At 31.0% G+C, this 144,179-nt stretch overlaps 13 protein-coding genes, 1 long non-coding RNA gene and 1 other non-coding gene across 19 annotated transcripts in view; 4 read left to right on the top strand and 11 right to left on the bottom strand.

Moving 5' to 3' along the window:
• Positions 1 to 3,769, top strand: part of LOC108458047 (uncharacterized) — a 4,532-nt gene extending 763 nt beyond the window's left edge. The window contains exons 4-10 of the mRNA XM_017757290.2: positions 326 to 438; positions 543 to 608; positions 1,028 to 1,129; positions 1,228 to 1,756; positions 2,207 to 2,412; positions 2,531 to 2,694; positions 3,454 to 3,769. Of these exons, the coding sequence (XP_017612779.1) occupies positions 326 to 438; positions 543 to 608; positions 1,028 to 1,129; positions 1,228 to 1,756; positions 2,207 to 2,412; positions 2,531 to 2,694; positions 3,454 to 3,589 (1,316 nt within the window). The 3' untranslated portion in view covers positions 3,590 to 3,769. The remainder of the gene's footprint in view (positions 1 to 325; positions 439 to 542; positions 609 to 1,027; positions 1,130 to 1,227; positions 1,757 to 2,206; positions 2,413 to 2,530; positions 2,695 to 3,453) is intronic.
• A 595-nt stretch (positions 3,770 to 4,364) lies between these two features.
• Positions 4,365 to 10,921, bottom strand: LOC108489518 (NADP-dependent malic enzyme-like). The gene is made up of 19 exons (XM_017794131.2): positions 10,737 to 10,921; positions 10,225 to 10,406; positions 9,262 to 9,457; positions 9,032 to 9,183; positions 8,836 to 8,941; positions 8,666 to 8,731; positions 8,369 to 8,464; positions 8,193 to 8,264; positions 8,029 to 8,112; positions 6,381 to 6,479; positions 6,204 to 6,251; positions 6,070 to 6,123; positions 5,871 to 5,969; positions 5,656 to 5,745; positions 5,455 to 5,532; positions 5,240 to 5,314; positions 5,059 to 5,149; positions 4,838 to 4,966; positions 4,365 to 4,707 (listed from the first exon to the last, which is right to left on the bottom strand). Exons 1-19 carry the CDS (start codon positions 10,770 to 10,772, stop codon positions 4,619 to 4,621), a joined length of 1,842 nt encoding a protein of 613 aa, XP_017649620.1. The 5' UTR covers positions 10,773 to 10,921; the 3' UTR covers positions 4,365 to 4,618.
• A 3,823-nt stretch (positions 10,922 to 14,744) lies between these two features.
• Positions 14,745 to 23,161, bottom strand: LOC108489479 (casein kinase 1-like protein HD16). Of its 5 annotated transcripts, none has more exons than XR_008285725.1 (19): positions 22,413 to 23,161; positions 21,948 to 22,061; positions 21,786 to 21,859; positions 21,602 to 21,671; positions 21,436 to 21,491; positions 21,277 to 21,348; positions 20,947 to 21,041; positions 20,790 to 20,856; positions 20,501 to 20,630; positions 20,203 to 20,421; positions 19,966 to 20,108; positions 19,712 to 19,886; positions 17,753 to 17,843; positions 17,508 to 17,665; positions 17,211 to 17,399; positions 15,921 to 15,989; positions 15,742 to 15,805; positions 15,173 to 15,264; positions 14,745 to 15,101 (listed from the first exon to the last, which is right to left on the bottom strand). XR_008285725.1 is itself a non-coding variant. In XM_053030692.1 (18 exons), the coding sequence occupies exons 1-18, from the start codon at positions 22,818 to 22,820 to the stop codon at positions 15,600 to 15,602; spliced, it is 2,223 nt and encodes a 740-aa protein (XP_052886652.1). In that variant the 5' UTR covers positions 22,821 to 23,161; the 3' UTR covers positions 15,367 to 15,599. The 5 variants fall into 5 exon arrangements, 2 of the variants coding, with proteins under 2 accessions (XP_052886652.1, XP_017649573.1); XR_008285726.1 differs by having other exon boundaries at positions 14,745 to 15,090; XR_008285724.1 differs by having other exon boundaries at positions 14,745 to 15,087.
• Positions 23,162 to 24,286: 1,125 nt separating this feature from the next.
• LOC108485299 (lachrymatory-factor synthase-like) lies at positions 24,287 to 25,008 on the top strand. The gene has a single exon (XM_017789123.2). It carries the CDS (start codon positions 24,392 to 24,394, stop codon positions 24,887 to 24,889), a length of 498 nt encoding a protein of 165 aa, XP_017644612.2. The 5' UTR covers positions 24,287 to 24,391; the 3' UTR covers positions 24,890 to 25,008.
• Positions 25,009 to 25,263: 255 nt separating this feature from the next.
• On the bottom strand, positions 25,264 to 28,077 carry LOC108484531 (uncharacterized). Its single transcript, XM_017788354.2, has 7 exons — positions 27,549 to 28,077; positions 27,143 to 27,181; positions 26,973 to 27,043; positions 26,715 to 26,779; positions 26,417 to 26,506; positions 26,250 to 26,342; positions 25,264 to 25,891 (listed from the first exon to the last, which is right to left on the bottom strand). Exons 1-7 carry the CDS (start codon positions 27,950 to 27,952, stop codon positions 25,454 to 25,456), a joined length of 1,200 nt encoding a protein of 399 aa, XP_017643843.2. The 5' UTR covers positions 27,953 to 28,077; the 3' UTR covers positions 25,264 to 25,453.
• A 1,137-nt stretch (positions 28,078 to 29,214) lies between these two features.
• LOC108484892 (probable cysteine protease RD19B) lies at positions 29,215 to 30,607 on the bottom strand. The gene has a single exon (XM_017788779.2). The coding sequence runs from the start codon at positions 30,588 to 30,590 to the stop codon at positions 29,457 to 29,459; it is 1,134 nt and encodes a 377-aa protein (XP_017644268.1). The 5' UTR covers positions 30,591 to 30,607; the 3' UTR covers positions 29,215 to 29,456.
• An 11,257-nt stretch (positions 30,608 to 41,864) lies between these two features.
• On the top strand, positions 41,865 to 45,538 carry LOC108472252 (leucine-rich repeat receptor-like serine/threonine-protein kinase SKM1). The gene is made up of 3 exons (XM_017773761.2): positions 41,865 to 42,062; positions 42,284 to 44,885; positions 44,972 to 45,538. Exons 2-3 carry the CDS (start codon positions 42,326 to 42,328, stop codon positions 45,337 to 45,339), a joined length of 2,928 nt encoding a protein of 975 aa, XP_017629250.1. The 5' UTR covers positions 41,865 to 42,062; positions 42,284 to 42,325; the 3' UTR covers positions 45,340 to 45,538.
• Positions 45,539 to 58,254: 12,716 nt separating this feature from the next.
• Positions 58,255 to 65,213, bottom strand: LOC108484566 (homeobox-leucine zipper protein ATHB-8-like). Its single transcript, XM_017788432.2, has 18 exons — positions 64,806 to 65,213; positions 64,480 to 64,702; positions 64,118 to 64,384; positions 63,921 to 64,011; positions 63,479 to 63,574; positions 62,362 to 62,475; positions 62,201 to 62,284; positions 61,943 to 62,098; positions 61,775 to 61,849; positions 61,577 to 61,683; positions 61,186 to 61,378; positions 60,895 to 61,080; positions 60,737 to 60,817; positions 60,514 to 60,648; positions 60,121 to 60,446; positions 59,935 to 60,034; positions 59,115 to 59,264; positions 58,255 to 58,683 (listed from the first exon to the last, which is right to left on the bottom strand). The coding sequence occupies exons 2-18, from the start codon at positions 64,695 to 64,697 to the stop codon at positions 58,537 to 58,539; spliced, it is 2,526 nt and encodes an 841-aa protein (XP_017643921.1). The 5' UTR covers positions 64,698 to 64,702; positions 64,806 to 65,213; the 3' UTR covers positions 58,255 to 58,536.
• A 16,231-nt stretch (positions 65,214 to 81,444) lies between these two features.
• Positions 81,445 to 83,974, top strand: LOC108456519 (ultraviolet-B receptor UVR8). The gene is made up of 5 exons (XM_017755079.2): positions 81,445 to 81,708; positions 81,810 to 81,968; positions 82,063 to 82,098; positions 82,218 to 82,342; positions 82,423 to 83,974. The coding sequence occupies exons 1-5, from the start codon at positions 81,612 to 81,614 to the stop codon at positions 83,692 to 83,694; spliced, it is 1,689 nt and encodes a 562-aa protein (XP_017610568.1). The 5' UTR covers positions 81,445 to 81,611; the 3' UTR covers positions 83,695 to 83,974.
• LOC108456530 (carotenoid cleavage dioxygenase 8 homolog B, chloroplastic-like) lies at positions 83,930 to 87,973 on the bottom strand. The gene is made up of 6 exons (XM_017755087.2): positions 87,484 to 87,973; positions 85,865 to 86,608; positions 85,581 to 85,777; positions 84,775 to 84,964; positions 84,594 to 84,696; positions 83,930 to 84,482 (listed from the first exon to the last, which is right to left on the bottom strand). Exons 1-6 carry the CDS (start codon positions 87,775 to 87,777, stop codon positions 84,337 to 84,339), a joined length of 1,674 nt encoding a protein of 557 aa, XP_017610576.1. The 5' UTR covers positions 87,778 to 87,973; the 3' UTR covers positions 83,930 to 84,336.
• Positions 87,974 to 105,341: 17,368 nt separating this feature from the next.
• On the bottom strand, positions 105,342 to 107,994 carry LOC108485048 (bark storage protein A-like). The gene is made up of 5 exons (XM_017788909.2): positions 107,720 to 107,994; positions 107,072 to 107,139; positions 106,615 to 106,770; positions 105,866 to 106,117; positions 105,342 to 105,793 (listed from the first exon to the last, which is right to left on the bottom strand). Exons 1-5 carry the CDS (start codon positions 107,949 to 107,951, stop codon positions 105,431 to 105,433), a joined length of 1,071 nt encoding a protein of 356 aa, XP_017644398.1. The 5' UTR covers positions 107,952 to 107,994; the 3' UTR covers positions 105,342 to 105,430.
• Positions 107,995 to 117,869: 9,875 nt separating this feature from the next.
• Positions 117,870 to 122,991, bottom strand: LOC108472002 (tocopherol cyclase, chloroplastic-like). The gene is made up of 10 exons (XM_017773537.2): positions 122,541 to 122,991; positions 121,480 to 121,724; positions 120,971 to 121,050; positions 120,751 to 120,827; positions 120,234 to 120,403; positions 119,935 to 120,032; positions 119,677 to 119,784; positions 119,231 to 119,347; positions 118,863 to 119,012; positions 117,870 to 118,183 (listed from the first exon to the last, which is right to left on the bottom strand). Exons 1-10 carry the CDS (start codon positions 122,843 to 122,845, stop codon positions 118,007 to 118,009), a joined length of 1,527 nt encoding a protein of 508 aa, XP_017629026.1. The 5' UTR covers positions 122,846 to 122,991; the 3' UTR covers positions 117,870 to 118,006.
• Positions 122,992 to 126,826: 3,835 nt separating this feature from the next.
• Positions 126,827 to 126,908, bottom strand: TRNAS-CGA (transfer RNA serine (anticodon CGA)). Its single transcript has one exon. It is a non-coding gene; the product is annotated as a tRNA-Ser (tRNA).
• A 1,967-nt stretch (positions 126,909 to 128,875) lies between these two features.
• On the bottom strand, positions 128,876 to 129,738 carry LOC108486762 (16.9 kDa class I heat shock protein 2-like). The gene has a single exon (XM_017790976.2). The coding sequence runs from the start codon at positions 129,579 to 129,581 to the stop codon at positions 129,105 to 129,107; it is 477 nt and encodes a 158-aa protein (XP_017646465.1). The 5' UTR covers positions 129,582 to 129,738; the 3' UTR covers positions 128,876 to 129,104.
• Positions 129,739 to 143,421: 13,683 nt separating this feature from the next.
• The window catches only part of LOC128295547 (uncharacterized), a 4,616-nt gene continuing 3,858 nt past the window's right edge, over positions 143,422 to 144,179 (bottom strand). Inside the window, exon 2 of the long non-coding RNA XR_008286049.1 lies at positions 143,422 to 144,179. This exon is cut by the window's right edge and continues 451 nt beyond it. This is a non-coding gene — a long non-coding RNA (uncharacterized LOC128295547).

The following is a 144,179-nucleotide window of genomic DNA, read 5'->3' as shown; positions in this document are numbered from 1 at the left end:
TTGTTTCAGAGTTTGTGATTGTACATGTTCATAAATTTTGGTTCTGGAGGGTATTGATTCATCATAGTTTGTGTGTTATTGTTTGTTAGTAAAATCAAAGAACTTTGGGAGCATTAGATGTTTAACTTATTTATTGAGCTTTTGACTTGTATGCCACTTGTTAGAGTGGCTTCAGAAACGTTGTACACAAGTCTGATTTATTTACCAGTCTTTGATGGTCAGTTTTTGAATCATGTGGTTTCATATTAGTCTCTGGATGTTTTCATCTTCATATTTGTATTAACATATTAAAGAATTTAAACCCTTTCTTTATAATATTTACCAGGGGTAGTCCTGTTCCCAGAGGCCACACTTCCACTTAGAGTTATTGAACCGAACTTTGTAGCTGCTGTTAACAGAGCAATGACCCAGGCTGATGCTCCTTACACCATGGGTGTGGTAGGTGAACTCATATGTTCTCCATATTAATTTTCTGCATATGTGATTTCTTTCTTTTTATCTTTTATTCTTGTACAATGAAACAAGATTTGAACCTTGTCCAGGTCCGTGTTTACAGAGACTCTAATGATGGACCATTAAGGCTAGCAAAAGTAGGGACAACCGCAGAGGTATGCATGCTGAAAGCTGTTGTTTGTTTATATTTTCTAGTTGATAGGCCTTTAACTTGTATTTTACAATTTTATGACATTTTATGGCTAACGACTTATAGCATTGTGTAAAGAGTTGTTAAATGTTTGAGGAAACCACCCCGTTTTCCCACACACCAGAGACATACACAAAGAAAAAGCCAAAAAGGTTATTCATGATTTGAACAGTGAACTTGTTTAGGTATAGGTGGAAATAAGTAGGTGTGGGAAAAAGTTATTGCCAATTCTGGACCTGAGAAAATTGTGGTCAGATTATGTGTGTGTATGTGTTGTACCTACTCTTATGAGTACCTTGTAATTTCCACTCTCATTTCATAATGATTTTAAGCTTGACTGCAGTTGTTTTGTAATATTTTAAGTTTTTTAATCTTCATTTGCAGATTCGGCAATATCGTCCAGTGGAGGATGGTTCTATTAATGTGGTTACTCGTGGCCAACAGCGGTTTTGTTTGAGACGCTGTTGGATTGATGCAGAAGGAGCAGTAAGAAAGCAATTTTTTTGAAAATATTCTCAAATATCTTTATTGTCAGTGCTTGTGCAGTAGAATGCTGATTTGCTGTAAATTTTCATTCTTTTAAGCCTTTTGGAGAGATACAGATTATTGAGGAAGATATACCATTTAGAACCCCTCGAGATGCATATGCAAAATTGGTACCGTTAAATAATCGGCGAGGCCAACAGATCTTATCTTTAAATGCTTTATCACATGGAGGGAGAAATGATGAAAATGATTCAGAAGCAAATTCAGAGGAAAGCTTTGAGAATGAACTTACTCAAACAGAGCGGAGAATTCATCAATCTGCAATCGGTGCCTGCTATGATTCTGATAGGATGGATGAGTCGACAAGTAGTGCTGACGACAATAAATTATCTGAGTCAGACAGCCAATCAGGAAGTCCATGTGGCACTGACTCTACCTTCTTAGGTTCTTCACCTTCTGGCCATGAGAAACAGGTTAGAAATACTGACTTGGGAATTGGGACCAAGTCCATGGCTCGAAAAGTGGCAGAACCAAGGTCTCATCTTTCAAGTACATTGTCAAGAGCATTCGCGCCCATTTGGGTGTATCGTATGTATGACTCATTTTGTCTTGCTCAAAAGGCAGCAGGTATCTCTTATTTGATTTTGGTTGTTTTCCTATGCTCTTTTGCCACATCCTCATTCACTTTGTATACTTTAAAGATTTTGCTATGTTAGTAATTCATGAGAATATAAATTTTTTTCTTGTCTGGTATTTAGTATAAGTTTCAACTCTCTTACAGAGAATTTTTGCTGAAGTAATTACATGTGATTTTTGACACATGGCAGATTTTAGAATTTAATTTAAGGCAACTCATTTTGGTCATTTGTTGGGAGTATTGCCTCTCTATTGTACTTTGTGTGCTTGCATTGGAAAAAATAATAAAAATAACTTATATACACAAACATACTATGGCATTATTTAGCAAAAATTCTCTTCATATTTGGTAATAGGTTGCTTAGTTTGTTGTTTCCTTTTGTCTTGCTGTTATGTCTGAATGATGTTAAAACTTAAATGTTTGATATGCTAATTTTGCAGATATGTGGAAACAAATAGTCGGGACCCCAAGCATGGATGGTTTTGTGAAGAAGCCTGATCTTTTATCTTTTTATATTGCAAGTAAAATCCCCGTCTCTGACCCTACAAGGCAGGAGCTTCTGGAAATTGATGGTGTTTCATATAGACTGCGCCAGGAAATTGAGTTACTTGAAAGGCTTGATCGTGTTCGATGCAAGATCTGTAAGGTACTACTTTCTATTGTGTGTGAATACCCTCATCAAATGGTTGCATGCTCCCTCCTGTCCTTAAAGCATGGCATGCATTCCTATGTTCTATGTCTTTACCAGTTTTTTTCCCCTTCAGACTGTAATTGCCAGGCGCAGTGATATGTTGGTGATGTCTACTGATGGTCCTATGGGTGCTTATGTTAACTCATACGGCTATGTTCACGAGGTAATGACTTTCCGAAAAGCGAAGGGCTTAGCTACCAGAGGCCGACCACATAAAGAGTACAGCTGGTTTCCTGGGTATGTTCTTCAACTCTCTTTCTCAAGGACTAGCATGAAGCCAATCACGTTTAAGCTAAATACCATGGATAGTTGACACCTTTTCATGACATATTGGATTATCATATTTGCCTTGGGGTTTAATATGAAGGTTGAGATTTTCAATGTTCTATTAACAAGAGCGGTGATGTATCCTTATGGGATAATCAACTTTTATTTAGATTCTAGCTGGAAAAACAATCCCTTACAATAGCTTCAGTTAGTAACCAAAGACGATAGGGCTAGAAATTTGCCATATTGGTATAGTTGCCAAGAGCAGAGTGATTGATTCAGATCTGGCATTCATGATTTTCATTGTATCATTTCTAGTTTATATTTTCTAGTGTACATTTAGCAAGTGAGTATTTACTCCATCACAACAAACTTGTATTGGTGCATGTAATATCTGTTGGAACTTTGTAGGAGGGAGGCCATAAAAGGTCAACAACCTGAGAACTTGAAATAACCTAAACTCGAAATGATCATAGCCTAAACTCATAATGGCCCGAGCCTCAAACCCGAATGATCCAAATCCAAAAATCCCAAACTTGAAAGTGAGCCAAAACCACAATAACTTGACCTGAATAGAGCATCAAACTCGAATGACTTGATCCCAAAATTGGCTCAAACCAAATTGACCTGAAAATTTTAAATTTTGAATTGACTAGACCCAAAACCAACTCTCTCCCCAATCGACAAATCTATTTAAACCAATATTAACTAAAGTGCTGTGATACACAGGTATGCATGGACAATCATAAACTGCGCATCATGTGACGTCCAAATGGGGTGGCTTTTCACTGCAACAAATGAAAAGTTGAAGCCTAAATCGTTTTGGGGTATAAGGAGTTGTCAAGTTAAGGATGAAACGCGATAGAATCCGTATGTTCTTGAGTATATCTTAAACTTTTCTCTAACTACTTTGCAACTTTATAGACCGTAAGAGCTTATATTGTGTTACTTTTGTATATAGTATATAACCTGGGAGCAGTATTTTGTATGGAATGTAGCCTTGCCTTGCTAAATAAAACATCAGACATCAGGTTTCATGCTACAATTTGTGGCGTTCTGTGTAAACTCTTGCCAATATATCTTCTATGCTATATTAAAATCACAACTCAAGTGTGATAAAAGGAAAAATAAGTCAAATTTATAAAAAAAGACAGGTACTATATTAGAAATGGTATAAAAGTAAATGACCTTTTAAAATATAAAATAAAATTACTCTTACTGTTACTAGTGCTTTTTTAAAATAAAAATGGTTATCTATACTACTCTTTAAACTCCTTATTGAGTTGAACACAGAACCCAGATAAAGAAAAACAATGTTTTTAACTAAGGACGTTATATTATCGTGAGAATGTTTTTCTAAAAATATTATTTATTAAATCAATAATAATTTACGCAATGAGACTTGAGCTTAGACCAAAGTTTCCTGTCACGTGAACTTTTAATAAATATATATTTTTTACGTACTTTCACTCACACAATGATATTTCATAAGTGAGTATTTGTATTATATTCTTATTAAAACTATTTTTTACAAAAGGAATTACATTAATTTTAAAATTATATTAATAATAAAATACATAATTATAAGTAAACAAATACCATCTTAAGAAAAATGAATGGTTTGGCGGTCACCGGAAGACTGAATAATGCCGTGCTTCATTTCATATATTGATAACAGTATCTCACAACAGTTTCCATGGAAAGGGAAAATAAAATAAAATCAATAGATCCTACCCATAACTATGCAATGAACCCCAAATTACAAGGAAAAAAAATGAAAAAACCAGACAGATAAACAACAAAGAAAATAAACAAAAAATCTGATTGAGAAGAGGCTAAGGTGTGGGAAACTGGAGAGGAGTTTATTAGACCAACAATAAAAAATATTTGACTATCAACGGTAGGTTCTATAGACAGGGCTGTACATGCAGTTCTCCGCATATTTAACCAGATCTTCGGGCTGAGGAAGGTGAGATGCCAGCCCTGTTACACGTTCCAACAACATAAGTATCAGAAACGAGCATATGTCTGACAGAGATATATATTTTGGAGGATCAAATCTTGGTACCATGCCCGAACATGTTAACAGAAATGGATATGGTTAGGGACTTACCGAGTTCATATGCCTTGGCAGCAACCTTAGCAGCAATGTTGGCTGAAATCTTTCTGATATCGGAGAATGGTGGGTAAATTAGTCCCTTTTTGAAGTGTTCCCCTGTCACTTGTGCTGCCAAAGCTTCCGCTGCCACGAATAAGAAAACTGGTTTAAGTCCATTTGTTTGACCAGAAAGATAACCAATGGTAAAACTATATAAGGTGGCTTGCTGCACTTACAGGCTGCCAAAAGCATATCTTCATGTACACGAATTGCACCAGACATTATCACTCCCAAACCGAAACCAGGGAAAATGTAAGCATTGTTTGCCTAAATTTACATTGAACACGAAGATGTTACGGTTAGTTTTAGGAACTACATTTCGAACTTCAAAAATGCTTGAGGGACCGATGATAGTACCTGGCCGGGAACAAAGACTTTGCCATCGTATTCAAAGGGGTCAAATGGGCTTCCACTGGCAAAGATTGCACGACCCTGATGATTGAAAAAGAAAATGGTAAGAACAAGTTTCTTTTAAGACTAATTTTACCTGCAATCGGTAAAAACTTCCGAACTATATCATGATATAAAGTATCCGAGCTTGAAGGATGTAGAAGAAAACTGTTGTCATATACCTCACTCCATGTATATGCTTCTTCTCCTGTACATTCAGCTTGCGAGGTAGGGTTAGATAGAGCCATAATAAGAGGTTTCTGCAAGTCAACCGTTGGGGTTAGTACAAAACTCTTCGGTTGAGATAATGGTGACATGCATGCACACATACATGTTGTACATAGATATATAGTTAGAAAGAAAGGAAGAATGAGATAAAGAACCTCATTGATGGATGCCATAGCCTCAACAACCTCCCTTGTAAATTGTTTTCCGACCCCAGATGTCCCGATCAAGACCGTTGGTTTGATTGCCTGATTAATCAAGAGCAACGTGAGAGGGAAATATATATATATACATGTATGCATGCATATATATATGTATGCATATGAAACTGTTCTTTCTTGAATCGTGACTAATTTAAGATAAAGTTGCTCACCTTGACAGCATCTACGAGTTTGCTGACAGGTTCATGCTCATGAGCCCAAGGTTTCTTGAAGTGTTGAAGTGAATGCTTACGAGAGTCGACAATCAACCCCTGCCATACGGTTCAGATTCATCACAGTGAGAAATGGTAGACACAAATAAGCCAATTTTGAAAGAAGATCTAAGCGTTTTTTAGACGAGATTCGCAGTACCTTTGAGTCTACAAGCCAAATCTTCTTGCGGTTCTCTTCGATTGGATTTCCAGTCTGTCAAGAAACAGTACGTGTTTAGGCATAAACCCGAGAAAACGAATCCTTGTCATAAGAAAAATAAAGCAAACTCTTACCTGCTTTGACATCTCAAGAGCAATGAGCTCAGCTATACCGGTTCCAGCCTATCAACACCCGAAAAGAAACACTTTTAAGACTATCAGCATGTATAATAGGTTTTATCTCTTTATAGTAACAAGTATTGTCTAGAAAAGTTCAGTTTCCTTATTGGAAATGTGTTAATCGAGCCTTACCTCTCCGGCACCAAGGAACAAAAACCTATGGTCAGCGAGAGTTCCACCGAGTAATTTCAGGGCTGCAAGAAGCCCAGCCAGCACCACAGATGCGGTACCCTGCCATTATGGAAGTGTTTCCAAATAAGAAACCAAAAGGTTACCGCCATTAAGGGAAGAAAGAAGCACTGATGTTAAAGCGAGCGCCTAGGTGCTAAGGCGCAGCGGAAATGGCCATTACCGCCTCAGCCACCTCAAGGTGACGTGACTTCAATCAGGCGAGCGCCTATTGCGCTTTTTGGGCGCCTTTGTTGCAAAGCCAGGCGCAAAAAAAGCACGCCTCACTAAAGAGCTGTTCCATTCTTCCGTTTATTCATTTTTAGGAAATTTAGAGCTAGTTTCTGACGATATATTTAATTTCGTTCTTATGGTGTTCTATTTTAAGATATAAGATGTAATTGCACGTGATTACATAAAAAAAAAAAAAAGACATGTTTGGATAACCATTTTAATAGTGCAATTTAATTAAGGAGAGAATGAGAATTAGAGTTATTACACAGCTAATTACACTCAAATTTAAATTTTAAAAAATATTTTTACAAGTCATAAAAATTATATTATAAACATGAGCATGTAAGAGTGTTGAGATGGTTATGGAAAAAAATTCTTATATTATAAAGTCTATAATGTATATATTATAAAAATAATGTGTATTTTATAAAGTTATAACAAAAATATATCATTTAAACCATAAAAATTTCTGAAGTTATGGCTAGAAAGTTTATTTTATATGTTATAAAAGTGCTATAATATATTTATTTATAAATAAATTATGGCTAAATATGAACATAACTTATTTATGTGTTCATGGTATATATATGAAAATAATGTACTTATTCATAAAAAAATAATTTTCTAAAGTTACGGAAAAATTATATTATTTATAAAAAAATGTTATGAAAGTTTTGGACAATTTATAATTTTTTTATAAATATTATATATTATAAAATTTATATTATTTTTGACTAAATTTGCATATTATAAAAGGAATTTAACCTAACATAAATTTTTTCAAAATTAAGTTTATATAAATTTTTATAATTCAAGTTATACACTCTTTAGAGATTTGAACTCAAATATTATAAAATTGATGCTAACTATGCAAATAAAAAAGGGTTTTCTTGCACCATATTGTAAATATTAATTATATAACTATATAATTATAACTTGTACTACCAAACATGATATAAAAATTACGTTGTAATTACACTTTGTCAGCTAAACACGCCTAAAGAAGTACAATTCTTTAAAATTACAAGAGAGTGTAATTACTATCCTAATAATTATTAAACTTAAACTATACAACAATGTTTTGAATTTATAAATTCAACTATATTAAAATTATTTCTTTTACTAATTAATTAATACTTATTAATTATATGTTTTTATATACATTTTACATATATATTTATATTTATATGGTTGTGCCTCGGTTTACTCGGATTAGCGCCTTTTTTTTTTTTTCGCCTCAAGCTATATAGAGGTCTTAGTTAGTGGTGGAATTAGGGGGCTGGTAGGGACCGTCCCTTTTAAAATAAAAAGTTTTCATTTAAACCTTTTATAATTTTAACATCAGAAAGAAGAGGAGAATCTAGTTAGAGAATATTACCTGTATGTCGTCGTTGAAAACGAGATGACTAGAACTGTATCTTGCCAACAGCTCGAATGCATTGTGGTTTGCAAAATCTTCAAACTGAAACAGTACTTATTCAGAGAATTGAGGATGTAAAAGTCCAGAAGTAAATGGCTAAACGAGTGTGAACCGATAATTACCTGTATTAGGACTTTCTCCCCATAATTCTGCTTAACTGCGGACATAAACTCATGAAGAAGTTCAGCATATTCCTACACCATGGAAATCCAATAAGTATTTCAGATATATAAATACATTTATGGCATAAAAATGTTATGTATGACTGGATATAAATATATAGAAGCAAAGACCAAACCTGTCCAGTTGCCCTCCTTTGCCTGAGGCCGATGTAAAACTCGTCGTTTAACAACTTCTCGTTGTTTGTCCCGACATCAATAGTAATAGGCAAGCACTGCAGGAAATCATCCTATTTGGTTAAGCTACAGAAAGACGAACCGTATAGAAACTTGAACCAACACCATATATGCGATTAAGAGACCACTATGGCATTTACCGTGACCCCGTTTTAATTACAAACTCATCTGTTGGGGGAGAACGAGAAAAGAAACAAAGAAAAGCAATCACGAAACGAGGTGGTTTTAGTAATGCTTACCGCAGAAGGACGGACTCCTCCGAGAGCTGTGTACAGAGAAAGTTTTCCTACAGGTATACCCATCCCCTGAAACAAGCATAATGTTGAAGTTTGTTAAGTTGATCTACTAGACAGACAGGGAGATATGGTCACAGTTTCAACTAACAGTGCCCATACAAATATCGAATTACCTGGCAACCAAGATCTCCAAGTCCCAAAATTCTCTCACCATCGGTGACAACGATAACTTGGACGCTTCTCTCGGGCCAGTTTTTCAATACTTCAAGAATCTTCCCCCTGATAGAATGTGATGCTTAGTCATTGTTATGCAAGTTCAACAGCAAAACATAAAAGGAATACATACAAAGAACATAATCAAACACATACTTCTCTTTCAAACTGATGTAAAGACCCTGAGGGCGCCTGAAAATGCTCCCATACTTTTGGCAAGCCTCGCCAACCGTTGGAGTGTAAACAACCGGGAGCAGTTCCTCCACATTATCGATGAGAAGCTTGTAGAAAAGTCGTTCATTCCTCTCCTGGAAAATGGAAAATAGAACATCAGTTAGAAACGAAAAACATGCTAAAAACAGCATATGCAAGGCATCAACAAGTACCTGAAGATCCATCATAGCCATGTATCGTTGCAAAGGAACTTTATATTGGCGAAGCATATGCATAATCCTCTTCTCTTGAAGCTCTTGACTGAGAACAATTGGCGGAAGAAGACCACGTAGGTAGTGAGCATCTCTCTCTCTCTCAGTGAAGGCGACACCTTTGTTGTGACGTGGGTCTCGCATTAAGGTATATCCACTGCAACAACATTCAGAAAGATCTAAGATGAGTTGAAAGATTACCAATTGCAATATGAAACTTCAAAGCAGTGGAGAAGCTTGTATATGGTATAGCCGGTATAAAATGGCACAAATAAAATTAGCTTTTCTATTTATGTTACAAGCAATCACTTTGCTTAGTTTGCAAGTACTAAGTCTTACAACATTAAAACCAAACACATCATATATGTATATATACCAACATTGAATTTATTGCAACAAAATTAGATGCAATAACAGCAAACCACAATGACAGATATATTGTTCTATACGTCATATACGATGCCAGAGGCGGACCATTATGGTGGCCTAGGCCGCCTTCCCCCCTCCAAAAGAAAATTCTGAAATTTTTTTATTTTTCTCTTGAAATTTTTAGAAAATTTAATTAAACCCCAAAATTTTTGAAAATTCTCATTGATCTTACAAAAATTTTAATTAGAACCCCAAAATTTTTTAAAGAACTCTCATTAAAATCCAAAAATTTATGAAAATTTTATTAAGCTCCCAAATTGTATGATGCAATTTGCAATCCTGTAGAAAATATAACAATAATGAGAAATATAGTAGAAGATTTAACTTTTGTCATTATCTGCAAAGATCGATAAAGCTATGATCTTTCAACTATTTAGTATTCAGATGAACAACATTTAGATTTCTTTAGATCTATAATTAATGTATGAACATTGAACAACAAATTATAACAAGTAATTCAAACTGAATATTATATTATAAAACATAGAGCATCACCTAGCAACAGAGACGGTCCAAGGGGTAACAGGCTGACCCATGGTGGCAATATCCTCACCATACATATCCTCAACACCACCAGCAACAGCTGAATCGTTATCCACTAAATTACAACCGTTCATCATCTTTCTCAGCAATAATAAACACCAAGATTTTCTTTCTTCTCCACCCAACACCGGTCTCTGTGAAACAAAGAAAAAATGAACAGAGCTGAAGAAACAACCTTTAGGCTTTGTGTTTGAGAAAACAAAAGCCAACCCCTTTTTATAGGTGAAGTAAAAGGGCAGAAAAATCAAAATTTCAATGCCCCAGAGAATCGTACAAGGTGGGTGACTGCAGGCCAGGTAGAAATGGGTGTTTGAAAAGGAAGATCCTTTGGACAATTTTAGTTAGATTTCTTTTTCTATATATAAAATAAAGATTTGTCAAGTTCAAAAACAAAACTTGAAAAGTGGGAATAATAATGATATAATAAATAAAGGAATTTAATGAGACAAATATTATGATAATACCAGCAAATGTTTGAAAGAAAGCATGGTGTTAGGCATGAGAGAACGTGGAAACGAGCTGACTCAGTGGTCTGTGGGCGGCTGTTTTCCGCGTTTTTTTTTTTCCTAAAAGAGAGAAAGTGGAATTTTTCCGCTGTTTTTCTTTGGTCTCCTGTTTCTACGGATAGAAAAATCGTCATTGCGATGCTTGCTATTGGGTGTTTTTTTTTTAATTATATTTTTTAAAAAAAGTGTTTTTATTTATAATTAAAACATTCCTTAAAATTAAAAGTTTCTTGAACAGGATATATGGTTTAACTACTGCAATTACTGATTCCCGATCCAATTAATTTATTTTATTTAATTAAATAAATTATTAAAATAAAAATTAAAGATAAAAATAAATTTAATTGTTGGTTCAACCTGCTTATACCAGTTTGTGAGTTAATTAATCCAAACTAATACTTCAACCAACTGATTTGGCAGATTTTAAAAACAATTAAACATTTTTTCACTAAATTTCTCACATTTTAAATTTCATTAATTTTTATTTTTAAAAATTTAAATATAGATTATAAAATTTTTAATAAAGTAAATTTTAAATATATATCTTTAACTTTAATTAATTAAAATATTTAATATAATTAATGTTTGATAATAAAAAATTTCTAATTGCAATATTAATTGTGACTATTTTTTAAAGAGTTAAATTTTAATACATTGTCGGTGAAATATTTTAATTTTACAAACACGGTTCAAATATTTTTAAAATTTTATTTGATATATTCGAGTATAGTTTTCTTAATTCAAAATTTTATTTATTTATTATTATTTGTTATTATGATGGTGGAATTTAAAAATCCTCATTTTACTTATTTATTTATATTTTAAATATCAATTAAGGATATGCGACAATTTTAATTTTGTTAGAAAATCTTAATACAAATGTATCAAATAATTATTCTTTTTATTTTTAAAATTTTTCTCCATTCAAATAATTATCAATAAAGTAGGATATTTAAAAAAACATAATTGAGTAACAGCTTTGATTTTGTCACTAATAACTAATAACTAGTGAGAAAAATAAGAAATTAATTAATGAAAATAATATAAAATTATTTAACTAATAATTATTAATAAAAAATGAAATATACACATTAAACCTCCTTTTATCGAATTTATTTGGGAATTGAATAAAATGATTTATATTACTTTGAAGACAAGGCTACATGATTTTATAGTATTCACTCGCTTTCCTTTCAAGATTACAATATAAGGAAAAATAAATTTATTGATTCATTAATTTGATTGCTATTTTTTTTTTTAAGAAGAAACCCTTTGTCATGACTTAATTTCCACGTCACAATACCATTTTATACCATGCCATTTAGATCTTAGATTTTTTATTACAAATGAAAAAACAATAAAAAGTAGTAAAATATAAGAGATAAAAAGTTATTTTGATGGTTACAAAATTAGTATGTGATTACTTCAAAATGAAAGTAATTGAAAAAATATGAGTAATCTTTTAAATATTTTTTTATTTTAATATTGATTTTTTCAATAAAAATGCTTTTATGGAAGTGAATGGTTTTATTAAAAGATATTATATCTAAATAAATATTGAAAGATATAAAAATATTATAATAATACTTGTTAATATTTTAAAATTTTGATCTTTTAAGGTAGTAATTACATCTACTTGCTGTAGTTATATTTTAATTTTTTATGTCATGTTTGATACTATAAATCTTAATTACATGATTATATAATTTTAAATTCTAAAATATTAATTACTATAAAATTTTATCAATAATACTTGAAATTTTTTCAATAAATAACAAAATTTAAAATCAATTATTATATACAATTAACATAATATATATTATTATTGACTTAAAATATTACCAAATCATGACATAAGAAATTAAAATTTTCAAAATAGTTAAAAATATAATAGAGATCTTTATATTTGGAGTTAAATTACATTTTGTCTCATCTACTAAAAAAGACACTACGTTAGATTAAAAAAAAAATTAGTCATTCTATTAAAAATTTCATCTATTTGTACCATTAAAAACTGATTCCTTTACAGGAGGTACAATAGAAATGGTTTGCCACATGTCATTTATCCTGTTATTTCATCAGTATGAACAGATAAAATTTTTAACAAAAATAATTAATTTACTTTTTAATTTAATATACAGAAATTAAATGTATATAACTCCGTATTAGTTTTTATCTCCCAAAGTAAATGAAAAGTTGTCATACATCGTCAACAAACATTTGTCATTCAATTTTGATAAAAGTAGAAATCTGAAATCCACCGCCATTGGCCTTCTGGTATCGTTGATGTTACTCCATTTAAACCGCGAGGTTGTAACTGGTGAAGCTATTTTTAAGCATTACTTTTTGACATTTGTTTCTTTTAATTTCCAATAAAATTGTTGTTGGTGGGGGAAGAGACCTAGTCTCCTTCAATAACTTTGACCTGAACTTCCTCAGGTATAACCCTTATTCATACTCTTTTTCATTGACTTTTTTTTTTTTAAAAAACTTTTGTAATTGAAGTTCATTATAGTAAACAGATCAATTAGGGAGCCAAAATTAAATTATTTATTATCTTTATAATTTTAAGAGATTAAATTAAATTTTTATTATTTTTAAGAGATTAAAGTATAATTTTATTTTTACTAATTTAAAATTTTAAAAATTTAAAGAGTCAAAATATAAAATTTCTATTTTAAAGGGGGTCGAGAACCCTGTCAGCCCCTAAATCCACCTCTGACATCAATGACAATAATTAAATAATATATTAATCAATGGTTTAATGTTCAATTAGTCCTCTAAAAAATGTTAATTTGTTTGCCAAAATTGAAATATGAACATGGAGGACTTTGAAATATTTCCCAAAAGCTAGTAACGAAAATAGTATAATAAATTGATAGAATTTCATTGTTCAGTGTTCAAATTTGAAAGCTTAGGATTTTATACTCATCGTTCAATAGGAAGAACCCATTTCGTATTCCCACTTTATTTGAAATTTTCATATAAATAATGTTAAAATGGCTGACTAATTAGTGATTACAATGCACATGGCCGTTGTAACAAGTTTCAACTAATAATATTCACTAATATCATCAATAGGCAGCAAGCCTCCGCGAATATTTTAGGTTTTAATATATTCAAGAGTTAAAATAGAAATAATAGCCTGCCTGAATTACATTAGACCAATTAATGCGATAGATGAGTTGATTTAAAAAATCGAACAAAATATTAGTTTAGATAAGGATATTCAACTGATTAAAGTAACAATTAGATAAAATTAAAGTTGTTTAAATTGACTAGATCGACCGAATTGAAAATCAAATTAATTCGTGAATTAATACGAAACAATTGAAACAACCAAAAAAAACTAATTGAATGGACAAGATTGACTGCTGGAATACCAATTCGAAGAGGGATTTTGAACCTATTAATTCGCTAACCAATATCGAACAATTGCAATGAACAAAAAACTAATTGAATTGGACTTTTACTAATTATTTTTATATTTTCAATGATATAATTAATTGGATTGATCATATCGACAAACTAATGTCATATCGACAAACTAATGACTGAACAATTCAATCACAGATCCAATTCTAAAAAAATTTAAAAAAAAAATTAGTTAGACTGAATTTTTAATGATAATTGGTTAAAAGCTGTGCATGCAATTCGTACCCAGCTAATCTATCCTTTGACACAACCACTCCCAAATTTATTATAAATAACATTACACTTTCCAAAGAACGAGATTGTTGAAAAAATTAATCATAAATCTTTAAAGGATTGAACATGAAAAAAATACCTTAATGATATTAAAAAATTAATTAAAATATCCAGACTTGATTCAGGTAGAAGTGCCGTACAACAGGTATATTAATATATACCTATTATAATTTTAGCAGTATGCCTACTCCCTGCTTTAAAAGTGCATACGTAAATTAGATGAAATAATGACAAAATCAAAGACTGGAAGTAAGTTGGTTTATTTTTCAGAAAAATTACTAAAGCTGAAATATGAATTCTCATACACTGTATGGTTAGGTTACAACCTCAGAATGACTCAACAGTCAAGTATCTGTTATAGCTTGGCTCAATTACAAAATTTACAGTCCACACCAGATGGTATCACCAAAGCATTGTTAGGGTCAGCCGGCAAACCCCTACTACATGCTTTTTATCCTTTGGTAAACTACCAAAAATACATGATCATCATCAATCTATCATCGTAATGTTTCTACCACTCGTCACTGGAATGGTTCATTTCACAAATAAATTTCAGCATCCACTTCGTCCTGCAACAACACAAAGTTGCAAATTCCCGAGCCTCCTAGCCATTAACTTAAAAGCAATTAGTCAACTTATTCATCATTTACCACTATAATTAAACTGCTTCATTAAGATATGCTTACTTTAGGCTTCTTTTTCCAGAATCACCGATGTTGTTCAACTCTTAATTTTGCTTAATGCCTGTCTGATACATCTACACAGGGAGGACAAACACCTGAGGATATTGAACCTATCAGAGTCGGATACATATCCATATCCAAGTCTGAATAACATAGGTTACCAGAGACCATTACAGAGACAAACAAACACCGCACTATATCAGAAAGGTTCACAAATGAATGGATGGCAAGTGAATACTAATCAGTTGCGCAAAACATTGCTTCATTATATTACAAGTCCCTGAACAACGTAAAACTCTCCACTCCCTTAACCTCCACCTTGTAGACCAATATAATTGATTGTTTTAGCGTGCTACAAAAGTTGCTTAGGTATCTTATGCCAAAAATGATTGAATGCACAGATGTAAAACCAGCGGTAGTGCCACAAATATCACAAGGAACTGGTGGATGTTTGTGTTTCTATATAACATCAGCAATCACACAAGGCAAAATCAGATATGACCACGAATCTTCTCAGTTGCTCCCCATTGAAGATAATATATGAATTGCTGAAAAAGGCATGATATGCTTACCACTTCGGAAGAAAGAAAAACAGACGGTTGAAACAATCAAAGACAGGTGTACTTGAAGTTGTACCTGAAAAATGTTTGGTAAAATATTGCAAATGGAAAGACCTGTCAATATATGCCAACAGCAAAGAGAACAATAAGTCCCACAACTATAATTAAGTTAACTAGTGAGAGTTCCTTACCAAATCAAATGTTGGTCCGTCTCCTTGCAGTTCCTTTGCAAAAGCTTTTAGCCACATATAAAAAAGCCTCTGCAGTATTTATTCTTTTGAGATTTTGACCTCTATTCTTAATACAACAAAACCATCTCATAGGCTCACATTTTGGAGCCTAGGAAAAATAATCACACCACAAAGCACCATTCTATAATCCAAACTCCAAAGTACAGCATTAAGCTAGTAAATGGATCGAACTATAAGCTAAATTGTAAATGGAATTAGCAGACTACACCATCAAATTAACCGCAACGGCATTCAATAGCCAGCATGGAACAAAAAAATTGGTACACTGACATATCACAACTTCAAATATTTGAATGCTTATTCCACAACAGACGGATTAACTTTTCAGAAATAGATATATCAACCTTTAGCATGCACCTAGTCAAAACAAAATAGCATGGACTCTCCGCTTTGGAAAAGAATAATGGGAGGAAAACGCCTAACAAACAAATTTGGGAAATTGGACAGGCAAAAGGATGAGGCAGTTTCAGATGCACTGGTTTAGCTTTTATGAAACAGGAATACTAACAAAAACTATATCCCGAAATTAATAATGATAACCAATTACATACTGTTGCTTCAAAATATACAAAATAAGTAACATTCTCTTCTTTAGGGTCAAAGCAGACATCCCAGAAGAAAAAGGATAAAATATCATAATGATCTTCTAGACCAGAAACAAAGCTAGACATAGTATACAGATTTAATGCCTCAAAGCATCTAGAGTTTAGCATAAAATCATCATTGAATGTTCCTCGAACACCATCAACAATTAAACTTAACCTGTGCACTTGCCTTCAACCTAGAAATTATGATTTCAAAACTATACAGGTAAGAACATTCATATCTAGTGGGAGAAAAGATATTAACTTAGCCCATAAAGATTTTGACTTGATTGAATGACAGTGCACAGGCATTAGAATAGATGCTACACCATGGTGACAATAAAGTAGAATTTTGCATACATCAACTCCCTAATGCTGTGATCAATCAATCTGACTAAAGAGCTTAGTTCCTTAAATTGAAGCAGTAAAGTCGTCCCTCATTGTACAAGTGCAAGATCGAACAAAATGAGTTGCATCTGAATCTGAACAAAACTTAGGCAGTTCATGAAACAGTTCGACCATAGCAAACTGATGCAATATAGAGATTCTTTGCCCATTTCTCCTGGAGAAAAAAGCCCTATGTAAACATTTACACCTTCACGATGAAAGGATGAAATAAGCTAGTGATAAAAGTTGAAGTCAATACCTTTACATGTGTGCTTGGAAAAGCAGACGTTCGAAGGGTTTCTTGAGTTTCATCTGCAGGTTTTCTTCTTGGAATACTAAGGACAAAAGCAGCTTGATCCCAAGTTGCAGCGGTTGAAGTGATGCGATAGCCACTATCCCACCTCCGATGAATACCTTCACTAGGATATAGAAAATCTAATTCTACAACCTGAAAGTGCACCAGAAAAGGATGAAGCAAGGCTGTAAGCTTTTCATTTAACGCAACAATGGTGTGCCATTGAACAGATAACAGATATCCTAGAAATTCAATAAGAACCTGGTCAGAAAATGGAGCACCACGCGACATAACAATTGCCCATCTGCTTCCAGCAGTCGCCATGGCAGTCACATAAAAACCCTCCCTCCATTTTTTGTTGATCCATTTGAAGGGAAATGAATCACTAACTTTGTAGGATTGCTGCAAATACTGGGTCCCTACATTCGATAAAGAAATAGAAATAAGATAAATAAATATAAAAATAGAAAATTCTTTTTACATACCATAGTGATAGCTAAACTAACCTTTAGACATTACAACTAAAGAGCTCCCATTATTAGCTCCTGCAATTGCACTGATGTAGTAATTCTTCTCCCACTGCTCCATAATCCATTCCTTCATTGAGCAATAAAATCAGTAGATGAGTAAGAGCTATTCACAACTATGTTTGACGTATATTACTAAGGGGCGTTTGGTTCAAGGAGTGTAAGATTAACTTTGGTAATAGAATTACCAAAAAGCAAAATGACTTGGCGCATTACCAATAAAATTGGTAGATGAGTAAGAGCTATTCACAACTATGTTCGACATATATTAATAAGGAGTGTTTGGTCCAAGGAGTGTAAGATTCACTTTGGTAATAGAATTACCGAAAAGCAAAATGACTTGGCCCATTACGGGATATGTTACATTATCCTATTTAGTTCATTTGGCTAGAATGTAAGATTTGTGAGTTTAGTTGACGGAACGTATGGTTACCTAAAAGAACATTTTACTAAATTGTCTTTATTGTACAATTTGTTTTTTCAACAAGTTTAGTTCCTTCAACATTTTTCAGCCAATTTTTCCACAAAATTGTGATGATTTATGAAATTCATTTTCATTACACCTTGATTTTATCAGTTGAATTCAATCAAACAACCATTGAACCAAATTATTTATATGGCTTATCAATTGTTTGTTTAAAGAATTTGGTAGCTTTTATCATGAAAAAGTAAGTGAAACAAAAATTTTCACAAAAATGACTGATATATATATGCATATCTATATTAAAACATGTAATGTGTCATTTGATAAATACTAGTAAATTTTGTTTCTTATTTGCTAAAATTCATTTTTTTGGTGTTTTATCAATCTTTATGGTATTAATCGGAAAATGCTAACTAATCCTCTTCCGAGGTCCAAATGATGTCTGGATATCATTGAATGAGTGACATTTATTGTGTGATCAGGTATTGGGCTTACTAAACATAGATGTTAGCCTAACTAGGCAAAAAGGACAACATTGACTAAACTTATAAAAACAAAGAAAATATTTGTCCAAAATTTCTGATTCTGCCCAGAATGTGAAATTACCTATGAAAGAGGTGATATTGAGATTACCCTTCTATTCCATGATGTGGTTTAAAAAGGGGGGGGGGGGGACCAGCAATAATTGATAGAATTAGGGCTGAACAACGAGTAAGAAAGAAGTTGGAACTTTAGAGAACTTAAGGTTATAGAAAAACTCTAGTTTCTTATTAGTCAAAATAATAATAACAATAATATTGGCTGTAAAGCCTACAACTCATCTATATTGGCTTTCTTTCTTGCAAGTAATGTTACTAGGCTTTCTTGCAATAAAGTTCTATTCTAGCCCTAGATTTGAACCCTAAAGATAATAATCCTAGCCATCCATAATATATCTAATATGCAATAAATAAAACTAAATAATAAAATATTATAAAATAAATAAAAGCCCCTGCATCATTTCAAAATCTTCACATTATTGGGTATGTGAGATTTGCCAGCTCAAGGAAATGTTTGATATCCAAACGTGGGAATAATATTCCAAAATCTCACATTACCCCTGAAAATGTTACATTCCTTCAAACAAATGCACTCTAAGTGAAAACATCAAAATAGCATACAAATAATATTTAATATAGCAAGAACTAAGCTTTTTCAGAAAAAAAAAGTAAAACAAAGATAATCAGAATAAAAAAATTAATCGAAAAGAACTTAAAATGACAGTAGATATTTTTCAGAAGATTTAAAATAGGAATAGTGGGTTGATAAGAGATATAGTTCTATTTTTAAAGAAAGTTAAGTTACCTATGTAACCTTATATATGTTTGTTGTATTATCTGGTTTTTATGTATGTTTCACACTGAGTCGGTGTTACTAAGTTGTTGATTGACACCGAACTAAGTCAAAAGCTTTATTATATATATATAGCAAGAATTGCAATAGACAAGTCTCTGAATCAAAAGAACACAACCAACCTTATGAAGAAAGTATGGAGAGAGTTCATATACTTGAGCAGTGAAGCCAGTGCCAGCATCCATAATAAGAGCCCATAGGTTAGAACAAGAAGCCACACTACTTATAAATAACCCATCTTCATTTCCTTTCTCGATATGTTGAGGAAGCCTCACATCTGCCACATTATAGTGATATCTACAACAGGAGATAGAATTATCAACATCTATTCTTATTAATAATTTGAAAAGCTTGATGATGATATTTAGAAAGATACCTTTGCTTCATAGGCCTACGAGCATTATACACACTAATCCATTGAGTTGCAGGCATACCCATTCGAACCTTTTTCTTTGGCTGTTCATCCTCTTCGTCTTCCATTGTTAACCGTCCTCTCTTTTGTCCTACTTGATATATAAGCTTCAAGAAAAAAATATATGTGATGAATAAATTCCAACAATTGAGATGTACTTCTCAATGTCAAGTTAACCAAATAACCAGATGCAAGAAGTACCTTCTGAGCACCATCAGTATTTATTGGCCTAATATGTGGATTTGGACCAACAATGCCATCAAAAAGAGAGATATATTTTGCATAATTTGGTTCCTCGTCAAACTTCAAATTCACAACATACTCAACAAACTGTCTGAAAGGTGCAGGGCAAAAGCAACATAAAGTTTCAGGAGAAGTGGCCATCTTCTTCTTACAAACAAGAAAGCCTTTATTTTCACCCTAAAATAACCACTTGCATTAGAAAGGCAAGAGATAATAAGCACATACATGCACAAATTCATATTACGAAAATGAAAACCTGATATCCTTGCCATGGTAACCGACCACGAAGGAGGAAAATAAGTGTGTAAGCCAGAGACTCCAGATCATCTCTCCTGCTACCAGTTCTACCAAGATGAGCATGCACACTAGCATATCGTACAGTTCCCCTGTGATACAGAAATAATCAATAGCAGTTCCTCATAACCTCAAAATAGAAAAGGAAAATGAAACTCCAAGCTTGTATGGATAAGCAAATCAATTTATATGCCACCATAAAAGGAAACAAAAGAAAACAAAGCAAATGGCTAACAATTTTTTAAATTTACCTGAAAACATCAGGACGTTGATCATACTCAACATGTTGACCACTCGAACTATCTCGCCACTTGGTAGCTGTTAAGTCAAAATAGAAACAGAACTGTCAAAAACTATTTGGATCTGAACAGAAATAGATCTTAAAAGAAAAAAAAAATTACAGTTTACCTAATCCAAGGTCAACAAGAAAAAGTTTTTTCTCATCTGGAGTTCCGGGAAGACCAAGCAAGAAATTCTCAGGTTTCACATCCCCATGCACATATCTACGAAGTATATGAAGCAACAAGATTATAATTTTTTTTAAAAAAAACACTAGTATAGGAGGAACCATTATCCTTGCCACACAAATCTTAAATATAGAGCCCTCAAATCAGTGGACTGATAATCAAGATTTATCAATTCAAGCATACCAATTCTCTTAACAACATAAATCCCCTAGCCGTATCTTAAAATAAAAAAGAAAAGAAAAATCATAAGCAAAATATAAAAATATATTACCCTCTGGAGTGCATCTTCTCCAAGATTGATATGGCTTCAATGGCAATACATGCAACCATTTCGATAGACATCCTGGAATTGAAAAGATGAACTGCAATTAAATGGTTTATCTGTGAATAAATAAAGCAAATCTACCATTTAACTTCACAAGGAACTTACGTGTGTGAGTTGTTATTCCAAACATCCCATAAGCTAGGTCCAAGGATATCCATAACCTGTTAAAAACACTTCAACAACTCAGATCATACTCTGAAACCTGATACACAGACACATGCATATCTATGTGTATCAAAACTTAAGAGATTGCATTAAAGCAAACACATACCATGACATAGTAGTCACCTTGCCGGCCCTTGTAATGGACTCGAGGGACACCATGGCTCCCACCAAGTGCACTGCACAAAAACAATTGAAAGCCATGGTAAAAATAACAAATGACATACAGCCCTAATTAACGAGGCTATGATGCTATAACAGCCACTAAATTAATGAGATGATAGGAATCTCACTTGTAAACTTGCCACTCATATGGTGGCCCATAATTACATCCTTTGCTGCTTCTATGCTCAAATTTTAATGCTACCTAAAATTCAAACATAAAAGGTTCAGAGCATTTGGGATATGAACTATTTCAAGCATGGAATGGAATCTTCTATAATATCATTAGGCACCTCTAGAGCTCCCGGACCAGTAGCTCCAATTCGTCGACCAACATAAACTTGTCCAAAACCTCCTTTCCCCAGTTTCTTTTCAATTCTATACATAGGGGAACCGCCAACCGAAACCTGTTGCGACAAAAACAAAGAATAAGATCCATTTTTCAAACTAATATGACTGTCTAAACAGGGTTTCCTTTTCATTCTCAACATTATCTTATATTTCATCATATAGCCTAAAACTAGGACCAACCTCAAAAGTCAAATTGTTCTAAAACGTTTTTGTCATGGTAACCAGTTCAACAGTGTAAAGAACCCCAAACCAAAAATGCACGAAAAAAATTAAGCCAAAAGCAATGATTCTCAATAATCAAAGCTTCATTTATCTTTTTTCTAAGAATTTCTTGATAACAAAACCAGAAAACCAAAAATAGAAATATTACCAAAATAAAATTAAAGTCGATAAACGAAAAAAGATACCTTTTCAGGAAGCGGAGCTGTGTTTCCGTCATCTTCAGCCCCAGGGCCCTTATCGCCGCTACGGCCGCCACTATCGTACTCGTTCATCTTCTTTTCGGCAACCTGTTCTTTCAAAACCCTAAGCTTTTTAATATCCTCGTCTGCCTTTCTTCCAAACGGCGTTGTTTCAAAACCGGCACCGCTCACAATATTATTGTGTCCGTCATCGTTGTTGTTAAGCTCGTTATCATCAACGACGGCGACGATCGCGCCCTCTCGTTTCCTTCTCTGTCCGGTTCTCCTCTGGCGAGTTCGTGTGGTGACCTTGTTATTGGTGTCGGGTTGGGGAACAATATCAATCGGGGTTGGACTCAAGTCAGGGTTAACGGAGGCCCGATTTCTGCGAGCACGGCTACGCAGCTCAGGCATCGTACGGATTACGTACGTCCATTAAAGAAGGCAGCTTGGTGAAGATTCATGGAGGTTCTAGAATCATCGGCTAAATATATTCCTATCCTGGCTTTGATAAACCCAAAAGAACCCCAAAAAATTTGGGGTTTATTTCTTACAAAGAAGGATGAATTTAGGGTTTTGGAATTGGGGATTTTGGAGATCTGCAAGAGATAAATTGAAAAAAAAAAATAAAAAAATCCTCTTCCTCAATTGTCCAAGCGAATGAGAGATGGATGCGATGTTATGTTATGTTATGTGATGCGAAAGACGAAAAGCTCTAGCGATTACGTTTTTACTTTTGAAATTTAATTTAACCACACCAGATAAATTAATTTTTTAGAGTTAATTTATTTTTAATTTTTTCCAAATCTGATATTTATTAATTTGTTGAATTTTTAACTTTTATTTTAAAAATTATATATCTAGAAAATAAAAATAATATGACAATATTAATTTTGAACCCAGCTCGGTTTTTCTCATAATACTTGTAAATCTATTTGCACTTAAAAAATGTTAATTGGAAAAAATACTTTCATACAAATTAATGCCACCGTTTAGAGAATATATATTTGTTAATATCACTTCTTAAAAATCTGAAATATTAGTGTTGTAAGAGTTGATTATTTGTATTATCTGTTGTTAAGTCAGGAGATATTGTTTTAGTTTTGAAATTTTTATTCCTAGAGAGCTTTGAAGTGTTCATGAAAAAAAGTACTTCAATTTATTAAAGATAAGACTTACAAAACTCAAAAAAAAAAGTGTCAATATAGTATGCACGTAACGTTAATTATGTAAATCACCTCCACGTAAGGGACTTGGACCACCAACCTAAACATAAGCCACATCCTCGTAAGTATATATTACTATTAATGTTGGAAATTAAATCAACTGCTGGACAAATTATATTTTGAAAACTTCTTTTAAACGAGTCGACCTATTAATAATTAAAAAATAGATAAACTATTCAGGTATTCATCCAAGTTTTAATGTGTTCTTATTTTGATTATAGATCTTTTAATTTAATTACTCTCGTTAAATAAATTTTAATCACTTTACAGTTAAAATAAATTTATTTATTATCAAGATCGGTAAAACTCTTCTCAAATTAAATCATGACCAAATAAATAAAATGCGTAAATATATTTGCAAATATATTATTATTAATATTTATTACTTTATTTATTATCCCGGTTAAGATTGATCTTAGACTAAAACAATTGAGGACACTTATAATTATATTACAAAATTAAATATTTTGATATTTGACTTAAATATTATGTGAAGCTTAATTGCCTTTATTTATTTTTAATTAATATTGAAAAATAATTTATATTCAAACTTGAGTATAAATAAATAATTTTAAAGTAAAATATTATGTGAAGCTTAATTGCTTTCCTCAATGCCAATGTCTTGATCACTTTATCTCTTCTATGTCCACAAAAAAGAAAAAAAAATATCATTTATCTCTTCACTTACTTAAATTACTTATCTCCTTTGTATCTGCTTATCTCTCCATCTCTCTCCCTTCCTCTCTTACAAAATCAAGAATGGCCGAAGAAACACAGCCAAAATGGAAAGGGAAGGCCATGGCAGTGCTGAAACGCTCAACCCCAGATCAGATATGGCCATTCTTAGAGGAATTCTGCAACTTAGACAGGTTGTTTCCTGACATCCATACCTGTTATAGAGTGGAGGGAAGTCCAGGGCAGCCTGGCTTGGTCCGTCACTGTATAGGCCAGTTTGGATGGGCCAACGAGAAGCTTTTAACCATTGATCCCACCAATTGGTCCTTAAGCTACCAGGTCCTGGAAAATAACTTTGGGCTCAACAACTACGTTGCCACTCTCAAAGTCTTGCCGACGGCAACAATGGGGGATGATGGTAAGCCTGAAGGGTGCGAGATCGAGTGGTCGTTTATAACTGATCCGATTCAAGATATGAAATTGGAAGATTTTGTTTCTTATATTGATAACACTGTCCAATTCATGGCAAACAAAATGGAGGATGCCCTCAATGCTCAAATGCAGAGGTCTGGTATGTCTTGAAGTGGTAAAAGCATAGGTTTGGTATGTAGTGGTAAAATTGCTATGGAGTACTTTGTATTAATTATATTTTACTCATTTTACTTAATAAATAGATAAATTAATTATATTAAAGAGTAAAATGATCTCTTTTTTACTTTCATTAATTTTACTATTAAAAATTAGTATAGCTAATGAAATAATTAAAGAGTTCCACCTGATGTGTTATAATAATCTCATGCTGACATATAAAATTTTTTTTATCAATAGAAATAGATAAAATTTTTAATAGAAAGACCAATTTGCTCTTTGATCTTTTATACAGAGACTAATTTATGACTAATTTACTTTGTATTCTATTAAAGTCCCACCATAAGATATTATTTGGTAAACTCCTATTTAATGATGTTCAAGAAAATTGAAACAAATTTTATTACCATATAAAATGAAAGAATCAAATGAACAAGATCACCATGTAAAATGGAAGATATTTCTACAAACTAGTTATGATTCCTATACATGGTTAGAAATTTCACTGTAAACCAGAACCCTTTGGAGATGAATAGCTTTTCAATGTTTCTAGAACATCTATTGCTTTCGAACCAGTGTTCTTTCGGCTATGGAATCTAATCTCGTCTCCATCCAGTTAATTATATCTTGTCCTATCTCTTCACGCTCTGGTTCAAAGAGCAGGTCGTGCAACAAGCCCTCGTAAAGCTTTATGTCTTTGACCTTGGAGGCTGCTTCGTTGTACAAATCCTGGGAAGCAAGAGGATCGGTGACTTTGTCTGCAGTTCCATGTAGAACAAAGAATGGGACTGTCACGAACTTGAAATTTCGCATTAAGTACGATGAAATGCACAATATCTCATGCCCCGTTCGGACCCTTATTGGACCAGTGTACACCAAAGGATCAGAGTACTTGGCCAACATTGCGGCAGGGTCCCTTGAAACTGGGATGCCCCTCTTGTTAGCACCTTTAAACTGGAACTTGGGGACAACCAGAGAAAAAAGAGGTGCAAGAACCTGAATAAAGACACCATGTAAAAAATTTGAACGGGGAAAATGATCTGATATATATCATACCTGTTTCAATCAGTATTGAAAACCCTAAACCACAGCAAATCCCAGCAATAACTCTCTGGATTTATTTGCAGACATCTTTTGCTTTAAAGAATATTTTGGTAGACTTTTGGTATTTTAATAAAGATGAGCCAGGCATTTGCATAAATGAGAGTGCCATTAAAGATTCTTATAAACCATTGATTGCTTATTGTTAAGTAACTTCTAACTTTTTAATCTTTTTCTTCAAGAAATAAACCTCTGAGAGATCAATACATCATGATTTAGCACAACTAAGAAACAAGAACAAGGAGCAAGTTACCGCAATAACGGGATGTGCTGGCTTAACATGTAAAGCTGGAGCTGTCATAACAATTCCCTCCAGCATTTCTTCAATATAAGGATACGAAGCTGCCTGCGAATTTGGAACTTATTAATTTAAAAGTAACCAATACTTCAGGTACTTAAAATAATTGGTAGATGTTATACCTTTAAAACCACAGCACCACCAGTAGAATGACCAAAAAGGAACAAAGGCACACCTGGGTTTTCCGATTTTATTTTTTCCAAGAAAGCTCCCTTAAGAAAGAGAATAGACAAAGATTAGACTGCCAAGTTAAAGTTTTAGTAGTGTATAACCGATCAGTAACCTTGGAATTGTTTACGATTTAAATGTTTAATTATTACAAGAGCATGTAAAAACCCGATCAAACATTTCAAAAAAGAACACCAGAATGGTTCAATCTCAAGGCACATCCTAGATACAGAAAAGACAAGGAGAACTTACAGTATCCGCAACCACATCATCAAGTGAAGGAACATATCCATGCAATCCATCACTTCCACCATGACCTATATAGCAAGAGATTTATGTCATTACTATAAGGATTAATATGTTTGGCCCTTGAACAATCACTTTTGTCCCATTGGTTTCAAGAGAATAAAAGAACTACAAGAGCCAAACGACAACTTAAAACTAATAATTTCGAGTGCAAAAATGCCAAAGGAAAAGAAAAGAAGGAAACATTTGTGTTAAATTATATACCTGTCCAGTCCATGGCATATACACCAAAGTTGCAAGAGGTTAGTTGCTTTGCAAATTGAACGTATCTTCCACTGTGGATGAACATCCACAAAGATAGCTCATGTAAAATAAGATTCATTTATAAAAAAAACTGAGATGTTCACTCTATTTAATCAACAAAATAACGTTACCTGTGTTCATTCAGCCCGTGTATGATAATCAAAATGCCCCTAAATTCACAAACAAGCAGCACTTAGGAGAGAATATTTAATTGTAAAAGGAAACCAGTAAAGAACTAGTATCTGAAATTGCATATAAACCCAGAATATTTAATTGTAAAAATGAAACCCATATTTATACTAAAATTAAAAAATCTGATCATCTCGATACCGTCCTCAAAGTAGGAAGGTGAAAATTAAGTTCATTTGTACAGAGGTTTGAGTCCTTTAGAGACATAAGCATTTTCAAATTTTTCAAAACTTCAGTTTATCTTTAAACAGAGAATATTAAATCGAGAAATGAACACTTTATTTTAATTCAAAATTTAACCATTTTAGTTCATTTCTTTCCCTAAATTCTAAAAAATTAATGTCTTACTTTAATTCATCGGTAGCCGGAAACCAAGACCGGCAAAACAAAGCATTTCTTCGAACCCGGAAGAACAGAGACGCGCTCCACCGGCACTGAATCTCTCCGTCCCCTGTTTCAAACCCCATGTCCAAAGTCTCCGCCAAAGCTCTCCTTCTCAAGGTGTCCTCCTCTTCAGACCTCCATACCGACCTCCGCCTTGCGGTTTTAGCTGCCGAAGGGGATGCCGCAAATGAATTTTCAACGGCAGCGACCACCCTCTGAGAGTGCCGGCGTCGAGGGAATAGGGTGACGAGGAGGCACAATATCATTGATCGAATGAAAATAAGAGGGATTCTTAGGGTTTTCAGGACCGGGATTATCCGGTTGCTTGCTCCCGACGTCAATTGCTCCATCTCCACCGCCGTTGACATGGCAGAGATGGCAACAAACAAAATTAAAATTTAGAAAAAAAAAACGAAACAAAAACAAAAATCTAATAGATATGAAATGAAGTGGAAAATTGAGGGTATTTATAGCGCGAAGGAGGAATTTAGAGTAGGAGACGAAATTAAAACGAGATCGGTGACGTGGATTTGTTTGATTGAGTCAAAGATCTGATTTTCTGTGTAGTAAACAAAATGGAGGGCTGTGATGGTGTAAGGATGTGGCGCGTGATATACAGTTTGGGTGTAAGAGAGTGGTGAATTTCTTTAACATTTGAAAATGTTGTTGGTTGACGAAATGGGAAAGTACAAAGAAACTTAAGCTATATTACCCGCGAAAGACAGCTCCGATGCAAACCGGTTGAGGCGCGAAAAATTAGAGGGAGAAACCGGTCAACAACCGTTATTTAAACTTATTAAAAAAACAAATTTAATTTTCCTTTTTCTAATAAAGGGTTTATTTTATTTCATTACGTGGCATTTACTAATTACACATATTATGGCTTCCAGCCATTTATGTTAATAATAAAACCGTATCACCAATTAATCAAATTTTTTAATTCAAGAAATTTTTTATTTTTTACTGTTTATATTTAAAATTGTACTTATTTTTCAATAATATCGTTATCAATATACTTTATCATTACACTCAATCACTTTATTACAATAATATTTTATATATTCTTTAATAATTTAAATATTTTTAAAAAATTACCTCTTAAAACAATTTATTTTTAAAATACCCTTATTTTCTAAAAGTTTTATGTTTGATAATCTAAAATTTTAATTTAACATTTTTAATAATTTTTATCCACATTTTAGATATTACTTAATCTAATGTTTATCTAGAGGGTTTGCATTAATTATTGCCAAAGTTGTTAAAATAATATCGGTATCGCTTTTGTTTTAATATCAATATTATCGTTTTAGTTAATTCAATTGCATGCTTTACCATTTGCAATTAATACTTTCTTTATAAGTGGCGTGGTGATCTATGTTTACTATTATTTTTCTTATTCATCGTTGATAGTAATGATTAATTATTTTTTTATGAGTATATTTTAAAGAAGTAAATAGCTGGTCATAAAATGTGCTTCATTCTTATTAGTAGAGATTAAACACCTAACCATATGATTAAGGAATACAATAAGCAATCATCACACTATACTTCATATTATTCTTTTTGATATCTATGTAAACTCGATCCAACTACCACTCCCTATGAAAATGCCTTTGCAATTGCACAAAAATTAATTGAAAATTTTCACAAATAAAACATTCTAGTTGTTTGAGCACAAATTAAAAAACATGAGATTCTTTTTTGATAATTTACACGAACAAATTACTATTAGGCACATATATAAAATACAGACAATCTCTCTGACTAAAACCCAGCACCCAATAAGTCAAACATGAGAAATTTAAAGGTTATGTAAAACATCAAGTTTCCCAAATACCTGTGCAAACATTTATATATGCCAATGGGGGAGCACTACTGAGACTTGGTGTTAAGGGCAACAACAGTGGATACCAATGAATCAACTCCACAAACATTGCTACCCTTGCAGATTTTGTAGTATCCATTCTCACCCCAGTTTTCTCCCCATGAATTCTTAATTATCCAATATGGTTTATCCTTCAAGTGGATAGGTGAATAGCCTGCTGAACCATACCCCACCAACAATACTCCATGATCGAGGTGTTTGGAGCAGATGAATGGGCAAGAAACTCCCCCAATATATGTCTGCATGAACACTGAATTTATACCCACTGCAAGAGGACCATTCTTCACAAGATTAGCAGCAATTTGATCCTCATCAAGCGAAACAACACTGAAATTGGCCACCTTAGCAACAATTTTGGACTTGTCAAATTTGCACCGCCCACGATCAGTAGCAGTGTAAGGGTAGTCTTCCTCACGCATGATTCCACCAGCTTTGAGTGTATACTCAAAAGCAGTATTCATGAGACCACCATTGCACCCTGAATCACATGAACCTGCTAACTCTGGATCACACTCATGATCACAATCTACGAGCTGCTGTTCACTAAGGCTCACGAGTTTCCCAGTTGCCAAAAAATTAGCACCTTCCAAGGCTCCTGTTGTACTAAAAGACCAACATGATCCGCATGTACCTTGATTTTTAACGGCCGTAACAGCTCCTTTTTCTCTCCAATCGAAATCCTCAGGCAATTTATTGGTAGGTAAAATCGGTGCCTGGTTCGCATCTTTAGGCAGTCTCAATCTCCTGTTTAACCCTAAAAACCTTTTCCTAAACTCGCCGGGAGTCAAATCGGAGAACTGAGTCACACCGTGAGTGGCGGACGGGTCGAGCTTCTGATGACGCACCGCTCGTCTTAGATTAGACCGGAAAACCTTGAACCGGTAATCGTGCTCCGCCTTCGACCCGTACGATTTATTGAACCGAGCCTTGAACAACGAGAAGTGATGCTCTGCTGCGGTCAGGAGCTGCTGCGGCTCGGCTCCATCGTCGTGAACGTCCGTTACTTGCCTGATCAATGGATCAACTTCCGATGCGGCGGCAGAGAAAGTCTCCGCCAATATCAAACCAACGAATAAAAAGTGCGAAACAATAAACAAGGGAAACGCCATGCGATGAGCCATCTTTTTTCTTTCTTTTTGGAGGGAAAAGAAAAACTAAAGTGCGCTATTTATAGAGGTATAAACTAACCAGCCATGGGGTCTTTGAATGGGTTGCGTGAGGAAAAGGCTGACCAACGGGGAAACGCCACGTGGTTGAGTGGAGTGTTGGCATTGAATGGTAGTTACTTTTGGGTTTTGGGCTGTTTTGTTTTAAGCGTTTAAATAATTACATTTTTTAATTCATGACGGGCCTTTGAATATAACATCTTTAGCATTATATATTCATATTTTGTTCTTTTCTAAAATAATTATTAAAACTTATTATTTGTTATGATTTAAGAGAAATTTTAATGAAAATGATTAAAAAATGAATGACATAATAATCCAAGCATAATATAATACACAAAATTTAATATAATATACATATATATTAATTTCCACCAATAAATAATAAATAAATACAGTTAAAATTTTATTTAAAGAATATAATTGAAGAATTTAATTTATTAGTAATAGTAGTAGTTGTTGTTGAGTAAAACCAAGGCTTAAACGCACCAACAAAAAAAAAACCTTCTAAAATAATTAAAATCAATCAAACCCTTCAAACTATGAATTACATTCAATTAAGTTCTCAAAATATAGTTTTTTTATCAAAGCCTTTGATGGGCCGTTAGGTGATAGTATAATTGCTAACATGATAAGTTAATTAATTTTTTATTTATTTTACGAGAGCTTGATTAATTTTTTAATTATTTTGCGAGGGTGTTTTAGTGTTTAGCCTAAAATTTATTTTAAATAATTTAGATAAATTATAAAAGATGCAAAAATAATACAAATAAGTTAGGGAATCATTAAAAATATAAAATTATGTAAATTTTATTAAATTTATTTCATAAATAAGTAAAATAATTATAAATTTAAAAATAGAAATTATTTAAAATAAAAAATTTATAGAAATAATTTATATTAAAATATAAAAATAAAAACATAGTAAAGAGTTATAAAAATTATATATATTTTATTTCTTAGGTTTGAAGTATTTGGTTTTAGTAATATAAAAAATGAGAGCTTGAAGTCTAATGATAATCGAATTTGTGTAAGATAGCAAAGAGTTTAATATTTAGTGACTTAAGTTAAGTGATGGGTAATGATTTTAGTTGAGGAGAGGAGATGCAAAGGAAGTTAATAAGGAGAGACCGATATATGATTTAGGGTAAAGAATGAGAAAAAATGAGTAGTAATTTTTTAATATTTTATAAATATTAATAATTTTATAATATTTTTTATTTTATAACTTTCAAAAGTTTTATGTTATTTCAGTATTTTATATTTTTATAATATTTAATAATTTTGGAAAATTTTCTATAATTTTGTAATTGTTTGTAATGATCTTTTAAAATTTATAATATGTTAACTTTGATGTCCCAAGATTTTGATATAACAACATTTAAGATAAAATTTTATTTATATTTTTCAAGTCATTTGGTGAAAATAATTATTAGGAGTTTTGTTAAACATTTCAAAGACTTGTAAAAGTACTCAAAAATATTTTTAAATGAATTTTAATTTATCTAAATGCTTTTGAGTCAATCCGAAATGTATCGATACAAATCCACTTTTACCCATACATCTTGTGAGTTATATCGATACAAGTCTATCTATAATACTTCTAACGGCTAGAAATTATCCCCAACAGTTATAAACGTATCAAGAACACTTCAATATACAAAACATGAACATCCGAACATATAAATCAAGAGAAAGGTCTCAAATTGTTCTATTTCTCATTTTTTATCCCCTCTTGGTATTTTTAGCCCAAACATAATATTTTAATAATATTTATTAATTTTCAATAAATTATATATTTATAATTTTTACTAATTTTTATAGATTTTTGTCTACATTAATCACCACATAATCATTTTTTTATGCTAACCTCCATGCCAATTGCCACGTCACCACTTAATGACCTATTAAGAGATTTGACAAAAAAATACGTTCAACGGCTTAATTGAGTACAATTCATAATTCAAATTGTTTAATTGGATGTTTTTATTAGATATTAATTTGACTATTTTAAATTATTTTTGAAAACTTTTTTACATTTAAGCATAAAATGAATAAAACTTGTTTAGAAAATAGGGTAAATTGTCTAAAATGTAACATTAGTATTGAGGTTACTCCATATAACGTTGGCACTATTTGTAATGTCATTGTAGCGGTCCTTTTCGGTGCTTCACGAATTTATTAAAATATGAAAAATTTGATTTTGAGGATACACTAGATTTTATTAAAAAATTGGAGTTTCCATTTTTTTAGTTAAGTGTAATTGAAAATTATAAAATCATTTTAAAAATGAAATTAGAAAAAGGTAAATTTGGGTTTACGTTAAAATTTAGAGAAAAAATTAGATTTGAAAATTAGTTACAGGGTGAAGAAGATTTTAACACTCTTACAATGCACAAAATTAGTACCTTGTTAGACATATGTTTTAATTTTCAAAATACAAATAAAATAATATTTAAAATAATGTAATACCTAATAATATATTAAAATAAAAACAAGTATGAATTTAAATGAAACAATATTTAAGAAAGATTCTAAGGATAAAAAAAAGCAAAAAAAAAACCCAAAATACTTTTTACATTTCATAAACTAAATACATGTAATTAAGTTAAATATAATCAATCATCATACCATGCTATATTATATTATATTATTCTATACTATATTTAAGACCCTAAATTAAATTAATAGTTCGAGTGAATGACGTATTAATTCAATTGAGAAATGATTAAAAATTATTTTTATAAAATAAATTATATTATTATTATGAAATTATTATTATTATATTTATTATATTTTATATAAAACTATTAAAACCCACACGAAGAGAGTTGCGGACCGAAGAGACTATGAGTTTTAACTTTTCAACATTACTGTTTCAGCCAAATTTTGTTTGGTCCTTGCATAAATTTTTAATAAATATATATATTTTTTATTTTTTTCATCTGGTCTAATTATTACTTAAAGTCCCTGATAAAGTTAGTTTCATCAATCAAACGAGACCCAACTCAGTTGTGAAATGATTAGAAGAATATTTTTTGCAAAGTAAATTATATTATTATGATGATATTTTTTATCTTTTATTGTTACATAAAATCAATAAAACTTACACGGTAAAACTTGAACCCCAAAGACACTACAAATTTTAAACTTTTAAGTTTACCATTTCAATCAAAATTTTATTTAATTATTACATAAACTTTTAATAAATATATTTTTATACAAATTTTCCATCCATAACGAGAGTGTGCTAGAATTTAATTATTATTAAGTCTTTGATTAAGTTAATATCACAAGTAAACTAAGCATTAACTTAATTAGAAAAATACTTAAATTTTATTTATTTTAATAAGTAATAAATATTACATGAGGGTGTTTTTGTATTTTGTACCTTTACATAAACGATAATAAGTCCAAAGACACTAAAGTCCTTGAAAGTTCAATTTTATCATTTTCACCCAAAATTTCATTAATTTTTTTATATATTTTTGTTCATTAATATAAAATTTGACCAACACCAATTATATTTTCACCTAATATTCTTTTTCATATTTTATTAAGGTTGTTTGAATAAGATTGGACTGACTGATTGGATAGAAAACTGGTTGTGGTATTATTTTAAAAAAGGACATTGAATTAATTGACTTAAAAACTTTTATGGAGTGATTAAATTAAACTTTAATAATTTATTTAATTAAACGAAAATCAAAATTCCTTTAAACACAACTTATGTTACGCATGTTACACTATAGCAGACTTTGTTTTTCTTATTTTGGGTTTTGGAATAAAACATTTCAACTGTCCACAAAGATACTTGAGTCTTGATTAGAATGATGATGGGCTTTTGTATTGAGGATGACAATTTTCCCTTCTTCCCTTTTGACAAAAAATCTCTCATATTTACGAGTTATATTAAGTTCGAATTAAATTTAAAATCGAGATAATTCTTAAATGAAGAATAATTTATTTAAATATTAATTTTTTATATGCGAAATTCAAATCTAAAATTTTACTTAAAATGTATTGAATTTTTTATCATTCGACCCTAAACTCGACTACTTAATTTGTCCCATCCAAAAGGATACATAGGGATTAGTGAACAAAGTGTAGAATAAATAGGGGGGGTTCATATTCATAATTGCTTGATGGTCCCCAAATTCTCAAATCCCCAAATTAAGGTGAAAAATTAAGCAAAGGATTAGGTTGATTGCAAAATCTCACATCCAACATGAGGAGCACACGTGAGATAGATATCAACTTTAGGGTTTAAAAGCCTTAATCATGGACTGACCTTTCTATAAACAGTTGAAAGCTTTTAGTCATTTGATTGGACCATTCCTCTAAATATTCAAATTTGAGTGTCCACCATGAAAATGACATTGATTAAGCTAAGCTAAGATTAAATAACAATTAAGCTTACTAATAGTAACCCTAAGTGAATTTATAGTTATACGAATAAAACCCACAATCAAAGATATAAGTAAAATTAAGAAAATAATAAAATAAATAAATGAATTGATTACGTAATTCATATTTATTTTATATGTCTATCGAGTCTTGTCCAAAAAGTAATGATTATGCAATTTAAAATTTTTCTTACATTTACGTGTTTTATTTAGAGAAGAATCTATCATAATTTAATAATATAATATGCGATTTAATATTTTCTCATTCTTCATGTTACAATCTTATTCCTATATAATTATATAGATTTACAAACTGATCGATTCAGTTTATTTACAAAATAATACACACTCAAAATAAGTTATTCTTCTAATGAATGACACATTGCTCTCTCAAATTTGTACATGACTTGTATAATTGAGCATGTTATATTGAAATTGCATAATGGAAATCAAGTTCAGAATTTGGTCTCTTTGTGTGCATATACACATAGGAATGGTGCATGCATGTTCTTGGTGAAAGCTAGGTAGCTTCATTGTCATTCCAGGCCAACTCTCAACTCAAATCACCAAAGGGGAAAGGTTTCATTGATGGGTTGTTTGATCAGCTGCCATGTGACCCTTATTTTGGTTCATCCATCTCTGACTAATAATCCAACTTATAAATTAATAATGTTTGTGAGTGGACCTTTACGCCCAACATTTATCGATCACAATGCAATAAAATAAATAACTTTGTGAAAAGGGAAAGTAGGATATCCAACTTCTCTACTATTGCTCTTCTTATTTTAGCCAAAGTAATGTTAAAGTTTAAAGCTTGGTGATAATTTTCTGGACCACTGTTTAAGAACATGAAACCCTACAACAATATAATTTTGTTTTTAAAGAGGATTTAGACCCTTGTTCTAGGGATATGGGTCGATTCACATCATGAATGCCTCATTTAGATCAACTATTATAAAAAAATTAATATTTATTTAGAATAATAACTAAAATTATTATTAAATATTTAGATAATACGAAATTCAAATACATTTTTTTGTCAGTTACACATACTTACTATGTGAGTGGAATTGTAAAAAAAAGCTATTTTAATAAGTATAAATAGGAATAAAAGTTAATAAGAGATATAGTTATATTTTAAAAATAAAAATAAATTACTTATGCAACCTTATAAATATTTTTTGATTATTGTATTATTTGAGTTTGATACATATTTCTTAATTGAATTAATCTTAATCAACTGACGAACGTCACACTTATTTAAAAGTTTTATTATGAAGTGGTTAAAAATTGATGTGACAAAATTTTTAAAAATTTGATATAATAATAAAATATGACTTTAGTTGAAATAGTAAAATTAGTTATTATTGGGAGGAACAATCACGAAATTTTGAATATAGATTGTAAAACAAATATGAAAAATATAAAAAAAAGTTGAGTTATTAAAATTGTAATGTTCTGAGTTCAAATTCTAACATATGTAGATATTTTTCTAAACTTGAAAATAAAATTACTCTCAAAATAATATTTATTGGTTTGTAAAATAAAAATCTTAATAAAATTTTCACTGAGTTGGGTAAAAATATTAAATATCTGGATAGATAGATTTTTAATGAAAAAAGTATAAGGTAAAAAGTGATGATATTAATTAGTTTAAGTACAAAATTAGAGCACTAAGCCTAGTTTTGGCTCATTGTTATTAATGTTCTTCACAGATTAAGCACAAATTAACTTTCTAAGCTTCCTGACTTAGAAGGGCACAAGGTGACTAGAATGGTGTCTGTATAGGCATTGCAACCTCTTTCTTTTTCTTTTTCTTTTTACCAAAAAACTTTCTAATTTTTAAAATTTAAAATTAAGAAAATTAAAAAATATCAGTGAATTATTAAAATTTATAATTAAAAGTAATAAAAATTCAACACCTCTAAAATTAAAATTGTTATTTCCCTACACCTCGAACAAACTCCTCAAATTCTTATTCATTGTGTTTGACCTTTTAAGGTAGCTCCTCAAAAATATCCCTTAAAAGAATTCTTCGGATTCTAAGTTATATGAGGACTTATCTAAACATTATTTATGACACCAATTATCACATCCCATCCAAAATGATTGACAGTATGTTCAATTGTCACCCTAATTATCCTATTTACATCTACCATGACAGATCGATTGCCTTATACACCTATAATTGCCTATAGCATGACGACATATGACATCTCAAGATCCTAACTTGAAGTATATAAATCATAACTCCGACATAAGAAAAGGAAACCCCTCTCTCACAATCGATCGAACCATTCCAACGGCTCTTCACCTCACCTTAAGCAAGGTAAATCGCTGTCGATCACCGTGGTAACCTCAACCTTGTTTGACCTTAACATCAACAAGAATCATGAATTCCTGATGCCCTCAATTCTTATTCATGTAGTGGCATTCATCACACTGACCAATTATCCCATAACCCACCTCCTAGTTTCAATTACAGAGATTACCTACTTGTATTGTGAGTGGCAGTTCAAACTTATATATTTGTATACTATCCATAAAGAAAGTATAATGGGACAATTAATTATACGAAATGGTAAAAGTAATAATTATATTCTTAATTTGATAGTTATGTATTTGTATTTTGTTAGCTAAACTCGATATATATATTATATATTCAAATTAAATTTTACAAACAATTAATATTAATTGTTTATAAATATTTAATATTTATATTTTATATATTAATGAGTTAAAATATATTATTTTTATATTCTTACTAAAATATTATAATATTAATAAATTTAAATATGTTTTAAATGCATATTTTTATTTCCCAACATCACGCCTAAAATGAAAATTTTATTTCTCAAAAGCACTTTATAACAACAACAGTAAATACTTAAATTTTAAATCAAAATTTTTAAAAATATTTTTCATAAGTACTTTTTCACGATACTTTTCAAAAGCAATGAGAAACTGACCATTTAGTCTATATTCTCAATTTGGATAATTCTTAGTCCTCATACTTTCCAAAATTTGAAATTTCAATATTGATGCAAATGGCAACCATTAAATTTATCAACTAGTATTTTTGTGAGTAATATGTGAAAAATAGCATGGTCACATGGCATTATACATGTGACAATAAGTTTGCCATGTCAGATTTGAAAGGTACAAAGATTAAAATTGACCAAATTGAAGTATACAGATTACATTCACAACTTATGTATAATACAAGAAGTAATAGTAGAATTTAACTTAAAATATGATATTAAAAAAATATAAAATGATACAAAAATAACAAAAATACAATATAAATATATAAATACATTTAAAAATTTTATATATCATAAGTTATTAAGATAATAAAATTATATATAACATTTTTATGTAATGCCTACTGCTCCTTTTCCGTCCTTAAATTGAAGGAGAAATACGCATAAACACGCTTAAACTTATGTTCTTCATCTCCTAATTACTATAAAAATAAGATACCAATTAAACTAACTCTATATCAAAATAAATATATATTATTTAAATAGAATATATAATTATATAAAAATAAATCAAATAAATTAAAGATGAAGAAGGGTAGAAGAGGTATTGTAAATGAGTGACTAATAAATAAGGAGAGAAATAATATTTACTGTGTGAGTTAAGAGTTTTATATTTTAAAATAAAATTTTAAATTCGAATATTGTGGATAATAACATTGAAAGAATTTTATTTATATTTAAAAATTTGACCGGATTTATTTTAATTTAATAAAACCGAGATATCGATATGAAATGAAAAATAAAAATAGGGAAAGAAAAGGACGAGGTTGTAAAACCCTAGAAAATGGAAGATATAAAGCATGCCTGCCGGGGTGTGACAATGACCACACACTGTATATTCCTTTCAGTAAAAAGATTGTCGCCGATGGGGTCTCCCTTAAAAGCCAAAATGCCACAGTCTTGAAGATGGATCGCACCACCATTTTTGTCTAGCCATACCTTATGTAAAGACATTAAACTTTTTCCCTTTTATTCTTTGCTTTCTAATATCCTCTCTCTCTCTCTTTTTTTTTTTGAATAATTTAATTATCTTTTTATTTAATTTTTTAAGAAAAAATGAGTGAAGAAGGAGTGATATAAATGAATTAATAATTTGTTTGTGACAAAAGAGTCTTACAAATAACCAAGGAAAGAAAAATATATAAAATTTAAAAAATTTAATTTATGAAATGACACCATCTTGATGATTATATTTTAATGGAATTTAAATTTAAAGATTAATTTAAAAATAATCACGATTTTAACTAATGTAGATAAAAGTTAAGAGATAAAAATAAAAATACGAAATTTAAGAATTAAATGTTTACTTTAACCATACTTAATATTTCATGATTTTTTAAAATTTTTAATACAACGGTCCAATTGTTTACTTTTTCGCTCCATTAAATTTATCGTGTTGTTACATTTTGCGACTTTTTATTTAAATAATACAAAAATAAAATTAATAATTGAAGTGTCATGTCTATTAGATTATTTACCAAATTATTATATTTACTTTAATATTAAAATAAATAGATTTTATGAGTAAAATTATAAATTAATGACTTATTTAACTACAAAATTAAGTTAAATATTTGTTTAAATACAATATAGTGAGTTGAAAGGAATAAAAAGAAAATAATAAATAAGAAGGGCTTACAAGGTAATTAGCCACATTTAAGGTTTGGTGCCACACCCTTTTACTTTCTTTCCCGGCAGCCACTCAAAATGAAAAAATTGCATATTAGGTCCCTAAATACTTTAGATCATTACATTTCAGTCTAGGACGCCAATTTAACCGGCGGCACCAATAAAACCATACCATTTTGGTAAATAATCTTATGGGCATACCATTTCAATTATTAATTTTATTTTTATATTATTGAAGTAAAAAGCCACATTTTGTAATTTAAAATTTATTAACAACAAAAATTAAAAATATATATTATAAAAATAATTACTTAAAATATTTAAGATAATTGAAGTGAAAATTTAATATTTCAATACTTATTGAGTAAATTAATTAAGTTACTAATAGATATAGCCAAATATGCTGGAAAAAAATATTAATTGATAAAATAGGTCGATTTTTTTGAAATTTAAAGAAATAAATCGTTTTTTAAGAGAGTGTGAGAAAGTGCACCTAGCTAGGCTCGCTCTCTGCATGTTAGTTGGACGCGCTTTCTTGCTAATATGCTAGGGAAAACACGCCTAATTAAACGCATTTTCTTTATAATTATCGAAAAACATGTCCAGTTAAATGCGTTTTCCCTAACATGTCAGCAGGAAAGCTCACCTAATTGGACTTGCTTTTACACACACTTTAAAAATAACATATTTTCTCAATTAAAAAAAATCAACCTATTTTATCAATAAATGTTTTTTTTTTCGATATATTCAGCTGGTTTATCCTATCTTATCCATAACTTTAAACTTTTACAGTATTAGATAAAAATAATTACTTGATAATCAAAGAAGTAAATGATTTAAGTTACTTAAGCTTTTGTTTCTTTACCCTTCTCAACATATTTCCCTCTATCCACATCTTCTATATTAAAAAAACAACACTTGATTTCAGTCATTAAAATATGTAAATTGTTATCCTAATTAAATTATATTTTATAAAAATTATAATATAATAATAAATTTAACTCTTAATATTTACGTGTTTTCTTAATTTGATCATTATTATTTTTAATTAAATTTGGCTCAAATCTTTTAAAAGAGTTAGATTTAATCATCAACCTTCCAAAAGTATTAAATTATTATTTTAAAAAAATAATGAGTAAAATATTAATTTTTAAACAAGACAACTTATATGACAATTTACGTGTATTTTATGTTATTTTTAAAATTTCTATGAACTTTATATATATATATATTTTAAATTTGAATTATTTATTTATATTTTACATTTTATATAACTTAAATGATTTGTTGATATGACATATAAAATAAATAATAGTTTTTTAGAATAATATGAATTTTTATCAAAATAATATAAAATTTTTAATTACATAAATAATATGGACGGTGCATAAGAACCCCAAATCGGCATGGTGGCTGATGATTTGGGATGATTTTCGTTACAAATGTTAACAAATTCATCAATTTGCTTACATTTAAGAAGTATAGGGATCTAATTGCTCTGTATTTTAGTGGAGGGACTTCTTTGCTCTCCTTATAATAGCATAGGAACTGGTAGGATACTTTCACCAATAAAATAATATATTAAAAAGAAAGAAAAAGCTAAAAGAAAGGGGAAATTTTCAATTCAATCCTTGTACACTTTTTTTTTTGGCAATAATATTTAGAGAATTCTAAGTCGATATGTCAACTATTGATTTGAGTTTATAATGATATCTTAATTGATTCTGACATAATAAATATATTGTTGTAAATTATTAATCGTTATGCCGATTTGAGATTCTCATACACAATTCATATTATTTGGGTAAATAATATGTTTTCCATATTATTTCAAAAAAACTAAAATAATATCATGTCAAAACTTTCATATGATTTGTCATGTTATATTGTGATTATTTTTCTGAAGAATTAATTATCAAATTTAAAAAAAAAAAAAAACGATATCATTAAACACGAGCTCATAAAATAAAGGCAAAAGAAAAAAGAAAAATTTGATGAAAGCTTTTCAAGGGATACAAAATCCTAATCACAAAGGGTATGATCATCTATATATCTAACTCTGAAATCAGTCAAAAAAGATGATTTTGGTAATACCCGACAAAAGCAGAGGCTTTTCCAACATCTGTCCCTGTTTCAACCTGTTGGGGTTCAGACATTATTCAACCAGTTGCATTCTCCTAATTATCCCTCAATTCAATCAACCATCTATTTATACACACTCATTTTCCCACACCCTCCTTACCATCTTCACTTCCCTACTTTTATACCCAATAATTTTCCTCCTCCTCTTCTCTTTTAAATCCATTAAATCTCTGAGATTTATACTTTAATCTAATGGTTATCTTTAGGTAAGATGCTATTTTGGAGCAAAGAAAAAAAAATGTACTGCTTTCATGTGATGCATGTTCTTCATTCATTCACAATCATATCGTTTTCCAGTTGTACCTACAAATTATTTATACCGTTAAAATGATTGTTGGTTATGAGTATAGGTTCATGCACACTTATTTTATATATATATGTATGTATGTATTAATTATTTCTTTAATTTTTTGCCTTTGTCGAGCAGCTTGGGATCTCGTAGAGGCAGTTTCAAAACCCTGAAAACATAATGGGAATGGCCAACAAGAAAGGAGCTAATGCAGTCGTGTTGTTCGTGTTTATGTTCTTGATCAATTTTGTTGTGTCTGAATCCGAAAATGGTAGAGAACTTGAACTTCTTTTGTCTTTCAAGTCTTCAATAGTCCACGACCCTTCTGGTTTTTTATCAAACTGGGATCCTTCAGCCACCACCTTTTGTCAATGGCATGGCATCACTTGTAATAACCTGTCCCATGTTGAAACACTCGATCTTTCAGCTAAAAACTTGTCTGGGATTTTAGTTTCTTCGTCTGTTTTCAATTTACCTTTCGTTAAAACCTTAAATCTCTCAAACAATCACTTGTATGGTGAAATCCCACCAGACATCTTTTTTGCCAACTCTTCACTTCGGTACCTTAACCTTAGTAATAATAATTTCAGTGGCCATATCCCAAATGGTTTCATTTCGGGTCTTTTGATTTTGGATCTTTCAAACAATATGTTTTCCGGGAAAATCCCGAGGGAAATCGGATTATTTTCCAGTTTAAAGTTTCTTGACCTTGGTGGGAATGTTTTACTTGGGAAAATTCCGATCTCGATATCCAACATTACCACTTTGAAGTACTTGACTTTGGCTTCGAATGAATTGGTCGGTTCAATTCCACATGAAATAGGCAAAATGAAGAGTTTGAAATGGATATACTTGGGGTACAACAATCTCAGTGGTGAAATTCCAAAAGAAATAGGTGTTTTAACATGCTTGAATCATCTTGATCTTGTTTACAATAACCTCACAGGTCAAATCCCAGCTTCCATTGGTAACCTTAAAGATCTTAACTATCTTTTCCTTTACCAAAATAAGCTTACGGGATCGATCCCAAGCTCCATTTTCGGCCTTAAAAAGCTTGTTTCTCTTGATCTTAGTGATAATTCATTATCCGGTGAGATACCGGAACTCGTAGCTCAACTTCGAAACTTGGAGATTCTTCATCTTTTCGGGAATCGATTTTCGGGTCGAATCCCAAATGCTTTAACATCATTACCTAATCTTCAAGTTCTTCAACTTTGGTCTAATAGATTTTCAGGTCAAATTCCACGAAGTCTTGGAAGATATAATAATCTCACCGTTGTTGATCTTTCCACCAACAATCTCTCCGGTCGAATACCGGACGGACTTTGCAACTCCGGCCGTCTTTTTAAGCTCATTCTTTTCTCGAATTCACTTGAAGGTGAGATTCCAAGGAATTTGAGCACTTGCACCAGTTTGCAACGGGTTAGGCTCCAAAACAACCGTCTTGTAGGTGAATTGTCCTTTACAAAGCTGCCATTAGTGTACTTCTTGGATGTCTCGAACAACAATCTTTCCGGCAACATCGGAGAGCAAAACTGGGATATGCCGTCGCTTGAGATGTTGAGTTTGGCCGGAAACAGGTTTTCAGGCAAGTTGTTGCCTCATTTATTGAATGCACCAAAGATTGAGTTCTTGGATTTGTCGGGAAATGAATTTTCAGGCACCATTAATCCACGTTTTGGGACCTTAACGGAGTTAATGCAATTAAGCTTAAGTGAAAACAAGCTGAGTGGTGAAATCCCAGAGGATTTATCTTCATGCAAGAAGCTTGTACGTTTAGATTTAAGCCATAATCAACTCAGTGGTCAAATTCCATCTGGCTTAGCCGACATGCCGGTTCTTGGTCATCTGGATTTGTCGGAAAACCGGTTATCCGGTGAAATACCGGCAAAGTTGGGACAAATTGAATCATTGGTTCAAGTGAATATCTCTTACAACCATTTAACTGGTGCTTTACCACCCACCGGGGCTTTTCTAGCTATAAAGGAAAGTGCGGTTGCCGGTAATGATCTTTGCGGCGGCGGCAACACGAGCGGTTTACCGCCATGCAAGAAGCTTAAGAATCGAGCTGATTGGTGGCCCTTTATGGCTTGTTCTTTCGCCGGTTTACTGTTGCTTGCCATTGCTGGGTTTGGGTTTTTGTTCATGAGAGGAAGGAAAAATTTGGAGCCTAAAAGAGTTGAAAATGGAGACGGATCGATATGGGAATTACAGTTCTTTGATCCCAAGGTTTCGAAATCTGTAACAATGGATGATATCACACTTTCTTTGAAAGAATCAAACGTTATTTCTAGATGCAAGGAAGGCGTTTCATTTAAAGTGAAGTCCGTTTCAAATGATTATTTGAAATTCGTCGTCAAAGAAATGCACCATTTCAGTTCACTTCCGGCGAGTTTTTGGTCTGAAATCACAGAATTCGGCAAGCTTCAGCATCCGAATATCGTGAAATTAATCGGAAAATGCCGGTCAGACAAGAGTGCGTATTTGGTTTACGAGTACGTGGAGGGGAAACTTTTAAGCGAAATCCTTGGCAACTTATGCTGGAAGAGGCGGTGGAAAATTGCTATCGGGACTGCGAAAGCTCTACGTTTTTTGCACTCTCGTTGTTCGCCGAGTGTACTCGTCGGAGACATGTCGCCGGAGAGAATTATAATCGATGCAAAAGATGAACCTCGGTTACAGTTCATCTTTCCTTTCGTTGACAACAAGCACTTCCTTCCTTCCTCCTATGTTGCACCAGGTAAAACCATGTATCACGTTGGTGGAGTTAAAGTCTCAACATTATCACGTGAACATTTTGCTAATGTTTTTTTTTTTTTTTTGCAGAAGCTAGAGAGAATAAAAAAATGAATGAAAAGAGTGACATATATGGAATGGGTCTGATTTTAATAGAATTATTAACGGGAAAAACTCCGGCAGATGCTGATTTTAAAGTGCAACATTCAAGCATGGTGGAGTGGGCTCGTTATTGCTACTCAGATTGTCATCTTGATATGTGGGTTGATCCTGTTATTAAAAGCCAAGCATCCATCAACAACCAGAACCAGATCGTTGCCGCCATGAATTTAGCTCTCCATTGTACGGCCGGCGACCCCACTGCTCGGCCGTGCGCGGCTGATGTATTCGAAACCTTAAAATCTGCTTTCAGAACAAGTTCTTGCCTCCCAAGCTTAAATTTTAGTTCGCCTGTTTAGGGTTTAATTTCTAATAATATAGCATGATTTTGTTCAGAAATTTTATTTTATTTTTGTTCCACGCACCTGGGTTTCTACTGTTTTTCTTTTGTCACTCAAATGTTTTATTTGATGGTATGAATATACTTTTTACTACTGAGTGTAAAAAAATGTAGATTAACTAATTAAATGCCATTATATGATGGTGTAAATCTTTAAAGATCTTGTTTTACTTACCTATCTCTTCGATTATTGCATTACTCATGATTGTGACTCATTCACTAAGTTGCTTTTTCCTTTTTATATTTTATGTTAGTTTTATGATTATTGTTCGAATTTATGGTTATTTATTTTAATAATTTCGTTATATCATTTAAGTTACTCATAAGTACTTAGCGAGTTGTTTTGATAAATAATATTTTCGAAACAAGTGAGGTGACTTAACATGCAAAATGTATAATTTTAATAATCATATAATTACGCTTTTTTTTTCTTAAGTATATTATATTTCGTAAAAATAAGAAGATTTGGTGATGAAGGTTGATTACAGTTCACACGAAAGTGATGAGATCAGTCGTGTAAGGTGATTTTGTAAGTATGAAAGAAAGATAAAGGTTCTTTAAATAGTTTGATAGTGTTGTTGATCTTAGCCTCTTAGGAAGTATCTCTTGAGTCTAATGTGATGAGAAATATTGCTCACATGTTAAACGGGAAAATTACAAGTGTTTTAGAAGGATGTAATTATGCAGTGTCTAGTAAGATGATGTTTATGAAAATTAAATAAAATTTTCCTATTTTTTCTTTGATTAAAATTGTTGACTTGAATAAAATTTCGTATCTTAAAATTTAATTTTTAAATCTATTAAATATTAGGAAATATTAGGATGATATAAATCAAAGGAGATAAGTGAATATCCCATTGGAAGATCCAGCTCTCACTCATGCGGAGAAAATGATTGCAATCCCCCTTTTTTCACCAATGAATGGCTGATATTCATTCAATATGTTCTTTCACAGCTTGTTTTTAAACATGGAAATGGCACATATATATATATATATATTATGAGTAAAATTCACGTGTATTTGGTATAAAACATCATGGTCTACTCCTTCACTTTTCTTTATTTTTTGTGTCCCCTTGCGATGAAAACCCAAATATTTACACTGCCAACTCCCTCTAATCTTTCCTCTATCCGTCTTGTCTCATCATGATGAGCTCTATTTTCCACAGCACAGTATCTCTGCATGCTGTCGGAGTGTGACAGATTTGGTGCAACAACCCCAACAAAAACCGAGTTTAAACTTGTTCACTTCTAGGATTGCTAGAATTAAGTGACCCAAATTCTTATTTAAATAAAATACGATAGAAAATAAAATAAAAGTAAAATCCATATAAAACTAGACTTCTTTTATTTTATTTTAGAATAAGGTTTTTAAACCTTATTAAACTCCATCTATTTTATATTGATTAGGATAAGGTGTTTCAATCCTACTAGAATATGACTTTGCAAGCCTATAAATAGACATAGTCTATTCCTCTTGTATTTGAGTAAAAATTTTTCGACATAGTGAATTTTCTTCTCCTCCGCCCGTGGTTTTTTTTTTCCGAAAGGGTTTCCACGTAAAATTTATGTGTTCTTTATTTTATTTATTTTATTCTATTTTATTTTTTCACAAATTGGTATCGAGCTTAGGGTTATTCATCTCGATCACGGTAATGGCGTCTTTGAAGTATGAAATTCATTGTTGGATCGCAACACCGATTTGCGTTGTGGCAAATTAAGATGCAAGCGCTTCTTGCAGATGGATCTAGAGGATGCCCCGCTAGGATAGATAAGATGCCTTCGACATTAACAGATGAAGAGAAGAAGCGTAAGGATCGAAAGGCATTAACACAATTACATCTCGCATTTGTCCAACGAAATTTTGCAGGATGTGATGAAAGAGAAAAGCGCCATTGCATTATGGAAGAGGCTAGAACAAATATGTATGTCGAAAACTCTAACAAGCAAGTCGCATATGAAGCGGCGTCTTTATGCTTATCGTTTGGAGGAAGGTGCGTCAGTACACGAACACTTAATGGTGTTTAAAGAAATTCTCTCAAACTTGGAGGCCATGGAGGTTCAAGATGATAAGGAAGATCTAGGGTTGATTCTACTTTGTTCGTTGCCCGTCTTATTCAACCTTTAGAGACACGATTTTATATAGCCGCGAGTCTCTCACGCTTGATGAGGTTTATGATTCTTTAACCTCGTATGATAAGATGAAGCATCTTGTGGTTAAACCCAACTCTCGGGGAGAGGGTCTCATTGTTCGTGGGAGACAAGACCGGAATGTTGATGATGATCGTGGTAGAACACGAGAACGGAATCCTCGTGGTAAATCTAAGGGTAGATCGAAATCTTCAAACAGAGGTAAAACTTGCAACTTCGCAAGAAGAAAGGGCACATTAAATCTGAGTGCTATAAGCTACAAAATAAGATTAAAAGGAGGTCGCGAATCAAAAGGAAAATAGCGAAAATTCGGTGAAGGCGATGTTGTAGAAGACTACGATGGTGAACTTCTAGTTGCTTCATCAATGATTCTAAAGTAAGCGAGAGTGGATACTTGATTCAGTTGCACCTTCCACTTGAGTCCCAATCGGGATTGGTTTACAACTTATGAAACAAAGATGTCGAAGGTGTTGTTTTGATGGGAAATAATGCTTCATGTAAAATCGCAGTGTTGGAACAATTAAAGTTAAGATGTTTGATGGAGTTGTCGAACACTTAGTGACGTGCGGCATGTTCGAATTGAAAAGAAATTTAATTTCGTTGAGTACTCTTGATTCAAAAGGGTACAAATACACGGTGAAAGTGGGGTTTTAAAGATTTCAAAGGGTCCCTTGTTGTGATGAAAGGGCAAAGAAAGATTGCCAAGTTATATGTTTCTGTGGTTCTATCATATCGGTGATGCAATTGTCGCTTCCTCTTCCTTGTCGATGATGATATTACTAAACTTTGGCATATGCGCCTAGGGCATATGAGTGAGAATGGCATGGCGAATTAAGCAAAGAGGACTTCTTAATGGGCAAGGAATTTGCAAACCGAATTTCGTGAGCACTGTGTTTTTGGGAAGAAAAAGAGTTCGATTCACTAGAGGAATCCATAACACGAAGGAAACGTTGGAGTATATCCATTCGATCGTGGGGCCGCCCAGAGTGCCTTCGAGAGGTGGAGCTAATTATATGCTAACCTTTATTGATGATTTTTCCGGAAAAGTTTGGGCGTTCTTCCAAGCGAAAAGCGATGTGTTTTCCACATTTAAGTCTTGGAAAATTATGATTGAAAAACAGACGGAAAAGCAGATAAAATACCTCCGCATGCACAATGGCTTAGAGTTCGCTCGATGAGTTTAATAGATTGTGCAAGTCGAAGGATCATGAGACACTTGACGATTCGTCATACTCCACAACAAAAGCGGCGTTGCGAGCGAATGAACGAAGCGATCATGGAGAAGGTTCGATGTATGTTGTCAAATGCCAACTTACAAGTCATTTTGGGCGACGACCTCTCTCGCATGTTTTTGATCAACCGATCTCCATCCGTTGCCATTGAGAAAAAGACTCCACAAGAGGTATGGTCCGTAATCCCGCTAATTATTCGATTTAAAGATTTTTGGGTGTCCTGCGATGCTCATGTTGATAATGGAAAATTGGAACCGAGATCCATTAAATGCGTTTTCTTGGTTATAAAGTGGTGTAAAAGGCTATAAGTTATGGTGTCCTGAAAATAGAAAAGTTGTGATTAGCAGAGATGTTGTTTTTGATGAAACGCTATGCTACCTAACTTATCTCTTAAAGACTCTTCCAATAAAGAAAACCAAAAGCGGTGGAGCATCGATTAATACGAATCAACTCCTCAAGCCAAGACAAAAATTGAGAATAGAGTTGCTTCTTCACCGCAATACTCTATCGCCAAAAACAGGACAAGAAGAGAAATTAAACCTCCAAAGAAGTATGCCGAGGTTGATCTAGTTGCTTATGCTTTAAATGTGGTGAAGATATAGATGCGAATCAAGAGCCATTTAATTATTCGAGGCGATTAGTGTGAAGACTCGAAAAGTGGATGTTTGCTATGCAAGAGGAGATGGAATCACTCCACAAAAACAGAACATGGGATCTTGTAAAACTTCCTAAAGGTAAAAAGGCATTCGTTGTAAATGGGTGTTTAAAAGAAAGAAGGGACTCAGGAGTTGAAGAACCCGGATATAAAGCAAGGCTTGTTGCAAAGGGTTACGATCAAATTCCAGAGTGGACTTCAGATGTGTTCTCTCTAGTTGTTAAGCATAGTTCGATTCGAGCTTTGCTTGGTATTGTTGCCATGCATGATTTGGAGCTTGAGCGTTAGATGTAAAAGCGCATTTTGCATGGAGAACTTGAGAAAGATATTTACATGCAACAACCGGAGGGTTTTATAGTCTCGAAAAAGAGGACTATGTTTGCTTCTTGAAAAAGTCCCTTTACGGTTTGAAACAGATCACCAAGACAGTGGTACAAGAGGTTTGATTCCTTTATGGCTTCTCATGATTTCAAAAGAAGTAGTTTTGACAGTTGTGTCTACTTTAAGAAAAAAGTTGATGGTTCTTTTGTGTATCTACTTCTTTATGTTGATGACATGTTGATAGCAAAGAAAAGATAAAAGAGAGATAAGAAAGGTTAAAGCCCAACTAAGTGAAGAATTTGAGATGAAAGATTTAGGACCAGCAAAGAAGATACTTGGTATGGAGATTCTCGAGATAGAAAAGCAAGTAAATTGTACCTAAGTCGGAAGGGTACATTGAGAAAGTTCTTTGCGAGTTCAATATGCGAGTGCTAAGCTGTTAGTACTCCTTTAGCGACCCATTTCGGACTTTCATCGGCCTTATCTCCTCAATCGATAATGAGATTGAGTACATGTCACATGTTCCATACTCTAGTGCAAGAGGATCTCTCATGTATGCTATGGTTTGTTCACGCCCGATTTATCATATGCGATCAAGGCAGCTTAGCGGATACATGGCGAATCTGGTAAAGAACACCGGAAAGCGATTCGGTGGATTTTAAGATACTTACGAGGCACTACTAATGTTTGCTTACAGTTTGGAAGAACTAAAGATGGAGTTATAGGGTATGTTGATGCTGATTTTCTTTGGAGACCTTGATAGAAGAAGATCTCTCACGAGTTACGTCTTTACAATCGGAGGTTGTGCAATTAGTTGGAAAGCCATTTTGCAAACTACGATCGCTTTGTCTACCAATGAAGTTGAGTACATGGCGATTCTTGAGGCTTGTAAAGAAGCTATTTGGTTGAAGGGACTATTTAGTGAACTCAATGAAGACCTTCAAATCAACACGATTTTGTGACGATCGAGTGCCATCTTTCTTACAAAAGATCAAATGTTTCATGAGAGAACAAAACACATTGATATTCGGTATCATTTTGTTCGTGATATTATTGCTCGTGGTGATATTGTTGTGAGCAAAATTAGCACTCATGAAAATCCTGCAGATATGATGACTAAGTCACTTCCTATAACCAAGTTTGAGCATTGCTTAGACTTGGTTGGTGTTCATTGTTGAAGTTAAACCCTTAAGGGGTTTTTGGAAGAGGTGAAGAACTTGTTTATTGAAAGTTCGCGATGAAGAACTTGTTCATTGAGAATTTGTGTCAAGGTGGAGATTGTTAGAATTAAGTGACCCAAATTCTTATTTAAATAAAATACGATGGAAAATAAAATAAAAGTAAAATCCATATAGAACTAGATTTCTTTTATTTTATTTTAGAATAAGGTTTTAAACCTTATTAAACTCCATCTATTTTATATTGATTAGATAAGGTGTTTCAATCCTACTAGAATATGGCTTTGCAAGCCTATAAATAGACATAGTCTATTCCTCTTGTATTTGAGTAAAAATTTTTCGACATAGTGAATTTTCTTCTCCTCTCGCCTGTGGTTTTTTTTTCCGAAAAGGTTTCACGTAAAATTTATGTGTTCTTTATTTTTATTTATTTTATTCTATTTTATTTTTTCACATTTGTCATTATCAATTGTTGACTATAAGCTTGATCCTCAAATCGGTTTTTCATTTGCCTAATCTATGTTAAATTTTATGTTTTAATTATTTAATTTTAAAAGTTATAAGTTTATTATTAAATGTGTTTAAAAGTTTTTATTTAAATTAATGTATTGTTTAAATTATTATTGTATGATTATTTTTATTTTCATTATTTGTATCAATCGAAAATTTTTATTTTTTATTTACAGTTCAATATTTTTCATAAAATAACTGTCTAAACTAAAATTTAAATAATATTCTTCTCTAATCTCCAACAACGCGAATAAGTTTGATTCTAAAATATGATCTACTAATAATAATAAAATATTAAACTTTTAAACAGAAAAATAGGTCAGATCCAGGAATTGCAATCTAATTTGACCAATGAATATATCTATAGCAAAAGTTAAAATTTATTTCAAAATTCATAAGCCAATTTGGTAGATTTATCTAATTACCATTAACACAGTTTGAATCTCATCATTTATTATATCCAAGATTTGGTAATGGAGGCTACAGGTGGTTTACATTGTAGTATTGCTGAGAGCCACTAATGGTGTTTACCAATACTAGGGAAGCTGAGTTGGTTCTAGGCAGAGTTTCAGTAGAGGAAGAGAGCTGGCTGACGACCTCTCTTTAGTCCTAGATAGTTGTCTCCCTGTATTTACCCCTATATGAGATTTCCTTCCTGATCTGGCTGGCGACCTATCTATAGTCCATCAATTCTTCTTATCACAAACTCTTGATCTCACATCAATTCTCTTGATCTCTCAACTTGAGGAATTCAACTCTTCTGCTTCACTGTGCCCTTTCATAGAGGTAATATAGCTTATCTGGTTTGTGTTTCGTAAAAGCATACCTCAAATGCTTATGATCTACCCTTGCTATGAAAGCTTGAATGACCCATTCATTCGTTAGGCCTTTGATGCTCATAATGGCTATGTTTAATCGATGTATATAATCTTACAGGCGTTCATTGTCATTTCTCTCACAACCTACAAGGCCGTGGGTTTCTTAGTGCAACCTTGTTTGCTGAGAAGTGTCCCACAAATTTTTGTGCTAGTTTTTCAAAACCATGAAATAATTCTACTAGTGGGTTTTACTGATAATATTGTCGGCGTGAGGTAGTTGTATGGATAACCATCATAATCACCTTGACGAGCATTTTAGCTATGAGTAGGATGGTGCAAGTATCATTGTTTCTTTTGTTGTATATTGGATCTATTCATATTGACGATGTTAGTTGCGGCTTGCTTCATTCTCATGTTCTCTTAGGATATCTTTGTGTGATAAAATCACAATTTCACGTTAATTTTTCATTGCCAGTGTCAAGAGCCACTAATAATATTTATGGAAATTGAGAAAGCTGAGCTGAAATTTGGGCAAAAATTTAAAGTGAGGAAAAGAGCTTGTGCCTCTACTTGTTGGTTCATGCCTCTACTTGTTGGTTCATAGCCTCTACTTGTTGGTTCATGCCCCTACTTGTTGGTTCATACTTACTATGTCACCTTAAAACATGACAAGTATTTTTTTTAACTAACATTATTGTTGTTTCTTTCAAAAAAATAAAATTATTGTTGTTTAAAATTAAATTTTTTGCTTTAAAATAAAATGTTTATAATTAAATTACTCCCTTTTACGGAGAGAGAGATTAAGTTGTCTGTAAATCTATAATGTAAATATCAATTATATTTGTTGTAAGGGATAAAGAGTTCAATACTCCTTGCTCAATATTCTTTAAATAAGATTTTAAGTTTAAATTTTATAAATAAAAGATAATAATGTTGAGCTAGCTTGCCCCACAAAATAGAACCCAACTCGACTTGATACGTAACTTAACCGATATTCTTGTGACAAAAGAAAACCAAAAAAAATCGATCATAAGATAAATTAATCGAAAACAAGGGCAGTGAAGGCCTGTTTCACGCCCCAGTAGCTATAAAATAGTGAATTAGAGAAAAGACCGTAACAGATGAGAGGTCCTGATCAGGTGGTTTAGTCAAAGAGCTAGAAAACAGGAACATAGTTCATGCCGAAAGGGGACCACACTGTGTAATAAAATCCTGATGGGGGTTGATGATATGGTTTGTCCTACTGTCGGAACACACTCTTTTGGAATCTAGCAAACTTGGTAGGTACTATTTGACAATCACATACCTGAAAAAATGTAAAATGAAAGAAGCTTTGCTAGCTAGATGAGGCATTGAGGCACCCAAACTGTTAAAAATGCTGCCATGTATCCTTTTTTACCTCGCATTCCAAGACTTGTGCATTTTTCTTTTTCATTTTTGCCCTTCACACTATGACATTGGAGTTCCCAAGTCTCTTAAAAGCTGGACTAAGCTATTTAAGATTAAACAGTTACAAATTTTATGTAATGTGTTACAACTATATCAATATGGCAATGTAAGGCTTGAGTTCGTAGTTTCAAGTTCCACTTTTATGTAAAATACGTGGGTTCTCTTAGTTAATTATAATTAGTTTGTTAATTAAATAATTGTCGAGTTAATTATTCAGTTCAGTGCTTGTAATGATTAAATATATCGTAATTGAAATTAAATTAATTATTATAATCAAATAAATTAGTTCAAGCAGAAAACTAATATTTGATAGTAAAGAAATTTGATTTTAAGTCTTCAATAAATAAAATTCAAAAGACCTGAATGAGTTGATAGTTTATCACACTCCACTAGGGGGGTTGTCAAAAGAAGAAGGCAAAATAGATGGTAGGTGTTATCTTTCTAACCAAGGGACCTGCTCACCACCTTTCTTGTGACCAACTTTTGCCCTTCAATGTGGTCATCATTATGTTGAGACCCCCTTTTGTTCTTTTTTCACTTCCATTCTCTCCCAAGCAATAATGGAATTGAAAACAACAACCAGAGCTCACATTGTTGGAAGATTCCATTACCATATAGCTCAATATGTATAATATCTATGAAGTAGCTGGTTGACATTTCAAGGACACCAAACCAAAACCAAACCCAGCTCAGTTTTGCTGTCATAGATTATGTGTTTTTTTTTTTTTTTTTCATCTTAAAAGTCTCAACATATCAATTATAGCTTTCTTGGAGACCATGAGAAAGGTTTCTTCCACTACTTTCTTCTATTAAAATAATGTTCCTTTTCTTTTCTTTTTGTTTTTTACATTTAATTTCTTCTTCCATTCAATTTGATGTCTTTGAATTTTTTTCCAACTCACTCCATCGAAACTATCTTTTGCACATCACAGAACATTTTTCATATTTAGTTTCTTTGTTCTAAGACAGCTGATTCCCTTTTTTTTTTTTACCAGTTTTAATGTAGAAACATGAAATAATAGGATACACGTGCATCCCATTGGTTATCTTATCATGTCCCTACTTAAAACTATCTATGGAGGAGTTTCAGTTTGACGAATCTTTTTAAGTACAAAAATGTTTTAAATTATATTATGTTGGTGTTGTTCCATAATTTGCTGATAGTAAGTTCTGGATAAAATTAATAGAGGTTTTATATTAGGAATTAAATTGTTTTTTGATTTCTTTATTAAAAAATAGATAAATTAGGTTCTTTACACTAGATAAAAAAGTAAATCGGTCTTTTTGTTAAAAATTCTATTTATCTCTAGAGTTAAAAATTGAATCGGTCTCTATACATGAACATGAGGTATACATGACACGTCAAGCATCATTGTCTAGTTATTCTATTCACCAAGTCAGTTTTTAACAATATAAAAAAAAGACTAATCTGCTCTTTAATCTAATGTACAAAAACTAATTTATTTATTTTCTAAATAGGAGAGATAAAATACAATTTAATTCTTAATATAAGGGGCCTCTATAATATTTTTATCGTCACATCAATGAAATTTTAACCTTAATGAGTAGTAAAATGTACTATAGTACATAGTCCCTGAAAATTTCAAGAGATAAATTAATTTATATCCAAAAAGAATGAAACCCCATAACATAAGTTTGTTTATGGAGAAAAATTAGTGTTCCGTACAGTGTCATAAACATTGGTTTTAGTCTGAATCATTTGAAAATTGTCGGTCATAATGTCAAAATAATTCATCACAAAAGTAAATAATGAGCTGTTAGTTTGTCTCAAAACTTTGGTTCCACAAGCCTTTGTTTCCCATACATTTGGTGTAAACTGTCAACCATATCAAATCAGCCAAGCTAGCTCCCTCCAGGGCTGCTTAAAAGAAACTTTTCCATTAATAACGTTCCCATTTATAGACTACAAGCCAGAATGGTTTCCCACAAATAAAGGGCATTTGTCCTTTATTATACATAAATCATATTCATAATGAAGCACAACAATAGTCTTTATAAATGAAGCATCAATATGATTTTTTTTCGAAAAATCTGTCGGTATTTGTCAATACAGAGTAAGTAAAAAACAACAAAACGTTTACGTAATTCGACTTCTTTATATTTACGAAATTTTATTTAAAAAGATAATTTATTATCTTTAATTTTTAAAGAGATAATCGGTAATCTTTAATATTGTACAATTAATAATTTAAGTTCTATCACGTACCGGTATAGCAATTTCACTTTTGTACCCAAGATTTAAATATCTCTCCACCAAGTTTCTCCCCTGAAAACTTAATTTATAAACCAAATGACTCCCTTATTTACTTACAAAATGTACTTACAAGAAAATATTCCGAACGAATAGAATAAGAGTGCTAAACTCTTAGTATATTACCTATGCAAGTCACGAGAATATATATTTTTTTGACTTGCTATTATACTAGATCAATTATAATCACAACCTTCGTCAATATAGCAGTAAAAATGGCATTGAGACAATCCTCATAGAGTCCAAGATAAATTAAAGATCTTTAAGATATGTTTTCAAATAATTTTCAATTCAATTTACTTGAAATCTAATTCGATCCAATCTTAAAATTTTTTTTCTTTATATGGATCGATTTTCAAAATTGACCCAAGTCATATCTTAAAAAATAAGAGAGTTTCTTCACCCGTATTTTATTTCAAAAGATTATCAATTTCTAAATAAAACAAAATTATAAAACTTACAATAATAAATGTAATTGGGACTATTGGGTATCACTACTCTCCTAACTGTCTCCACAATTATAAGCATTGGAATCATTAGATTTATCGGTTTAACTATTTAGGATTTATATTGGATTTACAGTATTTACATCAACAACAATCAAATCCAGGAGTATAAAACCACACAAGACAATTGGAGGAGCATTGAAGTATAACATGGTGGAACATTGCATGAAATGACAACATTAATGTTATTATTATTATTTTCCCTGATATCAAGAAATTGGCCAGTGATGGAATTCTAAAGATTGTAATTTGGTGGGGTAGGTATAATAGAGAGGGTTTGAACCTTTGATAATCATTAGTGGATGTTGGATTGACATTGACTACTCAAGATGTGAATGGAAAAAAATTAGACCAATGATTCAAATATAAAGCAAAGAATATGAACAGATGATAAGACTGCATTCTTGGTTTATTCTTTGGGTTTTGTGGAAAAGATTAAGGAATGTGAAATGGTCAAAAAAGGAAGGGAAAAAAAATCTCGAGGATAAAATGTACTTGGCCGCAAGTCTGAGGAATATTTGGAAGGATATGGAACATTTGATAATAATTAATATGTTTTATTATTATTAGTGGAAGTCTTTAACAAAGTAAATTATTGTCCTCCAATTCTACAACATGGTGATCCTCAACATCAGGGAAAAAGGATGGGAATGTAAGAAGAAAGGGTCATGCAACTCTATTGAATCTTGAACCAAAAGAATCAATAGAAGTTGGACAGATTCATCATGGTGGGGTTTCATATATAACTCCATATCTTCATTACACACTTCAACAAGCCCTTATATATATATATACACAAAAGAAGCACTAGTTAGTGGTAAGAAAAGGCCAGAAAGGGTTGCAGATATATGCTAATCTTTTGCCTAGCTACTATCAATGTCTGTTGAATCAATGGGAAGGAGTTTGATATCTCTTAAATAATGTTTTGAGTTCAAGTTTTGTAAATAAAGAAAATAATATTGAATGTGATTATACTTCAAATTTAGGAGACCAATATAATTACTGAATATAAAAGTATCAAAATATCAACACCCTTTTGACCTTTATTGTCATTTTAAGTTTTCTCTTGCTAAAATATCAAATTCGATATTGAGCAAGTTAATCCCTCTCAAAAAACTTGGAGTAATTTATTTCCTATCAATTTCAAGAGTGAGCAATTAAGGATAATTAATCACATCGTTAATGTTTTTTTGTCAATTGTACATAAATTTGATTGGTATAATAATAAATTTAGCTCTCATAATTTACACATTCTATCAATCTGGTCATAATTTAACAAATTAGCTTGCAATATTTTTGTGAATGTGTAAATGTTAAGACTAAATTTGTTGAATTTCTTAGAATCAAGATCAAATTAATAAAATATGTCAACATCGATAATTAAATTTATTATTATACCAAATAAAATTGTGAATAATTGATGAAAGATATAAACACATGATTCATTATTTTAAAATTTATAGAGATTAAATTTCTTTTAATTTTTATAAGAAAACTAGAGAAATGTTTTCGCCATTTTCTCTCCAACTTCCTCACCAACTTTGATCGAAGATGACTGCAAATAGAATCTTAAACACTTCATATATATATAAATGTGTGACAGAATTCGAATAACATAGTGTTATAGGCTTTTTGACTTTATATGCAACAATTCAATATCCAATAAACCAAGCAGGAAATGAGACAAGTGGAAGCCCAAATTTAAGCTTTATAGAAATACAGATACAAACCGTGATGTGACATGTTAATATTTAAAAGAGCAAAGAGAACACCATGATTAACTTTTAAAAAAGCAAAGAAAGGATGAAATTGAATAAAAATAAAGAAGAAAAAAAAGAAAACCGGGGCAACGATAGTGATCAATCAATGCAGCATGAAACAAATACAAAAGAAAATGAGGGTAAACCAAAATGGAGGCCCCTATTACACCATTTGGTTCAACATCATTGTAACAGTATCATATCACTTAAAAGGTTTAAAAAGACTAAAAGAAAACAGTTGAAAGGGGGAGATTTTTCTAATCTAATCTGCTATCTAGACCCTATTTTTATATATTTAGAATTTTCATACAAAAGACCAGTTTATGAACATGAAGCAGATACAGTGAGCATTCTCTTCATCATTTACCACTTTCCAAGCCACTGCTCTTTCATAAGAGACTGCTCTTCCCATGCTTGATAAACAAATGCCACCTTGTAGGCACATAAAACCCTGCTCAATCAAAACAAACCATGTATCTCAAATCAACAGCAATATTAAATAAATAAATTAATCCCTGTACATAAATTAGTTATTTCTGTTGTTAAAAATTAACATAACTGGTGGAATAATCAGATAATAACATCATGCTGATGTATAATAGAAATTGAACTGGAATCTAATACAGAGGTCTCTATGTTACTTTTATCCAATTGCTTGGGATGAAATTTTGATAGCTAAAAAATAGATTTTTTATCTAACAACTCAATCACCATTTATGTTTGGTACCAAGTGGTTAAGACTGGATAATTCATGGACATGAGGATTTGATATTATATTCCTCCTTTATGTATTTGTTTTTCAGTTTTTCCATTTATCCACAGTATATATATGTGTGTGTTCATATATGGGAAAATGAGAAATGATTTAGAAGAAAATATGACCTGCTGCATTACTTGTGGGAACTCTGCAAAGAGGGCTTTTCTTCCATTTTCATCAAATATTTTTTCCAAGCTTATGTCCTGAAGGGCTACCAAGGTTGTTTCAAGCATGTCAAGTCCTGCTTGATTGCCAAACATAAAAATCGGCGGTGCCTGCATATATTACCATGTATGTTTTATATATATATATATATATATCGCTAAAATTTGCAAAAAGAAAAAAAACACTAATGCTGCAAACTGATGTTATAAGGATTTTTTTCCAACAAAACAATTATTTCTTATCTAAGGTTTTAAGATAAGCAAACAAGGTGTTATAGTAATTCCCTGGATCAATTTAATTTCTAAAATTAAACTAAATTAAATTTTAATAAAATTAGTATTATTATTTAAAAATGACATAAATTTTTTATTAATAACTCAATTCTAAATAAAAGATATTAACTTTTTATTTTAATAAAAAATAATATAATGATTAAATTAATCTATTTAAGTATTAATTTAATAATATCCCTATGAGACCTATTACATACTTTCATCAAACAAGCAAGCATCAACTTTCCAATCAAGAATTATTTCCATAGTAAAGTGCAGAAAATATAAATAGTGAAAGTTTGATATATTACTAAAATTAAGTGCGAAATATGATTAGATTATATAATAAATATAAAATTTTAATTATGAAAAAATTATTCAACATTTTATTTTTAATTTTTAAACATTTCGTTTATTTCTAAATAAAATTAAATTTTAAATATAAATTTTTAAAAATAATATAATATTAAAATAAATAAAATAAAATACTCCCATGATAAGTAAATACCTTCATAGAGCAACATAGAATTGCATCTGTGTGATGCCAAAGCGATTTTAGAATGGATTCAGTTCCTTCCTGTTTGAGCAGTTCCATCCTTAGAAAGCACCTTCAAACAGATATACTAATAACTAAGAATTGGGTTCAAAATGAAGAGAGAGAAAAAAAAAAAAAAGAGATTTGATTGACACACACCTATAGCTTTGACAAATCCAACGAGCTAGTGTCTGTGCTTCAGGAGAACCAGGAGGTGACTGAAAACCAGCATGAGAGCCAAAGTTGGAAGGAGACAGTGCCAATGCTACCCTTTGAACCGAGGCAATGATACTACGAACGTACTGTCGAGCCATAGCAGCTATATTTTCTTGAAGGTGGATCTCACACACAAATTGGAATGCTATTGTCATCACTGATTTTGAGTTCCCACATCGACCAGAACGATCACCGGTTGTTCGATTTCCAGCAGTTCCAACTTCAAGTGTGGAGGCAAGATCAAGTGTACGACTTGGACTTGATGCATCCTAACATTAGAATCGAATTCGATTAGTAAGGGACTAACATAGTGAATGAAAACGAATAGACACTTACCGTTCCGGAATCGAGGGGAATGATGCGGAAACCGGAAGGAATAATAAGTGCATCATCGGAGAATGAAGCATCAATGGGGGCAAAGATGAGTTCCGCACAGCTTCCAACTGCATTCTCATCAACTCCACTACACAGCTGAAATATTCATTCAAGTGATCATAATTATATTGGTCCATGCCATAAAATAATTTCAATTGAAAGATTGTTAGCGACTTTTAAGTACCTGTAAAAGGAAGATATCACCAGGCATGATCATGTCATCTCTATAGTGACCCATATTTTCCAGCTTAATCACCTCCATGAACTGTAATAAACACATAAAAGCTAATTTTAGGCTATATATTGCCAATTTGATAGCGAGGATTCGACACAAATTTTTACCTCTTCATGCTCAATTGTGTGAGCCAAGGGAAGAATGACCTGACCACCAAAACTTCCACCTCGAGACATCGGTAAACTACAGGGACCAGCTTTGATAGCAGCAGCAGAGTAAGCATCAATGCCACTATCAGCCCACTCCGATCGATGTTCTCGTAAGAATCTGAGAAGTATTGCTGGAGGCACATTCTAACAAATGGAAAGAAAGAACATTCTTGAGTTTTCTTATCCTTCATAACTAGTAATTAGATCTTCTGCTTTAATTCACATACTTGCAACACATGTAGAACTGACCTGCAATAACATGGATGCTTTGGCACATAGAACCGCGGTGCCTACCGAAGGAAATCCATTAGTGTAAGAAAGATTTATACCCATCATCTTGCCAGGAGAGGAGTTCACAAGGAGAGTAATATCATCAGCACCATCACTTTCCAACATAGACCATCCTTCATCAGTAAATCCATTAACAGCCTCATTAAAGCCCCTGGAAATAGAACGAGTTAGATTGCCATAGATATGTGTGTGTGTGTGTGTTTCTGTGTGTATACATATGTATATTGAAAAATGATCTGCTGCACAAACAATGTACACTGAAGGGACTAATTTACTCATTGACATATAATATAGGTACGGGACCTGTCAGGTAGTTTAATCGAATTATGAAAGAGTGAGATGAACATACTTGCTCAATTTCTGACTAAGTGCACGTAGAGCTGCAGGTCTTCTTCCCCAACCAGTAACATTCGGCTGAGATATTTCTTGAGAAATCTGCCTTAAATGACGCAAAGCCTGCATAAATGACAAAAAGTCATAAAACTTGTCATATCCAAACCATGAAAAATATTTAATTGTTATAGATTCTAGGAATAGTCTTACATACCGCCATTGTTGTCTTCTGAGCAAGTAATGTTGAGGACTCATAGAGGGGGCGCAACACTTCAGGAACACTCCAGGGCTACGAACAAGCAACAATGTGATACGTTGTCCATGTTAATAGTAATAGGAAGCAAGGTAAGTTGCATATATGTATGTATGTATGTATGTATACCTCCAAATCCATGTGATCAACAATGTGAATGATGGATCCACCGCCTTCACAAGGTCTAATTAGGTAACCACTAGGCAGCATTTCTGCTCTAACGAAATTCGCTGCTGGCGGCATATTCGGACCGTTCTGAGTATTGTTAAGTGATCTTTCACATACCTATAAGAAGCAATATTGTCACAATAACAATCAAAACTATAACAGATCAAGTTTTTTACGGTAAAGGAATAACAAAAGGTACAAAGTAAATTAGTAGCATACCACAAGACTACCATCTTCTAAAACAGATGTGTAGCGCAGCAACCAGAAGTCACGAGCTGGTGCCAATGTTGTTGGCGCATAGAGCTGAAAGAAGATGATGAAATTTTATGATACTTTTGTTGAAATTGAAAGGGAAAGGAAAATGGGGGTAGTGAGTGTACCTGCATGTAAAGCAGTTCAATGGTACCACCGTTTCCAGTGGACAACACGTTTATAACATCCACGGCTCGGCAATCACGGAACCATGACGGCCGATCTTTAAGGATTTCAGCGACCTGAAGGATATATATACAATAAGATTATATGTTCTCACACTTGGCTACGTTAGGATTACAATAACACAAGGAAAGAGAAAATTACACTCTTTTTTTTTATTAACTTCGAAAGCCTTCCTTTTCCTTGAATGATTTAGTTTTTATTTACCGGAAAAGCTATGGACAAAAAAGTAGGGTTTATTTTAAAATGTAAATTAAATTTTTTATCTTATTATTTTTCTGTAAGTTATGTTATAAAAATTATATAATTGATAATTTCCTTTACTTTTCAAGTTTAATTAAATAAATATTGTAAATATATATATTACTTTCCTTTACTAAAATACATGTATATATTTCATTTCCTTTACTTTATAATTATTTATCTAAACATAAAGTTATAGTGAGCATTCGGTCAAATTTAATGGAAAGAATTTGAAACAAGTCCTATTTTATATCGAAAAACTTTTCTTGAGTTAAATAAAAAAGGGACAAATTAAATTACAACCTTGATGACAACTTGACTAAATTCTAAGTTAGAACAGGTATTAATATAAAAGAAAAATAAAAGAATTTAGAACTTTTAGGTTTTTTAATATTATATAATTTTTATTCTTTCATAATATTTCTAATTTAATAAAATTTTGGATTTTTAAGATTATTTGGAATTTTATGTAATCATTTTCAATTTTAAATGATTTTTTTAAAGATTTGTCTTTATTTTTTTATAATTATAAAAATTTTATTTAGTTTTTAAAAAAATTTAAATATTTTTAATAGTATATAATTTTTATAAAAGGTTTAGTTGATTTTTTTAAATTTGAGGGATTAATTTGTTTAATTTAAAATTAACATACAATCAAAGAGGCATTTACACCAAAGAAAAAAAAAAGGCCTAAACTCCAAAACATTGTTTTGTTATTTGAAAATTTGGATATTTGAGTTGTAAAATATCAAATTTAGTAACTTAATTACTCGAATAATTTCTTCTTCTTCTTTTTTAAATTTTCGAAATAAAAGTTACCCTGGTAGGATCAAGTCCCACGAGTCCGCATGCACGTGCTGCCACTCCAGTGCAACCATGAGAAATAGCAACGATTCCAATAGAATCCGGACCAGGCTGCAGGTATAAGAATCACATGTTAGAAATGAAAGAGTTGTTCATCTTCACAAAAAGGCATGTTATCCTAGGACAGATATAATATTTCAAAAGAAGCATTTATTTTCATTATTATATTAAACAATGAAGACCCTTAACCCATGAAGCAATAGAGAAAGTGGGATAGTGGGGTTATCCTCCTAGATATTGACGTAACAAAATTTGTGGGTTTTGATGTTGCTTAGAAGATTAGCAACATTTTTCTACTTTTTTTACAGAAAGGATATTGATCTGGATAATGACAAACCATAATGGAGTATATAGTTTAATGAGTAAAAAGAATAATGACAGAGAGCAAGCAGTAAACCTTCATCCCAGGCATTTGGACCCACTCCACAGCGGTTCCAGTGGCCTTTGATAAAAACTCTGTTAAAGTTTCATCTGCAATAGACAAAAGTCTAGAAACCATACAAACCATATAAGACACCAACAATGGTTTTAATTTTCTGAGAAGCGAGAATAGAAAGTGACATAACGAAAATTAAAGAGAATTCCACCACTAACCCTGCAGGACTGGCATCTCTTGGAGGATGCTGAGGAGTCAAATGGTGTTGATGACCACTTGTCACCACTGAGTCACAGCTTGTATCTGTGGTGGCTAACCCCGCCTGCTGTTGAGACTGTTGGCGAAAGTAGCTTTTTTCATAAACAAGTTGGGAAACTTGTTTTTGTAACCTATCGTTCTCCTCCATTAACAGTTTATTCATGGCTGTCAACTTCCTGTTTACAGCTTGGAGACGAGATGCCTCTTTCCTTTGTTTTTCTCTACATCTGTGGAAAACGAAAACCCATCATCCTCATCAACTTAACTGAGTGAATTACTATATAAAAAAGGTTGTGGATTTATATATATAAAGAGTAATGACCTGCGATTTTGGAACCAAACTTTGATCTGCTTAGGCTCGATGTTGGAGAGGATAGGGTACTCACGAATGAGCTGTTGACGACGCATAGAGCTAGGCTTAGGACATTCATAGTAAAGACGTTCTAAAGCTTCGACTTGCTCGGGTGTGTACCTCACATATTTCCCATTATCCATTGCTATCTTGTTCCCTTCTTTGCAGGATGAGGTCACCGCCATCATCACGTCTTTCCCCCATCAAAAAAACAAAAACAATAATTTTTTTTTCAAATGCATGCGTAAAAGAATACATCTATAATAGTACTAGTAAAGGAGAAAAACAAAACATACCCTTTTCTTTTCTTTTTTCTCTCTCTGGGAATTTTTACAAATGCAATCGGATCACCGGCGGGACCTCAAAACTCCATTCGAATTCTCAAAACGATCAAAGAAAAAAAAAGGAAAAGAAAAAATCTTTGGTTTGGGTTGCTGTTGTAGATGGTTTTGTGTTAGTACGGCGAGAGCAAAGGAAGGAACATGTTGGAGAAGATGATAAAGAGGTGTGTTTTTGTTAATGTTTTGCTTGTGGATGGTGATAAAGAAAGAAAAGAGAGGTTTGTGAGAGAGTTTCAGGCTTTTTTTTTTTTGGGGGGGTTAAAATAAGGAAAATGGGTGTTTGAAGGAAATGAAAGTGAGGGGGTAGAGTCAGAGAGTTGATATGAAGGGTTGAAAGGAGGAAGATTGGGAGTGTTGGAAGGAAAATTACTTCTCTTTTAAACCGTCTATTTAACTACTTGCTTTTTCCTTTTTGTTTCACTCGCTAATTTTTGTTGTAAAACCTTTTACGTCAAAAATAATTTTTTAATTTAGGATGATATTTACTTTTATATAATATCTAAAATTATCTATAATTTTTATTCAATTTTAAATAATAATTTTTCACTCAATTTTAAATAAAAGAATAATACGTTTTACCACGCTCAAATACTAACAACAACGACTACGTAAAAATAATTAAAATCAAATATAGGAATATTATCTTATATACTATATGGAGGTTTTTAAGTGTTTTTTTATATCTTATAAATAAATTTAAAGTGTAAGTAATGTCTATAATAAAAATTTAAAAATTAAATATATAAATAACGTGATATTTATTACATTGTTAACCCATTTATCAAGTTTCTTAAAAAAACACTATTTGTAGTGTATCAAATAATTATCTTAAAATATAAAAGGTAACTCATATATAGAATTAAAATTTGTGACATTCCAAAAATATATTTTTAAGAGAAAATTAAATTTTGTGACATTCAATTAATTATGTTAAAAAATAATAGATTTTTAAGAGAATAATGATAACTTAGATAATGACATATTCATGATGTGGGTGAATTTTTTTTGTAATAAATATATTTATTAAAATTTTATATGAAAATTAATTGATGCTTTAGTTACAATAGGATAGTTAATTTTTATAATTATGATTAATTTTTTTGACTTTCTATATAAAAAGAGATAAAAACACACCCTTATAAAATATAACTTAATTTGTATATAAAAAAGTATTTTTATAATTATGTATTTTAAAATTATGTATTTTGATTGTAGTTATCCGAATGTATTCTTTGTAATCGTAATGTAACTATAATTATAATTTAAAAGAAAGTTTACATATATTAATTAAAAATACATTATGTTTAATATATAATTATATTAAAATATGATATAATTTATAGTTTAATGATAATTAAATGTTTTTATAAGTCACATTGTACTATCAATAAAAAATATAATTTTAAATTTTAGAGACGATATTATTTAAAGAGACATATACGAATCTCAAATATACAACGTAAAATACATACGAAGAAAAAAACTTTTCCCTAATAAAAATATTAAAATTTTTGCAATAAATGGATAGCTCTTGAAGGTTCTCCGTTGAACTAAAATATTCAATAACTGTAGTATATAGTATACACACTGTTACATATTGGATGATAGACTTACTAGGATCGCCACTCTCAACTTACGCGCGTGCTCTTCCTTCTCTTTTTCTTTAGTGAAATTACCCTTTAACATGTTTCTCTAATCTAATCACGCTCTAAGTTTGAAAAATAAAAAGAAAATTTTAGATAATGATGTGGCACAATTTAAGAATGTTGTTTAGTATTTTAATAATTGAATCCGTGGCTAAACAGGTTAGACTATTAGCTCTCGATTCAACCAATTCGATTGGTTTGACCATCAGACCAACAATATTAATTTTACTTGGATTTTTATGAAATTTTTATTATTTGTTGGTTCGACGGTCGAACTGGTTGAATTAAGAATTGATGGTCTAATAACTTGTTCAACCATTGATTCAATTACTAAAACATTGAATATGACACTCTGATATTGTATTACATCATCATCTAAATTTTTTTTCAAGTGGATCATCAACCTTTTAAAATTTTCAAGTTCAATGATCAAAATGGACTTAGTTGTTAAGTTCAAAATGGACCAAATAAAGTACAAGTATCAAAATGAACCTATTTGTCAAGTTCAGGGGTGTATAGGGGTGAGCAAAACTTGATTCAATCGAAAAAAATTTGAATGTCAAGTTAATCGAACTGAGTTATTTGAATTATTCGAGTTATTTGAGTCAACTCGAATAAGTAATTCAAGTTTCGAGTTCGAGTCGAGTTGGACTTTACAATTTGAATAACTCAAATAATTTGAATAATTCGAAAAATAAATTGGTGTAAATACCCCTTTGATCCCTATCAATTTTGAAAATGAGCAAATTAGTCTCTCTCAACAAAAATTAAAAAAATTCAAAATATTTATAAAAATTCCAAAATTTATATTTTTAAAAATATATTAATTTTTTTAAAAATCTAAAGAATATATAAATAAAGTTAAAATTTTTAAAAAATTAAAACAATAATTTTGGGACCTAAATAAGTTAATTAATTATTCGACTTTATCATACTAAAGTATATTTTGTTTTATTATTTTGCTTTGAAAATGTTTTCGAATATATATGGTTTCAAATTTATGTGCTTTAACATGTAATTAGTTATACTGTAACAAGATTTTAATTTGACATGTTTAATTTTTTAAGTTAACTCGAACAATTTTACTCAATTCGACTCGACTCGATTTTCATTTTACTCGACTCAATTTGAAAAAAATCTCGAATCGATTTAGGATGTTAAAATAGGACTCGCCAACTCGATTAACTCAAAATTTTTTCACTCGATTCAATCAAACGCTCACCCATAAGAACCAATGTGAATCTACTTATCAAGTTCAACGGCTAAAACTGACATTATCTTCTTCTTTTTCACGATTATTAACAAAATGGATTTAAATGAATAAAAAATTACAAATTTAGAAATCAAAATGGATAAAAAATAAATAAAGGTGAATATGAAGGAAAAACTACATTATCCCAAAAAGAATTATGGAGAATGCATGCGGCCTTGGTTTCTCATAAAACATATCACACCACCTTTCCTCTCTCATCATCATCGTCGCCATCATGAATCATCATCATCTTAAATCCCTTATATTGTGACATAATAATCAAATATATGCTTTCATGTATTTTCTTTTTCCTAGGATGCTATGCTACATCACCCCCAACGCTCTACATTTCTTCTCCTATATACTTACTATCTCTATATTACAATGCTAATGCTTTGCCTAATTTCATTATCAATAACTCCAAAGAATGGGCTCTTCCCCCACCCACCACCCCCACCCCCAAGCGGTCTAGTGTTTGAAAACGTCTATTCTATTCTATTAGCGTACCCATTTCCACCATAATTTTAGATTTTATATTTTTCGGAAATACGTAAATTATACTTATATATCATATCAAATTATATTTATGATGTGGGTGAAAAATAAATATATAAAAAGTAAAAGTGGAACGGCAAAGGACTTATTTATAAAATTTTACTAATATTAGATTTGATCTTTTAGCGTGGAATGCATTTTATTTTTCATCATATTATTAAATTCACATTTAAAATAACTATAACATTTAATTTAGAATTACTATTTTAAAAACTTGAAATAAAATAGAAGTTGTGATAGTTATACGTTTAAAAATAATTATAATTGAATAGAAGTTGTGGAAATTACACATTTAAAAATAAGTAAATTTTAATTTACAATTATTAGTTAAAAGTTGTACTGATTTTAAAATTGAGTTATTACTTTAATACATCCCTAAGAATAAAAACATATTAATTATCACTTAATTATTAATCAGTTATTATTTTAAATTATAATACTTTGCATTAAAGATAAACTACAATATGAGTAGCTAAATTATGGGTAAAATTTTGTTTTTAAAAATAATTAAATTTAAATACATAAAAGTAACATTAAAAAATAATTTACAAATGAATCCACACATAATATTTACATCAGTGACTTGAGTCATTAAAATCCCAAAACCTTCTCAACACTTATTAAACATTAACCTTAATTAAACATTAAAAATATTAACTGTAAATATTTTGCAACATTCACTGTTTAAAATTTTACCATTTCCTTGTTCAAAATTAACTTGGATTAAACTATAAATTTATCACCATAATACAGAAAACATTGAAGTTTATCCCTATAGTTTTATGCATTGATATTTGATACATTGTTACTATATTTCATCGGTAAATTTAAAAATTATTATGTCTTAAATTTTAATATTTTGTTATATTCTTGTATGATACTTGTAAATCTTCTAACTCTACTTTTGAAGTTTAAAAACTCTACTGCAGTGTATGAATATTTTCTCGTACTTTATTTTGATTGATATTTGTCATTATACTTTGTGAATATAGTTAATTTTACCAAACGAATTTCATGTGATTGAATTTTGTTACTAAAATTGAATTTTATTAATTTTTTTAATAATTTTGATTTTAATTATGTTTTATGATTTCATTTGAATACAAAACTTAACAAAATATATATATAATTTCAAATATTTTATTTTATTACTTAATAAGTTAATTTGAAAAAAGAATTGAAAAATCAAAACAATAAGTTTACTTGTTATAAGTAACCATTTTTAAAATTGAATTGTAAATTTCAATCAAAGATCAAATTTCAGTGACAAAATTCAATCAAGTAAAAGTAAAATAGAAAGATTCAATATAAAGTTAAAATATAGTGATAACCACAAATTTTAACTTACACCTAAACTATAACAGTAAATTTATTCATTAACCCCAAATGAATTAATTTATCATTCAAACCTATAGTTTAACTCCTAATCTTGATAATAAGAATAAGAATCAAATCCAAATGCTACTGTTTTTTTGAAACCGGGTCTGTGGTCTAACAAATTAAACTATCGATTTGTCAATCCAACCAATTCAGTTAAAAGATTATCAAAAAAATATTTAAAAAAAAATGTTCAACAAGTTTTCAACTAGTTCATACTAATTCCCAATTAAGTAGATTTAATGTCGTTCTTCAAACCGATACCTCAACTAATTTTAGATCCGATCAATCCAACATCATCACGGATTACTAACCTTTGAGAAAAGTATTATTATTATAAAACAATAATACTTTTCTCAAATCACCTCAAAATGAATGAAAAAAAAAGTAATATTTATTAACTTTGCTAATATGATGTAGATATGAATTGCCATCAGCGTGGGTATTCATATGTTCGTCATATTAGCAAAGTTAACAAACATTACTTTTTTCATCAATTTTAGGGTGATTTGATAAAAAAAATACAAATTCAATGACTAAAAGAGATAATAAAAAAATTAAATGGAGGGCTAAATTTTTCATTTTATAAAATTGAAGAACCAAAAAATTATTATACCAATATTTTAATCTTGAAATAAGTAAATTAAAATTCAAAATCCCCAAACTTAATTAATACTCAGTTTTAAAAATAAGTATATTCGGATTTGCTTTACCAATACTCATTATAACATATATCTTGAGAGTTAATCACTTAAAATAGAATTGTCAAAGGAATTCACCTTTTTGTTTTATGGATCTCTTTCTAAGACAAAACGAGTCAATGCCACTAAAGGAAAAAAATATTTGGTAAGTCAATGAAGGGTCATCTCAAGAATCCCAATTTCAAACCCTTTTCACTTGGGTCCTCCTATCAATTTAATTATTATTAAGGGATTAAAAGAAAAATCCAAGGTTTCCAATTTTTTAAGCAATTGGGTAAAAAAATAAGGGCAAAGGAATGGCAGACCAAGTTAAGTGGTATGCTTTGATTCTTGGGTTACCCGCATCCTTAATTAGACTTTTTATCCGCTATCAATGGCTATACTACGCGTCTTTTTCTTTTACATTTACGTACTTACGTTCTATTCATTTCTTGTTTCAATCATTCTAGCTTCAATTTTAATGTTGGATTTTTTTTACCCAAAAAAATATATTTTAAAATAGGTTGGTCATAAAAAAATTATCATTCTTCGATTCTGATTTAAATTTGTGTTATATGTATAAGAGAATTTAGGGAAATGAAACTTAATTTTATCTTAAACCCTAAATTAATTCACTGAACTCGAACAAACTCAACAAACCAAAGAAGAGACAAATGCAACCGGGCTAGTGAAAGCATGAGCCCAGCAAGCCTAGAGTTCAAAGGACGACTACAATAAGTTAAGCCAATTGTTGATAAATAATTTTACAGGTTGTTATAACAGAATCACCTGTAAAAGGAGATCTGTAGCAATTACTGGAATCATGAATGAAATTGCAAAAATTTCTCTTCTAAAACTTCATTCTTTCTATTCTATATCCCTAATTTCTCAAAAATTCAATTACAAATTTACTCAAATCGTTACAAATTGGTATTAGAGCTGACAAAAATTCACTTTAAACCGGAAAAAATCTAGGAAAACAGTAACCATTGTTGGACTGGATGGAACTAGCTTGCAAAAGGAAAGCACAGATGCAAAATTTGAAGAACAATAGAAAGTATTGAGGCTAGATTCGCAGAGACTCAAGGGTACATAACTAAAATTTTGAATATGTTATCTCAAAAGGGGGAAGGACCACAACCACAAAATAGTGCAATTGTTCAAGACAAGCTCAATTAAATACAGTAACCGCATTTATCAAAATTTGATGGTAAAAAACCCATACACATAATGACTTTAAAACTAACCCGAACAAATAACCCAGGATAAAGGTTAACCAAATATGTCAAACCTTAATTTATACTACTTTAGGTTAACCAAGTCTTTGATTTAAGCTTAAAAGATATAAGGTGGAATGGGACACAACAATGGCTTAATACAAAAGGAAAAAAAAAAAAAAAAAAGAGTAAATTGGTGTTGTTTAGTGGTAATTTTGTTTTTAATTAATTTTATTGCAAGATGTCAACGGCTGTTAATAAAAAAAAGGTGGCTGCTAAAAGTGCTAACATACCCCGCCACTCTCGCTTGTTCCATTGAAAACGGTGCCACTAAGAAGATTGCGCTCAAATTTTTAAAATTTTCCTCTTTTTGTTTTAATAAATGGATCAACGAATAATAGTTTGACGCGTGTCCCGCAAGAGGTTGTAACGTGAGGTTGACGCCAGCTGACCGTGTCCTCCTGGCCTGTGTAAGTTTTTAAAAGGCAATAACTTTAATTTTGTATAATAGTGTTTTATAAAGACCAAACATTAATCTACAAACAAAGGTGGAAAAACAATCCACTTTCTGGTACGTTATATTGTAGATTTTTTAAAAATATTTTGAAATTCTAAAAACCGGAAAGTGAATTTTTATTTTCTAAAAATGGCAACGAAATCTAGTGGTAATTATCGGTTTGGTTTGGTTGAATTTTTTTTTTTCGAACTATACCTCATAATTCATTTTTGTTTAATTAGGTTTTGATTTTCATAATAATTGGAAAAAGTTTAAAGTATTTTTCATAAATATTTTTAAATAAATAATAATCAATAACTTTTATAAGATTTTTTAAATTATATAAAATTTAAGCTATTTTTACTATTTTAAATAAAAATAATTTATTTTATATCACAAAATTAAAATTAATTATAAATTAAATAAAACAATAGAATTCATTTCGGTTTCGGGACAATTTTTAACTTGCATTCAAGTCGGTTTTCAATTTTTCTTGCTTAGCTGGCTATTGATTTTTATTTAACTATGTATTTTATAATTCTTAAATTACGTTGTATGATAAATGAAATTATTAAACCGTTGTTAGTGATTAGACTAAGTGCTTGAAAGAAGTGATAGAAAAGTGAACACTTCTTTAACACCAAAACTGGAAACTAAAAACACAAAGAACACGTAGGAATTGTTTACATAGTTCAGTTTCCTTAAGTCTGTGGAGCTTAGCTCAATGAGAAATATTCACTTTCTTCACCAGTTATAACAAGTGAACCTAACCTATAATACACCCCATAATGATTCTTCTCACTTTCGAACATTGAAGAACAGTACTCTCACAACTAAGTTCACCCCACAAACTAATAGTGGACTATCGGCAATTAATCATATAGAGTTTTAATCCAATTCAAATAGTCATGTTCTTTTGGGTGATTTAATTCGATCTATTTTCAATAAGAGTCTTCCGAATAATATAATCTATTCAAACCATTCAATAAATTGACAATACTCAAATATGAAAATTGTCACTCAACAACTCCAATACTAGTAAAGTGGGCACTTTCTTAATACTTCTAGTTTAGTATTTTTAACAATAAATATTTAAAAATAACATATTGGTATTCTTGCAATCAATCACCAAATTTTAATTTAAATGTAAATTTTAATTAATTTTAAATTAATGAAATACTTAAAATATTTTTAAAAATAATTTCAATAATAATTACAATTATTATAATATGCTAATATATATGTGTATATTTATAGAGTCGTATCTACAAACACATGTCTAATGATTTAAATCAAAAAAACAAAAGAACAATGTATTTCGTAGTCACTTTTATGTGGGTCATGGACTTCGAGAGCTTTAACAACGCTTCAGATTATCCTCATCTTTGGAGTTCACCGTAGCTTGATGCGTCCCATCATCGTCGATGTCACCATTTTTCTTGTACTTGATCTTAGAGCCGTATTCGCCTAGGAACACCCATCGAAATTCTAAGGAATCTCTTTAGGGTTTTGGTTTCTGCATTTTGAGGGATAGATTTGATTGGTATTTTTTACGGGTACTTTGCTTGGAATTCTTTTTGGGGATTTGGTATTCTTCTAAAAAGTTATCTCTATCCTTTTTATTTTTCTCATATGCTACTTTTAATAGAAACTTTACAAACTCTTCCTATATTAGCTTGATTTACTATTTAGATAGTTTTTATAATATTTATTTATATAATTTATTAATTTATTTTAATTTTAAAAATGCATAGTTATCTTATGATAATTTAAAAAATGTTTAGATAAATTAAATGATTTATTTTAAATAATAATTCAGATAAATTTATTAATAATATATTAATAACTTAGATTATTTAGATCATTTATAGTTTTTAATAAATATGTTAATTTTAAATAAATTATTTATGATTGTAAAAAAGTAATATTAAATTTTAGTTAAAATATATAATTATTGTTTATAATTAAAATAAGTTAAGTTTATGATTTAATTTTAAAAATTATTAAAATTATTAGAATAAATTATTAATTAAACATCGACATTATTAACATATTAATATATTTAAACCAAATTATTAATAATTATTAAACATCAATATTATATTATTAATAACTTAAATTTGATAATTTTATGATATTAATAAATTATTCATTAAACCTAATCATATTAAATTGTTTTATAATTTTTATATAATTTTAAACAATTTACGGTTAATATTAATTTTTTAGTGATTTGATTTAATGCCAGTGCAATGCATAATTATAAACAATAATTAAAATAATTTTAGTTTAGACATCCAATTTTTATTTAAATATTATAATTTCAAAAATAATATATTTATTAAAAATATATTATATTTCAAATTGTATTTGCTTTGTAGTAAATATATCCCGTTTGTCCAATTTTTATTCACATATTTATCACATTATTTATAATACTTTTATTTATATATTTAATTAAATAAAAATATTATTATTTTATAATTTTTAAAAATATTTAGAAAGGATAATTTGATAAGAAACAATTTTTAAAATTATAGAAATTAAATAAACTATTTAAAAATTATAAAAATAAAGTGATCAAATTATATAAAATATCAAAATTAGAGAGACCGAAACAAAGATTTGACCTCCTCCTTATAAATAGGTCTCCGCTATCGTTGGCCCTCGTTCCAAGTCTTCAAAACCTGGTTCTAAAACAAGGAACATTAAGATGTGACCCATATTTTAATATCGTCAATAGATTGAAATTTGTATATTTAATATATATTAAAAAAAAGAAAACTTAAAACTTAAGTGGCAAATTATAAGATTTGGCCCTCCAAATTTCCATATCATCATGGGATTAAGATTCGAATCCTATAACTCTAATCATGTTTGCAAATTAAATTGTAGTTAACGACGAACATCATAAAAAGTAGGTGAGCAATTAACAACAAGACAAGCGTGTAGTTTAAGTATATCATACACTTGTGTTTCTTTAATCTTCTATATATCATTGCAAAAAAGTTGCTAAATATATGTTGATAATATTTCGTTAAATCAATCACTTTGATCACGGAAAAGTTGATTTAATTAAAATTTTTTACTAGGCTATTTTATAGACTGACGTCAGATCACATTAAGATTTACTCGAAGATTGATCTTATAACATCTGAATTCACATGCAACAAAGATAAGACTTCGTAAGTTTACTACTAAAACTTTTCTGAGTTTGATCGGGTGATATATAATATCTCATTTCAATACTACGAAGCTTCTACTTTACATTGATACTCTGCTCACAATTGTTCAAGGACTTTCAGATTATCACCAACGACTCTCGACACATCGTGTAAACTTTCTCCTACGCTTTGTATATATTTAATGTTAAAATATATGGTTTAAGATACACAAATTTAAAAATAAGTAAGAATAAAAAATTGAGATAGCAATATCTTGGGTGAATAAAAGAAGGGTGTCTCATAGGATTTTGTCATGTGAATTGCACAAGAATGGAGATTGCACCCAAATTTGGACATGATTTTCAATATACCTACTTTCATGTGTGTATATATATATATATAATATAGTATAAATGTTGGAGTAACGTAGCATGAGCTATAGTAATAGCTTTAAACTTTGTGAAGAAGCAAAGATGAAGCACGCGCAGTCAAATGAGATTTTTACGGGTGGATGGGGGGTCTAAAAAAAAAAAGTAGATGTTAGGGCGGGCCGTTAACGAAGTAGGGGTCCCACTTAACGGCGGGGAAATAGAGAGATTTGGCCCACTTCTGGCCCATCATTATGATTTTGCTACTGCCAATACTACATGTTTCATGCATTTCCAATTTATTTTAGATGCAATGATGATGGCAATTAATTCTTTTTAATTTTATAAAGTTAAATTAAAATACTTGCCGCTTGCTTAATTTTCCTTTTTAAACTTTTCAGAAGTGAAGTGTAAAACTTCCATAATAATGTATTGGATATTTTATTAATATTTTATAAATATTTGTAAACCCTTTCACTTATGGTAATATAATTGTTTATTTGTAAATACTCGATTTTCAGTTTTAATATTTAAATTAAAATAAGTCTAAAATTTTAGTTATTGAACTTATAAGGTCATAACCCATTTCATACTCAAATTTAAATTTAAATATTAAACCCAAATAATCTATTAAAATTCAATACTCGTAAGAGTCAAAATCTATCAAGATTTTAAGACTCAATACCCATTCAACTTTAAAACCTAAAATGAAGTAAAAAAAATGAAATTGAAAAGATATTCATTTTATCATTTAGAATATAAGCTAAATAAAAAAAATATAAAGGAAATTCATTCCGTGAATGAAATCATACAATTTGAGAAAAAAAAACATGAAACACCCGTAATAAACAGTGAAGGACAAGCTCCATCAATACAACAAAAGCTTCAGCCTTAGAATCAATAGAATATGATACGTTGACAACTGACCTTGTCATAACTCAAGCACGATATATCTGGAGTGATTACAAGCACTTAATATGTTAAGGAAATTCACCTCGAATGGTCCAAAGTGGTAGGCAAAAATTGGAAAAAGAATCAAGCATCCACCAAACTGGAGAGGATGACGATAAAACTATTCTTAAAATCACTTGAAAAAGTAAGACTACATGCACAGGCAAAACTAAAAAAAGTGCTACAAGAGCAGATAAAAACTTCTAAAAATGAAGACTTATTAAATAATAGAAAAAAAACATATACAACTTTATACAACATGGGTCAAAACCAGCTCGTAAAATTATTTATTATTCTGAAATACTCTCAAAAGAGAAATAAATTAAGAAGCTGACAAAAATCCACCTACAAACGCTCGGAAAACGCTGGTGGCTGGTGGAGTTTCAACAATGACAAACATCGTAATTTATTCATCACAACTTATGAAAATAATAAAGATACCCACACAATAAATCTATAAACTAAAAAGAAAGAAAACACATGGAGTGAATGGCTTAAAATATATATTTTTAAAGTTTCCAAAATATAAAAAATAAAATCTTGCTTTTTATTTTCATCCATTCTATCCACTTTTCACCTAAAAAATTAAAAGTGATGCAATAACAAAATCTAAAAGAAATTAAAATGAAATCAAAAGTAGCACCATAAAAAACTAAAAGAATTAAAATTGAAAAAAGAAAGAAAGAAATTTTATAGAAAATAATTTTTTTGTCTAACTCAAACATCTTAAAATAAATTTTAAAAATCGAAACGATTAGTTTATTCGATTTACATAGATAATTCATTTTATTCAATTTTTAATATAAAAAACGAAACAGATCAAATGTAACTCTAATTAAAATTTTGAAAGTCTATGTTCAAATTTGATCATGGTAAATTTTATATTTACATTGAGTTGTGTATACGTTATATGGTTTAAGTGAACATATGAATTTCACATTCAAAAGATGAATTTATTCATAAGAGTTTAAATATGGTGTTAATGAAATTGAAACTCGTATAGTAATTTATTGATATTTAGTTAATTATTCAGTGAAATATTAATATAGTAAACTAAATGTTTATTTATAATTAAAAATAATAAATAAAAATTAATAAATATTGATTTAAAAATAGAACATAGATTTAAATATTGAAGACAGTATTATTAAAAGGAAAACTACGAATCTTAAAACAAACGTAAAAAAAAAAAAAAAGCCAATATATGAGTGATTAGTGAAGTAGAATAATGAATGGAATGGGCGGTAAAGCCCACGTTAGAACCCAAACGCCCAGTCTGGATTCAGGATTCATGTGCGGTATTCATCCTATCAGCAGGCTTACAACCCTACTTAACTTTGAATTATTTAATTTTAGGATAAAATACTAAATAACTCCTCCAAAAATAATTAAATTTTTTGTCGACAAGTGTATTTAATTGAACCATTTGAATCATGATTCGCATTCAATTAAGCTCTTTAAATTCATTTTTTTGTTGGAGTCCCTGACCTATTGTTAAGTGATGACGTATTGATTGACATGAAAAATAATAACATGACAACGGACATAGAATGACAACGTAAAGGCTTAAATAATTTTTATTATCTTACAATAGCTATGATTTTTAATTATTTTATGAGGGATTCATTGATTATTTAAGTAAAAAATTATTAAAATTATAATTAAAAAAGTATAAATTATAAAAATCATAAAAAATATTAGAAATTTATAAGTTATTATAAACAATTATATAAAAATTTAAAAGATATATAAAATTATTTAAATTATTTAAATATTATAAAATTATAAAATCATAAAAAAATTAAAGAAAATCTATTAAAATAAAATTACTACACCATTTTTGTTTTCTCTCAAACACTATCTTACATCATATTCCAACCCATCCTTATCAATTTCTCTCACATCATCCTTACTCAACAAAAACATTAAGTGGAAGTATTTGTGCCGGGCTGAGCTTAGGCCCAAATTTAAAAAAATTTCAAGCCCAACCCAATAGACTTGGCCTGACAAAATATTAATTTTACCATAAAATATTAATATAAAATTATTTATATATTTTTTATTTTTTGAATAGTAAATCGAATCTGCATATCAACACCTCTCCTCATTGCTTACCTTACACTATCAAGCACAAATCACTTACTCCACACCCACACAATGTTTCCTTATTGCTAAAACTAAAGACACCAAACAAACAAAATAACAAAATTCTTCTATAAATTTTTTCTTTCTAATTTTATAACTTTTAACATTTAAAATAAAATTTTAAGAAGTTTCTTACTTTATAATCTTTTATTAATTTTAATAATTTCTATAAATTTTAAAAAACCTATAACTTATTTTTAGTTTTTATAATTTTAACAATTTCACAAATTTATGATAATTTTTTTATAATCTATAATATTTAATTATGTTTCAATATTTTTATAATATTTTAATAAATTTTAAAAATAAGATTAAATTATCGATTAAACCCTTGTAAAATAAAAAAAATCAATTAAACTCTCGTAAAATAATAAAATATCAATTACACTCTCCACTTATTAATTTTTCCATGTCAACTTACCATCTCAACACTTAATGATCATCAGGAGCTTTGGTGGACAAATGAATTCAAGGGATTCAGTTAAGTATAAGTCATAATTCAAATGACTAAATTGAATGCACTTTACAATGAAAGGACTTAATTGATTTTTTAAATATTTTTCAGAAGCCTTATTTAACATTTTAGCATTACTGAAAAATTTAGTCAACACATTTTTTATTCAATGTCTGAACTATATATAAACTACCTCAAACCCTTAACTTTTAAGGATATTACACCTTTAAACCCTATCTTTGATATTACTGTAGTAACACGAATAACAATAGAATATATCTGATTAGAAAGAAAAGAAACAAAAAGACATGTTATAATGAGAGCATTTGACTTTTCGTTCTGTCATAACCCAGAATTGTGTAAGAAACTACCGTTTAAAAGTAAGAGTTTCATCCACGTTACAGAATTCAAAGTTTTCATTAATTTAATAACAACACAATTGATTATAAGTAGTGAAAATGATTTTACTAAAGAGAAATTTAATTATTTAATATTTTTTTATATCATTGACACATCATTTTAATAATTTTTTAATTTAGATCTTAAATCTTAAATTTTAAAATTTTTAATCGTCTAAAATTTAGAATCTAAAATTTAGGTTAAAAATTTATAAAATAATATATCAATAACATTAAATAATTGATAAGAAATATAAAATAATGTAACATCTCTGTTTTATACGATCATTTCTCGCGATATATTTCTAAAAAAATTATGAGAAGGTAATATATATATATATATATATATAATCAAATTATGTCACTTATTAGGTGAGCCAGTGTATTGAAACGATATTATATGCACTTGGAGCATGCAATGAGTTTAGCAAATGAAAAGGAAATTGGATTTTATATGGTAAAATATGTTGATTAGATACCCTTATCCTAATTTTCTTAATAGCTAAGTTATAACATTTTTACACCTTAATAGATAAAACCTTGGAATAAAAAAAATGGGCTTTTGTTTATTTAATTAAAATTGTCTCTATCTCCTCAAATTTCAATTCATTTTGGTGACAACCATATATGGACACTTACGCTAAGTCCAAATATTTTATTCCATAACCTTATAATAATTTCATTGGTTCATTCATTTTGGACCGACATTAGAATTCCAACACGTAGTTCCCTTTAAGTTATAAAATGGATGTAATCATTTGGATGTAATCATTTTTTTAATGCGAGATGAAAAAAAAAATGATTAACGAATTTACACGTAAATTCCAATTATAGGGAAGAAAAATCGTATGTCCAACTATTATTATGCATTTTGGATAAAGATAAACTATTATTTTTAGTTTTAATCTGTTGATAACATTTATATATATATATATTAATTTGTTATCCATACACATATATAATTATACTAACATCCTCAATGTCCCAATGTTCCTCAATAGTTAAATAGTAGAACGGTAGACTATTAACTGACCGATTATATATTTGAATTTACTTTTTTAACATAGTTACATCCCTTTTCAAAAAATGATTGAGTTTTCTTATCTTTTAGTATGTTCTCAAGTCTTTGAATTTATGAAGCCTCGTTTTTGTTAACATACTATAATGTTATTTTTTTATTAACACAATGACACCAAGCTCTTATTGCAGCTCACGCTAACAATTAAAAATCGATTTCTCTTACTTATTGCATCAAAAGCTAAATCACAAACTAGCGATAAAAAATGTGCAGTTCTGATCAGATTTGTAATATAAATTACTCAGGGGCGTAGCTCTGAGTTGGCAGGGCCCTAGTCCCCCCTAAAATGAAAAAAAATTCATTTAAACCTTTTAAAATTTTAAATTAGTAAAGTTAAAATTACACATTATCCCTTAAAAATGATAAAATACCCTAAAATTATAAAGATATAAACTATTAAAATTATAAAATTATATTTTTATTATCGTAAAAATTATAATTTAATTTCGACTCTAAAAATTTTTTCTAGCCCTATAAATACCCCTAAGTTTTGTAGATCAAACATGGATCCTCAATCAAATGTGAGTTTTCATGTAAATTAATACTAAAAAAAATCTAAACTAAAAATCAATACTTATTAAATTATTTAATAAATTTTATTCATTCTGCTATCAAATATATAGTTCTTACAATTTCTCTATATATAGATAAAAATAAAAATACTTCATTTAATTTTAAAAACAAACTTCATTAATTAAAAATTTTAAATGAGAAAACACTAGAATTTATCCTCTTTCCAATACAGAAACTAAAGATCAAGTTTTGTCAAATTTGTCCCCAATGTTTAGAGATAATTACCAAGCAGTATTTAGTCAAAAAAAAAAAAAAAATTACCAACCAGTCAAATCATTTTCAGACATCAACCAAGCTCTCTATTTCATGCTTAACCAGCGCGATTTATATCAGTTTCATATGCTTTTTAGTGTTTACCTCTCTCTCAACTATATCAATACTAAAGCTTCATACTCTCTGGAAAAGAAATGGAATCCGCCGCCGGAACAGCCGATGATTCCAGCAACATGCCGCACAAAGTTGTTGCTGTTGCCGCTGGTGAAGCTCATACTTTGGCTCTCTCTGGTAAGCTTTCGTTTATTACCTCAATTCCTTCTTCCCTAATCTCTATATGGTGGTAAGAATTATCAAAGTTAAGGTGTTTTTGCAATGAATGGAATTTGCAGGGGATGGGTACGTGTATTCATGGGGCAGGGGAATGTTTGGGAGACTCGGGACTGGTTCAGAATCCGACGAGATTTTCCCGGTTCGGGTCAAGATCCAGAACTCAGAGCTTAAGCTTATAGCTGTCGCAGCTGGCGCTTATCATAGTCTTGCTCTTGCAGGTTTATTATTATATTCTTAGGTACCATGCAAATTGTTCTTTGTTGAATCAGTCTTTTTTATGTTTGTTAAAATGCTACACTGAATCTATGGCAGATGATGGATCAGTTTGGTCTTGGGGTTATAACGTATGTATCCTTTTTATAGTGGGTTTTATGGCAAAATTTGTTCCTGGAAACTGCATTGCTATCATCTATTTTATATGTTTTCTTGATTTATATATTTTGGTGTATCCCTTGACTGCCATATGGATGGCCAACTTGGTTTACATGGGGAGAATTCTTTGGCACCTCAATTGATGGAGCGGTTTCTTGAATTGGGCTCCCCTGATCAATCAAAAGATGAGTTAGAGACGAAGAGTAAAGCACCCTTGAAGGTATGTCATAAGTTATTTGCTGTTGGGGTTCACTTCAAATGCTATGTTCTATATTCTTCTCATTGTTTGTTCTACCATAGATTTGTGCAGTCAAGGCTGGAGGAATGACTTCTCTTGCTATTGATAATCTTGGAGCCCTTTGGATGTGGGGCAATTGTCCACAGGAGAATAACAATGGTGACGGAAGCTTGACATTTGTGAGTTGTTTTACTCCAATTCCTGTTTGGGATTTTCACGGCCATACTGTTGTTAAGGTTGCATGTGGAAATGAGCATGTTGTAGCCTTAGTCAGTGCTGGAGAAAGGCATAAAGGTGATGATCTCCTATGCTACTCTTGGGGTGGCAACGGCCATGGCCAATTAGGCCTAGGAGATACAGAGAGCAGGGCTCGTCCTGAAATTGTTGGAACGTTTAGCCAGGACATTCAATGGACGGTTTATGAGGTAGCATGTGGTGCCTTCCACACTGCTTTGCTTACTCGTAAAAAGAGACCAAGTGACACACTTGAGAGTATGTGTTGGACGTTTGGCCTTGGGGACAGGGGGCAACTTGGGCATGGAACCACCCGAAGTGCATTGGTTCCTGAACCTGTGAAAGAGTTACCGAAGCCTGTATATCTGGTTTCTGTTGACTGTGGATTGTTTCACACTAGTGTTGTTTCATCAGCCGGAGATGTGTGGTCATGGGGAATGGAAAAGGGTCTAGGTCTATGCCCAGATGCTAGTTTTACAGGAACAGATTCAGGTGACGCCATTTCTCCCCTACGGATACACGGACCTAAATTTAATGATCCGGTTCAAGTATCTTGTGGAGCTGCACATACTGTTCTTGTTGCACATGATGGATACAAGCTATGGTCCTGGGGCAGGGGAAGGAGTGGAGTTCTTGGAAATGGTAAAACTGTCGACTGTTTCAGCCCAACAGTCGTGCTGTGGCCTCCACTGAATGAGGATTTCAAGCAAGAAGAGCTGAATCAGGATGATAAAATTGTAGATCAAAAGGGTTCTGATGGAGTCTTGGAGATGGAGAAGAAGTTATCTTTGGCCATGGAAGAGATGAAGCTCCTCCAATCAAAACTTTCCACCATGGAACGCTATGCAAGCATACTTCACGGTTCAATCTTTGGTAAACCTTTTGAAGTGCAAGATATTCCGATCTCGTTGCAGAACTCTGGCACTTTTGATATTGCAAGGGAATGGGAAAAAATGTTGGAGTCATCAGATCGTAGCGGGCTTGTTAGGTTGGAATTGTTCTACCGAAACATGCTGACAGGTGTTAAGGATAAGATTTTGAAGAAACGGATCCAGGAGTTAATAAAGGAGTGCCTTCCTTCTTCAGCAGAAGGAAAATAGTGATGTAAAATCATAATAAAACAACAGAAGCATTGGTACATTCAGCATTTTATTTACTGTGATAAGCTTCCCCTATTACAGGTACAAAACACTATTTCCTCTTTCTCATTTTTTATAATAAGGATAATATATCTAGTGCAGTCAAGAATTACTTACCATGTTGTTTCTGGTCATAAATCACACTCATACTGTTCTTAGACATATTTATTATTGTAAAGGTTATGGCATTGATTGGTTTGCTATATTTATAATAAGATTGATAGTTTATTACTTTTGCTTACATATATGGTCAAGAATGCTTACATATCTTTCACTCCTACACAGCACAAACTAACTATACATTTTTTTTTCTCTTAGAGTTTCTATTTCATACATTGGTAATGGAGTTTTTTTAACTTCACAAGCGGGGAAAAACGTACGTATCAGTCGATAATCTCGGTTGTGAAGTTCAAAACTTCTCTCATGGCTGATTATATAGTTTCTTTTGTTCTTAGTGCTTTTTCTTTTCTTTCTATTTCTTCATATTAATTTGTCAAATGCATATGTATTTATCATATGACAAGGCTATCGCCAGCATTTGGTCATGATTTATATATGAACCATGAGAAGATTCTGGTTGTGAGGAAGGTGAAGTAGTGATTTTTATTCTTTGGGTACCCAACATCCATGTAGTCCATATGGTAAACCATAAGGGAGCTTTGCTCTTGCAATCTCTTCAAATGTTGATCCATCTAACAATAAAGCATACCCATTTCCATTTTTCTCACTAATCAAGGAGATCACAGCACCTGCAACATTTTATGAAAAAACCAAAAGGGAAAGGAGGATTAATTCAATCATATTAGATTATCAATAGTTTTGCTGAAAATCCATTTGAAAGAATACAATCAATAGCTCACCATCATCTTCCTCGGTTGCCCCTGGCCGAGCCACGAAGAATGGTTCAGACGGCACAGCCCCTGCTTCATGCCAATTCTTTGCCTTCTTCTTTACTAAATCAAGCTGCCATATCATACACAAATGAACTTCAGCACATCATCACCACCACCGCCACCACCATCATCAGAATTGAAAATTTACCTTGGTGAGGGTATTGGGGAAATGACATGGGCGTTGGGCTCCACAAGCATAAGCATATCTGTATTTTTTACCCAACTTTGTGGGGTTGATGCTACACATATCCATGCCTCTGCCATGTTCATCAGGCTCCAAAGCTGACTCCAACTTCCCACAGGGACTCCCATCCAACGGAATTGTGAATCTTCCCACCCTGCTAATCAATTAACAACGTTATTAATTTCTATCACACTGTATTAATCTCTGAACTCATAATTAGGAAGTCCCTTTATGCTATATTAAATCAAGATCACTAAATCTAAGCATATAAATAGCCTAAAATGTAGCAATCGCCTAAGGATGTGATTTTATGCCGGCCTACATCTTTTGATCTCAGCTATATATACGTATGACCCCTTTTATTGTCGAAAGTTCGACTCTATGATCCATGACATACAAGTCATTTGTAAGTGAGAATGCTACTACTTAGATCATAGGTTAAGGGTTAAGTATAACTGTGCACAAAAATCTTCAGTTTTCATGGTTTCACTTGTTATAGAATTCGAAGGCACTCTATGAGCCAAAACGTGTTTTTTTGTAGAGTTGAAAGATAAAACCCTAATCTCTTTTCTCTATTTCTCTTGTTTTGGCACTCTACCTTATGAACCCGACAGGGCTTTCAGCAGTGCTGCTAAAAGATAAAACTTTGATCAGAGAAGATACTTAACTTTTATGATGTACCCTTGGCCTATGAACCCATAGAGCTCTCGACAGAGCCGGGAGACATCAACCATATGTATATAAATAAAACCATTAAATATGAAAATTACCTTGCATCGGGTAATAAGTCGTCCTTGCCGTTGAAAGAGCGAAGATTTTGAAGCCTAAGCTGATCAAGAATGGTGGCGTCGGCGTTATGTTCACAACAATCGGCGATTATAGCAGTCACCCGACCGTCTTCATCTTCCTCTTCATACGCATTGATGAAATGAAATGTAACGAATAATGGCACTTCCACACTCGCCACCTTCAAAAAGATTTCCCCACATTTTAAACCCTTTCAGTTCAGCATATAAGTAACATAACACAATGAAAAAGAAAATGAATCACTTACGATTTTTCCACTAGCTTTACACATAACATGAAGGAAGGCTTTAGATTCAGGATGCCACTCGAATTTATACAATGGAGTAGGTTCAGCTCTGAGTAAATTTTGAGCGCAGTACCTTAATGGCATTTCAGGCACCACAACATAATGTTCAGTCACTGGAAATGAATGAACCCAACCGGGAGCTGGTCCGTTCCTACAGTTAACCCTCCCAATCACTTTCCTTTCATTTGTCCCTGGTTCCATTCTCACCACCAAGTAACCAGGGTTCACCAAATCAGGCAACAAGGTCAAGAACTCGGCATCAGTCACTATGGGATGAGCCGAGTGTATCAATCCCCCTAAACTATCACTATATTCCAACCTCCCCAATGTTTCCAAGCTGTTAGGGTCAATAACTAAGGACCCTTTTTGAGTTTCCGTCAGGCAAACTACTCGGCCGTCTCCAAGCTTGACGACGCCGGTGTTGGCGTTATCGGTTAATGAAGCACCGGAGAAAAGCTTTGCGATGTCCCCAACATAAGCCATGAAGTTTTCATATTTAGGTACTTCCGAGAATTCTCTGAAGCAAACCTTTTTGTTTTTCCTTGCAGCCTTATAGGCCTCGGATTCGATTTGTCGGTGACCGGCGATTAATCTGCCGTTCTCGAATTGGAGCTTGACTAGTGTTGCATAACCGTCAAAGAGGTGACGGAAGTTGTAATCTTCTATATGCCATAGACCCGGGCCATTTCGTAAGTACGTCCCTTTCTGCATGTCATTACGGTAAATTAATTAATGATTTAATCACCATATAAGATAAACATTTTATGTTTATATAAATCTAGTATATAAACCCTTTCATAAAAATATTATCAAGTCTTCAAGATTTTATGCCATTTATACTATATAGTTTATATACATAGGTGATATAAAATACGATCAATTACGGATTCCACGTATAATCTGAATTTTTTTTTTAAGTGGACGGTGGACCAACATAGGTGTTGGTAAGAAACAGAATTTATTGAAAGAAGAAAATAAAAAAAAGTGGCTGTGCTTTTCAGTGGCAGCCTAAGGGATTCTTAGGACACATTTTTTTTTTTTTTAAATTATGACGAGATATACAAAGTTAATTTGATGTATACTTTGTGTTTTAAGCTATTTGGAAGCAGAATTTAAATATTTTCTTCGACATTTTCAAGGAAAGAAGGACCCGCAGAAGTAAACATGTGGTGAATAAACATGTTTTTATCCACATAAAAAAAAGTTAAAATGTGTCCTTGTATTTTATTTTTATTTTATATTTAAATTTTTTATTTTAAAAATTTAGTTCCTATATTTTCATATTTTATAATTTAAGTTAAATTGTTGGTAGAGACAATCACAAATCCTAAATATGAATCGTAAAATAAACATGCATAATATCAATTTTTATTAAATTCATTAATATGATATTTTTAGATAAAAATACCCACTCAATAACCATGCAATAAAAAATAATATTATAAACTTAAATTTAATATAAAATTTTAAAGATATTAACTGTTATAGTTATATTTTTATATCTGAAAAATAAAAAATTTAAATTCCATTCTAAATGAATAAAATGTGTAAATTTTCATGATTTTCTTAAGTATACGTACCAGCCATAAAGGTATTTCTCCTTGCACAACTAGCTCCCCTTCCCATCGTTCTTGTCTCACACTCGTCCATGCAACGTGGTTCCGATCACGACGGTCTACGGTTTCGTTATCTAGCGATGGAACAATCACCGGCCGACGCAACGGACTCGCCACTTGAGTGATTGTTAACCCTCCCTTCTCCGGTTTCCTAACAAAACCAGCCTTTTCTATTCTATGATTGGATTGATTGAAATCCAACATGGTTATGGGTGAAAACTGGTGCCTGCAAATACCTGAAAGTGATAGGGAATCCATCTGAGAGGGAGATAAAGAATAGGCTCAGGTATATGCAGCTGAAGAAAGAAAAAAAGAAACTATTAAGGACAACAGCTAGGATTGTTAATTAAGAGCTAAAATGCCATATGCTATTTATAGAAATGCTTGGGGAAAGAAAAAAGTTAAGAAGGTAAGGGACAACATGTTTGGAATCTTGATTGGTGGAATTCCTTTGCACTATAAGACACAGGGTTTAATCTCTTTATATTTATATGAGATATAAATTCTATAAAAATTACATGGTAAATTAATATATATTTTAGAGGGTTCATCTAGGTATGTACTATGTAGTGTATTTGAATATAGTTGGGATGTTTTAAGGAGAGTGCAGCATATGAGTGTGCAGCACATGGGGGGTTTTCATTTTCTTGGAAGAAAATAAAAGGTAGCCATCACATAAATATTGTCATTTTGTTTGTGCTTGATGGCCCAGCAAGAAAGAATAATATTTTTGGTTTTGGTGATGCTAATGTTGCCAAGCTTTGGTGGTGCTGCTTCATTAGGGATCTGCAGTTTTTGGAATCTCATATTATTAAATATGTGCAATCTGATCACTGGAATATATGAAAATGTGGAGGGTTGGAATTGGTTTTAGGTAATTTTATGTCCCAAATGATCATACCATAATAACAAAGTTAGGGTTATTTACCGAAGTCCAATTAAAACCCAATCTATACTATTATTAAGTCGAATTAAAATCTAATAGGTTCTAATATTCTAAATTCCAAGTAACAAAAAAAAAAAAAATTCTCAATTCCAAATTTAACTATAAAAATAATTAGTATAAATACTCATTTAAATGTTTTAAAATTAATGAGGTTATTTTATTTGTTGGGAACTTAGTTATTCTATATTTGAGGTTTCTCCTCGTGTCCAAATAGCTCTTTGAACAGCATGTTTGGTCATCATGTTTTATCCCTTATTTGAACAACTATCTGGATAAATCTTTGTACATTAGTTTAGGCATGCCTTCAGGCCAACTAAGTATAGTATGAAGTTGACATTTTTTACCTTGATCTTTATGGTATGTTATACTATCAGCAAATGGTCCTTAAGCCATGTTTTGTTATATCTTGCATGTCGTAGATCGAAATTGGGAAGAGTAGGAGCAATGATTGACAATCTTATTGCATGCATTATCCTTAACCTTATCCTTTTCAGAGAATTTCTAATTGTTGGGGAGTTTGTTTATGAAGGACTTTTTGAGACAAATATTCAAGATAATTTAAGTGATATATTCAACTTTTCAATGAGAGTTTAATGTCTACCAAAACTCTACTAAAGAAACTCTTGTAGTAGCCTATAAATAAGTTGTTGATTGATTTCCTCATTGAACTGTTTGGAGTGTATTTAGACACTCCTTGTTTAGAGGTTTTTATGGAGAGATATTGTATGTAATGTGAGATATTTAGGGGGAGTAATATGTAATAATTTGAGTTCAACTTTTGGGCCGTAATTGTCCATTGGGAGGGCGTAGATTGGGCATTAACCAATAGTTGTATTGGATATGAATTGTTAAATAAAATTACTCTCAACGAGGACCCACATGGTAGGATTGGTGCATTTGAACTATATTAACAAATAGCATGTGTTGATTCTCTCTTTACTTATCTCTATAACTCATGTTTTGGATTTGTGTTTATTTCTCTCATTGTTTTGCTTTTTGCATTGATGTGCTTAAATGGTTCTGTCCAAACTTTTGTCTGAACTTTGAACTGACCAGAGAGCAAACCAAGATTCTAACAATTGGTATCAGAGTGGGCTTTAAGAGTTTTTTGAAGGTGATCTTGTCTTTGGTTTGAAATAATGAAGCCGATTACTGCTTGGGTGAAAATGTGAAGAGCAAACCTATTGATAGGGGGACTATATGTTTGAGCTTGGTTCTATATCTTGGAGGGAGTCTTTAGCATGATGCACCTTGTCAGAGGGGGTTCTAAGTTAGTTCCCTTTATTTTCACTTCAATCATATGTGCTGTGAGTGTGTTACCATTTGCTGCAAGTTTTATTAAAAAACCAAATAAGGAGATGGATGATAAAGAGGAGTTTGGTTTTGTTGATGATATATCTATTTTTTTTGCCGCTTTAAGTCATATTTCTTTGAGATCTTTGTTTAATGCATGATAAAAGAAGGAGCTACATTAATTGTTTGCTGATTAGTTTTTTTTTTTTCCAAAAAAGCAAAAGTGAGAGATTGTTGGGACCTTATATAAAGTTTCTACTTATGTTCAAATAGCTCCTTGAACTGTATTTTTTGTCACCATGTTTTATCCTTTGTTTGAACAATTGTATATACAAACATTTGGGCAATAATCTAGACATGCCTTCAAGACAACTAACTGTAGCTAAAAGTTGGCATTTTTTTACTTTGATCTTCATAGTGTGGTACACTATCAACAAATGATCCATAAGCCATGTTTTATTATATCTTAAATGTTGTTGATTGAAATTGGGAAGAGTAGGAGGAAGAAGGATCAAAAATCTCATCTCAAGCATTATCCTTATCCTTATTCATTTCAAAGAATTTATATCAGTTGGGGAGCTTGTTTATGAAAGAGTTTTTGAGATAAATATTCAAGATAATTCAAGTGATTTATGCAGGTTTTAAATGAGAGTTCAAAGTCTATTAAAGCTATGCTAAAGGGACTCTTGTATTAGCCTATAAATATGCTATTGATCAACTTCCTCATTGAGTCATTTGGGAGTGCATTTAGGCACTCAATGCTTAGGGATCTTTATGGAGAGATATCACATGTAATGTGAGGTATTTGGAGAGCATGATTTGTAACAATTTGAGTTCAACTTTGGGGCTAAAATTATCCATTGGGAGAGGATAGATTAGGCTTTAGCCAATAGTTGTACTAGATGAATTGATGAATAAAATCATTCTCTGAGTGAGGCTTAACATAACAAAATTGGTGCATCTAAGCTGCATTAACAAATATCGTGTGTTGATTCTCTTTTTACTTATATTTATGACTCACATTTTGGATTTGTGTTTATTTCTCTCCTTGCTTTGCTTCTTACATTGATGTGCTTAATCGGTTCTGTCCAAACCTCTGTTTGAACATTGAATTGAACAAAAAGCCAACCGAGGTTCTAACAATTAGTATCAAAGCAGGCTTAAGAGTTGTTTAAATGTGATCCTGTGTTTGGTTTGCAATAATGAAGTCGATTAATGCTTGGGTGAAAATGTGATGAACAAACATGTTGATAGGTGAATATATGTTCGAGCTTGGTTCTACCTCTTAGAGGGAGTTTTTAGCATGATGCATCTTGTCAAGAGGAGTTCTAATTTAGTTCCCTTTGTTTGTACTTCATTCATATGTGTTGTGAGTGCTATCATTTACTGTAAGTTTTGTAAAAAAGCCAATGGGTGGAGGTGAATGATAATGAGGAGTTTGGTTTTGTTGTTACTATTTATGTTTTTGTTTCCACTTTAAAGTCTTGCTCCTTTGATATCTTTGTTTTATTCATGGTGAAAGGGCAAGCTAAATTGATTATTTGCTGCTAAGTTGTGTCAAAAAAGCCAAAGCAAAGGATTGTTGGGACCTTATTTGTACTGTGTATGAAGTTTTTCCTCATGTTCATGTTGGAAAAATCTGGTTAATAATACAATTTACAATTATAGTAGAAGTTTAAAAATTTTCAAAACCAAGCTAGTTTATGACATTTATAGCAATAAAAACTGTTAGAGATTGTGTGGCCCGAATCTTGTCCCTTGTTGAAGAAATAAATACAATGGCAAAATAAGGTCCTAAGAATCCTTCGCTTTGGCTTTTTTGACACAACTTATTAGTAAATAATCAACTTAGCTCTCCTTTTATGCATAAAATAAAGATATCAAGGGAATAAAACTTTTAAAGTGGTAACCAAAATATAAATAGTAATAGCAAAATCAAACTCCCCATTATCATTCACATCCTCTTATTGGCTTTTTGACAAAATTGGATTGGGGTTGTGACCGAGGGTGTGAGGCAGAGCCCCTGCAATACGAACCATATTGCACAAGTTGAGTCCATATAAAACTATCTTTCTACAATTTGACTTTGATTAGAACATGATTTTTCAACCCTTAAATAGATGTAGTCGAAACTCCTCTTGTATCATTCGTTTTTCAACATTAGTGAATTTTTTCTCCTCTGCCCATGATTTTTTTCGGAAAGGGTTTTCATGTAAAATATGTGTTCTTATTTTTCTTTTCTTATTGCTTTGTGATCGTTCTACCGCTATTAGCGTTTATTATAACAAAAAAATTTACCTAAAAGTAACTATGCTTTGTACAAGACAGATTCGAGTTTATCTTGACTTTCAACTAAACAAATTTCTTTGCTATTCTTGTACCAAAAATTGCATTGAGTGTGGGCTCAAGCAACACGAACCGAACACAAAACAAGAAATAATATTATTACATTTAGTAGAAAAGTATTTCTCTCAATAAAAACTGATAAAGATTGTAATTCCTAGAAAATAGAATTTATTCTAAGTAAATAATCTACCACTATTTTTGGCAGAATAATGATATATAATTCAATCATCAAAAAATGTTTTTTTTAGGCCAACTGATGCAATCTATTTATATAGGGAGAGATAGAATAGTCCTGGATGAACAAATCTTTTAGAAATAATATTTATTTAATATAAAACACTTTCTTAGTCTAACTAGGGAAAGGGTGGGTGTCACATCGTACTTAACAATAATAGGGTTGTTTGCCCCTCTCTAGTTAAGGAGGAGATTTTGGATCTCTCATGTATTGGGTCCAATTATTCGTATTTCTTGGATTTCTGATCCAACACTTTATAATTTAAACTAACTTAATATTTGTTTTCTATTTTCAAAATAAATATTATTTATTCAATTAATTTAATTAATTAAACTAATTAAATTAACTAAATTAATTTCTCAATTAAATAATTTTCTCAACCCAATTTTAATTTCGTTAAAATCATTACAACTTTACGTAAAAGAATATATGAGGAAATGTAACACCCCCTAATCCCAAACCATCGCCGGAAAAGGGTTACGAGGCGTTACCGAACATATTGGTTAATTTACAAAAAAAATTTATGAATAAACAACAAATATATCAAAATTAAATCATTAAGTCTCTTTTATGAACCCTCGAGGCCTAAATCATGTATTATAAATGAATAGGGACTTATTCAAGTACTCCGAAAATTTTTTGTAATATAATAATAATAATAAATTTTTTTAAAAAAAATTCAATATAACCCCTTTAGAAACATATAACCTTCCCTGCAATTTCAAATTTGCAACTAACTCAACACAACAACAACTCAACAAATACAATCTTCATCCAAATCATATTTGTCTTATAACAATATCACTAATCCTTATTTTATCTAACATTATATCCATTCATACTTTCAAGTAGTATTTAAACATCTTAATTAATTTCCATTCATATCATATATCAACTTATATTAATTAACTTAACTAATATATTCATGAGTTGATACAAAACATAGTCACATCAGCTCCTATACATGCCATATAAACCATTTAAAGTATTTATAACAAAATCTACCGGAAAATCGAGATAGTGTGACTTGAGCGTGATGATTCGATCCTCTGACCCTCCCGTTAATCTACAAAGAGCAATAAACATTACAGGTAAGCTAACTATAGCTTAGTAAGTTCGTCGGCTTAAACCATAAACCTTACCAATATTAGTTTCAAAAATTCAAATCATATGGACATTTCAAGTAAGTTACTTTCATCCTGTAAATCATAATCTCATTTTAAAAATAATTTACTTAATTGAGCTCAAAAATAATGATAACATTATTTACATTTCTTTTTCCACACGTTACAATTACGACTTACTGACTTGTTAATTTAAGAAACGATTTACGGACTTGAGTACATCGTGATCTGAAACCCGAAATCTAACTGAAGCACAAAAGTGCTAAACGGAAGCCCGAAGGCTAACTGAAGCACATAAGTGCTAAGCGGAAGCTTAGAAGGCTAATCAAGCTCATCGAGTGAATGAAACCCCAAAAGGGTTAACTGAAACTCATATGAGTTAACGGAAGCTCGTAAGAGCTAAACAGAAAGCAAACACGAGAGTTCGCAACAAATGCTGAATCTCGGTTTACTTGGGTAATTTACAGTCAATTCATCTTTTTCACCAAACGATCGTACTCATTTCCTGCGTTCCGTTCCTCTGAATTACTCAGTTCAATTTCGTAACTTTTGTACATGATTTAATTATTTTCAACAATTAACATACATAAATATTAATCACCATTCATAAAATAACATTGAAATTTAATAATTTAACCGTACGAACTTACCCGGAACAATTTGCAGTAGTTGTAGAGATTTCTTGAACTATTCTGGAATTTTCTCTTTTCCTCGTTTATCCTCAATTTCTTGATCTATAATATAAAATTTTCATTTATCAGTATTGACTTCAAATTCATTCTATTTCACATCCTTAATGTTTATAACCCGCTTACGAGTAACATTATCTGCAATTTTACTATTTACCTATGTATATTCAATGCTGTCCATCCATGTCATAGTCACTAAATTATTTTTATCTTGAGCTACAGAACTCCAAATTAGGATCTGCTAATTTTCACTGAAACTAGACTCACATATCTTCTTATCATAAAATTTTCAGAATTTTTGGTTTAGCCAATAATTACAGTTTATTCTTTAAAGTCACCGCTGTTCTGCTGTCTGACAGTTCTAACCCTTCTTCACTAAAAATTAATTATCTCTTCATACAGAATTCGGATGATATTCCCGTTTGTTTATTTTGAAAATAGACTCATTCATAATTCTGTACATATAAATTTAAGTCCCTAATTATTTTTATTCAATTTTTTTATGATTTTCAAAGTCAGAACAGGGGAACTTGAATTCATTATGACCTTATGTCACAAAATTAATTATATCTCATAATTTACAAATCCTTTGCTTACACCGTTTCGTCTATGAGAAACTAGACTCAATAAGCTTTAATTTCATATTTTGTTCATCTTCTAATTCGATTCCTAAAATTTATGGTGATTTTTCAAAGTTAGTCTACTGCTGCTGTCCAAACTGTTTTAGTGCAAGCTGTTTATTACCATTTTCCCCCTAAGCTTTTAGTAAATAACAATTTCGTCCCTACTCAATTAGCCTCTCAATTGAGCTGATTTTTCTCAATTAACACTTTATTCTATCACCTTTAACTAGTTTACAACCTTTAGGAATCAAAATTTCAGAAATATACTTTAATTCCAAACATTTTCACAATTAGGTCCTAAAAATCAATTTCTATTGAAATTACCTAATAGAATCATCTCATAAACATATTAATGCTTTAATTTCATTCTATTTCATCATAAACTTACAGCACTCAACCATGGTGACTTTCAATTTCATCCATGAAATCAAAAACTAATGAATTTAATAGTAGGACCTAGTTGTAAAAGTCTTAGAAACACAAAAATTACAAGAAAAAGGCAAGGATTAACTCACTTGGTGCAAAAATTATGAAATACCAGCTTATAGAACCCTCCTATGGCGTTTTTAGCTGCTGAATTGAAGAGAAATGAAGAGAAATCTAGATATTTCCTATTTAGTCCTAGCTTTATTTAGTTAATTTTGCAATATTCCAATTTTGCCCTTAATTCATCAATTTTCCTGCTGATTTCAAACCCCTTGCCGTCCAGCCCAAATAGACCTTGGGTCTATTTGCCTTTTAAACCCTCTTTCTTTTATCATTTAAGCTATTTAATCATTCTTCATAAATTTACATTTGTTACAGTTTAGTCCTTTTTATTCAATTAACCATCGAAACTTTAAAATTTCTTGACAAAACTTTAATATTAACTTATTAGCACTCCATAAATATTTATAAAAATATTTATGGCTCATTTTAAAAATTTCAAACTCTCGATACCTCATTTTCGATTCTAATTTTTTTTTAATATTTATTTCTAGTACACTATTCGCTATTTCAAAAATTTTCCTAACTTCACATTTAACTTATATTCACTAAATTATTACTATTTTTCTAATCATTTGTCGGATTTAGTGATCTCGAATCACTGTTCCGACACCACTGAAAATTTAGGCTATTACAGGAAATATATTTCATTTCCTTATTCAATATTACCGTAAAACCAATAGTTGTACCGGATGAATTGTTGAATAAATTCATTCTTCGAACGAAGGTTTGCAGAGTAGAATTGGTGAATCCGAATTGCATTAACAAATATCCCGTGTTAATTCTTTTTTTTTACTTATCTCTTTGACTCACGTTTTGAATTTGTATTTATTTCTCTCATTACTTTGCTTTTTGCGTTGATATGCTTAAGTGGTTTTGTCCAAACCTCTATTCAAACATTTGTTTGAACATTGAACTGAACAGAGAAAAAATCGAAGTTCTAATACTATTTAACTATGTAATTTCATTAATTTCTTTAAACTTAAATTTATAAAAGAAGTAATGAGACGAATAGGATTTTGTGAAGAATGACTGAATTTAGTAATTTCTTTAATAGAAGTGTTAATATTAATATTTGATTTAACTTACAACGATTATTTTACTCATTTTTAATAAAAATATATAATCAAACTTTTAATACAAAAATCTCTACTATACTTTCAGTGTTATAAATCTTGCATGTATATATACACATACATGTACATTGACTGAAGATTCCGTAATGAGTCAAACATATTTGAAGAAAGGAGATGAATATTGGAAAAGATACTGAAAGAGGGAAAAGCATGCATTATGTAGTGTCGACATCGTCGTCTTTCATGGTGATTTCGAGCTAACCCAATGAATTGTAACTTTACAAGTCCTGGTAGCCTTTTAACCAAATACCAACAAGGTATATAGGTCAAAGCTAGACTACGATTGCGGCTTTGGGTTTGCCAGTCAACACCCTCTATCTGTCTCCATATTTACCAACATCAAATAACAATGACCAAGTTACATATTTTCAATACAATGAGGGGACATTGATTAATTTCATGATAATATCTTTTTTACACTTCTTTTACCATGAGTAAATTACTGTCAATTTATACACTACAAATAGGGCTTTGTAATTTGAATACTTAATGTAAGTGTTTAGGGTATACACTTAGTGCTGCTAAACTAGGAGCTACGTCCGTAAAACCAGCTTACATAAATTTGTATCTTCTTAATAATATATGTATTTTCTCAAATTTTAAGTTCAAATGCCATGAAATGGAAGAAGGTAATCAGGAGATCTTATAATAAACGTCGATAATAGCGGTAAAATGATCGTAAAACAATAAAAAAAGAAAAAACAAGAACACACACATTTTATGTGAAAACTTTATCAAAAAAAGATCATGGGTAGAGGAAGAGAAATTTATTAATATTGAAAAACGAATTATACAAGAAGAGTTTCAACTACATCTATTCAAGGGTTAAAAATTCTTGATCTAATCAAAGTCAAATAGAAGAAAAATAATACTATACAGATTCAATAAGTGACGAAATTCGATTCACACAATCTCTAACAAGAAGCAACAGTGGAATTAGGGTATTTTTGGCTCCAATTGATTGCTTTGGAGAAAAGATTTTAACATACTCTACATTCAACTCGTTTTTTTTTCTTTGGCCAGTACATTAAACTTGTTAAAGAGAGATACATAATCATAAAAAGCTAAAGACTTATAATTATTCTATGCTACACCTATTTATATTATATGGATGGAAGTAATAGATATAATATAAAAATATTTAAATAATTATTTTAATCATTAATAAGATAATGAAAATTGTAAATAATTTTTATAAATGATATTTTGTTTTGTTGATAATATTGGGACCTTTTAAGTTTTTTAGTATCCACGTTTTAAGTTGATTTTAATGTTATTTTAAAATTAAATTATTTATATAACCCTACTAATGAGTCACCATTAATTATTAAGTAAAGTAGAGTGTTTGAATGGAAGTGTTGATTGTAATAGTCACTTTAATCGTCATTGTAATAAAACAAAGGGAAAAAACATATAGGGTTGTTTATGTAGTTCGATTTTTCGATATCTGTGTAACTTAATTCAGTGATATCTTTAATCCCAATAAAAAAAGTGATTCAACTTCTATCACACTCCAGTATAGTAATCTTACTTTTGTACTTAAAAATCTAGGTTACTCTTAAAAACTTAGGTAGTAAATAAAACTTGTTTACTCTTTCAAATGCATTCACAAAATACATTCCGCTATGAATAGATAAGTGCTCTCAATACCCTGTTACAAAATCTATACAAGTTTATCAATATAAATAATAGTTGAGACTTGCTAACATACTAAAAGATCAATTACAATCCAATCCCCTCTTCTTTGTAGCTAAAATAGCATAAATATGATATAATAATAAAGACCAAAGTAAGGTGGATGGTTGGAGATAAGTCTTCAATGTCTATCTCGATCCAACTTCCATAATATAAGGGATTCAATTTGTATGATTAGATCCAATCCAATCTTCAAAATAATTTTCTTCAAATAGATTGATCTTTGTAGACAAGCTTGCATACTCCCACACTATTAGCATCATTCAAAATCAAAAGATTTTGTTTCAAAAATTGACAATTTCAAATATAGTAAGTTGTCTGTCACGGTGATGATCATAGTGGCCATTTCTATTGACACATAGACAATCACTTCAAAAATTTACCTTAATAGTTTTGTTTTATAAATTTCGTTTATTTGTTTTTTTTCAATTGAGTTATCATATAAAAAATAAAGCTTTAATTGAAATGGTAAATTTAAAGCTTTGGAGACTACAATATCAATACCAACTCAATCACAAATTTAGATATAATATAGATGCTAATAACTAATGGTTAAAGTTTATCACAAGTCTCTTTACCATATCATAAAGTTCATTTTAATCCCTCTACTATTAAAAGGAATATTTTTGTCCTTGTACGTTGACAAATTAATATTTTAGTCCCTACACATTAACTTTATTGTTAATGGAATGACATGACTTAACAATGACTAACGAGGCATCAAATATTAAATTAAAAGGCTAAACAACATTTTCAAAGAATGATTAAAAGTAAAAAATTGATTTTTCTTTTACCCCAATTTGTTTTTTATTGCGTTTAAATTATTTGTAGCTTGGTCTACCTTAGTTACCATTAAACCATGTTATTTCAATTTTTCCAAGACTCGTAATTTTTTTAATTTGATTTAATAATTGATTTAATACCCGTTAACAACACTGTTAATGTCAGATTTTCAAATATATAAAATTAAAATATTCCTAATAAAATAAACTTTAATTGACATATCTTGTATATTTGAAATCATGAATGCATGATTGAGGGTTTTATGAGAAACGAAAAAAAAAATAGGATCTCTAAATTTCTAAAAACATTTAATACCTTATTATGAACTCAGACCTAGCAATTCTTACGTCAATAATATCGATATTGCAGCACCAATTGGAATATGTTACCGTCCAAAGTGGAATATTAAACAAATTAAAGCTTCCCTTTGAGTTCCAAAGCCACAATGATTTATTCCATGAACAAATTTTCTTAAAGGAAAACCCCAAAATTCGATGATTCTGCCTTGTGTATCATGAATTCATAGTCCATACCCCTTTGGGAAAGTGGGTATATCAAGTCACTCCCAAGTTGCATACTTTATAATAATTAGAGAGTACGAGTAAGGTTGACTACAAGTGTGATTGGGGGTCCATGTGTTGGCCAGTACCAAAGTCCCATAAAATTGAAAAATTAATACATTTTTGAAAAACTTTCAATCTGCCTCGAAATGCCAAGCATTTCACTTTTGTCGTCTCAATATGTAATTTTTAATTATAGTTATTGCTTCTGTGTAAAGAAAAGACTTGGGACCATGCATATGCTTAATTATACATAAAATCATAAATCAATTTGCTTTCTGGATCCTTCTGATTTTGGTCCAAATATACATGCATATGTATACACACATGTAGCCCTACTAATATCAAAAAATATTTTTAAAATATTTTGCTTTTGATTTATAAACAATTAATGAAATATATATAATATAAAATAAATGGTTGAGTTAATGTTACAAGTAAACTCGATATAAATTTTGTAAATTCAAACATTTGTTAATTTGTTGAGTAAAATAGAATATGAATGAAAGTGACAATGGAAGTGGGCACTTCCAATGGCACTGTGTAAAACATAATAAAAATATATAGGAGATGAGAAATTGTTTAGACAATTCAATTCCCTACGTCTATAAAGTTTAGCTCGATGAGAAGAATTCATTATCTTTAATCCCAATACAACAAGTGATCTAAGTTCTATCACACTTTTATATCTAAAGACAAGACCTCTCACTTCTAAGTTTTGTTAAACCAAACAACAAATTGGTTTTACTGTATCAAATGTACTCTCACAAAAATGTTCCTTGATGAATAGGTAAGTGCTCTAAATGCTTAGCGACAAAACCTATACAAGTTTTTCAAATATATAAAAATTCGAGATTTGCTAGTATACTAGAGACTGATTACAATCCAATCCCTTATTAACGCCAGCTAAAATAGCACAAATGCAATATAATAATAAAGACCAATATAAGGTGGGCTGTTGGAGATAAGTTTTCAAAGTTTATCTCAATTCAACATTCTTAATCCGAGGGATTTGATTTGTAAAATTCGATTCGATCCAATCCTTAAAATATGTTCCTCCAAATGAATTGATCTTTATTGATAGACTTAATTATTTTCACAATATTAACATCTATTATAGTCCAAAGATTTTGTTTAAAAAATTATCAAATTTTTTTTAACAAAATCATACAAGTCAGAAAGTTAATCCTTCAATCCCTAATATGTTGAATCAGCTTAATCTCAGCTCAAAGCTTTTCAATGATGCGGTTGTGTGAATCAATAACAGAAAAGAAGTGATTAATCATCCTATTGTTGAAAACAACAAGATTAATAGCAAAGGCTGCTGCAATGGGCACTTCAACCTAATATAGGGACCTTACTTGAAAAATTATGAACAAGATTATACAAAACGCAATGGGTGAAATTGGTTAAAGAAAATATGGACGACCCACTTGCCCTAAGTTTATCTATTAAGGTGGTCTCATGTTTGGCATAAGAGGGATTACTGTTTCAATTGCACTAAGAAATCAACACCCTCGTAATTGCTACGGTCTCTTCTTGTCTCTCCTGATTCCTACATTTATAATATAGTATTTATTTCATTCATTTTTTGTGGCAGACAAAATTAGGGTTTCCCCACAACAAAAGCAAGTCCATTATATTTTAATTAAGGGTTAATAATTTTTGTTAATTAGTGGGGACTGGAGGGTCCAATTTTAATGATTGCAATGAGGATCCATTTCAAACAGTGCTTATTCACATTTGTTGCAACTTTTTTTTTTTTTTGGCAGCTCCTAATGTTGGTATGATGATTAAAAATATTGTATATGATTTATGATTTGATTTTTGGAGTATATTCATTTTTTTCATACTTATCTTTTTTCATTTTAATACTAAAATTATAACAAATAAATACTTTTAAGTATAAAAAATAATGATTTAAATAAAATATAATATATATTTCATATGTAGTAAATATGATAAATTTATATATCATAAATAAATCATGTAATTTTTTGTATAAACTAAGTTTAATTTTTGTTTAAGTCAAAGGTGATATTCAAATAAATCATCTTAACAATGTAGACTTCAAGAATTAAACTCTGTCAAAATATGTAGGGGAGAACTTTCACAATTATTTATTCACAATTGTAGATGATGAGATTAGAGATTCACACATGTATAATTACGCATGATAAAACTCGAACTTGAATATTTTAAATTCAAAACCTCAATATTTATTAATAATACTGAAGCCTCGTTGACAAATGTTTTTCTTTTTAATTTTTGAATAAAGCATCAGGATGATATATTCAACTTCGATGGCTTTGTTAAAAAAAAATTTGAAGCTAATTCACGTATTAATAAGTTGGTGAATTTTTTGAAAAAAGAAATGGTGAGAATTAAAATATAAAACTTTCATTTTAGCTATTTTTATCTTTATATAAAACCTATAAAAATTAATTTAAATCCAAAATAAATTCAAAAAGCTACTTCCATAATGTGACTTAATCCTAGGCTATCATGGTCACCAAAGCTTATATTCTTTTTTCCTGTACAATAGACAAAATACAGAAACATGAGAACCGGCCTCGACATCCCACGCCCCTCTGCATCACCCTGAAGCAGCGGACCGATGCTTTCTTGTGGATAAATTAAAACCATTGAATTTCCGGAGGATATGTGGCAGCTCCACAATCCACTCCCTGTCGATCAGCGTCGAGCAGTCCCTTATATATGTATACAGCGGGTGATCATCATTCATTGGCTGAGACAGCAGCCGAACAACCAGCAAAGCATCGAGTTCAACGATGAGTTTCGCCCCAGAGGATCACAGTGAATATAGTGCCCCATGGTAACAAACAGCACCAAGTCACCGTCGATAATGCTGCTCAAGCTACTATCGAAACGGTAACACAAAGAAATCGCAATGATCCCAATCCACCCTTAAAATCGCCCACACATCCCTGGCAAAGATACACTGACGTAATATAAGATCTATTCGCCGCTCCACAAACCATGCATGCGGCGTCAGTTGCAATATTCGTCCTTCGACGTATCTCATTTGTTTTGAGCCGGTTATCGGCCATTAACCAAATAAAATTTTTACCCGCTCCAGACAAGACAGGCACCAAATCCGCTCCAGCCCATGTCTTCCAATGGCCCTCTCCTTCCCGAGCTAACATAGAATAAACTGAAGCAACATCTATTTTCGCTGTAATATAATTAAACATGATAGCCTAGGTTTAAGCCGTTCAAGATGGATGCCCTGTAATATAATTACACATCTTGTCAGTTTCATTTTGTTTCCTAGCAATTTGCAAATTAGTGTTTGACAATTGGATAGTGATGTGTTGAAAATTAAGCTGCCAACCATGTCGATTCTTGACCACAACTTATTAATGAAGCCAAATTTTCTTGCGTCCTTCCCAGGACCCAAACAGAAATCCCCAATCATGAGTGGGCATATTAGGGTGCTCAAACCATAAATAAATCAGCCCCATTAGCCGACACAAAATTACAACATCTCGTTGGCAATGAAACCCATGGTATAAATATTCAACCTCCACCATGTCATAACCCCCCAACTACATTAATAATAATTGTATCGATTTCAGCATTGAATATGGACAAATCCGTGGACCATATGAAATGAAAGGGATGATCGTGGTTAAAGTTCTTACAAATATAATAATCTAAGTTTCCATATTTCAACTAAATCTGACCGTTAATGACGAATGTATAAGCTAAGCAATGGAAAAATAGTTTGGGTTTTCTTGTAATCGACATATATAAAAGTTTGTAATTTATCTGGTACTGAAAATCCAAATTATATACCTTGAAAGAATAGAATATGATGAAAGAGAAACAATGTAACTAGTTGTCTGGTTTTCATGGGAACTAGATGCTGAAGTTTAAGCTTTTGTACTGTATCTAGATGGCGATGATAAGCCCACATAGATTCGTTGCTCAACTTCATGTTATAATTTGTCACTTTGGTGATGTTGAAGTTTCAACATAGGGTTTGCTTAATTCGTTAAAACTTATCATGCAATAATAACAAGGAAGCTCAAGTCTGATGAAGAAACCAAAAGAAAATATGTGAAAAAAGCAAATTTCAAACAATTAAATTTGCTCTGTTTTGCCCATTCAAGCATCAAACACCATTTCTGTAATTAGATTTTTCAGACACCGATGTCAATGGCATCGACATGTGAACAAACTAGAGGTTTTTATCCATCAGGTTTATTAATAATATTAATATTTTTGTTTTTATTAACTCCATTCTGTTTTTATTTATGTTCACCATAGTTAACCTAAATTCATTCTAAATTTGCCTATATTATTTTTAAAAAATATCTATAGTATTTTAAATTTAATATTCAATAAACATGTATATTTTTTATTTATTAAATTTTTATATGTAGGCAATTTAAAATTTTTAATATGTTAACACATTAGTATTATTTATTAATATAGATTGAAAATTTATGTGTTAAAAATTATTTGATGTATAAAATAACATTATATAATACAAATACAAACTTAAAAATCGATCAAACTCAAACAGTAAATACTTGACTCCTACCTATATTTTAAATGATTTTTTAAGTCTATTTTTTCATAATATTTTTATTTAAATCTTTCTAAATTCCAAATCAAACCTTTGAAATAAATAGCCTGGCAATATACTAAAAAGTAGAAACCCATTCCCTTTCAGTTATGACCGATTGGGCCATAAAATATAGTGCTAGCCCAATTACATCAGAGTTATAATTTCTATGTTAGATACAATTGACAACGTAGGATCAAATCGAATAATTTTTTTTTGTGTTAATTAAGTTGACGAGACTTATTTTATCATCCTAAATTTATTTAATTTTTTTTAAATTGATTCGAATGAAATGAGAGTCAAGTCGAATCGAATTAAATTGTTCGAGTTAAATTAAAAAATTAAACATGCCAAATTAAAATTTTATTATAGTATGACTAATTCCATGTCGAGCACGTAAATTTGAAACTATATATATTTCAAAATATTTTCAAAGCAAAGTAAGAAAAAAGAAGAAGAAGAGAAACTTTAGTATGATAAACTTGAATCATTAATTAACTTATTTAGGTCCCAAAATTATTATTTTAGAAAAATTTAAATATTTAACCTTTTTATATATTCTTTAGATTTTTTAAAAAATATAAATTTTGGAATTTTATAAATATTTTTTTGTAATTTTTCTTGAGAGAGAGACCAAATTGCTTATTTTTAAAATTGACAGGGGTTAAAGGGGTATTTACACAAACTTGTTATTCGAATTGTGAAATTCAACTCGACTCGAACTTGAAACTCGAGTTATTTATTCAATTTGACTCGAAAAAATTGAATGACTCAATTCGATTAACTTGAAATTTAATTTTTTTATTAATTTTTCGAATGGGATCGAATTTTGCTCACCCTAATTAGTTACATATTAATTTTTCAGTATGCCCCATCTGAAATAAGAATTATAGAAACAACATAAGAAAGCTTAAAAATCCTGATATCTAGAATATATATATATATATATATATATATATATTTAATTTTGTTCAGCGAAGTGGTATTTTAAATAAAACTCTTTGAATAATGTCAATAGAATAATCCAAATATCACTTGCAATTTTTTCAAGTAAAATTATTATTATTATTATTATTAAAGTATTACTATCTTTTGTTTATTTTAAATCTTAAATCTATTGATTATTGGAATCATGATGTTAGAGTCTTGCAAATAAGTTTTCCATCATCTCGAACCATGATCTTCCATTAATGTCATGGCTTCCATTGTGTAGTTTGTCTACTTTAGTGGTGCCATTGAGACCATAACAATAAACCCCCCAACTCACCAAATTAAGTGCATAACTACACGAGCAAAATCAAACGCATGGAAATGGGAAATTCTGAAAATGATTTGAGATCATTTCAGAACAATCTCTTTATTTAAGTTTTTAGAATTTTTAGGCCACATACGGATACTACATTAATGGTCACTGACTAGAGGTGCGGCAACAAGGCGCTTGATAAACTCCACAACAACATTAACAGAATTGTTCGAAGCAAGGGAAATGAAAGTATCGATCTCATTCGATTCAGCCGAGCCACCACCGGCCAAGTCGGAGAGAGCCCTAATGATGATAAAAGGAACCCTTTGTTGCATACATATCAGTGCCACTGCTGCACTCTCCATGTCGACCGGGCTTACGTTGAACTTATTGTAAATGAAGCTTCGATAAGCAGCGTTGTCTACGTAAATGCCTGCGCTTGTTCCTCCGTGGACTTGGACTACTCTTGGTGTCTCGTCCAAACATGTCGTTGCATTTACGCAGTTCTCTAGTTCCATGTCCTGTTCACACATATACACTTTAATTTGTATTTTCGATTGCGTTGTGTTTATCAATGTACCGAATGTTCATACCTCAAGAGATTTAGAAATATTGAAATAAAGAGGATCGACAGGGATCCAAAAGGCGTGTTGCCGTTGCTCGGGAGTACCGTCAACAGGGAAGACTTCCTCCGGTTGGAACCAAACATTGTTCAATAGGTTGTCGTGTGAGTTACAGGCAGTCACATTTTCGGCATAATCTGCAAATTTTATGTAGCCGATGGTTCTTGTATAGTCTCCATTTGTTTCAAGGGGAAGCTCGTCAGAGGGTCCATATCCATATCGCTGCACTATGTTACATATCTTAAACCGTGTATACGTTTTTATGTATATTTAAAATTTAAGAGAGTTTAAAATTATGTTGAAATATATCTTCGAATTCAAATGTAGCAGTAGAGAAGAGAATAAAAATTGATTATTAAAAAAAATTAGATTGAAATGTAAGGTTTTTAAAACTGGACTAGTGGTTAAACCAGATCACTGATTTTCAATTTGATTGGTTTGAATGGTTGATCTAATTTGATTAAATAATTTATTAAAATATTTAAAATAAAAATATTAGAAAATAAAGAAAAATCAGTTCAATCAATTTTTTAATTCAATTCTACCTTCTTGAAAGAATTTTCTTTCCATTAAAAGATCAAAATGTGATAGAATCCAAAAAGAGTCTAACTCCGATAGATTTGAATTTAATCAATACTTTTAAAAAATTTGTTATAATATGAAACAATTAGGCTTAATTTAGATTTTTTAAAATTCAAATTGGTCCAAAGGTAGTGTACCTGCCAACTCCAAAGGGCAGAGTGTGACCAATATTGAGGAATAGTGACAAAGCCAATGTGTAAGGAGGGGTTTGCATTTCCAGCTATTCCATAATGAACAACTCCTTCGATCTTGAATAGAGTTAACAGTAGCTGGCTGGTTATTCCTGCATTTATCTATTATATAACAAGTTAGACATATAAGTATAGCAATAAATAATTACTAAATTACATTAGTAGTCGTTGGATTATTTTTTTGTCACCCAATTATGAAAATATTTAATTTTTTGTCATTTAATTATCTTAAATTTTGAGTATTTTTCTTTTTATATTAGTATGTTAGTGACTTAAAAAATAAAATAAAATAATTAAAAGATAATTTTGTAAATTTTATAATTAAATAATAAAAAAGGGACATAATTAAGTGAATGTAATTTAGTCTAAATAGAAAAACAACAACATGGATTAGTAATTATACCATGCTCAGTCCCGTCATGACTAATATAACATTTTTCTCAACAATTTTCCCGAACCGAAATCTCCTTCCTAAAGAAACCCACAAACACAAATATATATAACTATGTAGAAAAGAATAAGAAAAAGGATTGGTTTTATTCAAAAGGTTAATATATAATTTGGCCTTTGAATTTGTCTATTTGTACTTAGTTGGTCACTTTTTTTTTATCAAATTGGTCCTTGAACTTATATTCATTAATCAAGTTGGTACCTTCACACTAACATTGTTAGTTGTACTAACGTGACACTACTAACCAATCTGATGGTGCTACATGGTAGCCTCTCAATGTACCACGTGACAAACATAAATTAAAAGAATAAAAATAAAAATATATAAATTATATTTGCCACATGTCATTCTGAGAGGCTACCACATAACATCACCAGATTGGCTAAAAATGTCACGCCGGCACAAACTAATAGTGCTAGTGTGGAGGGACCAACTTGGAATTAACAGAATCCAAGTTCAGGGACCAACTAGGTCCAGAAAAAATTTAAGGAACAACTAGGTAAAAATAGAGAAGTTCAAGGACTAAATTATATATTATCCCTATTCAAAACTATATGTATATATATATATATATATATATATATATATATATATATATACCAGCAATATCAATGGTGAAGTTGGTGGAAGTATAGTTTGGATGTTGAAGAAGAGGGTTCATTTCGAAAAGGTTTGGAATGAGCAAGCCTAAGTAAGGTCCATTCATGTTGGCTTCATCGATAAGTTTTTGTGTATCTGCTGATATTGCGCCATGGGCATGGTGTGTATGAAATATCAAAGTTATCAGGGCAACAAGAAACATCATGCATATAACTTTCATGGCGGCTGCCATCTCTCTAAGGAACGCGCGCACACACAGAGAGAATATAAAGTGGTTGGAGAGTTAATGTGAGGAGAGGGGGTTATTTATAGAGGCAATATATGTAATGGAACTCACAAACCACATGGAAATGATAGAGAGTCAAATTATAGAGCCATTCATATGTGGTGCAAAATCATAGGTTGCTTTTTATGGGATAAATATACATTTTGATACTTGAATTTGACTATATAAGACTTTCTTTAATTCAATTAGGTACCGTACCTAAACGTGATAAAATTTATTATTGATAAAAATAATTTTTTAAGTAATTAATTAAAATAATCAAAGTTTATGTTTAAATTTTTATAAAATCAAAATGGGATAGAAAGGATAAAAAAATTAATGTGTAATTTTATATTTTTAATATGATGCTCAAGTTAATTTATTAATTCATGCAATATTTTTTGTCACGATCCAATTCAACTTGTTCAGTCATGAAAACATATATAAATTTATCTTTTTAAATATTCATAAATCTCTTAAGGTTTTATTATCTTTAAGTGTGTCTTTTACATTATTAAATATAAAGGAGTGTGCTCTGTAGAATGAATACTATGTAATCATCTTTTGTCATCCCTTGGGTCGTATCTTGGGAACATAAACCAAAATTTTTTTTTATAGGCACTCATAGGTCCCTTAAGCTTTGTTTGGTAAAGTGGAAAGAAAATTAATTAGAATGATGGAAAATTAAAGGGGTAGAAAATTAAAAGGATGGAAAACATAATTTTTCTTTCCATCTATTATTTGGAGAGTTGAAAAATGGGAGAAAATAAAATAAAGCATTTGAAAAATATATAATTTTGAACTAAGATACACATCTCTCTCATTTTCTCTCCTCTTATCTTTGCAATTTAGAAGCATTGGTTTTTATGCATTAGGATGAAAAACGGTCATCCGTCTTACTTTCTTTCCTCTCACGTTTCTTCCCAATCAAGTACACCAAAAATTTATTTTCCTTCTACTTTTCAACTCCCTCCTCTCATTCTTTTACTTTTCCATCTAATCAAACACACCCTTAATATTTCTTATCCTCAAGTACACCTCTATATATTTGAACTCACGTCCTCAAACATTCATGTTTGATTATGAATTCAAAAAGCACTAAAAAATAATAAAAACTTAAACACTTTAAAAAATAATTTAAAATTATAATATTTTATATTTAAATCCAACCACCCATTTATTTTTCCGTTCCTTTTCAAAGAACTAGCACGTTTTTCATGCATATTCTCACCCACTTGGTATTTCCAAAATATTTATTTCAGTAAAATCACGAGGAAGTTGTTGGTTTTCATTTAAAAAAAAACAAAACAAAATTATTGATTTATATGTATACAAAAATATGAAACATAACAAGTTGTTTACCTAGTTTTAATTTTTTTTTTTTTATGTATGTGGTGACTTATTCAAAGAAATAATTTATTATCTTTCAATCTCGTATAACAAGTGATTTAAGTTTTAACACACGTTAATTTAATTACCTAACATTTGCACTTAAAAATCTAGATCACTCTTCTCTAAGTTTTCCCCGCTGCAAACCAAGTAACACACTTGATTTTAGTTACAATGTATTAATGATTACAAGTTAAAAATTAAAAATAATAATGATAAATTAAAGAATCTATTCAACTGCCTAGTTTAACCAGTATTTTTGTCTGATTCAACCAGTTCTCATATTGTTTCCTAGGTCGACTGCAAAGCCCTCCCTAGATCTGTTCCTAATCCAACTGGTCCAATAGGCCAATCCATCCAGTTCAAACAATATTATTTTAATCAATAACGAGGTAAAATTATGATATTCTTTCATCATACATTTATTTAATTTATTATATTTATTGTAGTAAATTTATTATAGATTCACTCTTATTCACTTTCTTTTGCTATTTTTATTGTCTAATGTGAAAGTTTCACTTTATAATTATACGTTGATATTAATTTTAATTTTAGTTTTAATTTAAATGTTATAAAATCTCTAATTTACAACAATAAAATCTTATTTATTACTATAATTTTATAATTACTTAGGTAATTTGTAACTTTAAAGTAGTAAATTATATCAAAAGTTCAATATTGATCGAAGATGATAATAAAGATGATAGATTAAAATAAAAAAATTATATATTTGTAATATTATTTTTTAAGGAAGAAAAAGAGCAAATTTTATTTTAGCAATACAACTAGTAAAAATGTGTAGTATAAGGGGTACATTAGTAAAATGGAAAACAAGTTTTACAACACAATTTGGAAACAAAACAGATCAAAGCAATGGACAAAAGAGATTAATGGATTTTATATTTGTAATATTATTAGTATTATTTGTAAATTAGATTTTATTTTATTTTTTTTTGGAAGTTGGACTTTTTAATTCCTTTAAATATACTTTTATTTTAATTAGGAAGCTAAAATTGTTTAAATTTTATTTATTTATTTCATATTTTATTTATAACACAAATAGCTGATTTAATAATATAGTTGTTTCACTTACGAAAATAAATTATTAGAAAATTAGAAAATATATTATGATAATCTCATTGTAATTTATTTTGAACAAGATTAAGTTTAATTAGATTATATTAGATTCAAATTGAATTTACTTTTTAATTAATAATATTCTACTTGGTTTTAAATTAGAAAAATAAATATAAAATGTTAAAATATTTTTAATATTAAAATTACAAAATAAATTTAATGTTTTAAAATTTAATTTTAAAATTAATAGTTAATTTGATAATTTTAATACTATAAAATCATAGTTAATTTTATCTATTATTAGTGTACACATCCAAATTAAATCGAGATTTAATCTTAATTCTTAAAATACTTTTTTTATATTTTGAAATTTAATCTTTAAGTAAATTTTCAAAATAGAGTTATTATTTTACCTTTATTCAAACTTATAATAAATGTTAAAGTAATTCATCTTCAATTACATTTAGACTATTAGATTTAATCAATAAACACTATTTTATTGCTTTAAATTATTTTTTATTTAAAACCAATATTATTTTTATTATGAAACAATAAAAACACAAAAGTGCAGTATAGAAAGAGATCTTACTACAAAACAGATATAAAGTATTTATTTTATAACTAAAAATAACATTATTATTTAATATACTAATAATACCATTTACTTGCATCAATTTTGTATAGATTAAAAAAGTAAGTTGAATACCAAACTCAATTTGATTTTTTTTTATAGCATTTGAATAGGAAAAATCTTTAAAAAAATTCTTCTTTTCTTCAAGCCGTTTGTTTTTTTTTTTTTCCTTGTTTTCCCTAACGGTGGTACTAGCCTTTGGGTTGGCTATCGTCTACCTTGTTTCTCCATCCCACCAACCCTCTCTCTCTTTCTTCTCTTTATTTACTCCATGTGTCTTTTCTCTTCTCCAGTTTGCAAATATTTTCTGTGGGTATTTTTGTTGTCTTTACAAGTTGTGATGGATAAATGACGATGTTTGTCATCATTGAAACCCACCAACCACCAGTAGTTTCTCTTGGAAAGTAAGTGGCTCTTCGTCGACTTCTTAATCTATTTCTGTTTGAGAATATTTTAGAATAATAAATGATTTCACGAGTTAATCTGGATCCGTGTTGTACTGAGTTTTATATTTTTTTTATTCTTTTATTGCTTAATAATTTTCATTTTTAGAATTTTTTGGCTGCTCTTGTTGTACGTTTTTTAGTCTTGCTTACGCATGTAATTTTGATTTTGCAAGTGATTTGGGGGATTATTTTGTCACCGTCCCCTCCAGTCTGGTGGATACTCGATTTTTTTATTAATTTTGCCCACCTGTTGCTTTGATGATTTTCTTATTGTGATAGCTTGCTTGCAATCAGTCTAGATATATTGTGCCTGAGTTGTGACAAAGTTAGATATCAACATGACGTAATGTTCTATTGATTTTTTCGTGTTGATAGAGCTTGTCCTTCACTGTTGATGACGAGCGTTTGTTGTTTTTTCTTTTATTCAAATTGCACAATCTCGTTCATGTAATGAATTAATAAATTTTCTCTATTAAAAAAAGTTAACCCTCGAAATTCTGTCATATACCATCATATTATTTTTATTATAATTGTAATTAAAATTATATAATTATACAAATTGGCATGCTAATGGTAATTGTTAGAATTAAGTGACCCAAATTCTTATTTAAATAAAATACGATAGAAAATAAAATAAAAGTAAAATCCATATAGAACTAGACTTCTTTTATTTTATTTTAGAATAAGGTTTTTAAACCTTATTAAACTCCATCTATTTTATATTGATTAGGATAAGGTGTTTCAATCCTACTAGAATATGGCTTTGCAAGCCTATAAATAGACATAGTCTATTCCTCTTGTATTTGAGTAAAAATTTTTCGACATAGTGAATTTTCTTCTCTCCGCCCGTGGTTTTTTTCCGAAAGGGTTTCACGTAAAATTTATGTGTTCTTTATTTTTATTTATTTTATTCTATTTTATTTTTCACAAATTGGTATCAGAGCTTCCGGGTTATTCATCTCGATCACGGTAATGGCGTCTTTGAAGTATGAAATTTCGCTGTTGGATCGCAACACCAGATTTGCGTTGTGGCAAATTAAGATGCAAGCGCTTCTTGCAGATGGATCTAGAGGATGCCCTGCTAGGATAGATAAGATGCTTTCGACATTAATGAGATGAAGAGAAGAAGCGTAAGGATCGAAAGGCATTAACACAATTACATCTCGCATTTGTCCAACGAAATTTTGCAGGATGTGATGAAAGAGAAAAGCGCCATTGCATTATGGAAGAGGTTAGAACAAATATGTATGTCGAAAACTCTAACAAGCAAGTTGCATATGAAGCGGCGTCTTTATGCTCATCGTTTGGAGGAAGGTGCGTCGTACACGAACACTTAACGGTGTTTAAAGAAATTCTCTCAAACTTGGAGGCCATGGAGGTTCAAGATGATAAGGAAGATCTAGGGTTGATTCTACTTTGTTCGTTGCCCGCCTTATTCAACCTTTAGAGACACGATTTTATATAGCCGCGAGTCTCTCACAGTTGATGAGGTTTATGATTCTTTAACCTCGTATGATAAGATGAAGCATCTTGTGGTTAAACCCAACTCTCGTGGAGAGGGTCTCATTGTTCGTGGGAGACAAGACCGGAATGTTGATGATGATCGTGGTAGAACACAGAACGGAATCCTCGTGGTAAATCTAAGGGTAGATCGAAATCTTCAAACAGAGGTAAAACTTGCAACTTCGCAAGAAGAAAGGGCACATTAAATCTGAGTGCTATAAGCTACAAAATAAGATTAAAAGGAGGTGCGAATCAAAAGAGAAAACAGCCGAAAATTCGGTGAAGGCGATGTTGTAGAAGACTACAACGATGGTGAACTTCTAGTTGCTTCATCAATGATTCTAAAGTAAGCGAGGTGGATACTTGATTCAGTGCACCTTCCACATGAGTCCCAATCGGGATTGGTTTACAACTTATGAAACGAAGATCTGAAGGTGTTGTTTGATGGGAAATAATGCTTCATGTAAAATCGCGGTGTTGGAACAATTAAAGTTAAGATGTTTGATGGAGTTGTCGAACACTTAGTGACGTGCGGCATGTTCCGAATTGAAAAGAAATTTAATTTCGTTGAGTACTCTTGATTCAAAAGGGTGCAGATACACGGTGAAAGTGGGGTTTTAAAGATTTCCAAAGGGTCCTTGTTGTGATGAAAGGGCAAAGAAAGATTGCCAAGTTATATGTTTCTGTGGTTCTCTATCATATCGGTGATGCAATTGCGCTTCCTCTTCCTTGTCGATGATGATATTACTAAACTTTGGCATATGCGCCTAGGGCATATGAGTGAGAATGGCATGGCAAAATTAAGCAAAGAGGACTTCTTAATGGGCAAGGAATTTGCAAACCGAATTTCTGTGAGCCTTGTGTTTTGGGAAGCAAAAGAGAGTTCGATTCACTAGAGGAATCCATAACACGAAGGAAACGTTGGAGTATATCCATTACGATCCGTGGGGGTAGCCCAGAGTGCCTTCGAGAGGTGGAGCTAATTATATGCTAACCTTTATTGATGATTTTCCGAGAAAAGTTTGGGCGTTCTTCCCAAGCGTAAAAGCGATGTGTTTTCCACATTTAAGTCTTGGAAAATTATGATTGAAAAAGCAGACGGGAAAACAGATAAAATACCTGCATGCACAATGGCTTAGAGTTACGCTCGATGAGTTTAATAGATTGTGCAAGTCGAAGGATCATGAGACACTTGACGATTCGTCATACTCCACAAGCAAAAGCGGCGTTGCGAACGAATGAACAGAACGATCATGGAGAAGGTTCGATGTATGTTGTCAAATGCCAACTTACCAAGTCATTTTGGGCGTAAGCGACCTCTCATGCATGTTTTTGATCAACCGATCTCCATCCGTTGCCATTGAGAAAAAGACTCACAAGAGGTATGGTCCGTAATCCCGCTAATTATTCGATTTAAAGATTTTTGGGTGTCCTGCGTATGCTCATGTTGATAATGGAAAATTGGAACCGAGATCCATTAAATGCGTTTTCTTGGTTATAAAGTGGTGTAAAAGGCTATAAGTTATGGTGTCCTGAAAATAGAAAAGTTGTGATTAGCAGAGATGTTGTTTTTGATGAAACGCTATGCTACCTAACTTATCTCTTAAAGACTCTTCCAATAAAGAAAACCAAAAGCGGTGGAGCATCGATTAATACGTAATCAACTCCTCAAGCCAAGACAAAAATTGAGAATAGAGTTGCTTCTTCACCGCAATACTCTATCGCCAAAAACAGGACAAGAAGAGAAATTAAACCTCCAAAGAAGTATGCCGAGGTTGATCTAGTTGCTTATGCTTTAAATGTGGTGAAGATATAGATGCGAATCAAGAGCCATTTAATTATTCGAGGTGATTAGTGTGAAGACTCGAAAAGTGGATGTTTGCTATGCAAGAGGAGATGGAATCACTCCACAAAAAAGAACATGGGATCTTGTAAAACTTCCTAAAGGTAAAAAGGTCATTCGTTGTAAATGGGTGTTTAAAAGAAAGAAGGACTCAGGAGTTGAAGAACCCGGATATAAAGCAAGGCTTGTTGCAAAGGGTTCTGATCAAATTCCGGAGTGGACTTCACAGATGTGTTCTCTCCGGTTGTTAAGCATAGTTCGATTCGAGCTTTGCTTGGTATTGTTGCCATGCATGATTTGGAGCTTGAGCGGTTAGATGTAAAAGCGCATTTTGCATGGAGAACTTGAGGAAGATATTTACATGCAACAACCGAGGGTTTTATAGTCTCGAAAAAGAGGACTATGTTTGCTTTTTGAAAAAGTCCCTTTACGGTTTGAAACAAATACCAAGACAAGGGTACAAGAGGTTTGATTCCTTTATGACTTTCATGATTTCAAAAGAAGTAGTTTTGACAGTTGTGTCTACTTTAAAAAAATGTTGATGGTTCTTTTGTGTATCTACTTCTTTATGTTGATGACATGTTGATAGCAAAGAAAAGATAAAGAGAGATAAGAAAGGTTAAAGCCCAACTAAGTGAAGAATTTGAGATGAAAGATTTAGGACCAAAGAAAGAAGATACTTGGTATGGAGATTCTCGGAGATAGAAAAGCAAGTAAATTGTACCTAAGTCGGAAGGGTACATTGAGAAAGTTCTTTGCGAGTTCAATATGCAGAGTGCTAAGCTGTTAGTACTCCTTTAGCGACCCATTTCGACTTTCATCGGCCTTATCTCCTCAATCGATAATGAGATTGAGTACATGTCACATGTTCCATACTCTAGTGCGAGAGGATCTCTCATGTATGCTATGGTTTGTTCACGCCCGATTTATCATATGCATCGGTGCAGCTTAGCGATACATGGCGAATCTCGGTAAAGAACACCGGAAAGCGATTCGGTGGATTTTAAGATACTTACGAGGCACTACTAATGTTTGCTTACAGTTTGGAAGAACTAAAGATGGAGTTATAGGGTATGTTGATGCTTGATTTTCTTTGGAGACCTTGATAGAAGAAGATCTCTCACTGAGTTACGTCTTTACAATCGGAGGTTGTGCAATTAGTTGGAAAGCCACTTTGCAAACTACGATCGCTTTGTCTACCATGAAGTTTGAGTACATGGCGATTCTTGAGGCTTGTAAAGAAGCTATTTGGTTGAAGGGACTATTTAGTGAACTCAATGAAGACCTTCAAATCAAACGATGATTTTGTGACAACAGAGTGCCATCTTTCTTACAAAAGATCAAATGTTTCATGAGAGAACAAAACACATTGATATTCGGTATCATTTTGTTCGTGATATTATTGCTCGTGGTGATATTGTTGTGAGCAAAATTAGCACTCATGAAAATCCTGCAGATATGATGACTAAGTCACTTCCTATAACCAAGTTTGAGCATTGCTTAGACTTGGTTGGTGTTCATTGTTGAAGTTAAACCCTTAAGGGTTTTTGGAAGAGGTGAAGAACTTGTTTATTGAAAGTTCGCGATGAAGAACTTGTTCATTGAGAATTTGTGTCAAGGTGGAGATTGTTAGAATTAAGTGACCCAAATTCTTATTTAAATAAAATACGATGGAAAATAAAATAAAAGTAAAATCCATATAGAACTAGACTTCTTTTATTTTATTTTAGAATAAGGTTTTAAACCTTATTAAACTCCATCTATTTTATATTGATTAGGATAAGGTGTTTCAATCCTCTTAGAATATGGCTTTGCAAGCCTATAAATGACATAGTCTATTCCTCTTGTATTTGAGTAAAAATTTTTCGACATAGTGAATTTTCTTCTCTCTGCGCGTGGTTTTTTTCCGAAAGGGTTTCACGTAAAATTTATGTGTTCTTTATTTTTATTTATTTTATTCTATTTTATTTTTCACAGTAATTACATAGTATAGTTTCTATATCATATTTTAATTATTTTTTCATACTATGGTCATGTAACATATTCATATAATTCACCATATTTATATTTGACATATTGTTAATAAATTATGTTTAAGACACATCTTCAATAAATTATTTACAGTAAATATAATATAAATATTTTAAAATATTATTTTAAATATGACAAAATGCCCGGTACTAAATAAAAGATAAGCCGTGAGGTGGCAGTGAAACATAAATATGTTTGGTGAAATATGAATGAAGGTCGGCTCAATTATTTGAAATCCAAGTCAGATATGGACCACTATCTCTTACCGACATGACCCGACCCGAGTAAGTTCATAAAATTTAGGTCAGTTTGGTTTGCGGGTTTACCCAACCTAAGCCAAGTTGCCACCCGACCAAGCTATTCAAAAACCATGGCCCAAAAACTTGTATTGTAGAACAAAAGCTTATTGTATGCAGATGATAATATTGATTATAATTCTAAACCAATTCATATGCATTTAATTACTAATGGTGTAAAGTAATTTTATATATGGATGTACAGGTTTATTGCATTTAAATTAAAAGATACATTTAATTAATTTTTATTTTATATATAAAATATTTACCCATAATAGAAATTAGTGCATATATAAAAATTAATTATTTTTATTTTTATTTTTATATATAAAATATTTAAACATAATAAAATTTAATGCATATATATAAAAAAATTACACATTTTTAAATATATTCCATAAACATATCGTTCCATTTAAAACGTTTGAAATAAATTTGCGTACATTTTAAAACAAATTTTTAGTTGTGGTAAATGTCAATTATTGGAGTATTTTTAATCCATATGAGATTAAAATTAATTTTTAATTTTTAAAATGTATCTAAAAGTATGTATTTATTATTTTGTTTATAAATTATATAATTTTTAAATTTAAGAAAAAGATAACGAGATAAAAAAATTGCACCGATAATTATTCTTTTTAAACTAATGAAATTTTTAAAATATATTAATTAATTTAAAATATGAATAATTGATATAAAGGCATTTGCATTTACAATCATATGGATCATCACCTATGATTTCTCATTTAACTATAAAGATTGACGAGTATATTCCACACCTATGCTGCCCATGATCTTTTATCTAATTATAGCCCAGGGGGTTTTAAAAATGGAGCCAAACCAAATATACATTCCACATCAATTGGAACTTGAAGTGCACTTTTAATCACCTCTGGTGTTGTAGTCTTGCCTTTCCAAGTGTTAAACCATGGCCCTCCTCCTACTTCTAGTGCCGCCATGTCACTTTTAACATCCAAGATCAGCTGCATTTCGGAAAGATGTACCGGAAAGTAATGTATTAATTATGTAAGGACTACACTTGAAATATCTTAGTTGATTGAATTTGCCAAAACCAACTTTGGGAGGCCATAGCATTTTTATTTGTCAAATAACAGGTTAAGGGCTCAATCTAATAGGGATTAACCTGAGGAGTACAGTGTACCCACAGCATGTAACAATTACACATATAATGGCTTTGTTACACCAAGATTATCTGTTCCTTGATTCTCATCTCAGTTGGATGAAATTTTGGATAAGCAGCAAGCCTCCATATAGATAGGACTGAGATACAAAATTCTCTGAGGTTATACTAAAAAATAGGTGGATGTACCTGGGATGTCCCTTTATTATAGGGCCCAATTTAGTTTCTGTACTATTAAAAATAATCAAATAAGGCCAAATTGGAATAAAATTTAATATTTATTGTTTACAATTTGGACTTATTTAATTTTTTTAATGGTATAAGGACTAAATTGATCTATTTAATAACAAAGGGACTAATTTGATCCAGTCCCTATAATACAGGGACCTCTCATATGATCTTATTCCAATAGTATAAAAAGCCAAAATTGCTATGCAAGAACTGATTCAGATGGTTTCTCCTATCTCTAAATTGATGATAAGGTGTTCATTTTAACCGTCAAGAAGGTAACAATAGCATACCTTGCCTTTACTGCCACCAACATTTTTTTCCCAGATCTTCAATGTTAGATCACCTAAACAAGTGTCTAAACAAGCTGGAGTAAGACCAGCCTCTACTGTTGGAGCACGCAATGTCGTACCCGAATCAGTTGTTGTTGCCTCTAACTCAACCTGCTCATAAACAGGACTTGATAAGAGGATAAATACATTAAACTCAAGAGTTTAACAATCAATCAGACAACCTATCAAAATCAACTTTCTAAGTTCTAATCTACCAGGTCCACATATCCATAGGTATTAGACTTTGCAGAATTTTGATTTTCGGTATGAAAACTCTTGACATAGCACAATGAAGGGAAGATAACATCACCAAGAGAAGTAAAAATTACCATATGTGTTTTGTTTTCTGCAGCAATGTTCCAGTAACCCCACTGGGCAATTTCCCAAGTTACAACACCATTCCATGGCACAAATTCATAGAAAATTCCATCATAGTGCACTCCAATCTGCACAACCATAAAAGATTAATTTATATGCCAAGCTGTACAAAATTAACTACTACTTTACAACGAAAGATCTAGTTTGCTCTGATTGCAAGGCATATATAATGTGGCAATACCCAGCTTTGGTTCTTAAAACATTAAAGAACCACTATACATGACAAGTAAAACATGAAAAAGGAGGATGCAGTTTCAACTTTCAACTCTCTTGAAACATAAACATCATCATAATCATCATCATAATAATAATAATACAAGCTTCTTTTCAGGCTACAGGAATCATTAACAGAATCAGAGAAGCAAAGAAGACATGAAAGTTGCTAGAACTGAAGTACCAATGCAGTATTTTCGAAGGTCTCAGTCAGTCCAGGCAGTTGCCTTAATCCACCAGCAGCAGTCAGAGAAATTTTTCCGCTAGCACCTTCAAAGACATTACATTGAGCCTGTAGTAATATGTCAATGAGGAAATCACCATGGTTAAAAGGGAAAATGGTTGAGTTTTATTCAGTGGAAAACCTAGCACAACAAAAATGTCTTGAGATCATCAATTAGTTTAGCTAAGCATGCAAGAGTATGAAGGAATGAAGAATTACCCAAAACCATTTTCTAGGGAAGCCTCCACCCCAATTCTTTTCTGAATATGAAGGGGCATCTTGAAACTCAAACCTTTCACCATCCCACTCTATCCAGCCTGCAGTCCAAAGTCACACCCCGAGATAATATTCTCAATAAAAAAACATGGATTTCTAAAGAGAACAGATTTCAGTCTAGATGATCGGAAACAATATTGAGCAACATAGCAGACAGAGCACAGATGCAGGCTACAACTTACAAAAGCCCAAGAGGAAATCAATGCAAAGTAATTCAAAACAGGAAGGAGAAAAGCAAGTGCCTGTTGAAAGTCCACTGGCCATGCAAATTTGCCAATGGGGTTCAAATATGGGAAGAGCTGCAGCCCAGCCAGCTGTGGACTTCTGCTTGGACCCAACATCACCCCATCCATATATGGGGCGTGTACTGTACTCCCAACGTGCAGTTTTAACAGTTTTTGCATAATATGTCCTGCAATTAGAACCTAAACCGTGTAAAAAGAATGATGAACCCTAAAATGTAACTTTATCACAGCATAGACTTTCAAATAAAAACAGGAAATAGAACTTCATGGATACACCAATTCTGTTCTGATGGCATGTTTGTAAGGGAAAGAACTATAACCATGCAGCAGGAATTCTACAAGGGAGCACAAGCACATCAACCATCACAATAATAATTCTTTTATACTTCCCACAAAGCTAGAGTTAAATGCTTTATGTTTATCTATGAAAAGCAAAAACGACAGTAGATAAAATCAAAAAATTTATTTCATATGTTTGATAAATCATGCTTATGCGTTCAATATGAGGAGGCACCTGCCATCATCACAAATAAAGCCCTGATTCCAAAGAGGGCTAACTTGAAAGCCTTCCAAAACTTTTCTATTGAATTCCTACGAGAAACAACCATACAAAACATTTGAAGTTAATAAAGAATCAAGATTAAAATATATGAAATATATCAAAGCAGCAGCATTAAGGTTTGCTTTGCAGTCATTTTCCTTCAAAGAGTAGAATCCAAATATTGCTGACTAACCTGGGGAGGAACCTCCTTACTTGGAGGTCGTGAGGCTTTGTTGGCTACAAAAGTATTCCCCAATGTTAGCTCATGTCTGCCTATGCATTAAAATTTTCAATTAGGCATGTATATTTTATCACTGCACTATTAAGGTATAAGAAGGAAAAACACCAAAAGACAATGACAAGAATAGTAGACCAACTCTACCTAACAACTAAATTCATACGATTGAGTTTTATAAGGTTTATAACAAAGGGGTACAGCGATGCTGAACTACCCAAGAACTCATATTGTGTTATAACTAGCAAAAAAGCATAGAGGAAATAGAACACTTTTACACTGAAGTCAACAAAGGGCCGCAGCAACTATATGCATATATATAAAGAAAAAAGTGGCATATAGACCTAATAGATGTAGTTTCATACTTCCATTACTACATGATAAAAAAACTCAGGCACAACGAGTGGCCAGTCAGAGATAAGATCTTAGATTAAAAATTCATGAAGCCAGTACCGAAGAGAACTTACTTCCCCAAAAGTTTTGAGATTCCTCGCTGTATTGGCATATATACTTGCCTTTAGCACCAAGAACTTGTGCCCCAACTCCTGTAAATCTAGGTCCGTGCTGCAGCATTTCCAATGGTGTCAGTGTCCTCTTAAATGCAGGATTCTCCACCGAGTACATGAAGCAAAAGCTCTGTTTTCGTTCTGGGATTGATACCTTAAAGTACCAACCCTCAAAAAATTGTCGAGTAGTCCCATCAAAGTGGTACCTATATCCAACTAAAGCTTTTCACCATTGGAATTATATAAAATTGACCCTTTGCTTAGCTGATCACCATGAATGATAGCCTTGAGGAACCTGATATTAACACTTTAAGAAACGTTTGGATTGAGTCATCTTACGTTACTGATAGGAATGTGAGATTCCTTCTCAGATTAACATATTTGATTCAACAACTTTCATATGATATTACGAACATGGTCAAAATTTTGGTAATGTAAGAGTAATCCCAATACCATCATTTTATATTACTGAGAGATTTTTGACAATTTTACATCCATTTTCAATGACTTTGGTCCATTTTTCTTAAAAATCAATGAATCAAAATTTCCAATTTTTGACAGAATCCTTGTAACAGTTTAATTTTATTTATTTATAATTGTCATTTTGTAGTATAATTTAATAGCTTTTTCATCCTTAAGAACAATTTAGTAAAAAAAGCTATCAGATTATCTTATATTCTTTAAACCACTCAAAAGAATCTTACATTTCAACCAACTAAACCAAACCAAAAAATATTAACATTCTTATACCAAAATAATCAAATATTCTCCAATCCACCATTTTATCACCTCTAACCTTTATAAATTATAATTTCCAAAAAAAATTACCGAATCTAGAAAAGACTATAAATTTAGCTTAAGTAATAGCAATTCAGATTTTTACTGTCTAACCATTTTCAGGAAAAAAAAAAGGTAAAAGTTTCAAAAAGGAAAAGCCAAGTCAAACCTTGAATATGAAAATTACTCAAGTTCAACTTAAGCTATTCAAATTCACTAAAGGCAACTTAGAAGAGTCGAATTACCCGCTGTGAGGAGTGCGAGTGTCTCGATTAACTGGCGTGGGGACATAAACCGGACTGACGGAAACGGACCTCTTGGCTGCCGGAGAAGAAGTTTCAGTTTCAATCTCGGAGACGGAGCGGCATGCGACAACCGGCGAGTTCGATCGAAACCCTAGCCTAAGAGGGCGGAGTTCTCTTGGAGAGAATGCATTGAAAGTTGAAGATTGAGAGAATTTAAGGGTGGATTTGGAGTTTTGAGAGTGAAGTCCAATAAAACAAGAAGAAAATTGGTGAAGCTGGTTGAGTGAGCAAATGTTTGAGTCCATGGAATATCTCTAAAATCTGAAATAAGTGGAGGGAAAAAAAAGAGGAGGAGAAAATTTTGAAACTTGATGGAAATGAGAAGAATGGAATTTAAACTGAAAGCGTTTTTCTTTTTTTTCTTGTAACAAATTAAACGTGCCATTAACGACCTGAAGTTGAGTGCACGTTTGAGCAAGTGGAGTGTAAGTTTGAGCAACACGTGTAACAGACATTGGGATGGAAATAATGTTCACAAAAAATACGACCGCACGGCTAACAACCGAAAATCAACTGTTATTACAATTACTCAAAAAAGAAAAAAATAAGGATAATAATGTTGGGCTAAATTAGCAATAAAAAAAAAGGGCCGGAAAAAAATTGGCTGTTTAGGCCGATTTCTGACATATTTATCAGAATAGATTGATTTTAGAGGGCAAAAATGAAAACATGTTTAGGAGAGTGCATTTTTAGTTGACTTTGTAAGAAATTAAATACGCTCTGCTAAACATATTTTCTTACCTAATTAGAAGTATTAATACCCTTAAGAAAATATTGTTTAAAAGTATTGGTACCTTAAACTTTCATTAGAATATAAATTACCAATATTTTTTAAAGATATCGATACTTCAGATTAAGTAGAAAAACGTGTTCAATAAAACACATTTTCTTGCAAAAATTTATTCTTCAAGACGCGTTTTTAATTTCTCTCTTCAAAATCGATCTATTCCAATAAATATATTAGAAATCACTAAACAACTTTTTTTTTTTGACTTTTTGGCTAATTTAGCCAATAATGTTATTACAATTTGTATATTATAATTTATTTTAAATATTTACTTCCTTAAAAAATTACTTTTAAATATCTTAATTAAATTACCCAACTTCTCATCCCTTAAAATAGCCTTGGTTTCGAACAATAAAATAAAATAGCCTTGATTAGTAAGTCCTTGAACTATACCCAATTTTTATATTAATCCTCAAAGTATTTTTCACAATTAATTAAATTATTAATTTGGAAATCGAAGTATAGTTGAAGGCTAGTTCACTAATACAATCTTCAAAATAAAAATTTATTAACTTTATTGCTTTCCACGGTATCAGATGTATATAATAATATATATGTATATGTGAATTTATTTATAAGCACGTTGTACCTATGATAATTTTTTAAACATTTTTATTGTTTTCATCTTTGAATATCCCAAATAAACATTTGTTTAAATTATAACCACGTTGTGAGGATGAATTTTTAAACGTTTTTATTAGGGATAAATATTAAAATTATATATAAATTTTAGTTTAATGTCTAATATTATATTATAGTTTAATTTTGTGTGATTTTATACATAAAATTTTAATTTTATACAATTTTCACAAATTACTAGTGACATTATTGAATTGGTATCATTTTACGTTAATATGTTATATACACAAATAATTATATTAATCCAATGTGAAAATAAATGTATGTATTTATTTTTTAATATGTGTATAATTGAATCAAAATCAAAATTTTATGTATATAATTATACCAAATTAAAATTCATGTATCAAATTACACATTAAATCAAAATTTAAATATAAATTTAATATTTATCTCTTTTTATTATTTTCATATTTGGAGATCCCAAATAAACATTTTTTAAAAATTATTGGAAAAAAATACACTAACACCAATATTGGATCTAAAATATACTTACTTTTTTTATGATTTGAAGAATGCACTTATGTGAACCCCATGTGATATGGGTTTATTGTCTCAAGTGTGATCTGAGTTTGAGTCGCACTAATCACATTTGTTATTCGAGCTTTACCCTATTATTATAATTCAAAAAAAAAAAAAAGCACTTTGTCGATAAAGAAATACTCTTTTTGAAGCAAGTATTTGAAGTTGCAATTATGTGTCAATAAAATTGCTCACTTTCATCATTATTGCAATAGAGAAATATTTGATATATTTGAAGGATTAACAATTTATTAAATTAAGATATTTGGGTTATGCGAATATTGTGACATTATTTAAGCTCATCTATAATGACTATTTCATTTAGAGAAATATATTTTCGGGATTGGATTTAGTTTTTAAAATTGGACTAGTGATCAAACTGATTAAACCACCGATTCACAGTCTGACTGGTTCGGTCGATTTAAAACCAACTCAACCCCATCTATATGATAAAAGGGGAGGGATCCACTTACACAGTGTAAAAACTAAATTAGTTTTACACAATTCCGTAACTATTTGTATTATTAATATTTTAATCATCCAACTGTTACATCTTATGATTTAATCATGTAGATCATGCACATCAAATTTGATATAATTTTAAAACTTCTAACTATTTGTTTTATGTAAACACATTTCAACCATTGAATATATATATTAATATATAGAATATTTTAGATCGATATGATAGAGATATCGATCAATTCAAAATGTACATTCATGATAAGCACAATTATATTGATAAATCCGACGGTTGTATCATTAAAATTATTAATCATATTACTAAAGTGTATAAAACTACTTATTAAACTATTGTGTAAGTGGATCTATTTTATTTTTGATAAGTATTTTATATTTGAGATTAATTTAATCTCACTATTTGATATTTGTAAATACTTTAAATATATGTATATAAAATGTTGTTAAAAATAGCGATAAATCTGAAATATTATACCGAAATAGACCAGTACTAATGCATACTAATATTAATAAAAAAAAAAAGGTATATCTACCTGTACGACACTGACTACCTTGGTGTCCATGCTATTTCCATGCTAACATCTGTCCATGGAGGAAAATGCCTTAAGCAATTGGTGGAAATGAATAATAGATAGTTCTAGATTTTGTCCCTCACATTTTTTGTTTATAAAATTAAGCCCCTATTTGAAGCTTTTAAATATTCAATTAGGTCCATGCATCTAATTAATCAATTAATTAAATTTATTACTAAATTTAGACTAAAATAAGTTATATTTAGATGTTATGATCAGCCGTTATGATGGTGGGTGTCTTTGCATTATAAAAGGGTCAAACTTCAATTTTAGTTTCTTCTATTATACTTAAATTTAATTATTATACTTTAATTTCTAACATTAGAAATGTGAGAATTTTAAGCTTTATGATTTTGATTAAGATTTTTAGAATCGGTAACAAACCAATCAAGTCATTGGTTATAGGTTTGATTAAATAAATTATTAAAAAATCATAAAAATAAATAGAAAACTATTTTAAAAAAAGAGAAAATTTGGTTCAATCGGTTTGATAATTTTTTTAGCTTGATTCAATCGGTTTATGGGTCAATCAATTCAATTCATCTTCAAACCGGTTTCCTAGCCAATTCCTAGTCTAACTGGTTTGACATGCCGATCTAGCCTGGTTCTGAAAACATTAGTTTTGATCGATGAAAAAACTTTACAAATCTCATCAGGGTGAGCAAGATAGAATTAATCATTAGTGTCTCGACTTGGAGAGTAAATTTTAAACATTGTCAATATTACAAAACATTATAAATAAAAAAGAAGAAAAACAGATTGAAAAAGGAAAAGAAAATTAATATGAATCCTCAAAATGATTTAAATTTTAATGTAAAAGATTTAGAGATGGAATTAATAATTTTGATAATATATCTAAATACATTCCTTCTTTATTAAAAGGAATTGCTATAGCTCCAACAAATAAAGTAAATATAAGCATAGGAAATAACATAGTATTGTCTTATTCATGAGGATAAGGAGAAATAATGTAAAAAAATAAAAAGTATTTTTTTAAATTATATGATGTCACAATTTATTATTAGTGGACAGAAAATTTTGACGGAAATTGAATAACAGAAAAATAATTGATGTTTGGGCGAAAAATAGGTATCAAGTCGCGAAAAGGATAATAATATAAATACTAATTTGGATGTGATTGATGGGCATGCCTTTGAAGGCAATTTAAGGTTACTTACGGCAGGACGCAAACTACTTGGCTCTTGAAAAGAACGAAGAAAAAGAATCGTCGACAGCAGGATTCGAACCTGCGCAGGCAATGCCCAACAGATTTCGAGTCTGTCTCCTTAACCACTCGGACATATCGACGTTTGACATATTGCTTCTCAAAATTTACTATTAAATAATATAGTTTCTTTTCAACACACATGATACATTTGATAAAAGTATAAGCTTTTTAACATATTTTACTAATGAATTAGCAATAAATTAATTTTATTTGGTAATATTTAAGTACTCAGACAAAATTTATTGGATAAGTCCTATCCAATAATAAAATGTCACCTAACAATAATATTTTACATGCTCACTTTTAATTTCTCCATTCCAATTCAGCTTCCTCCTCCTTTCAACACTTTCAAGCTTACTCGTTTTTTCCTTTCTAATTCATTTTCCTTTTTCAATTTGCTTATAGAGAAGCAGATTATTTGGTGAAACTGGGTTCGGTGGACCCCTAATATAGTTTCGGCTGCAAACACCACCAGTAGGAATCCAACAAATAATTGTCATACACACCATAATGAATTATCAAATTGATCACCTATATGCACACAAACGGTTTTTGAAAGAAGAGAGAAATGTTCATCACCTCTTTTCTCTTTTAATATATATATCTATAAGGGTTGTTTTTCCCTTTTGTCATTGAAAGCTGTAAGTAAATAGCTGTCTCTTGTTGGGTGGTGGTGCACAAGTGCTAGTGTTCTTGGAAGCAGAAGTGGCAAAGGAACTGGTGGCGACATCGTTGTCACTGCTGCTGTAGGCACATTTAGCAGCGAAGGAGGTCGCAATGGAAGGAATGAAGCTGCTGCTACTGCAAGCAAAATGTTTGGGTCCAACGGCAATAGTAACGATTCAAGTGAAGACAATAAAGGCAGAGTTGATGAAGGTGACTGCTCTTTTAAAGGCAGAAGATTTTGGCACTCATGAAAATAAGGTCGGACATGGATATTCCCTTTAGTGAAGCTAGTGTTAAGGGTCCATTTTGGGAAGAGCTCTCAAGGCGATTATCATTTTTGTTTAGTGAGAGATTTTTCTGCTGAATTAATATTTTTAAATAATTACGTTTATTTTCTTTAAATTAAGAGTTATTTTATTAATTTCATGTATTATTAATTTATTTTATTATTTTTTACATGTAATTATCTTATAAGATTATTTAATTAATAAATTACATCTCATTAAAAATATTCTACATATAAAATTTCACATCATTCTCATTAACTTTTTAGCAGTACTTTCATTAAATATGTTGGAAAAGTAGTTTGAATAAAAACCAAAAGTTGATGGTAAAAAGGTTCAAAATACAATTAAGACCATTTTGACAAAATATGTAAATGTTAGTGACCAAATTTATTATTAAACCAAAATTTATTTAACCTTTCATTTAATTTTTCATCTCTTTTAATCTTTAAACTTATATTATCGATAAATCACTCCAAAATAGATAAAAAATTTAACGTTTGTTAATTTTATTGACGTAACATCTATGTGGTAGTCTACATGTATGTCATGTTAGCAATTAATTAATTTTTCTAAAATAAAAAATATTTATTTAATAATTTTATTTTTTAAAAATATTTTATATATATATATATTTTTGAAATTTTAAACTTTTAAGAAATTAATTAATTACACGTGAGAGGTGATAATCCATATGTATATCATGTCAATAAAATTAACAATTAATTTTTATATTCATTTTGAATGCAAATTTAAGAGTTAAAAAGACGAAAAATTAAATAAAAAATAAATTAATTATTTCTCTAAAATTAAAGGGCTAAATAAATTATTATGCCTTCAATATTTATGTGCTTTTATTATTATTTTTTAATAAGATTTATTTTATAGTTTCTTAAAATTAATTTTTGAATTTGAAAGTTTTACTTTTCAATACTTTATAATTTTCATAAAATTATTATTTTAGTATTTTCCTTTAAAATAAGATTCGGCTCATTTTGACAAATTAAAAATTAAACATTAAATAATTCAAAAAATAAAAATGAAACTTAAAAAATTATATTATATAGTTTTTTCTAATTAAGCTTAATCTAAATAGCTTATTATCTGAAACTAAACTAAAAATGAAAATAAATTTTCATCAAGATGTGAAGTGAAACCTGAAACCTTACAATTGAGCTGAAAATCAAGCCAACTTTTTACAGACTCTAATAGTCTTTAATTACACACCTACTACTTTATTATTATTATCACTAAATCAAATTAATTTGTTGAAAAAATAATTTACAAGGCAAACACACAGTACAATAGAACATATTCCCAACCTGTTCAAGCTTTGCAGCATAAGAAACGACCAAGTCCTTTAGAAGGTTGAGTTTCTGATATCTCAATCTCCATCTTCTTCCTCTCCTCTTTACCCTTTACGTTTACTTCATCATTGATTTTAGGTATTACGAGAACAAGCACACCATCACGCATTGAAGCCTTCATCTCATCAGCTTTCCCATTTGGGGGCACACGGAATTGCCTGTAAAAGTTGCCACCACCACTCCATCTTTCTCTACAATGCCACCGCCACTTCCCTCCTTTCTCCTCTTCCTCGTCATCTTCTTTTCTTTCCGCACTGATACAAACAACACTTCCTTGATGGATTTGTAGCTTCACGTCCTCCTTTTTGAACCCGGGAAGATCGATCTCGAACACATGGGAGTCGGGAGTTTCTTTCCAATCCATCGGAGGCGCCCACAATAAACCTTGGGAAGGATCAAAGATGTTGCTTTGGTTTAAGACTTGAAGCAGAGACATTTTCTATGTTGTGCTGTATGATGTTAGACTTTAGATGTTATATATACTGTAGGGTTTTGATAGGAAAGAGTGTTCTTGAAATTTCTGGAGTTAGATAAAGAGATCATTGTAGAATGTTGGAGAGATTTTTATTTGTCAACGATTCACTTTATTATTATTACCTTAAAATAAGGTGAAATAAATTAGGTTTAGTTTTAAATTTGGAAAAATTAGTTCCCCTGTTTTGCTTTATCAAAGTTAATCTAGTTGATTTTGATATTTTTTGCTTAAATGTTAAATTTCGAGATTAAATTTTAATAAATTAAATGAAAATAAAAATTATACCAACTAATTAATACTGAAAATGATTGTATGAACAATGACGCCTAACGTTATTTATATCTATTTCTTAATAGTATAATGCCAGTCAAATTTAAATGAGAATTTTGAAATTCAGAATAAAATTATTGATATAATATTAAACTATTGGAGAGAGATAATATCCCTGTTTCATACCATCCTTTTTCTGAATTAATACGTCGAGGAAGTTTCTGAGTTAAGCTGGACCCTTTTATCTAATAATCGATAGTGATTGAAATATCTTTTTTTTAAAATTTATTGAAATTTGTTTAAATAACACCGTTGGAAAATGAAACTGGTTTAACTTTGTTCTTAATCTCTATAATTTTAAAATTTTGAAATTTATTTTTTATTTTAAAATTCAAGAGTTTAATTATTTTATTTGTCTAATTTAAAATTAAATTTTAATCAATATCACGATTAATAGAATCCATTTAAATTTGAATATGTGTTCTAAGATTCAAAGATATGAATAAAAAGTAAAGGTTAAATTATGTTATTAGTTTATGCATTTTATGAAAGTTGTAAATTTAGTCTTTATATTTTTAAATTTTAAAATTTCAATCATCACCAAATTATAATTATTAAATTCATTAAATTAAATTATGTTATTTTCAAAATCTGATGCAACAAATATATAATCGTATGTGCAATGCCATGTTCACTTGTTATTTTCATATATTACTCACAAAAATCCAGTTAATGTATTTACGTCAAGATTGAAATTTCAAAATTCAAAAATATAGGGACATAGAATGATCTAATTGGAGAATATTGACTAAATCTACAATTGTATGCATAGTACATAACTCGTAATTGAATTTAATCAAACGGATTTAACTGCTATTATTTGTGTTAAGATAAAAATTTAAAATTCAAAAAGTACAGCATTAAATTTAATCAAATTAAAGCATAAAGACTAAAAACAGAATTTAACCAAAAGTAAACTCTAAATGATAAAAAAATATTTAAATTTAACAAAAGTCAACTAACTATATTTTTTTCAAATCAAATAAGCAAGACAGACTAAATTTTAAAATTAAAAATTGAAGAATTAATTTCAAAAGTTTGAAAAATATAAAGACTAGAAATATTCAAAATTTTGTTAAAGAGCTTTGAATATGATATTTAGTGATAAATGTAACGATTAAATTTTTGAGTAAATAAAATTAGAGTACAATAACAAATTAAGCAAAATATACTATAAACTCGGACATAACAGAAAGAATAATTAGAAGTCGATAAAATATAAAAAGAAATAAATTTTGTGAAATGATAGTAACTTATTATCCTTTAATTTAGTGCATGTTATACTTTATTCTGATTTAAATTGTGGATACAAATGATAGTAACTTCAAAATAAAAATAAATACGAACATTAATAGATAAAAGTTTTACAAATTTATTATCCTTTAAACACTAAAAGGAAAAATATGAATATAATATAAATGCATAAATATGACGGAATTGAATTTAATATAATTATTTTTATATGCACTATATTAACGTAAAATAATATTATTAATGATTTTAAAATCGAATTAAATTAAAATTTTATGTATGAAATTAAAGTTCATATATAACATTACATATAGAATCAAAGTTAATATATAATCTTGATATATATTTTAAAATAATATAAACACAACATGAATACATGAATATGTCAAAATATATATTAAACAAATTATTATGTAAAATTTTATATAATTTCATAATATATTGGACGCATGAGCATTATTCAGACAAATCATATAAAATATATTACTTGAGATTAACTTATAAATTAAGGAAGAGTTGTCGAAATTTAATCTAAACAAACAGTAACTCCAAATAATTATGCCATACATCATTCATAATATGAAGATTCTAGGAATTTTCTTTTCAAGAGCGGAAAAAGTGATGGTTCAGTCAGGGATCTCACTGGAGCTATAACGGATCCTTGTGGATCCAACTTGTTATCCTTCCACTGCCGAGAGCGGGAGATATTCGCTGCTCTGTGAATCCAGCCTCACGCGGTTCTCTCCGCTCTAAGACCCACGAGAACCCGAGCTTTCGCTCAATTCCTTTGGCTCAACTCTCGGCTTGGAATGGGCCAGCCAGAAGCAGACCACGATGGATCCAACTCAGCGAAACGAACCTGTGTACCATCACTCTAATGCCCCCACTCAGGTTACAAGCTCCCGTTACCAAGCTCGGCAAGCACCTATATGGGGAAGTAGATATATAAAGAACTAATGCTTCTTGTTTTCTATCTATGTGGGATTGGGAACAAAAACTCTTTGCTCAACCTAAACTTCTGCTTCCCTCTTTCCCCCTCGATAACTTCAAATCGCATCCATGGTGAATCCCCATCTCCTTCAATGGGTAACTTCCTTTCCTTCCTTTTGTTAATAAAAGATGGACATTTATGGGTTTAATTGGGTCTATGTTTCAATTGAAAATTCTTCCCACCTTGATACAAAAAATGCCGCCTGTTATAGATAGGATCGAATCTTCACAAAACCATCCAATATAGCAGTTGACCTTCTCATTACAAATCATTGCACTCGTAATTTTGTAAAAACAGATTTTGATTCGTGTGCTTGTGTAGATAAATGATTGAATTAGTTTTTGGATGGATTTTGGATCCATTTAAATTATAGAATTGTTTCAAAGAGATGAAGCCAGCGTCAATTTACTTGATGTGTCCCGTAGCTCCTATTCAAGTCTGCGATTCAACCTTAAAATTTAATGAAAGTTGGTAGGAGGATCAAATTTTAATAAATTAAACTAAAAGACCTAATTTTTCAACTTTTCAAAAGTAAAGAAATGAAAATCACAATTATACCAACGAATTAATATGTGAAGGAAGTTTCTGGGATAAACTAGTCCCTTTTGTCCAGCAACCGATAGAGATTGATATCTTTTCTTTTCTTTTTTAACTCTGTTTTTAGTCTGTAATTTTCAGAATTTTGAATTTTAGTTTTTTACTTCTTTTAAATTTCATGAATTTAGATTTTTATTTAACTGGTTTACAAATTAAATTTAAATTTGAACATGTGGTGTTATAATATTCAAATATATGAATTAAAAGTAAAGGTTAAATTCTATTATTAGTTTATGTATTTTATGAAAGTTGTAAGTTTAATTTTTATATTTTTTAATTTTAAAATTTCAGTCTTCATTAAATTATAATTGTTAAATTCTGCTATTTTTAAAATCTGATATGGTAAACATATTATCATATGTGCAATATTATTTTTATTTGTTATTTTTATATATTATTCACAAAAATCTAGTCAATGCATTAATGATTGTCATTTACGTTAAAGATTGAATTTTCACAGTTCAAAAATATAGGAACATAGAATGATCTAATTGCATAGTATAAAACTTTTAAGTAAATAAATTTAGAGAATCACAATAACAAATTAGACAAAATATACTATAAATTGAGACATATCACTAACACACGAGAAAAATAATTAGAACTCGATAATACAAGATGAAAAAAAATTTGCTTTGGATCCCATCATATGAAAATTACGTATGAGCTAATTAATTAGTTAGTTAATTTAAATTAAATTATTCATTAGTATTTATCATAATTTATTTTGATTTAAGTAGTCAATATAAATAGTGTTAACTTTAAAATAAAAATAAAAATAAATATTAACGCATAAAAAGTTATAAATTTATTATATTTAAAACAGTAAGAAGGTAAAAATATCAACATAATACAAATGCATTAATATGATGGAATTGAATTTAATGTAACAAACAAAGCAAAAGCTAGAATGGCCTAATTTTTGCTTAACTTTTATGCCTCTCTACCCTCTTGACAAGCTTTATTGGCGAGTAAGGTTTCAGTGAGCTCTTTTGGCTATTTCATCTTCGACTTCTACCCAATCCTTTGAATTGATTTAGGGGTTTTTTTCTCTCGTATGAAGCCCTTCCATTACTTAGCCTGGATTCTGCTTTTGTGTGTCTTTCTCTGGGAATCCTTAATCTAGGTATAAGTGAAATTGGATAGTTGTTCTAAGGAAAAGAAATATAAATCGATTTGGTGTCAACTATACTTATGAAATTTGATTTGTGGTTTATGTATATATAAAATTTTAATTTTGACTTAATTATACACATTTAAATAAATGAATCAATATATTTATTTTTATATTGGGTTGATATCATTGTTTGTGTATGCTATCGACTTAAAATAGTGTTAATTTGATGATGATATAAGTGATTTTTGAAAATTGAATCAAATTAAAATTTTATATGCACACAAAATTAAAGCTTATATATGACATTGCAGATAAGTCAAAGTTTATATATAATTTTAATATTTATCTAAAAATACTATCAACACAACATGAATATGACAAAATATGCATAAAACAAATTATTATGTAAAAATTTATATAGTTTAAAAGTATATTGAATGCTTGAACATTATTCGAAATTTAATCTAAACAAACAATAACTCTAAATAATTCTGCCATACGGAAAGATTTGAACCTTCTCAATTAAACTTAAAATTTTGGACTAACACATTGCTAATTTACTATATACCACATGAAACAATATAGGTTTTTTTATAAAAGTAACCTTAAAAAATAAATTAATTATCAAAATAACCCATCTTTTTAATTATGTACAAAAATAACTCATTTTCTACAATAAAAAGTGGTGGAGCCATATGATATGGCGCCACAACTTTGCCACGTCAGTCAGGGGTATTAAAAAATTATTTTTTGGTAGAGCCATGTTGAATGGCGTCACCAGTATAAAATACTAGAGAAATACTAAAAAATCTAGAAAAACGAGGGACTTAAAATTTTTTTTCCATTTTTGGGTGGAGCTATTCTAAATGGCGCCACCACTTTTCTGATTTGTTAGGTTATTATATTTTTTTTTACTTTTTTACTTTTTAACTTTTTTTATATTTTGTCTCTTTCTTAGATTTTTTCTTTTTAAGTTTTTACTATTTTCTTAATTTATTTTACTTATTTAATTTATATTATTAATTTTAAAAAATTGTAATATATATTTAAAATATTTTATAATATTTTTAAAAATTTTAATTATTATTTTTAAAAATATTTTTAACTTTATATATATATTTGTGAAATTAATTATTTATAAATTTTAAAATGTATTTTCAAATTAATTTTTAAAATTTTAAAAATAATTATTTTTTCTTTTTTTTTAGTTTTTGAAGTCTAATTTTTTCTTATTTTATTTTGTTTATATATTTTATTTATTTTTATTATATGAAAGAATATGAAGAATCAAGGTATTCTTTAGAAACAATTCTTAGAAAGAAACGAAGTAGTATTCTCAAAGTAACAAACTTAACTCAGCCCTTTCCACTCGCTAGAATACATGATTATATAGGAAATAGAAGCCTAAACTGCTGTTAACAGAATAGCCTAACAAATTCTAACTGACTAACCACTTATCTAATTACACATTAAACACATGTGTATTGTGAATACTATAACATTCACCTAACTTCCTCAAGTGGAACGACCCGAAGACGACGACAAAATTGAGTGAACATTGACGCGGAAAATGGTTTAGTAAGAATATCCGCCACTTGGTCACATGCAGGAACTTCGCTAACAACCAACTCACCACGAGCGACCTTTTCCCGAACAAAAAATAGATCAAGTTCAACATGTTTGAACTTAGAGTGTAAGACCGGGTTAGCTGCAACAGCAACAACACTAGAATTATCACACCACACTGTCAGAAGATCAACCGAACTAAGGTTTAACTCTGTCAACAAGGAAACCAGCCACGTAACATCACTAGCAGCTGCGGCTAAACTCCGATATTCAGCCTCGGCCGTAGAGCGAGAAACAACTTGTTGTTTCTTAGAGCACCAAGAAATAAGATTGTCACCATAGTACACAAAATATCCTGTAGTAGATCGGCGATCATCAAAATCAAGTCCCCAATTTGCATCGGCATAGCCAACCAAAGACAGTCGATCAGACTTGCGAAAGACCAAACCATGAGATAGTGTACCAGACAAGTATCGCAAAATACGTTTCAACGCTACCATGTGTAATGTAGTGGGAGCATGCATAAACTGACACACCCGATTAACTGCATAAGCAATATCTGGTCGTGTCAAAACGATATACTGAAGAGCTCTAGCAATACTACGATATTCAGTTGGATCAGCAAGAGGTTCACCCTCATCTTTAGATAACAGAGAAGAGGTTATCATCGGTGTATGAACACTTCTGGCTTTAGTCATAGAACTACGAGCAAGAAGTTCATGGATGTATTTCCGCTGGCATAGGTGAATACTCCCTGAGGAAGACTGACTAACTTCAATGCCCAAAAAATAATGAAGCTCACCCATATCTTTTAGAGCAAATTGGTTGTGGAGCATTTGAACAAAACAATTAATTTCATCAACTGAACTTCTAGTGATAACAATATCATCCACATAAATAAGAACGTAGATAGTATGATCAGAAGACAACCGAACAAACAATGAAGCATCGGACTTTGATAAAGTAAACCCAGCAGAAACGAGGAACTGTTTTAATTTGTCAAACCAAGCCCGAGGAGCCTGCCGTAAGCCATACAAAGCTTTAGTCAACCGACAAACTAACCGTTCACCATTTGGACCAAACTACTCATAGCCAGGAGGTTGTTGCATAAACATATCATCAGTTAAATCGCCATTCAGAAAGGCATTATTAACATCGACCTGTCGAAGATGCCATCCCTTGGTCACGCAATGCATGTGATGAGTCGAATGGTAGCAGGTTTGACTACCGGGCTGAATGTCTCCTTAAAATCGCAACCAGGTACCTGTGAGCACCCCTTGGCAACCAATCGTGCCTTCCGACGATTAATCGACCCATCAGGGTTCTTCTTGATCTTAAACAACCACTTACAACCGATTGCTTTCCGGCCAGACGGGAGAGGACACAACTCCCAGGTCGAGTTAGCTAGTAAGGCATCAAACTCAGCTTGAATGGCTAGTTGCCAGTCTGGATGACGAAGAGCCTCCTCAACAGTACATGGCTCAACCTCAACTTTGTCGGCGCAGAAGGTTCGAGGTTTAAATATCCCAGCTTTAGATCTTGTCACCATTGCATGCGTGTTAATAACAGAGACAGGAGAAACATCAGGAGGAGCAGTAGGAGAAACTATAGTAGAAGAAACCTCTTCTAGGTCAGTAGATCTAGAAGTGGAACTCTGCAGAGAAACACTACCCGTAGCAGGAAAATTAGACTGAATGCTATCACCATTAGAACTATCCACAGAAGTCTCAACAACAGAGTCTGGATGAATCTTATTAGAAATACACAATCGAACAACTGGTACATACGTAGTAGTATTCAGAGGTAACTGGTCACTGGAGGTAGTAGATAGTGAAGACAGAAATCTATTTTCATCAAACACGACATGACGAGAAACAATAACCTTTCCATCTGGTGTGAGACAGAAATAACCTTTATGATGCGGACTATACCCCAGGAACGTAGACGGTTGAGACCGAAACTCAAGCTTGTGGTTACCAAATGGTCGTAGGTATGGAAAACAACAACAACCAAACACCCGAAGATGATCATATGTTGAAGCGCGATTAAATAAACACTGAAACGGGGTCTTCTCTTCTAAAATCGATGTGGGTAATCGATTAATGAGATGAGTAGCACTACAAAAAACATAACCCCAGTAGTCCATTGGTAGATTAGCTTGAGCCAGAAGAGTGATACCAGTCTCAACAACATGTCGGTGTTTACGCTCCGCAACACCATTCTGTTCAGACGTATAGGGGCAGGAAACCCGATGAAGAATCCCCTGATTAGCTAAGACAGAAGAGAAGGCACGGAACTCACCGCCCCAATCACTTTGAAATTGCTTGATATGCTTGCCAAACTGAGTGGAAACCATCTTCTAAAATTGAGTAAAACATTCTACAGCTTGAGATTTCCGACTGATTAGATAAATCTAGGTAAATCGACAAGTCATATCAATAAACGAAACATAATAGAGATTCCCTTCACAAGGAACAGTAGCAGGTCCCCAGAGATCAGAGACTACCAACTCAAACAAATCAACATATTTAGTATTAGATCGCGAAAAAGGTAGCTTATGTGATTTACCCTACTGACAAGCCACACAAACACTAGTAAGGTGACTTTTATTACAAGAAATTTGACAACTAGCAAGAACATTTTTTACAATAGTATCAGCTAGATGACCCAATCATTTATGCCACAAACTAAAAACATCAGTGTTTGGAGAACAATCTTGAAAAGCAGCACTATTAACAGAAGGAATCAAACTACTCGAACTGACCGAGAAAACACAATTAGCTGACGGCTCAGGTACAAATGTGCCATCATGTGGACGAGCCTTGATCGGCCTACTAGGCCCACGTGACCGAGGAGCCATCAGACCAGAGGAGTGGCCCAAGAATGTATCACTATGATTAATTCCCATAGCATTTTGATTTGGGCCAACCGCATGCTCATTATCATAAATTGGTTGGCCAACATTAATAGGTAGCCCATCACCACGTGGAACAAATGGATTAAAACCATAAGTTCCAGCCCCAACATGTGTCTCTCGTGGGACCCAGCTAGCTCCTGCATAATTCGGCCAAGGGTGAGGCCTCCAATTTTGGCCAGCAATCCCTCAATTTTGACCGAACCCCATATCTTTCATGCGCTCATCATCTCGCCATTTGTCCCAGGAACAAAACCACCCCTTCTTGGCGCCGACGCATCAACCGGAAATGGTTCATCACGATGGTATCGATAATAGCAGCGCTGCGCAAGGTGCTCAAAACGGCTACATATCTGACATTGAATACGGGAACGGAACGAGCGTCAACGACCACGAGCAGAGAACTGACCTCCTCCACGAAGCGAACTGTCCAACGACGGAAGAGACGGGCCCTCCACTGTATTCGCAGCAACCAATACCTCTTGGACAGACCGCGCTTGGCGAGCTTCGCACTCAATCAAGGCATCTACAAGACGTTGAAACGGCAAGGGGCTCGAGGAGAGGGAAACGGTCGAAACAATTGAGTCGAAGTCAGATGAAAGGCCGGCTAGAAGAATCGCCGAGCGTTCGGCCTTCGAGATGTGAGATCTAGAGGCTGCAAGCAAAGCACACAAACTAGTGATTTTATTCACATATGAGCGAACCGAGAGACTACCTTTCCGAAGAGAGTGAAGCTCATGTCGCAATTGTGACTGCTTCGTGCTTGAATCGGCCACAAACAGACTGTTGGCCATGAGCCACACATCATGAGAAGTCCTAACATCGGTAAAGGAGGATAAAAAAGACGGGCTAATGGTGGAGAGAAGCCAAGAAGTAAGCAAGCTATCTTGCTGATCAAAAACCAGCACAGCGGGATTGACAACAAGACCTCCATCGGATGACTGAATGAACCGTGTCGAAGCCGTCAAGGATCCATCAAGCAAGCCAAATAGACCGTAGCCTCGAAGAATAAGTCGGATCTGTTGCTACCACTGCACAAACGAGGCTTCGTCCAACTTCACAACATCATGACGAGGGAATGACGTAACCACCCGATCACCAAGAAAGGTCGAGCCATGGAGCTCCGCAGAATTAGAGTCAGCAGAGTGCGTAGTAGTATTGCCCAAGGATCACCAAGCGAAAGATACCATGAAAGAATATTGAAGAATCAATGTATTCTTTAGAAACAATTCTTAGAAAGAAACGAAGTAGTATTCTCAAAGTAACAAACTTAACTCAGCCCTTTCCACTGGCTAGAATACATGATTATATAGGAAATAGAAGCCTAAATACTGTTAACAGAATAGCCTAACAAATTCTAACTGACTAACCACTTATCTAATTACACATTAAACACATGTGTATTGTGAATACTATAACATTATACATTTCAAATTAAATTTTAGATTAGTTTTTCATAGATTTTGTCTTTTCTTTAATTTTTTCTTTTTTAAGTTTTATATTATTTTCTTATTGTATTTTGTTTATTAGTTTTATAATATTTGAAATGTCTGCTTAATATATTATTAATTTTACATAGAATTTTTAAATTAAGATTTTATAATTTTTTGTTATTTTATTTTAGTTTATTTAATTTATTTATTTCTTATTATTAATTTTTAAAAGTTTGTAATGTATATTTGAAATGTTCTATAATATATATTTGTTAAAATTTTAAATATCAGTTTTAGATTTTTTTAAATTTTAAATGTATATTTCTCAAATTAATTTTTGAAAATTATAAATATTATTTTTAAATATTAACCATATTTTTAATAATATAAAATATTAAAATAATTTAAAGATATGATCTTTCAAATTTATTATTTGTTTTTATTTTTAATAATATAAAACATTTAAACATTTAATTTTTAAATAAAATTTGTATAAAAAATTTATAAATGTTAAATATTTTTAAAATAAATAAAATTATAAATTTCAAAATTCTATGTAAAATTTAAAAATATTTAAAATCATTTAAAATATTAAAAATATTTTAAATCATTTTAAATCATTTTAAATGTTTTATAATATTAAAATATATTTAATATTTAAAAATAATTTGAAAATATATTTTAATATTTATAAAAAATATATTATAAAATTTTTTAAAAATACATTTCAAGTTTTTCGAAATAAATAAAATAAATAAGGACTTAAAAAAGAAAAAAGAAAGTCAAAACTTTAAAAAGAAAAAAAGGCTGAAACAAATAAGTTGGCTGTCAAACTTGAAAACTGGTGGAACCAAAAAAAAGAAAAAAGAAAGTCAAAACTTCAAAAAAAAAAAAAGGCTGAAACAAATAAGTTGGCTGTCAGACTTGAAAACTGGTAGCGCCAAATTATTTGGCTCCACCAGAAAATGGAAAAATTGCTACGGGGCCCCCTATACTCTAAAAAATCACAGTATTTTGGTGGAGCCATTCTTTATGGCTCCACCTGTTGGTTCTCTTCTATATATAGAGTGGTGTAATTGTTGTGTTAAGTGGAAAAGTTTAAAAAATTTGTTAAAAATGAATAATGAGGTGTTTTTGGTGTATGTTGTTTTTTATGGTGAAATTGTAGAAGGTGATATTGACTGTGTATTTCAAGGCCGGCAAAGAGTAGGTTTGCGATTCAAAAAAAATGTGAAACTAGCAGAAATGAAAAGGAAGATCAGTGCGAAAATAGCTATCCGTTGTGGAAGGGCGATGTCCAAATTATTTTACAAGTTTCCAATCTCTACAGACCCGTTCAAATTTTGTACGATGCAACTATTAGGTGATGACGACTTGGGCACTATGATGGAAATATAGTGGTCCACTGGGAGTGTGAACCCCCAACCAGTTGAATTATTTGCTGAGTTAGCAGGCTTAGAGTCTGTTGAGAATGTTAGCCCAATAAGTCAACATCGCGAATTTGATTTTAATCTTAATATTGGATGGACAGGCCAATTAGAATGCGGTGGAACGTCGCAGATACCCAAAATTCCTAATTATGGTGGGAGTTTGTACATCAACCTAACCCTCGGTCCCCGTCTACAAATACATCCGGAGGTGATAATAAGCACTGAGACAAATGTCAGAGAAATGACCAATAATGGTGAAGATTCTGATCATGACGTTGAAGATTTTTGTGACCCCGATGTTGATGAGGTTCCGGACGATATCGATGATGAAGGCCCGGAGAAGGTTGAAGATGTTCACGGCCCTTCATTCTGTAACCCGAGTCATGGTATTATTTTACGAAATGAGCTTGGGGGCAACATGTTGAACGTAGATCCAAATGCAGCGCATGCATTCGAGTTCCCTGAGTACGCTGATATAGTACCTGCTCATAGATTGGCGTCAAATTCACAGTTCGACGAGTTGTTCGTTGGGCAACAGTTCGAGAACAAGGCGGCTTGTGTGATTACCATCAAACAATACAGCATGAAGTTGTCGATTGATTACAAGGTTGCCAAATCTACACCGACATTATACGTTGGGGAATGTTGGAGAGTCGACGATGGGTGTGGTTGGCGAGTTCGTGCTGTATTTATACAGATGACTCAACAGAGACAAATACTAAAATTAGAAGGGCGTCATACATGTACTTTCGCACGTATGTCTCAAGACCACCGAAAATTGGATGCCAAAAGTATTTGCAACTGCATCATGCCACTGGTGAAAGATAGCCCAATCATTCCTGTGTCGACATTGATTGCAGACATGCGAGCTCGATTTTAGTACAGAGTGTCATACAGGAAAGCGTGGTGGGCGAAACAAATGGCCATGCAACAATTGTCCGGCGACTGGGATGAGTCATACAATGAACTTCAGAGTTGGATTTCAGCAATGGTAGAGTATGTCCCAGGAACTGTCGTGGACTTGCAAACGTTGCCTTATAGAGGCCCTAATGGAGAATTGGAACTGGGAAAAAGAGTGTTTCGTCGACTGTTCTGGACTTTCGGTCCATGTGTTAGGGCCTTCTCCCACTGCAAACCGGTAGTGCAAGTTGATGGAACATGGCTTTATGAAAAATACACGCAGATACTTCTGATTGCGGTTGCACAAGACGGTAATGGAAATGTACTACCAATCGCTTTTGCCATCATAGAGTCGAAGAACTCTGTGTAACACCTTCTACCCGTATCAGTTTTCGGAATAGGGTACGAGGTATTACGAGAGTTTACTGAGCATTTTCAGATAATTCTGAATATTTTATTATTCATATTCTGAAAATAATCTTAATATTCCTCTACTGGGCCCTTAAAGCCTAAAACATACATTTAAACATTCAATTCACATTCATGTCACTTAAATGTATAATTTAAACATTCAATAACTCAATTCAAGTTGCACGAACTTACTTCATTGCTTATTCGTATTTATAGTTTTACTAATCCGAAAACTTTTTTTTTCACGTTCAAGTTTCATATTTGAGCCACCCAGATCTTTATAAATAAATTTGATCATCATTTTTATTTATTTCATATTCTAATACATTCAATTAATCTCTAGGCAAAATTATTATTTTACCCCTAAACTTTTGATTAATGATGATTTCATCCTTAGACAAAGAAAAATAAAGTTCTTGTAATTAAATCCTTGTTTCGAACCTAATTATTCTTATATATATTGATAAAACCCCATAAATTCTATAAAATAACAAAATTTTCCACAATTTCAACACTTTTTAATTTAATCCCTAAAACATGTTTTCACCCGATCTTGATCTAAATTAATAGTTTCATTCAATTTTATAATTTAAATAATAAAACAATTCATTTCCTTCATTTTGGTCATTTTTGACATTTCTACAAAATTGCCCCTACAAATTTTCTTTTATTCAATTTAGTCCCTGAGTCTAAAACATACAAATTATCCATTTTAAATGTAAACCTATTAAGGGTGGCAACAAACAACAATATGTATGTTACCCGGATTGTAACACCCCCTACCAGTATTCCGAGCCTAGAATAGGGTACGAGGCATTACCGAACTTAGTATGATCAATCATGTAAAAATCAGCCATAAAATTTCTTCTAAATTAAAAACTTTCATACATATGTTTAACGTCCCTTATATGGGCCTATGGGGCCCAAAACATACATTCAGGGTGGTTTAGGACCAAACCGTAAACATATGAACTTTTGCAACACTTAGAAAATTTTCACACTTTGAAGAGTCACACGCCCGTGTTTTCAACCCGTGTAACTCTCTGTTTATAACTTTATTACCCTTGTCAGTCGTACACTTCATATAAATAACAAGAAACGTGTATGGCTCATTTCTCATTAAATTTCTCATATATATACACAATTTCACGTTATGTAATCATACAACATACATCAGCCATATCTCTGTAATCTAAATATATTTTTATAACAACTTATCTTGATTTCATATTGTTTCATATTTAAGCTTAAATAACCAAAGTATTTGAAATATCATCTTTATGCAAATAGTACACATGAGGTATATAATTCCATAATTATGAATAAACACATTTATCAAATATTTTCCATATTCATATACCAATGTCTCATGTCTCTATATATCAATAACCATCATTTTCATGAATTCCGAGTTCAATTTCATAATTATTTATCTCGTGTTCAATTTATTCCATGTCGGAACTTTATTCATTAATACGTTTGAATTATCAATACATATGGACAGTATATTCAAGATGAACAATTATATAATCACAAATGAATTCATTTATCAACCAAGTTCTATACTCATATCTTATCAACTCGTACTTCCTGTATCACATAATTCCATGTAACACTTC

The sequence above is a fragment of the Gossypium arboreum genome, chromosome 7, assembly GCF_025698485.1.
Source record: "Gossypium arboreum isolate Shixiya-1 chromosome 7, ASM2569848v2, whole genome shotgun sequence".
In the NCBI taxonomy this organism is placed as follows: domain Eukaryota; kingdom Viridiplantae; phylum Streptophyta; class Magnoliopsida; order Malvales; family Malvaceae; genus Gossypium; species Gossypium arboreum.
The sequence above is the reverse complement of the archived record's forward strand: the minus strand, read 5'-3'. Positions and strand labels throughout refer to the sequence as shown.

Excerpts from the sequence above, each read along its gene's own strand:
- LOC108484531 (XM_017788354.2), bottom strand. The coding sequence starts at position 27,952 with ATGTCAACGGCGGTGGAGATGGAGCAATTGACGTCGGGAGCAAGCAAC. Across the intron at positions 26,507-26,714 it reads ATGATGTGGTTGCGGATACT|GGAGCTTTCTTGGAAAAAAT; the intron begins GTAAGTTCTCCT and ends CTCTTTCTTAAG. Across the intron at positions 25,892-26,249 it reads CAGCACATCCCGTTATTGCG|GTTCTTGCACCTCTTTTTTC; the intron begins GTAACTTGCTCC and ends GTCTTTATTCAG.
- LOC108489518 (XM_017794131.2), bottom strand. The coding sequence starts at position 10,772 with ATGCCTAACACCATGCTTTCTTTCAAACATTTGCTG. Across the intron at positions 6,124-6,203 it reads CTCTTGAGATGTCAAAGCAG|ACTGGAAATCCAATCGAAGA; the intron begins GTAAGAGTTTGC and ends GTTTCTTGACAG. Across the intron at positions 4,967-5,058 it reads AGATATGCTTTTGGCAGCCT|CGGAAGCTTTGGCAGCACAA; the intron begins GTAAGTGCAGCA and ends TATTCGTGGCAG.
- LOC108486762 (XM_017790976.2), bottom strand. The coding sequence starts at position 129,581 with ATGTCTCTGCTTCAAGTCTTAAACCAAAGCAACATCTTTGATCCTTCC.
- LOC108456519 (XM_017755079.2), top strand. The coding sequence starts at position 81,612 with ATGGAATCCGCCGCCGGAACAGCCGATGATTCCAGCAACATGCCGCAC. Across the intron at positions 82,099-82,217 it reads GTCTTGGGGTTATAACGTAT|ATGGCCAACTTGGTTTACAT; the intron begins GTATCCTTTTTA and ends ACTGCCATATGG. Across the intron at positions 82,343-82,422 it reads AGAGTAAAGCACCCTTGAAG|ATTTGTGCAGTCAAGGCTGG; the intron begins GTATGTCATAAG and ends GTTCTACCATAG.
- LOC108472002 (XM_017773537.2), bottom strand. The coding sequence starts at position 122,845 with ATGGACTCAAACATTTGCTCACTCAACCAGCTTCACCAATTTTCTTCT. Across the intron at positions 121,725-122,540 it reads ACTCGCACTCCTCACAGCGG|GTACCACTTTGATGGGACTA; the intron begins GTAATTCGACTC and ends AGTTGGATATAG. Across the intron at positions 119,785-119,934 it reads TCCCTAGAAAATGGTTTTGG|GCTCAATGTAATGTCTTTGA; the intron begins GTAATTCTTCAT and ends ATATTACTACAG.
- LOC108472252 (XM_017773761.2), top strand. The coding sequence starts at position 42,326 with ATGGGAATGGCCAACAAGAAAGGAGCTAATGCAGTCGTGTTGTTCGTG. Across the intron at positions 44,886-44,971 it reads TTCCTCCTATGTTGCACCAG|AAGCTAGAGAGAATAAAAAA; the intron begins GTAAAACCATGT and ends TTTTTTTTGCAG.
- LOC108489479 (XM_053030692.1), bottom strand. The coding sequence starts at position 22,820 with ATGCCTGAGCTGCGTAGCCGTGCTCGCAGAAATCGGGCCTCCGTTAAC. Across the intron at positions 21,492-21,601 it reads AAGGTGACTACTATGTCATG|GTTATGGATATCCTTGGACC; the intron begins GTATGTGTTTGC and ends TGTTTTTAACAG. Across the intron at positions 15,990-17,210 it reads TTCCAAGCACACATGTAAAG|AGGCTTTTTTATATGTGGCT; the intron begins GTATTGACTTCA and ends TAAATACTGCAG.
- LOC108484566 (XM_017788432.2), bottom strand. The coding sequence starts at position 64,697 with ATGATGGCGGTGACCTCATCCTGCAAAGAAGGGAACAAGATAGCAATG. Across the intron at positions 61,850-61,942 it reads TTGATCACATGGATTTGGAG|CCCTGGAGTGTTCCTGAAGT; the intron begins GTATACATACAT and ends GCTTGTTCGTAG. Across the intron at positions 58,684-59,114 it reads TCCCACAAGTAATGCAGCAG|GGTTTTATGTGCCTACAAGG; the intron begins GTCATATTTTCT and ends TTGATTGAGCAG.
- LOC108484892 (XM_017788779.2), bottom strand. The coding sequence starts at position 30,590 with ATGGCTCATCGCATGGCGTTTCCCTTGTTTATTGTTTCGCACTTTTTA.
- LOC108485048 (XM_017788909.2), bottom strand. The coding sequence starts at position 107,951 with ATGGCAGCCGCCATGAAAGTTATATGCATGATGTTTCTTGTTGCCCTG. Across the intron at positions 106,771-107,071 it reads TCATGACGGGACTGAGCATG|ATAAATGCAGGAATAACCAG; the intron begins GTATAATTACTA and ends GTTATATAATAG. Across the intron at positions 106,118-106,614 it reads CTGCCCTTTGGAGTTGGCAG|CGATATGGATATGGACCCTC; the intron begins GTACACTACCTT and ends AACATAGTGCAG.
- LOC108485299 (XM_017789123.2), top strand. The coding sequence starts at position 24,392 with ATGGCCGAAGAAACACAGCCAAAATGGAAAGGGAAGGCCATGGCAGTG.
- LOC108456530 (XM_017755087.2), bottom strand. The coding sequence starts at position 87,777 with ATGGATTCCCTATCACTTTCAGGTATTTGCAGGCACCAGTTTTCACCC. Across the intron at positions 85,778-85,864 it reads GTAAAGCTAGTGGAAAAATC|GTGGCGAGTGTGGAAGTGCC; the intron begins GTAAGTGATTCA and ends ATCTTTTTGAAG. Across the intron at positions 84,965-85,580 it reads GACTTATTACCCGATGCAAG|GGTGGGAAGATTCACAATTC; the intron begins GTAATTTTCATA and ends ATTGATTAGCAG.